This window comes from Sinohyriopsis cumingii, chromosome 14 (assembly GCF_028554795.1).
Source record: "Sinohyriopsis cumingii isolate HCF-2022 chromosome 14, ASM2855479v2, whole genome shotgun sequence".
NCBI classification, from domain to species: Eukaryota; Metazoa; Mollusca; class Bivalvia; order Unionida; family Unionidae; genus Sinohyriopsis; species Sinohyriopsis cumingii.
Genome location: NC_142974.1, coordinates 44,283,492 through 44,427,670, shown reverse-complemented (window position 1 = coordinate 44,427,670; position 144,179 = coordinate 44,283,492). Strand labels below are relative to the sequence as shown.

Genomic DNA, 144,179 nt, shown 5'->3' with positions numbered 1-144,179 from the left:
ACTGCACACAAGCGCTAGCGAATCTATATTGACTACGTGACGTCACAGACTGCTCTCTTCGGATTGGATGTGGGCTGACTGAATTCTGTAACGCGTGTTCGGATTGGTGAATGAACTCAATCCGTTTCAATCCTTTCTGTCCCTATAAATAAGCGCAGTTCACTGCATTGATTCACCTATTCTCGGAGCCTCAACATGTGGACCGACGTTGAATCTTCAACCCTTGTGTCAACAATGATGTTCAGGACGGACATGCTCATGTATGTCCGATCCAAGTGGACCGTTGTCCACAGGACCAACAGCAGCCTGTGGATAAGAAGAGTCTATATAGAGAGACAAGGTTGCCTCAAGAGGACTCTGATGTATGGCCCTGCTGTAAGACGAAGTTTGAGGAAAAGAAGATGTCGCAAATGCCCTTTATGCTAAGGGCATATTAACATAAACCAAAGGCCCTTTTCAGGGCCAGCCATATTTCTCGAAAAGAGATAGCCTTTCCATTGCCTACCCCTTTTTTTAAAACATTTTTTTTTAAAAAAAATCCCATGTTCCATTCCCTTTGTCCCTAAACAACCCCAAACTTTATTCCCCATGTTAAATTCCCCTTGTCCGTAGAGTGGCCCACGATTTTTCGCCATGTTAAATTCCCCTTGTCCGTAGAGTGGCCCACGATTTTTCGCCATGTTAAATTTCCATTGTCCGTAGAGTGGCCCAGGGGTGTTTTTAATGCTAATTCCCATTGTCCGTAGGGTGGCCCCATTCACTACTCGTGTTGAATCTTGTCCATGACTTTGGAAGCAGTCAATTCTGCAGGGGTGCTAAACTCGATCCAAACAGGGCATTTCAAACCGTCATGTTGTATGGAAAGTCTCAAGCGATCGTCTTCTTTGGGTTGACATTGTCGCTTGAGTGTGGTAAGTAAAGAATCCCACACCTCGGTGATGAACCCTTCTGCTTTCTCCAATGGTACGTCGGACTTGAAATTTTTAAACTTCACCGTGTATTTGTAAGCCGTGGTTCTAAATTTTCTAGAGGAGCTCTTTTCTGTCTCTAGAATGGAATATTATTTTTCAGGTTGACTAAGGGTGGTGAACTTTGTTTAGAGGGTTTGGATTCTCGTTCACTCATGTCCTCTTCAAAATCACTGGCATGAATTTGTGCCAAGACTTCAGCTCTGGTACGAGGCGATAGATCACGTTTCTGCCTCTTACTTTCTTCTTCTTTCTTCTCGAATGAATTGGATCGTTTCATCTTGATAGCAAAACGTCAAATGACTAAAGTTTAAACACCATGGACTAATTTATAGTCATGGCAGACCAGCGTATATAAAAGGGTGTGTGTCTTGTCCTTTCACTATTCATTTCTTTCTCAAACCGAGCACAACGATGGAAGAGACCACACAACTCGAACGTTTCATCAGAGCTTTGCGAGGGGTCATTAGAAAATTCTCTTCAGACCAGCCGACGGACTACTCTCCTTCCTTGCGAGATAAAAGTCAAGATACTTGCTATATCTGTCAGAAGAAAGGTCATTTGTATTCAGAGTGTCCAGACCGTCAAAAAAGAAAAAAAGGGGTTAGAAAAGACAAAAGTCAAGATACCTGTTATTATTGTCAAGAAAAAATACATTGGTCTCCAGATTGCCCAAAAAAGAAACAAGAGGAGTCAGAAGAGAGGGATTCTTCAGAGGAAGAAGAGGAGGAAGAAAGCAGACAGGTGAAGAAAAAGAAACAGGAGAAGAAAAGAAGAAGGGAAGAAAGTGAGGAGGAAGAGGAGGAAAAGACTGTGAAGAAATTGTAAATACAGACAGACTAAACAATGAGACAGAAGAAGTCTATGAACTTTTTTAAAGTACTCTGTTGTGAATTGGATTGTAAATATTTATAAAAGAATAAATTAGGTATAAAAAGGTAAGTGTCTTTGGGTTTTGATTTTAAAATAAGAACGTACACTCACACACTCATACACACGTACTATAGGGGTAAAATGGTTCTTTTGAGTTATTGGCAGTTGAAAGTCTATCTCATTTCGAGAGACGTGGGTGGCCCTGAAAAGGGCCTTTTTTGGTGTAGGGGTGAGTTTAAGCAATCAACTTTAACTGTCTTAAGCCTTTGCCACGGCCAAGGCCTACTTCTGGACTGCGTACTGTTGATGATGATGATGATGATGATTTGGTTGAAATCACTAAGGGTGGTACGGTAGGCTTAGTCACAGGGTTAGAGTGTTTAGCTCGGGAAGGTCGTATTCTCTTCGGTCGTAATAAGAAGTCTGATACATTTGTTTCAGACTTCTTAACTCCGCTAAAATGTCTAACAGTACCGTGACCGTTTGATTTTCACACCCTTGTTTCTTTGCTGCTGCTTCTTCTTGCTGTTGTTTTTTTCTTACCTCTTCTTTTTGCTGTTGTTGCTGTAGAAGAAAAGTTTGTTCCGCTTCCTTTTGCTGTTGCATAAATTTCTCCAATTCTTCTTTCTGTCTCTGTCTAAAATTCTCCACTTGCGGTAATGAAGAAGGTAACGAAGGTTCCGGAACAAATTCTTGCGAGGAGAGAAAATCCACAAAATCCCAATTCACCTCTTCTGAAAGTAAGTCCGGGTTCCCTTGGGCGGTCTCCCCTGCTGGTGCACCCCACTGGATCGTTTTCTGAGTTTCCGTCATGTTGAATCACTGTCGCATAGATTGACTGCACACAAGCGCTAGCGAATCTATATTGACTACGTGACGTCACAGACTGCTCTCTTCGGATTGGATGTGGGCTGACTGAATTCTGTAACGCGTGTTCGGATTGGTGAATGAACTCAATCCGTTTCAATCCTTTCTGTCCCTATAAATAAGCGCAGTTCACTGCATTGATTCACCTATTCTCGGAGCCTCAACATGTGGACCGACGTTGAATCTTCAACCCTTGTGTCAACAATGATGTTCAGGACGGACATGCTCATGTATGTCCGATCCAAGTGGACCGTTGTCCACAGGACCAACAGCAGCCTGTGGATAAGAAGAGTCTATATAGAGAGACAAGGTTGCCTCAAGAGGACTCTGATGTATGGCCCTGCTGTAAGACGAAGTTTGAGGAAAAGAAGATGTCGCAAATGCCCTTTATGCTAAGGGCATATTAACATAAACCAAAGGCCCTTTTCAGGGCCAGCCATATTTCTCGAAAAGAGATAGCCTTTCCATTGCCTACCCCTTTTTTTAAAACATTTTTTTTTAAAAAAATCCCATGTTCCATTCCCTTTGTCCCTAAACAACCCCAAACTTTATTCCCCATGTTAAATTCCCCTTGTCCGTAGAGTGTCCCACGATTTTTCGCCATGTTAAATTTCCATTGTCCGTAGAGTGGCCCAGGGGTGTTTTTAATGCTAATTCCCATTGTCCGTAGGGTGGCCCCATTCACTACTCGTGTTGAATCTTGTCCATGACTTTGGAAGCAGTCAATTCTGCAGGGGTGCTAAACTCGATCCAAACAGGGCATTTCAAACCGTCATGTTGTATGGAAAGTCTCAAGCGATCGTCTTCTTTGGGTTGACATTGTCGCTTGAGTGTGGTAAGTAAAGAATCCCACACCTCGGTGATGAACCCTTCTGCTTTCTCCAATGGTACGTCGGACTTGAAATTTTTAAACTTCACCGTGTATTTGTAAGCCGTGGTTCTAAATTTTCTAGAGGAGCTCTTTTCTGTCTCTAGAATGGAATATTATTTTTCAGGTTGACTAAGGGTGGTGAACTTTGTTTAGAGGGTTTGGATTCTCGTTCACTCATGTCCTCTTCAAAATCACTGGCATGAATTTGTGCCAAGACTTCAGCTCTGGTACGAGGCGATAGATCACGTTTCTGCCTCTTACTTTCTTCTTCTTTCTTCTCGAATGAATTGGATCGTTTCATCTTGATAGCAAAACGTCAAATGACTAAAGTTTAAACACCATGGACTAATTTATAGTCATGGCAGACCAGCGTATATAAAAGGGTGTGTGTCTTGTCCTTTCACTATTCATTTCTTTCTCAAACCGAGCACAACGATGGAAGAGACCACACAACTCGAACGTTTCATCAGAGCTTTGCGAGGGGTCATTAGAAAATTCTCTTCAGACCAGCCGACGGACTACTCTCCTTCCTTGCGAGATAAAAGTCAAGATACTTGCTATATCTGTCAGAAGAAAGGTCATTTGTATTCAGAGTGTCCAGACCGTCAAAAAAGAAAAAAAGGGGTTAGAAAAGACAAAAGTCAAGATACCTGTTATTATTGTCAAGAAAAAATACATTGGTCTCCAGATTGCCCAAAAAAGAAACAAGAGGAGTCAGAAGAGAGGGATTCTTCAGAGGAAGAAGAGGAGGAAGAAAGCAGACAGGTGAAGAAAAAGAAACAGGAGAAGAAAAGAAGAAGGGAAGAAAGTGAGGAGGAAGAGGAGGAAAAGACTGTGAAGAAATTGTAAATACAGACAGACTAAACAATGAGACAGAAGAAGTCTATGAACTTTTTTAAAGTACTCTGTTGTGAATTGGATTGTAAATATTTATAAAAGAATAAATTTGGTATAAAAAGGTAAGTGTCTTTGGGTTTTGATTTTAAAATAAGAACGTACACTCACACACTCATACACACGTACTATAGGGGTAAAATGGTTCTTTTGAGTTATTGGCAATTGAAAGTCTATCTCATTTCGAGAGACGTGGGTGGCCCTGAAAAGGGCCTTTTTTGGTGTAGGGGTGAGTTTAAGCAATCAACTTTAACTGTCTTAAGCCTTTGCCACGGCCAAGGCCTACTTCTGGACTGCGTACTGTTGATGATGATGATGATGATGATTTGGTTGAAATCACTAAGGGTGGTACGGTAGGCTTAGTCACAGGGTTAGAGTGTTTAGCTCGGGAAGGTCGTATTCTCTTCGGTCGTAATAAGAAGTCTGATACATTTGTTTCAGACTTCTTAACTCCGCTAAAATGTCTAACAGTACCGTGACCGTTTGATTTTCACACCCTTGTTTCTTTGCTGCTGCTTCTTCTTGCTGTTGTTTTTTTCTTACCTCTTCTTTTTGCTGTTGTTGCTGTAGAAGAAAAGTTTGTTCCGCTTCCTTTTGCTGTTGCATAAATTTCTCCAATTCTTCTTTCTGTCTCTGTCTAAAATTCTCCACGTGTGGTAATGAAGGAGAAGGTGGCGAAGGTACCGGAACAAATTTTTGCGAGGTAAGAAAATCCACAAAATCCCAGTTCACCTCTTCTGAAAGTAAGTCCGGGTTCCATTGGGTGGTCTCCACTGCTGGTGCAGCCCAATTTATCGTTTTCTGAGTTTCCGTCATGTTGAATAACTATCGCAAGAATTGACTGCGCACAGGCGCTAGCGAATCTATATAGACCACGTGACGTCACAGACTGCTCTCTTCGGATTGGATGCGGGCTGACTGAATTTTGTAACGCGTGTTTGGATTGGTCAACAAACTCACTCCATTTCAATCCTTTCTCTCCCTATAAATAAGTGCAGTTCACTGCATTGATTCACCTGTTCTCGGCGCCTCAACACGTGGACCGACGTACAATCTTCCACGCTTGTGTCTTCGATGATGTTCCGGACTGGCATACCAATGTATGTCCGATTCAACTGGACAGTTGTCCATAGGACATACACCAACATATGGATACGTAGGATCTATGTAGAACGTCAAGGATGCCTCAGAAGAGTCCTGATTTACGGTCCTGCAATCAGGCGCAGCCTAAGGACAAGAAGAAGATCAGTGCGGTGCCCTTTATGTTAATATATCTTAATATTAACATAAAACCCAAATGCCCTTTTCAGGGCCACCCACATCTCTCGAAAACAGATAGACTTTCAATTGCCTACCCCATTTTTTTATTTTTTTATTTAAAAAAAAAATAATAGAGACCCTCCCTGTTTCAATTTTACATAGACCCTATACAGTCCCAGGGGTGGTTAATGTTAAATTTACATAGACTCTATACAGTCCCAGGGTGTTTGTCCATGTTAATTCCCATAGACCCTATATCGTCCCAGGGGTTTTGTCCATGTTAAATTTACATAGACCCTATATCGTCCCAGGGGTGTTTTTAATGGTAAATCCCATAGACCCTATATTGTCCCACTTTACTACTAACACTCATTCTTGAAGTGCACATTTTTGTTTCTTTCTTTTAGTTCTTCACATGTTAGACAAATTTTAAAAATTTTTATTTTAAAAACATCCAGTCATAAACGTATATTGAAACTTTCCATGATGTTAAACTGATCAAGCAGTTTTATCCTCAACCTTGATTCAACATTACCAGAGTCTGGGACTTACGCCTGGTAATATGCTATGTGATTTTTCTTAAATGGTTGCGAGTTTATACACCAGAAAAATAATGTGAAAATGGCATATTTTTAATGCATTTCCTACCAAATAATCACTGCTAACAGCGTCTGAGACGTTTGTGTTTACCCCATTCGCTAAGCACACGGATTCAATCAATGCCAAATGCGAACTATCTTATTGCGTTTAAAATATTAAAGTGTAACATTTAACGTCTTACAATGTATCAGAGTTAATAATATTGATCTTCAGCTTTTGCGTTTAATTTTCGGCATGCGGTGTCTATTATCAATACACTCCATGCAAAAAATGGTTTTGCGACAACATCAATAGCTTTCATTGACAATTGTATTGCGATCGGTGCTGCTTTTTGGAGCCATCCTTCTAAATAATCCCTGAATAACATCACCAAGTCCATCTCCGTAAATCGCGCTGTAAACGGGTAGTCGTGAGTTTACTACTCTGACCATTACATGTCTACGTTGAGTGTTGTGTATGATCATCTTATTTATTATTCATTTATCTAATCATTGTAGTAGTCATCAACACTTTCATCAATAAGAGATCGATAAACATTAATATCCATGATACCGCCTTAAAATAATTGTCGACAAATATTAGCTGATTCATTGATTATTTCCGGATAATTATTACCAGCACGTTTTTCTCCTATCAGAACTTCTAGTCATTGCATGTCAGAAAGAATATTGTTAGGACATGGAGTAAGGCCACTTCCTTGAGGAGAAAAGCCACTTCCTGTTGGTGCATCGTGATATATTTCTGGAGACTGTGGTCGAGAAAGTTGCTGTTTTAGTTCTTTTCTTCTGATTTCTACTTGCTGTTTAAATTCAAGGTATCCTGGATCTTGTAGATTAATTGGTAAATCTTTAGCAGCAAAATGTACCACAGGAATCCAATTACCATATGTTATGCTGCGATTACTTTTAAATAATTTGGACGTGTTTTGTACCCACTTGCAGCAACATCGATTAAATCATCCCGATTTTTAAATCCATCAAGAGCATTATCAGTAAATATACTTCTAGGTCGGTTACCTTCTATGCTTTGCTGTGGGTTTTTTTTTTTTGTTGTCGTTCTACCTGTTCCTGCGGTGGATGAAGTTGATAGGAAGGCTCTCGCTCAGGTGGTGAATAGGGAGGTGGTGGCTCTTGATGTTGTGATTTATATTGTTTTGCTTCTTTATCATAAATTTTTCATATTTCTTCAACAAATTCTGTAAATTTTGGATTAGTATTGCTGGCCTGTTTTTTTGTTGAAATATATACGTTATATCCACCTGATGAAAGTATCATCGGTTACGGCAGGATACTTTGGATTTAAAATTTTGTCGTTTTGAGCTATACCTTCAAATGTCATAGCAGGTAAATATTTTTCTTCAATTTCTTTTAAATGCTTAATAACACCTTCGTTAAATTTTGCAATCAGTTCAATATTTTCCTTTTATGGTTTAGGTTTAGGTGTAAGTTTCTGTTTTACACCGGCGATTTCAGTACGAATATTCTCAAGTATTTCTTCACCTACAGAAGGAGGTTGAGCTGCAACTACATCAATTGGAAGTTCTCGTAAAATCTTTTTTGTTTCTTTAGTTCTTTCTGCTATTTTTGCAGTTTGCTCAGCGGTTTGTTTTGATACTGGAAGAAGATTCTCCCTATTGGCCGTTGTGACTCCTTCAGTAATATTTGTAATAGGTCTACACAATTGTTATGCACTTTCAGCGAATTCAACTTGAGATTCTTGACGTTGTTGTAGTTTTTGTCTAACAGAATTACGAACAGGAAGACATTTCTTAATTGCATCTAGTCGTTCCAGACCTAATCTAGCTGTATGAGACTCCAACGCTGGTGACATTATTTGATATAATTTTATTAAATTATAGCAGCAAGGAGGGCGCTGTCTCGCCCCCCTCCCCCACCCCAGTCACCGCCGCGATCCTTGTTTGCGATTTTTTTTTTCGATTTTCAAGAAGGCTTATTTTTGCAATTCGAGAGTAAGTCAATTAGAGGCTGTTAGCCGTCAGGCTCAGTCAACCCCGCATGGATTTATCACAATAAACTTACATTGACCCACGATCGCGCTATCGTATAGGTCTTGATAAAAATTTGAATTAATAACAGCAGAGAGGGCGAAGTCTCATACTCGGCACCCAGTCAACGCGATCCCTTGTTTTGCGATTTTTTTTGCGATTTTCAGGAAGGCTTAATTTTGCAACTCGAGGGTGAGTCAATTCGAGTATGTTGGCCCTCTCGGCTGCTGCCTACTTGAGTGGTCATCACGAATGTATAATATTGAATTCTAAAATACGCTAATGATAAACATTCCTCACAACATTTTTGATAGCAATTTCAAATGAAGAGGTTGAGATTGTATTGCAGAGTAGTAAATTTTAAACGTATTCACTGCAATGCTACAAATTCGTTTTATATTTCTATACAAAGCGAACTATTCTGTATTTTAATTTTCAAAACGACATAGCTGTACTACATTATTATTACAGGACTGGCTCGAATCCAAGCTATTCAAGAGAAAAGAATAAATAATGACATCAAAACTCATATGGAGGACTTCCTTCAACTTTCTTTGCGGAACTTCTTCTGGAAAGTAAAAAGACACTTTAAATAACACATAACTATTATTAGTTCTTAAATATATATGTAATTATATGAAAACAGATGGATACCTCATTATGATTTGTTTTGGGTTCTGTTTACTTTCTCACTATGAGATAACCTTTAAATGTTTCTTTTTCTGTAACGTCTCAAAGAAGCTATAGTTTAATGCACATTTAAAATTGTGATGAATATTGTAGTTGGTTGCTATTGGCCGTTATGAGTACGTGGAGAAATATTGTATTAATATAGTAATTGGATTATATGGATCCTTCTGAAATAACAATGGCACTATTGGTAAAAGAGGAATTCTATATTGGAGGTGGGGTTGGGGTTGGTGATGAATAGCCAGGAGTGTGTCAGTGTAGATAAAACCAATATTGCGGATATGTGTGATAGATTCTACTCCATGTTTAAACTTAAACTACATTTTTCTGAAAAAGCATTCGTTATTTAAAGTCTTGTCATTATGGTTTCTAAAACCAACAACGCTTCCATTGCCAAGTGAATGAAAAATAGCTGCAGTGAAGTTCCAATATCAGTTCCAAGTACAACTCGTTATTTTACCATATATTCCTTAACTGAATTTGACGGTTCTTGAATCATCATATCACTGTGAAAGGAACATGGAGAGCATTAGTTTGTAGTTTAACCACCACAGTAAGATATATTTAATATGGATACAGTTGGGTGTTATTTAACAGTAAACCTATACATCTCAATGATACATATAAAACAAGGTATGCAAAACCGGCAAAACAACGAAGGTCTTGGTTTTGTATTTTATTGTACAATGCTCTGTACATTGTTTCATAGTGAAATAGCTAGAGTGATGTGCCCTGCCTAATGACATACCGAGGTAGTCCATCCATTGAGATGCTTGATATCGAAACGGTACACTTTTAGACACGAGTGCAACGCCTTAATCATTGAACCTACGTAGCATCTGTGTATATTCTGGGTGTGTGTTTGCTTGTTTTTGAGTCAATAATATTGTGCATCATGTCATTGTTAAAAAATTAAAAGTCTTTGGTAAAAAATTTAAACAAAGGACAGTCAGCGCTATTGAATAAATAAAAATCGTCTAATTATATGAAATAACTCCGCCTGATTTAGAAACGGTTTAAAAGAACTTTCGCTAAAGACTTAACCATGCGCTCTCCCACTTATAATTTCGTTATAGAAGACTTTGTTCATGTTGTTTGTGCTTTTCTGTTCTTAATTTAGTACGAAGAAAAGATAAACTGAAAACACTGGGTAACATGCGTTCGATTATTTTCCTTTCAGAGTAATATATTATATAAACACCCACATATGTATTTTTATGTTCAAATGTTCTTTTAAGCTAGCATTTCCCAATTTTGTTTTAGCTTTTGTCAGTGCAAAGATGGACAATAAACTTAGTAGTAACAATATTTATTGACCAGTCCATTATGAATTAGCATAGTGGGGGCACCGAGTGGCCGAGTGGTCTAAAGCGCTCTCCGTTACGGATCACTGATATCTCACCTCTGCGTGGGTTCGAGTCTCGGATTCTGCCAATATGGGTATGTCAGAAAGATTGCCAGTAGCTTCTCGTGGGTCGGTGGTTCTTTCCCGGGTTCTTCCTCCACCATTAATACTGGCCGCCATGTATAGACTATCGTTTGATGAAAAATGGTATTAAACCCTCAACAATAACAACGTTATACTGCATCTGCAACAATTAGCATAGTAACATTACGATTTACTGCATGAACTCTAAATATGGAGCTCCCAGATTTACTACAATGTAGTACAAAATTTGCCAATACCAAATTATGAATACCTGTATACTATGGGTAGTGTGAATGAAGAAATCTGTACAATTTATACATTTTCAGACATAAATACACAAAGTACATCTCCCAGTGTTCATTTAAAATTTAGAATCCAAGATGTTGTAGAAAAGAATGAAACGAATGCACATTTATCGGAACGAATGTGTGATAAGAGCTCTCAACGTTTTTGTTAACACTGTTCGATCCGAATTGGCGGAAGCTGAACTTAGTGATCCTTATAGCATCACTGCGCATGTCTATACGTCAGCCCACAGCATAAAATTAAAATCAATATCAATTGTAAAGAAGTTGAAAGAGCAGCAATGCGATTGTTCATGTCAATGTTTAAAATGGATTGGTTACAAACTGACAAGTGCTTGCCGTGATATTGTTATCATCTCAGTCTTAGATGAGCCTATCGTAATGAATCTAATGTATCTCTTTTGTAAAGATTTACTTTATTCATATTGGTCTTATTGAAGAACTAGAAATCTTATGTTGTCAATACCGTGTAAGATAGACTTAGAAAATGCGCACCAGGCCCACTTTAAACTACTTAATCTCTGTACCTGCTAAACCCAAACATTCTCGTCTCTGTCAAATTTCAGCAGTAATGTTTGCAGGCTGTATACTATCACGTTCGTTGAAATTATAATTCTACTGCATTTCTTAATGTTTATACGTGGTATCTATACATCGTGAGTTTTGGTGGTTTGCTGTGCTATTGTAATTTATGATGAAATTCATCGCAGATTCTTTATAAGTATGTAGGATAATAACTGTCAACTCTGGTTCCCATAGTCTGAACAATGAACTAAAAATGTTCCATTTATTTCTATGATATGGTTGCTTCCATGTTACCATATCTCACTAACACTAAAACGTACGATCAAGTCGTTGCATAGGTATGTAATAATTAAAATGATCACACCTTGATACAAGTCAAAGTCAGTGTGTGATGTGTAATAGTTTTGATATGTCAATATGTTAATATATCACTGTATGTGAATCTTATTGTCCAAATACACCTATAAAGGTATCTTTCCTCATTGGCTGGGGCCGTGGGAATTATTCTTGTCACACAATCTGGAACATTTCTCTTAGTGTCACTATCAACAATTTGTCGATTCTTTTTCCAATATATTGCCCACGAGACATTTGGAGAATATGTTTAGTCTCTAGGAACATGACCATTTTATCCCACAGGGACTTGTCACAAATGAAATTAAGTGTATCGCTCGATGGAGAGTGGGCTTTTGGGGTTGGTCCAAACCTGTTACTGTTACCTCACCCACATGCCAAAAATGGTTTAAATGTTAACTTACATGGGTAAATAACAATAATACAACATTCGCATTAGGCACATTAAGGGAAAATAAAATATGATTGCAGATATACTTTCAAGTGTAAAGATGTACTATGTTGCTTTGTTTTGTATGTATGTTTTATTTACTTTTGTATCATATGACAATTCCCATGTATTTTGTATTATTATTATTTTTATCATATGTGTGTTTGATTAATATGTAAAAGAATGTTCTACTAAATAAATCTTTCCTTTTCTTTATGAGTGGAGGCGTTTTGTATACTTTTTTGTAATATTTGGTACATTATTGTGCGTAATGTTTGGTACATTATTGTGTGTAATTTTTGTTCATGAATGTAAACTGTAGTTATTTTCCATTTATATCATATTACATAGCGCATTGTACGTCCACCAGTGCATATTCTTTTTTAAAGATAGTGAGCTATACACAGGTGTTTGCAAGTTAAATTCAACCTAAATATTGACATTTTGACACGTTTATAGTACTTTCTCATTGACTAGTTATATCACGTCGATTCCTAGAAGAATCAAATCATTTCACAACGGACTGGTTGTTCAAGTGGGGTCTTTTGCGAAGTTGGGTAGCTAACATGCCTTTTCGAAAAACTAGGTCATTCTCCTTACATTAAAACCCCTTTGTTGATTCAGTGCTCATGCTCATCTCGGCACCATCATTTCCGTTAACTATTGATAACCAAAGGGATATAAATCATTTTCCGATAAAGCCTATAGGAAAAAAAAAACTTGTGTTTAAGGACTATAAGTATATCTTAACGTCAGTCTGCAGATGTGTTTAATGTTGTACTTAGATATAATGTGAAAGTAAACATTTGTTTGGATTAGTCACTGGAATTATAAGAGCCCATTGCACTACAATATTATTCAAAGGAGTTCTGGACAATGTCATTGTGATACATCATTAAGGTTGGCAGACCAATACATTCGAGCATCGGGAATAAATTCGAAACACTCGATTCTTTTGAACGTGTGCAGAAGTTTTAGGATTGTTTATTATCTAATTCATAATACTGTAAGTTTCTCTTAAAATTTTATTTTTTAAACTTAGCGACTTAAATTATGTGTTAAGTTTATTCACAAAGTTTGGTTTTCCTTATTCCTATTACCTAGTTTATGACCATGGAGTCGTAGGAGGTACTTAGGTTAACAGGACAAGCAACTATTTTTAGACATTATTTGATTGACACATTTGGTATGCTGCATGTCACGGTTGATACCTTCGGGATCTAGTTAGATAAGAAATGGTACATATGTTGTTGTACAACTAGTTAGATAACGAAAATGTATATACATTCATATAGCATTGATGCTCTCATATATCGCCATTGCCAAATATTGTCATTTGATTAGGTATGAGGACATTATCAGCAAATAACAGATCAGCTAAAAACGTACAGATATGAGGCACGTTCACTCACCCACTCAGGTCCACATAAATCAGATTACAGTCAACTGCAATAAGCATTCTTATTGATAGACATACGACTATCGTCTGTATCGACATTATTAATACATTTCAAGCAATACGTTTAGTAAGATATAAATAGTTGTTGTTGTTGTTGTGGGGTTTAACGCCATTTTTCAGCACACGATAGGCTAAACATGGCGGCCAGTATTAATGGTGGAGGAAGAACCCGGAAAACCCCGGAAAGAACCACCGACCCACGAGAAGCTACTGGCAAGCTTTCTCACATGCCACATTGGCTGAATCTTAGACTCGAACCGTAGCAGACAGAGGTGAGATGGCAGTGATCCGTAACGAAGAGCACCTTCAGACCACTCGGGGTCCTGATATAAATAGTAACAATCAACCAGCGACAGTGAGTGAAAAAATCCTACAAAAAGTAATGACACTTCCTCAAGTTTTAATTTTATATGTGAAAAAGCCCAGCTAGACATGTGTATTCATTGGTCTAAGTAGTTAAATAATATAAACAGTTTTTTTGGAGGGGGAGGTAACGTTATGTTTTAGGTCATGATGTATTGTTTCACAAGATAAATATTTCTATACATGAGTAGTGAAGGGGGTTAGATTAGCGTCAATGGGAATTAGCATTAAAAACACCCCTGGGTCAGATTAGCGTCAAGGGAAATTTAACATGGAGAAAAATCGTGGGTCAGATTAGCGTCAAGGGAAATTAACATGGAGAAAAATCGTGGGTCAGATTAGCGTCAAGGGAAATTAAAATGGAGAAAAATCGTGGGACGGTTTAGCGTCAAGGGAAATTAAACAGGGTGGGACTTTATAGCATCAAGGGAAATTGAACATGGGATTTTTTTTTTAAATTTTTTTAAAAAAAGGGGTAGGCAATTGAAAAGTCATTCTCTTTTCGAGAAATATGGCTGGCCCTGAAAAGGGCCTTTGGGTTTATGTTAATGTATTCATTAACATAAAGGGCACCGCATTGGTCTTCTTCTTGTCCTTAGGCTGCGTCTTACTATTGGTCCGTAAATCAGCACTCTTTTCAGGCATCCTTGTCTTTCAACGTAGATCCTACGTATCCACAGGCTGGTGTTTGTCCTGTGGACAACGGTCCACTTGGATCGGACATACATGAGCATGTCCGTCCTAAACATCATGGAAGACAGAAGGGTGGATGACTCAACTGTGGTCCACATCTTGAAGCGACGAGAACAGGTGAATCAGTGCAGTGAACTGCGCTTATTTATAGGTACAGGAAGGATTGAAACGGATTGAGTTCATTCACCAATCCGAACACGCGTTACAAAATTCAGTCAGCTCGCATCCAATCCGAAGAGAGCAGTCTGTGACGTCACGTGGTCTATATAGATTCGCTAGCGCTTGTGTGCAGTCAATCTATGCGACAGTGATTCAACATGACGGAAACTCAGAAAACGATCCATTGGGGTGCACCAACAGGGGAGACCGCCCAAGGGAACCCGGACTTACTTTCAGAAGAGGTGAATTGGGATTTTGTGGATTTTCTCTCCTCGCAAGAATTTGTTCCGGAACCTTCGTTACCTTCTTCATTACCGCAAGTGGAGAATTTTAGACAGAGACAGAAAGAAGAATTGGAGAAATTTATACAACGACAAAAGGAAGCGGAACAAGCTTTTCTCCTACAGCAACAGCAGCAAGAAGAAGAGGTAAGAAAAAAACAACAGCAAGAAGAAGCAGCAGCAAAGAAACAAGAGGGTGAAAATCAAACGTTCACGGTACTGTTGGACATTTTAGCGGAGTTAAGAAGTCTGAAACAAATGTATCAGACTTCTTTATCACGACCGAAGAGAATACGACCTTCCCGAGCTAAACACGCCAACCCTGTGACTAAGCCTACCGTACCACCCTTAGTGATTTCAACCCAATCATCATCATTACGCAGTCCAGAAGTAGGCCTTGGCCGTGGCAAAGGCTTAAGGCAGTTAAAGTTGATTGCTTAAACTCACCCCTACACCATAAAGAAAAAGGCCCTTTTCAGGGCCACCCACATTTCTCGAAAAGAAATACAATTTCAATTTGCCAATAACTCAAAAAAAACCCCACCCATTTTACCCTTATAGTACGTTTCTGTGTATGAGTACGTGAGTGTACGTTCTTATTTTAAAATCAAAACTCAAAGACACTTACCTTATATCATGAATTTATTCTTTTATCCATTTTTTACAATCCAATTCACAATTCACAACACAACACTTTAATAAAAAGTTCATTGACTTCTTCTTTCTCCTTGTTTAGTCTCTCTGTTTTTTTAATTTCTTCACCGTCTTTTCCTCTTCTTTCTCCTCATTTTCTTCCCTTCTTCTTTTCTTCTCCTGTTTCTTTGCCTCTTGTAAATAGAATTGTCTTCTTTCTTCCTCTTCTTCCTCTGAAGAATCCCTCTCTTCCTCTGAAGAATCCCTCTCTTCTTCTGAAGAATTCCTCTTTTTTTCTGATTCCTCTTGTTTCTTTTTTGGGCAATCTGGAGACCAATGTCCTTTTTCTTTACAATAATAACAGGTATCTTGACTTTTGTCTTTTTTAGCCCCTGTTTTTTTTTTTTTCTTTTTTGACGGTCTGGACACTCTGAAGACCAATGCCCTTTCTTCTGACAGATATAGCAAGTATCTTGACTTTTATCTCGAAAGGAAGAAGAGTAGTCCGTAGGCTGGTCTGAAGAGAATTTTCTAATGACCCCTCGCAAAGCTCTGACGAAACGTTCGATTTGGTTAGTCTCTTCCATCGTTGTGCTCGGCTTGACAGTGAAATGAATAGTGAAAGAACAAGACACACACCCTTTTATATACGCTAGTCTGCCATGACTATAAATTAGTCTATGGTGTTTGAACTTGAGCCATTTGACGTTTTTCACTCAAGATGAAACGATCCTATTCATTCGAGAAGAAAGAAGAAGAAAGTAAGAGGCAGAAACGTGATCTATCGCCTCGTACCAGGGCTGAAATCTTGGCACAAATTCATGCCAGTGATTTTGAAGAGGACATGAGTGAACCAGAATTTGAAACCTCTAAACCAAGTTCACCACCCTTAGTCAACCCTGAAAAATACTATTCCATTCGAGAGACGGAAAAGCGCTCCTCTAGAAAATTTAGAACCACGGCTTACAAATACACGGTGAAGTTTAAAGATTTCAAGGCTGAAGTGCCGTTAGAGAAAGCAGAAGTGTTCATCACTGGGGTGTGGGATTCTTTGCTCACTGCACTCAAGCGACAATGTCAACCCAAAGAGGACGATCGCTTGAGACTTTCCATACAACACGACGGTTTGAAATCCCCTGTTTGGATCGAGTTTAGCACCCCTGCAGAATTGACCGCTTCCAAAGTCATGGACAAGATTCCACACGTACAACAATCTAATGATCAGTTTGACATCACCGATGGTAAAGCCACACTGGACATGACCCAAGTCTCTCCTCCTCAAGGGACTGGATGCAAAAAGATGTTATTGGTGAACGACCTTCGCAGCACCAAAAAGAGTCTCGTCCAAATTAACAACCCTCAAGACCAGATGTGCTTAGCCCGAGCCATCGTGGTGGGACGAACCTATGCCAACAAGAACGACACGGCAGAATGGAAAAGAGCCTGGAAAACTATTCAACAATCGGACCGAGCCAAACAACGAAACGAAGCAGAACTCCTGTTGCAACAAGCTGGTCTGTCCAAAGACACACCCTGTGGCATTCCTGAAATGCAAACATTGCAAGATGTCCTAGCTCCACGATACACCTTGAAAGTACACCCTCAAGAAATGCGCGGGCCTCTGTTGTTTCGAGACCAAGATTTTAAGGACGGAAAGTACATTCACCTTTATCATCACGATGACCATTTCGATACCATTACCAGTATCACCGGATTCCTGGGATATGTTTATTATTGTGAGAAATGTGACCATGGTTATAATAATCGAGAGCAACACAAGCATTGTGGATGGAAATGCTCAGGATGTCTGGCCTCTTCACCCTGTCTGAGCGAAGAACCAGTGCCTTGTTCAACTTGTCTGCGCACGTTTGTCAGCCCTACCTGTTACCAACAACATCTGAAAACGCAAGGTTCACAGAAGAAATGTGCTTGTCAACTCCTGAGATTGTGCCCTACGTGTGAAGAAGTCATACGTACCAATAATACCAAGGCACACGTATGTTCAGGAAAGAAAAAATGTCACATTTGTCACCACATCGTGGACTTGGAACACCAATGCTACGTGCAAAAATACCAACCCCCACCAGAGAAAGAGGATGGTCACAAGAAGAAAGGCAATTTCATCTTTTTCGATTTCGAATGCATGCAAGAAACCGGCATTCAAATTCCTAATTTCTGCGCGGCTCATCGAGCGTGCGAGAAGTGCATTCAAGAACCTATCTTCAGTCATTGCCCTCTCTGCAGCCAGATTCCTGGAGGGCATGAAGAAATCTTTCGGGGGCCGAACACGTTAGCCGATTTTGCCCAATGGGTCTTAGACCCCGTCGACAAGACGTGGAGCCAAGAGGACATCGAACGTTACGGAGATTGTCATCGTCATGCCACGGTGATGGCTCACAATTTCTCCGGATACGATGGACAGTTTCTTTTGAGGTACGATACGGAACAAGGCACCGAACGTTCTAAAGTGACTTTGAACGGAGCCAAAATCATTTTCATGCAAGTGGGACAAGTGCAGTTTAAAGATTCGATGAGCTATTTGGCCATGCCTTTGAGTCGAATGCCTAAAACGTTTGGAATGACAGAAATGGCTAAAGGGTACTTTCCACACTTTTTCAATACGGAAGCCAATCAACACGCCGTTCTACCCCATTTACCTGAGGCTCACTATTACGACCCCGACAACATGCGTACCGAACAACGAGAAGCTTTCTACGCTTGGTACCAGGCTCACGCCTCGGACCCTTTCGACTTTCAGGAAGAAATTCTAAAGTATTGTCGTTCCGACGTGGACATTTTACGGCGTTGCTGTGGAAAATTTTGAGAACTGTTCATGGAACACGGAGGGGTCGAACCTTTGAAAGAAGCTTGCACCATTGCCAAAGCGTGTTCCTTAGTGTATCGACATCGATTCATGCCTGAAAACACCGTGGCTGTCATCAGTCCTCAAACGACCCACTTTGTCAAACGTCAATACTCGGTCAAAGCCCTACTTTGGTTACATTACTTGTGCGACAAGGAAGACAAGTGGATTCAGCATGCCCGCAACGGAGGGGGTGAAAAGACCATCGGAACGTATTCGGTCGATGGCTGGGACTTAGAAAACCCCAAGATCGTGTACGAGTTTAATGGTTGCTTATTTCACGGATGTCCCGTGTGTTACCCTGACCGTGGCACTTAAAATCAGTTTTTGCAACTAACCATGGAAGACTTGTACCAGGACACTTGTCAGCGGCGAATAAAGTTGGAACAGGAAGGATACCAAGTGGTGGAAATGTGGGAACACGAGTACGATCACCGTATGAAAACCGATCCCGAGTTTAAACGCCTCGTGGAAAGTTACCAGTTCATGGACCCGCTGAACCCGAGGGATAGTTTGTACGGAGGAAGGACCAATGCCACCTGTTTGCTGTACCAAGCCGACGAAGAGAAAGGAGAAGAAATCAAATACTTGGACGTGTGTTCGCTGTATCCCTACGTGTGCAAATATTGTCGCTTTCCTGTAGGGCACCCGCAATTGCTGACGGAACACATCGACCTGAAAAGCATTCGACAATACGAAGGCTTGATCAAGTGTAAAGGTTTGCCTCCAACGAACCTATACCATCCCGTCTTACCTCACCATTGTCAAGGCAAACTGATGTTTCCCTTGTGTCGTACTTGTGCCGAAACGTGCAACCAAGACCAACCTTGTCAGCACAGCCAGGAAGAACGGGCCTTGACGGGAACCTGGGTCAGCGTAGAATTGTTCAAAGCTCTGGACATGGGATACCAACTGTTAGAAGTGTACGAAATTTGCCACTTTCCCAAGACACAACAATACCACAAGGGTGACCCCAGTCAGAAAGGCATTTTCGCCGACTACGTGGATGCCTTTTTGAAACTGAAACAAGAAGCTAGCGGCTATCCTTCCTGGTGTCACACTCCCGAAGACCAAATACAATTCAAAGAGAAATACTACGAACAAGAAGGCATCACTTTAGACCACATCGAGAAAAACGAAGGCAAGAGATCGTTTGCCAAAGTGATGTTAAATTGCTTGTGGGGTAAAATGGCACAACGACCGTGTTTACCCAAGACGGAATATTTGACAGAACCTTCCCGCTACTTTCAGATGATTCACGACAGAACCAAATACATGAAACATGTGGACGTCGTTCGAGAAAATTTGATCTTGGTCAATTACGAAGAAGATCTGGACTTTGTAGAAGACGACCCTTTTGGAAACGTCATCATTGCGGCTTACGTGACAGCTCATGCTCGCTTAAAATTGTACGAAGCTTTAGAACTGTTAGAAGAACGCGTCCTGTACTTTGACACGGACAGTTGCATTTACATCCATCACCCGATTCAACATCACCCTAACATCGAAGGAGACCGTTTAGGAGCCTGGACAGACGAGCATCCCGACGACAAGATTCTGAGTTTCGTCAGTGGCGGTCCCAAAAATTACGGCTACGAATACCGTGACAAACAAGGAGAAGTACACACGACGTGCAAAGTGAAAGGACTGTCTCTGAATTATCGTACCAGTCGAGTGGTCAATTTTGGGGTATTCAAAGAAGCCTTGCAATCCGGAGAGGATGGACACTTTAAAGTGACCACCTATCAACCCAACAAGATTGTACGTTTACCCACTCACCACATCGTCAGTCGGCCCCTAGAAAAAGTCTATCAAATCGTGTAACAGAAGCGAGTGCGACTTCCCAATCATTTCACCTTACCGTATGGACACGTCGGTATTGGTCTGTATATAAAAAGGAACCCTAGGCAAGCTCGATAGTTCATTGTGACTACCAAGACCGAGCGAACAAGATGAATACTTTCAGAGAAACACAGAACAAGTTGTTTAGAAAGGCACAATTCAAGTGTGAGGCTTCGGAAGTGGAATGCGATTGTGAGCCTTGCGATGGGTACGATGCTGTACCTTGTGACCTGAGCGATGCCGTAAAGCATCATGGGAACTTTAGTGTCCCTACCCCTATCATGGAAAGTAATGCTGTGCGTGTCAAACCTGAGGGATGCGAAAGTGATGCCGCTCGTCCTCTTGGACATTTTACTGGGTTTCGTTTTAAAGGAGAATGTTCACCTTCACTTCTACCCCCCTACGGATGTCATCCAACCCTGAGCAAACTCCTACCCATGTCACTCAACCCTCATCGAAACGAACCTGTGAAAGACGAATATTCGTTCCCTGTGCGTTTGTCGGAATACTGCGACTTTGAAAATCGTCTTCAATCGTTCAAAGGAAAATGGCCTAAGTATCTGGGAGGACCGACCCCCGAAGAATTAGCCAGAGCCGGATTTTTCTACTTGGGCGAAGGAGATAAAGTCAAGTGCATCAGTTGCGGTGTGTCACTTCACCACTGGGAACCGCAAGATTCGGCCTACGTAGAACATGCTCGTTGGTCACCGAATTGTCATTACTTACCCTTAGTGGGACCGAGACATTGAAGTAACTTCTTACCATCATCTGTTCATGGATACTTTACAAGAGAACATTTGTGCTTTGCCTGTGGAGTTGAGAGAACGCATTTACCGAGAGCTGGTCAAAATACAAGTGAAACGTAAAGAACAATTGCATCCGTTACGTCACCGGTGTTTGAACCACTGGTACCTGAAGACTATACAAGGATTGATTCAATTGAAAGTGTTCCATCGGACAGACATTGATCAACGATCCTCTAGTTTTAAAAAGGATTGGTTTGGTATGGGCGATTCTACCTACATCATTGTAAACGTACTGCATCGAATTCCAGAGGAAGAGTTAACGAATTACCAACATCTTGAACACAATGTCAACTTGGTGAAAGAGGAAACTTCGGAACGAATTGTAATGTGCAAATTAGTGACTGAACGATTTAAATTCGACACTGAAGTAAAACCATGTTTGTGCAAACAGTACATTTCTTGTGTCAGACCAAAGAGGATTTAGTATGACCTATTCATGGATACTTTGCTAGAGAACATTCGTGCTTTGCCTGTGGCGTTGAGAGAACGCATTTACCGAGAACTGATCAAAATACAAGTGAAACGCAAACTCAAAGTGATTCGTCCGTTTTTAAATTATGCTCTGTTTCAAAGTACAAGAAGACTGATTATGAGTGGATATTACATTAGGCACAAAGTTAAACGAGGCTATTGGCCACCACCCAACGATTCCAAAAACAGTGTATATACTTATGGATACTTTACAAGAGAACATTTTGGGCTTGCCTGAGGAGTTGAGAGAAAGGATTTACCGAGAGCTGGTGAAAATACAAGTGAAACGTAAAGAACAATTGCATCCGTTACGTCACCAGATCTTTAACCACTGGTACCTGAATGGTATAAGAGGACTGATTCGTCAGAAATTTTTTCAGTGGTCAGACCTTGTTGAACACTTTCAGTTTGTGAATGATGATGATGGACCAGACGTTCGTAATGTTGGTTACTTCGAGATTCACTTACTGCAACGTATTGAGGAAGACGAGTTAAAGGATTTCCAACATTTGTTACATGGAATCTGCTTAGAAAAAGACGAAACATCTAGACAAACTCTGACGTTTCAGTTACAGTATGTAACATTTAAATTCCCTACTGGAGAACGAACATGTTTGGTTAGAAATTACCTTTATTGCTTCCGAAACAAAGACACTATAAAATCAAGTTTCCATGCCACGGATTATGTCACATATCATTCAACAGATTCCGTGGAAGGTACTCAATGACCATATTCAAACCGTGGATCATTACCATCAATTATTACAAGAACTGTATCCATTCAATTTGGGACGACAAGTGGTGTGTGTCTTAGTGACTTGTTTTCTGGGATTTCGTTTACCAGCCGATTCTTTGTGGACTCTTTACGATCACTACTTACCACCTCAATGGCCTTAAATGGTCACGAAAAACTCCTTTTGCACAAAGCCTTGCGTTTTCATCTGGATACTTCTCGACCTCAACAGGAAATAAAGATTCGTCAACTTTTAGCTACCCAAGGCGTGTATGACGATGTGTGTGTAGCTTGTGACTTACACCCCCATTGGACAGATGTTCGTGATTGGAAAAAGGGGGGTTTTGAGGCTTGGACCCAAGAAGTGGCCCAGTATGCACAAGAGTTGTTCAAGGAAGAAAGTTACCTTTCAACCTGTGTTAGTGACGGTGCCAGAAGAACCCGTCACCGAGAACAACCACTCGCTTCAGGACAGGACTGTCATGGACATGCCTGAAAGGTCATTCCGGGAGGACACTTGTGTGACAATACCTCATGTAGAGACTGTAAGAACATTACAAACTGTCCCTAGGACATCTTGGTTACCCAAAACATGTTGTACAGACACTTGTTTATATTCCACTTTGATTGTTTTGATGTGTTTTTTATTCCTGTACATCACTATTTGGGTTTTATGTATTTTTGTCTCTCGTGTTCATATTTGAAACTTTCAATAAACGTGTTCTGAAAAAGTATATAAACTCTTGTCTTGTTTGTTTTCGTGTCACAAGTGACATTTCTCACACTATGGCTACCTCTATTGTCTCTGCACCCTCTTCCTCTACAGTCAAAGTCATCGACGAACACTTAGATCGTGCCAGTTGGGAGGCTTTGTATCTTCGTCATCCCTTTAACATGCTCATTGCTGGACCTAGCGGTTCTGGCAAAACAGAATTCGTCAAACGTTTGATCGAACATAAACATCATTTGATCGATCGACCACCTCAACGGATCGTGTGGTGTTACAAAGAGTGACAATCGGCGTACAGCCTCTTGCGAGAAAGTCAAGGCGATTCCATCGTGTTTGTGGAAGGCATTCCTAAAGAAGACGACGGCATCGTCTCTGACTCCCGTCAAACCCATTTGGTCATTTTTGACGACATGTTAGGAGAAGACGAAGAAGAAATTAAATTGTGGTTCACGCGCAAAAGGGCATCATCGTAATGACAGTGTCATTTACATCACCCAAAATTTGTTTCAACAAAGTAAAGCCCATCGCAACATCAGTCTCAATGAGCATTACGTGGTCTTGTTTAAAAGCCCTCGAGATAAATCGCAAGTGCAAGTCTTAGCCAAACAGTTAGGAACGCCTTGGCTGACTCAGGCGTACGACGATGCCACTCAAACGCCACACGCCTATTTACTCGTCGATTTGAAACCTACGACCCCCGAGGATTTGCGATTTCGTACCCACTTGTTTCACCACTGGTGCCAAGACGGAGGGCCTGTCCTGTACACGTCTCCGTCCTCGACTTCATTTCACTCCCCATAAAAAAAATCTATAAAAACCTCAGACCCTTTTTCGTCTGTCTCACACAGTGTGAACATGACGTTCCTTCAGTCGCATCTTCCCGTCAAATTGATTCGTGCCTTGTATGGCATCAGTCGAGAAAAAAATCCACAAACACGAGCTCGTGTCTTAGAAGCTAGTCTCAAAGAAGTCTTACGATGGTTCACGGTGACGGCACGTCAATTACTCCAAGGAATCATTCAGATTCCTCATCAAACCAAACGCTTTTTCGATCGAAACAAAGTCGCTTTGATCCAACTGGCCGATCCCCGCATCGACACTCAAACCAAAAAACAAATCATTTTGATACCTGGAGGGAGCGGTACTCTAGGAGGGGTCATCATTCGCTCTCTGTTAAGATGGGATCCTAATGCCCCAAAGTTATCCCCAAGAAAAAAGTCCAACGAAGCCCCAAGAAGAAAAAGAAAAAGACCAAGTCCCCAAAAAGAACTTTTCCAGTGGCGGGACCCTCCTCTGACCAGACACCACCACCCCGGAAAAAGAAAAGAAGCGCCCAGAAAAAGAAACAGAAAAAAAAGTCCCCAGAAAAAGAAAAGTCCACAGAAGAAAACTAGTCGCAAGAGAGGCACTTCGGCCAGGACGCAACCTTACACTCGCAAACCACGACTTGCCACAGCGGTGACTGCGTCTCCGGCAGCCTCACGTTTATCCACTTCTCCGTTAATGACACCCAGAACTGAAGAGTACTTGGAGACGTTGATTACACCAAGAACTTCTCCGTTGATGACCCCCAAAAGAACTTCCCCAGTGGCAGGACCCTCCAATTTAGCGGCAGTGGCTGCTGCTCACAAAGTACCTTCTCCCAAAATCAAAGTCCATGAAAGATCGGGCATGTTACAAAGTTTACTGAATTTGTCCAAGCAAGAACTGGCTCGATTTAGTCCGTTGCGTACCCCTGCACGACGTGTCATGCCTGTCCTCAAACTAATACGACGTAAAGACAATCAGTGGCGACGCGTTCCAGTATAAAAAAGGCCTGTGACCAAGTAGGGGTATCAGTGAACTTGTAAAAGATGTCACCTCCAAGAAGCCAAAAAAGAAAGAGAAAAAGGCAGACGCGTCATCCGACAAAGCGCTTAGCCAAGCATCGACATTACCCTAAGAAAAGACACAGTCGTTCCAAGAAAAAGAGGCGTCAACAAAGGGGAGGATTCCTTGGCGATTTTGGGAAAAACATTGTCACCTTTATGACAAAGCGATAGTCCCAAAACAGATAAAAGGGTGTGTGTTAAGTCATCGACGTTAGTGTCTGTTTGGTGAATGTCCCGGAACCCACAAGCAAAGATGTCACCCTCCAGAAAACCCCAAGGAAAGAAAAGGAAAGGATTGCCTCCACGTTTAGTCAAAAATGGGGACATGTTATCTGTCCTGTCCAAAGCTTCTCCACCCCTACGAAAAAACTCATTCAAACGGCCTCCAAAGAGGTCATCGATACCGTGTGCGAATGTTGTTTGAACGTTTTGAAAGGCACGATCCCTTTGTCCAAACACCAGAAACAATGCTTAGGCAAACATCGTCACGTTCTTCGCCAAATGGTTCAAAAGAAAATTCCCATTCGTCAAAAAAAGATGTTGGTCCAACGTGGAGGCATTTTGCCTCTCTTGTTAGGCCCCATACTGAAAGGAGTCTTGGGAACCATGTTGGGAGGACTGGTGGGAGCAAGATAAAAAGGCCCTTGGAAGTCCCAAGATCTCAGAATCGACCGCTGACAACCCCATGGAAGGACGAAAACTAGCTTTAGTACCTTACAAACGATGGATGGAATACCATCGGTGGCAAGAACAACGCACCCCGCATTTACCTCCCAATCCCAATTTGAGCGAGATGTCCCAGTTACAACACGAATTGCAGTCCTTGATGGATCGCCAAGATTTGTCCGAAACAGAAAAATCGCAAAAGTACGGTCAACTCTTGCAACGATTGTAACTCTTTCACCAGAAAGCTTTAGACGAAACAGCTCTACCCACTCTGAAAGATTTTAAGACCTTGATGAAAAGTCCAGCACCATCACCAGTACCAGTACCAGTACCAGAGACCAAGACAGAAAAAGGAAAAGAAGAAGAAGAAGAAGAAGGGTTTCAAACTCCACCAGAAAAAGTACGCAAGTTAACAACACCACCTACCTCCAGAATTGGATGGATTAAAAAGATGATGGCCACCCCTTCTTCATCACAAGAGAAAAAGAAAGTGAAGACAGAAGTGAAGACAGAAGTGAAACAAGAACCGATATCCCCCGCTCAGACATCCTCCTCCTCTTCAACACCTATTGCCGGTCGCACACGCAAATCATTGCAATCCAAGAAAATACCCCAAGAGAAAAAGAGTAGCCTCTTCCAAGAGTGGGTGCCTTATTAACAAACAAACACAAAAAATGGAAAAAGTCTTAGCCAGCATTTACTACGATCCCTCGCATCCTGCAGGTTACGCAGGAGTTCAAAAATTGTATCGTGCTGCCAAAACGCGACTGGAAAGTCTCCGTTTACCTCAAGTGCAACGATGGTTACAAGAACAAGCTACCTACACTTTGCACATACCCATTCGACGCAAGTTTGCTAGAAGTCGCACCCGAGTGGAAGGCATCGATCATCAATGGCAAGCCGATTTAGCCGATGTCTCTCATTTGGCCAGCTACAATCGTGGCTACAAATATTTGTTTTGTGTCATCGACGTCTTTTCCAAATTTGCCTGGGTCGTGCCCTTGACTTCCAAATCCAGCAGCGAGTTAGTGCGAGCCCTGCAACGAGTGTTGAAACAAAGCGGTCGTCACCCTCTTCGATGGCAAACGGACAAAGGCACCGAATTTCTGAACCAAGCTTTCCAAAAAGAATTAAAGAAACGTGACATTCATTTTTTACCACCGAGAATCCCGAAACCAAAGCCAGCATCGTGGAACGTTTTCAACGCACTTTGAAAGAACGCATGTGGAAATATTTTACGCATCACCACACTCTGAAGTACATCGACATCTTACCGCACCTGGTGCAAGCGTACAACCAATCTTACCATCGAAGCATCGGACGTGCCCCGCAAGACGTGACTCCCGACAACGAAGTGCTGGTGTTTGAGCGTCTGTTTGGTACGTCCCCGACGAGGGCTGTCCCCAAGAAAAGTGGAGAGTTAACCGTAGGAGATTGGGTGCGCATTGGCAAAACCAAACGCACTTTCGACAAAGGTTACTTACCTAACTGGACGACCGAACTGTTTCGTGTCACTGGACGAGTGCATCGCCGTCATCCTGCCGGCTATAAATTGGAAGACATGAACGGAGAAGTGCTCAAAGGAACGTTTTATTTGCCAGAGTTACAACGTGTCACCAAAAAAGAAGACGACGTGTACGACATCGAAAGCATTCTCGAACGCAGAACCCGTAAAGTGGGCAAACGACGTGTCAAAGAAGTCAAAGTACGTTGGAAAGGATATCCACCCAGTTTTGATTCTTGGATCGACGCTTCGCAAGTCATCGACTATAAAAAGAAGTGACCATCATGCCTTTTCACACAGCAGACGCAGCTACGTCGACCACTGCTTCACCTAGTTCTTCTGTGCAAGATTTACAAAAACAACCCTTGTGGGTGTGGTGTGGAGAACGTGTGCCTAAAACGCAAATCGTCTTTTTCTGCCAAATCTTCGTGGTGTATTGTGTCATCGGGGCAGCCATCGCCAATTTGAGTTTGCAACAAGGGAACAAACAATTGTGGACCATTTTATTGAGCAGTTGCATCGGTTACCTACTTCCCAATCCCTCCCTGAAATTCTCCTCGAACGGGAAAAACGGGAACTTTGTGTCCAGTGCCAGTGCCAGTCACCAGTCCAACCACAACCAGAACCCCATTTTGGGCGGAGACACGCCGCTGACGTCCAGTAATAACCCCTCGGACAGCCACAGAACTCTGGAATTATGAGTCACGAAAACCAATTTTACTTAACCTTACCCAGTGACAGTTCCATGGAGGTGTTTCCCCACAACACGTTGTGCTGTTACACGGCCAAATTACCTCAAGCCATCCCCTTAGATCACGAAGCCCATTGGGAAGTGGCTTTGGTAGAAATGATTCATCCAACACAAATCAAAAACATCACTGAAACTCAAAACACTTTTGACGTCGAAATTTTGGACCCAGCACTGCAGCAACACATGACGGGCAGTCCTCAACATAACTCACATCTTGCAAAGGACCTATTACCCCGCAGCAGTGACTCTTCTCCTCCTCTTTTCGTTTATCGCTTTAAAATTAATTCAGGCCATTATTTTAGTGGTCAACATCTGGTGGAAGCCATCGCTGACAAATTCTATGCAACCTTTGACAAAGTTCTGACCAAAGTAAATAAACGTGTCACCATCGAGTACCACAAACAGTCTCATCGTCTACTCATCAAATTTGATAGTGAGGATATAATTATACGAATTAAATTTTGCCCTGGATTGTATGACATTTTGGGTGGAGACCTCAATTTGGTCACGGATAAGCAGACCAAAAAGATTAAAATGGCAGAGATTGACAACGACATGCATTTTGCAAGGTATTTTCGTTTCCCGGTAGAACTGAACCAAGGACTGAATTTGATCTTCGTGTACTCCGATGTGGTGGAGTACAACGTGGTGGGACACACCTCCGTACCATTACTGCGTGTCATTCCTTTCAAAGTAAATTCTGCCACGGCCACTGACGAGGAAGGTGGAAACACTTACCACGTCCACCGCGAATTTGTCCATCCTCACTATTTGCCTGTCAGCAAGTCGTATTTGGACACGGTCAACATTGCTATAAAAGGAGATCTGGGACAAAATATTCCATTCACCAAAGGAAAAGTCACGGTGAAACTCCATTTTCGAAAACGGTTCTCTCACGACTCGTAAGTAAGTCATGTATCCAGTGTACCGAGGGGTTGCACGACAGCGAGGACACGGTTTAGGAGATATGTTAAAATCAGCCTTTCGTTCGGTGGCCCCGGTGTTGAAACCGATGGTGACACGCGGATTGCACGCCTTGAAAGATGCGGCACTGACGCAAGGCAAACAATTTCTCCAAAACGTCATCAACGAGAAAACAAAACCCTAAAGAAGCCTTCATGAGGGCAGGCAAAAATGTCTTGCTGCAAACAGGCAAAGACCTTTTGGGCCGCCGAGACACACCTATAGATGCCCTGCACGCTACCGAATCAGGCATTCAGCAAGGACAAGGCAGAAAGAGACGACGAAGAAAACACCCTTTCACCAGACTTCAAGCTAGAAAGGCCAAGAAAAGAAGAAGAACAGTCCGAGACTTAGACGTTTTCGATTATTGAGAAAGAACAGAACAAAAAAATGATGCACCGAGAGTCTTGCGCTTGTTCCAAGACGGAACTGGATCTGTTTGTCATGCCCCCCACGATGATGACCATGCAAGAATCCCAATGGGTGGAATTTCACCCCGTCTCCTCACTGGCCGATTCTGCTCCCATCGAGTTTGAAATCAAGGGACAGCCCGAAGATTACATCGATCTGAATAGCAGTTACTTGTACCTGAAAGTCAAAGTTTTAGATAAGGATGATGGTCCAGTAGAAAACACTGAGAATATAGCTCCCGTCAACAATTTCATGCATTCCTTGTTCAGCTCAGTGGACTTGTACTTGAACAACAAACTGGTCAGCAGCAGCATGGATACATACCCTTACCGTGCCTACCTGGAAAATCTCTTGACGTACGGAATAGATGCCAAGAATACTCATCTCAATGCCTGTGTGCTATGGGAACCTGACGAAGCGGGCAAGTTTAAGATAGATGACGCAGATGCCAATGACGGCTTTGGGGAAAGACGAAGCAAAATTTTAAATAAGAAGAGTTTAGAACTGATGGATCGTTTGCATTTGGACATGTGGTTGCAAGAGAAATATTTGCTGAACCGCGTCAATGTCCGCCTGAGACTGAATCGCAGCAGTACCGCTTTCCATTTGTTGGCTGATGAAACTGCTACTAAGACTGGCAATCCTAAAAGCAAAATCGAGGAGGCCAAACTCTACGTACAACACGTGGAAGTGTTACCCAAAGTGGGAAACGACATCAGTCAGACGTTGAGCAGAACGACCGCCAAGTATCCCATACGACGTGTGGAAGTGAAAACCTTCACTATTCCTGCTGGACAGCATTCCATGATCGAAGATCATCTGTTCCAAGGACAGTTACCCAAGCGTTTGATCCTTGGTATCGTCAAGAATTCAGCCTTCAACGGAGCCTTCGCTGAAAATCCTTTCAACTTTGATCACTTCAACGTAAAGAAAATCGAAGTCAGTCGCGATGGCAAGACCTTGTGTACCCGACCTTTCGAGCCTGACTTTGGTGCCGCGGAGAATTACTTGAGATCGTACTTGTCCCTGTACGAAGCCACGGGCCAGTTAGGAACCAACACCAGTCACGGCATTACGTACGAAGGTTATGACGGAGGCTATGCTTTGTGGGCTTTCGATTTCACTCCAGACCAAGGCAGCGACGAGGGATATTTCCACCCTATAAAATCCGGCCAGATTCGTGTGGAACTTCAGTTTGCAAGTCATCTGACAGAGACAGTGAACGTCATCCTGTATGCTGAATTTCATAATACCATAGAAATCAACAGTTTGAGAGAAGTCATTCTAGATTATTAGAAACCATGGAAGACTGTTATCCCTCTTTGCCTAGCGGAGAAACTTTGGAGATGGAATGTGAGGAGACCGTGGAAGGAGAAGAATCTCAAGACAAAGACGAAGAAGATATCATAATGAAGTCAAGATGGCCAGAACAAGAAGCCCATTTAGTCTGCTGTTTTGCCAAACACTTGGTGGAAAAAATGACGGAATTGATCAAGAAAAATTGCTATGGATGTCAAAACGATCATCCCAGTCAAATTCAACACGATAAATGCCTGATGTTGAGTCAAGAAGAAAAATTGGACGAGTATCTGGACGAAGCTTGGAGTCTCATCTCGAACAAAGACGTGTTGCATCAGTGGTATAAAGACTTGCGTGAACATTCTTGTCCACCATTAACCACTCAAGAGATCCATCGTATCGAAGCTCTCCTGAATCAGAGTCAGGAGACGAAAAGAAGAAACGGTTACTTGTCAGACATTTTCAAGCAAAAAGTCAGGATCGAATTGACGACTTATTATTATCTGTGAAGAAGAAAAAAAGCACACACAAATCAATGGATACCTGGGAACTTTATTACCTTTTGAACCACAGTTCGTATACGGCTTCTTGGAATCCTGTCGTCTGTGCTAAAGATGAACTCCCTCATCGCAAACCTAAAGACCATCTAGCTTACGTGATCAACACGGACGACAGTCATCTCCCAGGAACCCACTGGGTAGCCGTTTACTTTCCTCAAGAAGGATGTGTGGAATATTTCGATTCGTACGGATTGCCCCCTTTGGAAGACGATATCATCGACTTTATGAGAAGAAATGCTCAGACCACCCGATTCAATAATGTGAAATTACAAGGCACAGATTCCTTGGTGTGTGGACAGTACTGTGTGTATTTTCTGCATCATCGCAGCCTAGGCTATTCCTTAGAACATTTAGTGACTCATTTTGATCCTCGTTCTTCTTCGAAAAACGATGTGAAAGTAGATCGATGGTTCTGTGACCATTATGCTTATCTTTTGTCTCAAGCTAGGAAACGTAGTGTCCATCAATGGCCTAATGATTTCCAACAGTGGAAATCACAATTTCATTCACAACGTTGTCAGCCCTGTTTAAAGCAGACTGTCAATTGAGAAAAAATGTTTGTCATTTTTTGAAGAAAAAAATGTTTGATGTTATCATGTTGGATTATTGTTAAAAAATATGTTAGAGTTGTTGTTGGTTAGTGTTAAGTGATTTTTGAATAAAAAATGTTGTGTTTTGAAAAAAATGCCTTTGTCTTTTGTTTAGCTATAAGAATGTTGGATTCATGCTCTTTCATTTCTTACTATCCCTCTCATGACACTCACTGAACGTTGCGACTCGAAAACCGTGTGGGGGATGTTTTCCTTCACGTCCGTGCTTTGACTTTAAGAACCGGGGGTTGTTTCCAGTCTAACCATCCATTGTCGACTCATCCTCCTACGAAGATGTGCTCCAAACTAGCTAAGCTCAACGAAGCCTACGTGAATTTGCATAGGGTCAGACACAGTCTGATACCGAAGCCAGAAGAAATAGAGAATGTGAGAATGTTAAAAGTCACTGAAGACCTGCTAGAAGAACTCTTCAGAGAAGAAATGAACAGGGAAAAAGAAGAATAGACAGAGAAGTACAGACTTCAGAGACAGCAGCAACAGCAGCAACAGCAGCAGCAGCAGCATCAGCAACCTGAAGCTGACAGAGGCTTTGTCGATTGTCGTATCGACACCAAAGAGTTCTTCTTCTCTTTCCGAAGAAGCAGACCTATCGCCAGAAAGTCTATCCTCAGAGGACATCGCATTCTTAGAAACTAAAAAAAGATTGCCATAGCAAACAAAAAAACAGCCCTTTTCAGGGCTACCCAATAGTCTAGAAAAGAAATAACCATCCATTTGCCAATGTGTGTAGGTAGAGTAGTGTGAATATAAACACTAACTCTTTATTGATTGTGAGAGTGTATGTGTTTGTGTTTGTAAGTGCTCACGTACGTTGGTGTGGATAGTAGATTAAAATCATGTTTTTTTGGTGTTTGAGTTGTATATTTGGAGTTAGATTGGATTGCTTTGCGTATGTGGATAGTCTATTGAAGTGGTTAATAAAAAAATTTAAAATAGTGATGGGTAGCATAAAAAAGTGAGTGAGTGTTTCTTTTAGGTCCGCGCGTTGTTGTTTTTGGTCATGATCTAGGTAAGATCAATTTTATGTTTTTAGGGGATGTTTTCCATCAGGTCCGCGCTTTCAATATAAATTGAAACTCGCTCGGCAGTCTAGCTACCCTTGTTGATTGATCAACACCAAAAATGAACACGAGACTGGAGAAACTGTTGGAACTTCATGTGCATCTGGAATATGCCAGGCGCATATTAAATGAACTGGCCACGGAAACCATTGTGGAGGAGGGAAGGATAAGAGAGGAGGAGGAAAGAAGAAACAAAGAAGAGGAGGAGAGAAGATATAAAGAAGAAGAGGGAAGAAGATACAAAGAAGAGGAGGAGGAGGAGGAAAAGGAGAGAAGAAGAAATTTCAGAATCCCAGAAACCGAAAATTGGGATTCTGAAGCCACATGTCCTGCCTCTGCTCTCTCCCCCAAAAAGGTAAAAAATAACTGGGGGACAAGATGTGTATGTGGCGCCAGGCCTGGAAGGTGTCACCATTAACCAGGTGTCCATGAAGTTCCAAAACACAGCTCTTTTCAGGGCTACCCCAATACTCTAGAAAAGAAATAACGATTAATTTGCCAATGTGTATAGGTAGAGTAGTGTGAATATAAACACTAACTCTTTTTTAAAAAATGTGAGGGTATGTGTTTGTGTGTTTGTGTTTGTAACCGTTCACGTAAGTTTGTGTGAATAGTAGATTATGGGTTTCTTAGCGTAGGTGGAGAGTATAGTCTGGGTTTTATTATATGAAATGAGAAAAGTAGGGGGATGTTTTCCTTCACGTCCGCGCGTTGTTGTTTCTTTGGTCATGATCTAGGTAAGATCAATTTTATGTTTTAGGGGGATGTTTTCCTTCACGTCCGCGCTTTCACTATAAGAACCCACAGTATTCGTCGTTCAAACCATTCTACAAAGAAGATGGCTTCTAACCAAATGGACAAAATGCAAACATTGCAAGACGTTTTAGACAACTTAGGAATGATGGAGCAGATGTTAATAAGACTCGTTGAAGACCATTATTCCTATAGTCCCCATCGTGTAAAGACGGAAATTAATAACTTAAAAAAGGTAAAGGACAAGATTAGTGGTGTCATGAAAGAGATAAAGGAGGAGAAGGAGGATGAAGAGGAAAGAATAAGAATACGCAAATGGAACGAAAAAATTGAAAAAGAAGAAGAAAATGAGAAGAGGAAGAAAGAAGAAGAGGTAGAGAAGAAGAAAGAAGAGCAGGAGAAACAAAAGAAAGAAAAGAAGAGAAAGAGTGTAGGAGATAAAATAAGAACTTGGTGGAGAAAAAGAAGAAATTAGAAGCAGAAGAAGAAGAAGAAGAAAACACAAAGGCCCTTTTCAGGGCCAGCCATATTTCTCGAAAAGAGAATGACTTTTCAATTGCCTACCCCTTTTTTTAAAAAATTTTTAAAAAAAACAAAAAACCCATGTTCAATTTCCCTTGATGCTATAAAGTCCCACCCTGTTTAATTTCCCTTGACGCTAAACCGTCCCACGATTTTTCTCCATGTTAATTTCCCTTGACGCTAATCTGACCCACGATTTTTCTCCATGTTAATTTCCCTTGACGCTAATCTGACCCACGATTTTTCTCCATGTTAAATTTCCCTTGACGCTAATCTGACCCAGGGGTGTTTTTAATGCTAATTCCCATTAACGCTAATCTAACCCCCTTCACTACTTACATGTCCCTTGATATATTTTGATGAAGGAGGAACCTGAAAAGACCGCAAGAAGAATCATCAATCCACAGGTAGCTGGTGGCAAGACTTTCATGCCCATCATAGTAAATCCAAGACTCAACCTCATGTTCGTTGAATTAAACATAATTTGTCAGGATTTTAAATGTTCCCCTACATCGCCACCTGACCAGGTGTATGGGGCATTACCTGGAGATTAGTTTCCTTCCTGAGCTTTACTCATGTTCCTTTACTTAAACACAACACACACTTACACACACACACACACACACACACACACACACACACACATTCACACATATACACATACACTCTCAAAAGAACCACTTATTTACAAACTCCAAGGTGTTTTACAATACATGTTTATTTTTTTTTATTAGAAAGTAAAGAACAACTAAGAGGAACCGAAAGTTGACAAATCGGTCCATATTTTCTTAAACTCATCAGTTCTGGTTTTCACTTTGGTAACATATTGTTCCAGCCTTTTGTACAATAAAACACAATATTTATAATAGGTCAGGTTTCGGATGTTAGATGCACAACGTGATTTGTGTCTAACATATTTTGCAAGCAAGATTAGAAAGTTGACATAAGTTTGGGTCCATTCCACAAATAATTTTTAAAAATGTCCAGTAACTGAACATTAGTTACTGATCATTAGTACTTAAATTAATCATTTTCAAAACATGGTTGGTAGCAGTAGGTCTATGCAGAAATCTAAAATTAAATCTAATCAGTTTTGTGTCTTTTGTACAACGTTTAGCCACAAAAAAACGATTTGGACCATTCATTTACACTCTAGCTGCCTGGACCAAGTTTCATATTTACATATTTACGATATTGCCTTCGAATCTTAATTTGTATTAAATCTTTATAAATAAACTTATTCTTTGGTCTTAACCTAAATTAACCTATTATTTGGTCTTAACCTAAGTTTTGTCTAGTATCACATATAATATATTTCCACTGTAAACCAAAACTTTTAATTTTCTTTTCCTGTCTCACTGATATGCTTGAGATAAGAGCAAAGTACTGTACAAAAGTATTAGTTCGTGTTGATTGTTTTATTTCATCAAAATGAGAACCCAAAAGGTGTTTAATAAGTACAAGACCGTTTGTTCTCCACCTTGTGTATGATTTAAAATTGTCTGTAGTTACTAAATTAAGAATATCTTGAGACAAGTATTCCTGAACAGTCGATGGTATAATGTTCCAAATAAATAAAGCAAAACTAAAATCAAGCCAAAACATGATTTTAATTGTTTTATAGATTTATTTCAATTTAGTTTTTTTTCTTCTAATTTTAATAAGCGTATACCTCTAAATTTTCCAATTGCTTGTTCGGAAGCATATGTTTGCCTTAAACCATCCGCTTTCACTATAAGGCGCCTAATCCAGGGTAGTTTTATATAACACATAAATGAGTGCAAGTAAATCATATTTAATCCCCCTTCCTTAAAGGGAACTATACAAGTATATATATTTTTACCCTATCGCTTTCGCCACCTAAAATAAACTTGAAAAATAATGTATTCAGTACATTTTTTATATCGGGTGGAGGACGGGGATGGGCAGCAAAAGATTAATATTTTTTGGCGAAATCAAGAATTTTATGAAAGTAATTTTTCCACTGAGGGACAACTCTTCTCTGCTCCACCAGCCAAGCAGTTTGAGTACCTTTTTCTTTCAACTTCGTCAAATTAAGTTCAACCATATGCTCCTAATTCACAAAGAAATCTACTCCCAGTTATAATTAATTGGAAACTACAAAGTTAATATCAATTTCAGGACAGTTGTTTTCATTTGAATTTTTTTAAATTTCCAATCCAAATAGTTTTTGATTTCAAAACATTGCAGCGTAGACCTGATTCCGAGGTAAAGTCGTTTAAAATCTGCATGGTTGTTTTCAAGGACAAAGGAGAACCATCCATTAATAAAAAAGGGTCATTAGCGTACTGCCCTAGTTTGAGCTCCGTTTCATTTTGAAAATGCCTGTAATATTTGTGTTCTTTTCTAAGGCGACAACCTCTCTCCAATTTGAAACATGGTAATAAATGTTCATTATTAATGACACAACTTTTAGCCTTATTGACGAATACTGTAAACCACTGACAAATATAGCCCACAAACGTTAAAAGATTTCAATGCAGAAAGAACCATTCGACCGAGTCAGTTTTTTTTTTCTTCAAAATCTATCAGTATGATTAGACCAGATTCATTTTTTCCTATAGATACTGCATATGATAGTACGAAATTCTTGTGTTATTACCAATGAATCGCCTTTTGAAAAATCTTTTTGACTGCCACTAATAATAAAAGTGAAGACTTTCTTAACCATAGACGTAATTGATGCTGAAATAATCTTGTAATCTACATTGACAATTTTTAGTTACTTTTTGTCGTTATCTTCTTTTGTAATGCAAGCAATGATTCTCTGTTAAATGTTTAACATCATATCCAGCATTTAGAGACCTAACGAAAAAACCGCCTAGATCTTTTCAAAAGAATTTGTAAAAGTCAACAGTAAATTCATCTGAACCAGGTCATGTTTAATTTTTCATATTTTGCAGTGCTTAGCTACATTCATCAAAATTTAGATTACCTTCACATGAGCATCTTTCAAATCTGAAAGTTTTCATTCATGATTTAAAAAGTAATTAAGAGTTTATAAATTATGGTTGTTTTGGCTTTTGCATAGTTTTACGTAAAGAAATCTGTCATGTGATTTAATGTATTTTTTTTACATGCTACTCTTATTCCATCTTCCGTAATTAAGTCTCTTATTATTTGTTTGTGTAATTTCTCTTTTCATCGATAAGGAAATGTTTACAATTTCTCCACCAGACTCATATAACCTGGCTTTAGATCTTAAAATTACACCTTCCACTTCTTTTTTCCGTATTTCTTCTAAATCTGTTTGTTTTTGTCCAGTTTTTTTATAATAATTGGGTTATTAGGTTAATGCGCTAAAGTATGCAAGGTCCGTATTTCAGCTTCGAGTTTCTTTAAATTTTGTTCCTCAAGTGTTGCCTTATTTTCAGAATAACTAACTGATTCTGAATTTATGATCATTTTAAGGATTTAAAAACAAATATCATTGCAGGTTAATTTCACCTGACGTGGGTTCTTCTTATCGAATTTTCCTATAGGATTCACAATATTATCCTTCTACGTTGTTACTTAATAATATTTTACCAACTTCTTGCTTTAAAAGCTTTGAACTGAATTTTCAGCACCCCGGAGCTCTGGGTACTGCGAATATCGAAGATTGTACTGTTATTGCTGAATAGTTTGTTTTATAGTCAGGGATAATAGATGGATCAAGAAAATATGAACACTAATCCTTAGAGATTAAAAAATAATCAAGTCTACTTTGCTTCACAGGATTTGTCTGTCGCCAGGAAAATATTATACTCTCAGGATTGAGAGCTCTCCATGGGTCCACTAAGTCAAGTTGATTCTTGATGTCGTGAACTGCTGCTCGGGCCAAGGAATGTTTATCATGCAGGGTATTATAAGAGTCAAGTTAAATGCCAAAATAATATTCCAGTCACCACAAATAATAACAGAAAAATTGTCAAAATGTATGATATCCTCCTTGAAATTTCTAAAACACTCAGCGTTATAATCCTTATTACCTTATTGTTTTACTAGCGTAAATCTCAGTCCACTAACTGATATATCGAGCCTAATGTATCTGCCCTGACCATCACATCTGTTTAAATTAAAACATGATTCACGATTATTTCTAACCAGGATGGCAACACCTGCACTATTGGCAGATTTAAGGCTATAAAAACACACATATAACCCCATTCGGTCTCCCGATATTTTTTAATCTCAGCAGTGCCATGTTTCTCCTGTAGCTACATAATGGATGTATTCTTTAATCTTCACCCAGCAGCAAATATTTCTTCTTTATTAAATTGGAACTATGTAGACTCCTAACATTCATTGATGAAATGGTAATATGGGTATCCATTACTAGTTCTGTTTTTGAGCTGAACTTTCACCGAGATTGTATAACTGGGCATCAAACAACCAATAGCATAAAATTAACTCGCATACACATTGGGATACACTCAAACGCATAACCACAACATGTTTAAAAAGTGATTAGTGTAGTACAATGTCTTGAAGCACTGGTTACATATGATATTGCCCAAAATAAAGACACATGAGGTATGTTCTACACTATGGTGTTGGTATACTTATAAACTTTTGACATCAATAAATAATATAAACACCGTTTTACTTTTGCAATGACATTTTAAAATGAGTCGGTAGGTAGTGAACACATGAAAGCGCTATAACAGTTGTCATGTATACAATAAAATCAATTGTAAGTCGTTTAGGTAGTTAGGTTTCTTGAATACTGAGGTTCGAATTTATATTGCTGCGCTGCCTTTTATAGGAGACTAGAGTGGACTTTTAAAATTATTTTCGATAGTAGGATGCTTAGAAAAAGGCGATATAATACCAAGTCGAATTTGTTTGGGCTATTTATTTGTGAGTGCAAGAACACTACATGATTACATCAGATTAAGCCAGACTTCTAGAAAACTTCCTAATCAAGCCAAATCCGACCAGACTTCCAGAACACGGGTTTTGTCTAGCTCACAACGGCGGGGATGTTGCTTCATCAGTGGCAGAGCCAAATACATTCAGCGGAGGAGCAAGGCGACTACTGAATATGTCCTCGACAGAGCAAGAGCGCTAATATTTTATATCAAACAAAACACATTCGAGTTCCTATACAAAATTAGAGTTATCATCTTTATTATGCACCAATTAAAAGACCAGGAAAAAATTAATTGTTGGCACAAAATACATAACAGCACATAGTTATATTGCGATCGATTCAAATATATTGATTGATTTATTTAGTTCACGTGTTTAACATAAAACTTTCACTGAATCAAAATATAACATGTATCTCTTTACTGGTTTGGATGTTATAAATGTGATGTAATATCTAAATGGGTACAAACTCAAATGCGGGAAAATAAGACTGCCGATTTGTCAATTAATAACATCAAGAAGTATATCCAGCAATACTTCAGAAACGACAAAGTAATACAGATTACATTAAATTGAGAAAAACATCCTCAATTCTTCTAGAAAGATATTAAAACAGCATCGTGTGAAGAGGAAATAAATTCAGTACCTGTTGTGAATAAATACATTAATTTCTGCCATTTGCATGGACAATACTGTTTTTCATGAACTATCCAAAATCAACCATACAAGCCTTATATCACAAAGTACTGGGATACATTTAATCAAAATTAGTTAATATGCACACCATCTTAATGAAGGATTTCCCATTTATATTGTGCCGATGTACAGATTGTGAAAATTTAGTTTTCATAGACCTTTAATTTTGAAAATTTCGTTTACGGTAACCTTTCACTTTGTAGTAGTTGAACTTAAACTACTGAAATAAATTGTGCAGTCGTATTCAGAGGAGATGTATCCTAAAGAAGCAAAGTTGTTATAAAATTATACAAATGCAACAGAGAAGAAATTTTATAAAACAATAAGATAAAAAATACTGGAGATGTAAAAAACTGAGTGAAATAAACAAGATTAATCTGTTATTACAATAGAGTAGATGAACAGATGAACAGGGGGGGGTGCGTGGCCTGGGACTGACGTCCCGCCTGCCAAAGGAAAGTGAAGCGTCTCTCATAGCCTCTCCTTCCCAGGTGTAGTGATCGCCGCAGGACCACTGTCTCGCTCTGCGGGGCAGGAGGTTACTTGCATATGGCCTCTCCTACACTATTGTGTCCACAGCAGCACCTTCACGCGGTGCCCCCTGTTTTTACAGAGCCTGCTGTGTGGCGCGACCGAGTACCCGGCGGTATAACTGGGTGGGCAGACTGGGCTCATTAGCCTTGGCAGGCAACCAGTCTAAGAGAAGGGAAACTCTGACCCCAAACCCGGGCAGATGAAGCTCGTTAGCCTTGTCAGGCTGTTCATCTAGGAGAAGGAAACTCTGATTCAAAACCAACCAAGTCCCATCCATTGGATTATGGCTCCACTGCCTTGTGGATATCTTCGGGAGAAGGAAAGGCTATGGGAGTAAACCCAGACAGAAAATCAGGAGTGGAGCCCCTAAGGCGGCTGGGGGTCGACTACGACCTCCTTCCGGCAGCTCCTGCATCCAAACTGGTGCCAAATGTCATGCTCAGCATTCCTTTGGACCCCACCAGCAAGGACGAGAGGGGGATCCTGATGTCTGGGCAGCCCAGGATCTCCATACTCCACGCCCAGGCTTGCGCCCTGGAGAGGACACTCCAGTCTCGCTACTGAGTGAGGAAACAACACGGAAGCTGACAGTTTACGGGTTATAAGTCCAACCCGATTGGCGTAGGGAAGGGGCGCCACGGGTCAGCTTTGACGGTGGGAGGGATCATCGTGTCCCACTGGCCAACTATCGCCCGCCTCAAGCCGGGCAGCCCCCGGTCAATAAGGTGTTGACCCGCCATCGTCTGCCTGCTCCAGTGGGTGTCTGGAGCTCAGTGTGTTGTTCAGCATGACAAGCAGACGGTAATTCCACACCAGACAAAAGAAACAAGAAACCAATAAAGAAGACTCCAGCTCTTCGATTTGCAAGCTGGAATGTGCGCACCATGTGTACAGGCATCTCCGACGACCTCAGAGAAGTGGACGACACCAGAAAGACGGCCATCATCGATAGAGAACTCACCAGACTAAATATCAGCATAGCTGCCCTCCAGGAAACCAGGCTCGCCTCTAGTGGCTCCCTCAGAGAGGAAAACTACACCTTCTTCTGGAAGGGTCGAGAACCTGAGGAGCCCCGTCAGCACGGAGTGGGCTTTGCCATCAAAAACAATCTCCTGGCCTCGGTTGAACCTCCCACAGGGGGCACTGAGCGTCTCTTGTCCATCCGCCTCACCACTGCTTCAGGTCCTGTCAACATCATCAGTGTCTACGCCCCAACCCTCACGTCATCAGAAGACGTGAAGGATCAGTTCTATGGGCAGCTGGACGAACAGATCAAAGGATGCCCCAAAAATGAACCACTATTCCTCCTCTGCGACTTTAATGCCAGAGTAGGTGCGGACCAGGAGTCCTGGCCTACCTGCCTTGGATATCATGGCACTGGAAAGACCAACGAAAACGGCCAGAGACTGCTGGAACTATGCACCTACCATGGCCTGTGCATCACAAACACCTTCTTCAAGTGTAAGCCACAACACAAAGTGTCATGGAAACACCCCAGATCTCATCACTGGCACCAACTCGACTTGGTCATCACCAGGCGCTCTGCCCTTAACAGCGTCCTCTCCACCAGAACCTACCACAGTGCAGACTGTGACTCCGACCATGCCCTTGTGAGCAGCAGAGTGCGACTACGGCCACACGCTCTACACCGCTCAAAACCAAAAGGACGTCTTCGCATAAACACTGCACAGATGTCAGTCCCTGCCAAGGTGGAGGAGTATGTGTCTGCCCTGAACAAGGCTCTCCAGGACCTGCCTGAGTATGACGCTACAGCCAAGTGGAACGCCATGAAGGGTGCCATCTACAGTACAGCTATGTCAACGTTTGGCAAGAAGGAACGACCCAGCCAGGACTGGTTCAATGCACACCTATCAAGGATGGAACCACAAATCGAGGAGAAACGAAAAGCCTTCATAGCTTACAAAAAATGCCCTAATGAACGGACGCTTGCTGCTCTCAGAAGTGCCCGAAGTAACACCCAACGCATTGCTAGACAGTGTGCGAACGAGTACTGGCAACAACTGTGTGAAGGAATCCAGCGCAGTGCCGAGTCCGGACACATCCAAGGCATGTACAGTGGCATCAAGAAGGCTCTAGGCCCTACAGTGAAAGGGGTCGCTCCCCTGAAATCCCTGACGGGAGAGAAGATCACAGACCGTGGGCAACAGATGGCCAGATGGGTGGAGCACCACTCAGAACTATACTCCCGAGAAACGTCAGTCACTGATGCAGCCCTCAGCAGCATAAAGAATCTGCCCACCATGGAAGAGCTCGACAAAGTGCCAACCTTAAAGGAGCTCAGCAAAGCAATCGACTGCCTTCCAAACGACAAAGCACCAGGTAGTGACAGCATCCCGCCCGAAGCTATCAAACGTGGAAAACCAGCATTGATTAAACCACTGCACGACCTACTTTGCCGCTGCTGGGAGGAAGGAGTAGTCCCCCAAGACATGCGTGATGCCACAATTGTGACCCTTTACAAAAACAAGGGCGACCGCAGTGACTGTAATACTTACAGAGGGATCTCGCTCTTGAGTATTGTTGGTAAAGTGTATGCCCGCATCATACTCAACAGGCTGCAGTTGCTGGCAGACCGTGTGTACCCGGAATCACAGTGCGGCTTCAGAGCAGGCAGGTCGACGACAGACATGATCTTCTCCCTACGACAACTCCAAGAGAAGAGCAGAGAGCAAGGTCAACCACTCTACATGATGTTCGTCGACCTCACCAAGGCCTTTGACTTGGTCAGCAGGAAGGGCCTTTTTGAACTTCTGAGTAAGATCGGTTGCCCCCCAAAACTCCTCAGCATGATAATCTCTTTCCATGCAGATATGAAGGGAACAGTCCTGTATGATGGATCCTCCTCAACTTCCTTCCCAATTAACAGTGGTGTGAAGCAGGGCTGTGTGCTGGCACCAACACTTTTTGGGATCTTCTTCTCCTTGCTCCTGTCCTACGCCTTCGACACGTCCACGGATGGCATATATCTACACACCAGGTCTGATGGGAGGCTGTTCAACCTGGCACGACTGCGCTCAAAGACCAAAGTGAGAGCTGTGCTCATCAGGGAGATGCTTTTTGCAGATGACGCAGCTCTTGTGGCCCACATCGAGGAAGCCCTCCAGAGACTGGGAGACCGTTTTGCTGTTGCCTGCACGCAGTTTGGTCTCACAATCAGCTTGGAAAAAACAAATGTCAGCGTGCAAGATACCACCATTGCCCCTTCAATCAAAATCAGCGGTGTCACCCTGGAAGCAGTCAACAACTTTACCTACCTAGGGTCAACCATCAGCAACACTCTCTCGATTGATATGGAGCTGGACAGAAGGCTTGGAAAGGCAAACACCATCATGGCTCGATTAACAAAGAGGGTTTGGGAAAACAACGCGCTGACAGAGCACACCAAGGTCCGAGTCTACCAGGCCTGCGTTCTCAGCACCCTTCTATATGGAAGTGAGACGTGGAGTACCTACATGAGGCAAGAACGCCGGCTCAACTCCTTCCATATACGGTGCCTAAAACGCATCCTGAAAATCAGCTGGCAAGACCGTGTTCCACAAAGCGAGATCCTGCAGTGTGCAAGTACCCCCAGCATGTACTCCCTGCTAATTAAACGCCGCCTTCGATGGCTGGGTCACGTCCGACGCATGGAGGATGGAAGGCTGCCAAAGGACATCTTATATGGACAGCTGGCCACTGGCATGAGAAGAGTCGGACGCCCCTCACTCCGTTTCAAAGATGTGTGCAAGAGGGACATGAAGGCATGCAACATTTCACCCGATGGCTGGGAAGAGCTGGCTGAGGACCGAGGCACCTGGAGACTGATGGTAAACAATGGCATATCAGTCGCTGATGCGAGGAGAGGCCAGTTGGCGGCAGAGAAACGTAAGAGAAAGAAGAACGCAACAACAACCACAGTAACGCAGACTTCCCAGTATGTCTGCACCAACTGCAGTAGGGACTGTCACTCACGTATAGGCCTGCACAGCCACAGCAGGCGTTGCCAACAGAGACAGACAACACCCCAAGGGCGCTATTCACATGGTCTTTCCAGACCGAGTCGCCAACGATGATGATGAGATGAACAGATTAAAGAGTTGAAATAAACGAGAATTACGTGTAAATCTGAACAAAAATGGTAGTGACATATATTAGTAAATAGAAATGGTGGCCGATAGATTCAATGCAAACCGGTTGTTTTGATGTTGATGCATATGTGCGTTCAAAACAACACAAAACCACACATTTTACAATGTTTTTTTATTATATGAGTATCTCTATAATGTGCCATGAAGTCTATCATGGAAAATAGATTAAATAATACGTATCACTGTAGTATCAGAGATAATGTTTGACACAGCAACAATTGTACCAGTGATAATTTGTGGTCGAACAGTTATCTCACTGACGAATATATCCAGCTGAATAATTCAACTTGTTTATTGTGACCTTTACTATCATCACCAGAAGAAATTGTATAATTAGTCTTTTTAACCTTTGTTTCTTTATACGCCTTAGGTCTGTTCTATATCTATAAGCATATTAAAGAGCCTTGCCAAATATTTGCTTAATTAATTATTGACGTTATCATAATTAATTTATTTATTCGAGGCATTTCAATACAGATATTACTATAAATTATTTAGATATGCAAAGAAAACTTTTATTTATATTTCAGCGCTTCTGCTGTGTTTAGGATTGAAATGCTCAAAGTATATTTCACAACTAATTGTTACAGATGTAAGAAATAAATCATCTTTAAAGTTTTCTAACTCGATTATTCACCAAGAACTGTCAACGGCCTACCGCTTCTGGTATATCCATGTATAACGCCCACTCATCTATCGTAAACTTGGGGGAAAAAACACAAATTATAAGGTGGTAGAAAATCGGCCCAACGCGTCCAATTTTTTTCCTTTCTTCGATTTTGCGTACTTCCAATACGATTTTCGCAAATAGATACTATTTACATCAATGTGATTTAACAACGTTAATCGTTATTTGTGTAGCAGTAACGGCCGATGCTCTATTTTTCGGTTCATGTTGGTAATGATGACTAAGGGTTAATAACTGCAATATCTCAATATACATTACCGTCAATCGAGCTAATTCGGGAGACTCGTCATCGTCCCGCTTAAAAAATGAGTGTTCATTACCTTTAACCTTGTTAGTCTTTATCTGATCAACGATTCAAAGTGAGATTTGTTTAAAGGTGTACAGTACCTGTTATAATCGAGACTGTTAACTGTAATCGAGACTGTAAACTGTTGAATGGTCCCTCTACGTAATTACAAATAAAAACTCTCTCGTCTGAAAACTTCCACGAAAACATATCTGAGCGAGGACCTATTTTACAACCTATAAATACAGGAAAATGAGCATGTCAATGATGTTAGTATTGTTATCATCATCATCATCATCATCATCACCATCATCATCATTGCCATCATCATGAACAGCAACATCATAAAGACAACAATAACGATAACATCTACAACATCAGTAAAGGTATTTGCAATAGTGGCAGTCTAATTACAATCTATTCCCCTTTTATCGTTAGGGCACTAACCTTTGTTGATTTAGTCGTTGCATCAAGACAAAATTTAAAACTCAACGAACAATTATTTTTCTTCTGCGAAAAGAAAAGGATTGATTTCATAATGCATAGAAATAAGTACTGCCGAAAGTGGCGTTTTTTATTCATTAGTGCTAACAGTATATGAATTTTTTCATACGACAGGGGACAAAACATTTATAGTAGCAGCGGTGTGTAGCAGTAGTAGTAGTACAAATGGCATGAGTTGGAATAGCAATAGTAGTAGGGGTGGTATTTATAGTAGTTTTGGTAGTCGGTGTAGTAGCAATAGATACAATTATATCATATGACATGTAATAAACACTTCAGGTAGTAATAGCACTAGCAATGGTAGAAGTAGTAGTTGTAGTAGTGGATGAATAGTTTATCATTCTACGGGTAATGAACACATTTTCTTCCTAATTCGTCTTCTGCTAATCCTGCACGATAACAGCTTTAAGCTTTTAGAGACAAGAAAGCACTCTCTGCTCTTACTGACGTGCAGATATTGATTGTACATTAACCATGGCCTCTGATAAGCGCCCAAAGGACACTTACCTGGGAGCTGATATCTACCTTGACAAAAATATTTCCCGTTAGTGGGAAATCAACACGACAAAATCATTTTATAACCTTATAAGGACTTAATGAGATGTATACATGACGTTCTGTCGTTACTGAACACGTGATTCTTTCTTCCTATCTCGCTCTTTGCTGGTAAGTGTAACTGTTTTTACCATTGTATGTCAAGAGAGAACGAGAGAGAACGAGACAGAGACAAAGAGACAGAGAGGGGAGGTGATAAAAAGAGAGATCTGGATCCATTGGGGTAAAACTGACATGATGACTGCCCAACAAGCACAGAGAGATATAGAGAGAAAGAGAGGTCCTAGTCATTTAAATAAGCAAATATTTAAAAATGACTTAGCCTACTTTTAGTGGCAAAAAATAGCACAACACTGAGGGAAAAAAAGATTACAGCCGGTGCGTGTTACATTAGCAAGGAATTCACAGTACGGGTCTCAAAGTCACCAGACTTTTACAAGTTTATGTAACTGGTATGTTGTAACACGGAAGGAAAATCCCGTATAAATGTACACAATCCATTCAGGTTCTTGTATGGCACTTGACACAAGTCAAGTTTAAAATTTTACTCCAGCTTTAATTTTCTCTTTAACTGTACCGATTTTGAGGTATTTGAGATCCTTTATGTGTGTTTGTATGTACTTGTAAAAAGATGTAAAATAGGGACATCACTTAGAATATACACAACGTACCTGGGACACAATTCTATACGAGGAAGTTCCCGTTTTGTAAGTTGCAAAAATGGATTGATACGACCTCACATTGTTATGTAACCTTCAGCTATGTGTAGCATCAGCATGTACCGGTTGGTCGGTATTTTTTCAGATCATACTATTTGCAAAAATAGACTCTTTTTCGTAGACTTCATATTTCGTGTGTATACGTCGGAGTCCGAGTCCATGTTTGTGCGGAAAAACTCGTTGTCAACCCTTCTGCTTTCTCATTAACTTGGGCAGGTTAGTAAAGCTGGAATCAAGTAGATTTGACAGGATTCAAAATCATTTATGCAAGCCCATAAATTATGTGGTATATATCTTCATTTACAGAGAGGATGTTCTATTATATGTTCATTAATGAATAGCCTACCGTATATGACACATTTTTGCCAACTTCTAAAGAAAGGCAACAAATTCAAACTGAAGAGACGATTTTGCAAATGTAGTAAACTCCACCTTTTAAAAAAATGATAAGATTTATGCCGGTAATCTTAAGAAAATTATGATGGGCAATAGACTATATCAGTTCAGTTCAGCTCTGCTTGCACAGTTTATCTTTTAGTCACTCGTGATCCGCATCCATTTCGAAAAGAAATGCATCGCAGAATATCAGCGCATGAAATATAGTTTGCTATATCAAAGATTGTTATTTTCTGTTTGAAAGCATGCGTGCTATGGTTGAAGTTTCATTAAAAATTGTAACAACGGTAATACTACTACAAATCATCATCATTATCATAACGATCACCACCATCATCGTCGTCATCGTTGTAAAGGAGTAAACAAAAGAACTGTCTTCATTGTAATAAAGTACCTACTAATGCTAACCGTTTATTTCTTCAACTTTACAGGGTTGGTGTTTTATCTGACAAGTCGATCTTTAGCCTACTGGAACAAAATAGCTTCTTGTAACAGCTGTCTATGACGCCGGTCACGACATGAAATACTTTTCATTATTATATTAAGTGTTTCTCATTATATCTGAAATAGGCAGGCATACAACAGCAAATATAATGTAAACGCTAACAATATTTATATGATAATAGGTTACTCAAACTAAATTTCCTTTTTTCGTTATGTTTTTTTTATTCTGGTAATTGGTATTGCAATGACATTAGTTTTGTTTTGCTATTGTTTCACTAACGGAAAAACTACTCAGCAATATATATATATATGCCCAATGAACACCTATGCATCAATCTAGCCATTAAGTAATTCCTTACCAAGGTCCTGTCTGTAACAAGTTTGATGCTAGAAATAAAATATTCAAATAAAATAAAAATCAAGCTCTAACTTGGCTCCTTCGTAGCTGGCCGCTTCAATAGATAATTACGTGGCGCATACATGAAACCGATATTTGAGTCTTAGGTAAATCTGCTTATGCACTTTGTATTATTAACAACCAGGTGTTCAAGGCATTTGTAAAGAACGAATAAGTTAAATCTCAATGAAAGGCCTGTACGAACTGCTTTTGATGTGTAGTACAATCCTTAGTATATTTTAATTAAGGAAAATCTAAAATAATACTGACGGTAATTGGATAACAGACATGAACTGGAGATTCCTGATATTGAATATCCTCACAGGACAATAGATTTTACGTGAACCAGTGACTCGTATATCACTCGAAGTTTCTTCAGATTTCACAACTTAAAATACGAAGTATTAACCCTGATGTCCAAAAAATCCGAAAAATCGAAGAAAAGAAAACACGATGTGAAGAAAAATCAGAAGCATATTTATTTTGAGGATTGTAGAAAGGAATAACCTTTTATGAATGGATTGGAAAATGTTAGTAAGCAAAACAGTTTTGCGAATGAAATTCATATGTATTAACAAAATTACTTTTGATTTAAAAGATTGCCCAGATAGCACAGTGATAGCTCACTTGTTTCCTTCCTCTACGGTCCCGGGATCTTTAAGAGGGTACAGTGCTCTCCCCTCCACGGTAGGTGATTCTCCTGTTCCTTCAATAAAAGAGACGACAATATGTCAACATCTGGAGATCGTTTCACTAACATTGGCGTAACATACGCACAAAGTAAGAAGTTAGAACGAAAAGCGAAAGAATAGACTAAAATAAGTAAAAGGAAGCGTTTTTGAACGTGTACGTAAATTCGATATATCGTCTTTAACTTGCATAACCTCTGTAGGATTTAAACCTACGACTCAATATCGAAAGGAGACAAAAAAGATATTCTGAGTGATGTAAACTTCCGGCACGAACAACAGCTATCGAAAACTACGAAAACATCTTCACTGACAACCATAATGGCAGAAGTAGATTCACGGTCTAGTAAACGGTCAGAAGGGGAAATTCAGTGACTAACAGAAAAAATTACGACAAAATATCAGAAGCGTTTTGATAGCCACAGTACTGCAATTACAGGAAAAACTTCAAGTAAAAAGATGCTCTTAACAACTGACAATGGACATAGAAATATGATAGGTTACTAAGAACAGTGGAAAATTGTATGCAGTAAACGATGTATCAATAACAGCATAAAGAAAGACAATATATATATATATATATATATATATATATATATATATATATATATATATATATATATATATATATATATATATATATATATATTCTGGAAAATATATTTTTGCGTCTTTTATATCAACATCCATGTTGTAAGCATTGTAATTAGGATCATTTATATCAATGTCAAAAATAAACATAATATTTGTGCTTTGACTTATTTCGATTAATAAAAGTTTGAATTATTATCTTGCTATTAGTTTTCTTTTGAAATTGTTTCTCTTGTATATTTATTGTACCGATCAATATCAAATTGTTTCGCTCCATGTGTAGATACCCAAACAACTTGTCATACCATAACAGAATAATGGAGACTGAAGAGGAGAAATTGCCCTTACACAGAGGAAATTATTTAAAAAATACACCAATTGAAAAGACAGTGTTTTCTATTTGTAAATAAGGTGTATTATAAAGTGTAATTGTGTGTAGAATTTACAAATTTTATTTTCCAACGATCATTATTAACTTATTGATATGCACATCTTTTGAATACCTTGAAACACATGACAACCAACAAAATATTATTAAAAAGTATCACTATTATACTAAACGTTGCCTTAAAAGTAGTTTACAAATAACAAACTTTGTTTCAAAATCGACCAAATAGCATCCGTCTTGTAATATTTCCACTTATATTGACAAGGCCACGAAGATTAATCGGATATCATTTCATTATCATTCTCTTCATTGTCATCACTATCATAGTATATAAGCAACTTTTCGTCAATGACCTTGTTCTGCAGTTTGAAGACAAATTCGATAATCTTCATTGGCAATGCAAAAGGCATAGATGCGCTTTTGTGATCCAAACGTCACTTCATCACAACCATAGCACAAGTTACCTGCACTGTTCTCACACGTACGAGGCATCATTGCTCACTTTGGCTAAACATAAATGTATCCCTTTGACAATTCAAACATTTACAAGTAAGAAACCACGACACTGTGTGATTTCTAGAGCTGATATTGGGCAATTTGTTCTGCAGGGTGATTTAAGCATAGCAATGATTGCATCATTCATGATTTCTAGGAATAACATGATGCAATTCATATCGTGTGCGAACACAGTACCAGCTTCAGATTGCATAATTCATTATTTGCCTAAAAAGCAAATGCCGTCAAAACCCATTCATAGATTTATTCATAGATCTAGTCAAATATGTATTCGAGTCATCTCTGGTTTAAATTGATTTCCATTCCCATTATAACTCACTTATCCTCCGCCATTCCAAAGTCAAGGGCTGTATATACTGACCCAGTATCATATGCTTAAAAGTAGAGCAAACAATGTTAAGCATCATTTTCGTTCTAAGTGACCAAGAATTAGTAAAGTTTGACTAAATGTATTTCAGAAGCATTTTGGCAGTAGACCAATGATATCAGAGAGCATTGGTCAAAATTCATGAATACAAAAATATTTGATAGATTTACATATTAATAAAATAGCGTGGGATTTATGGGGATTAGATAGCATGAATTTGAACACTGCCAAAATGATATTTGGAATTCAACCACTAGGACTAAATAGTCACGACTGGATTGCAAGGCGTTTACATTCATATTCGGTGCCTTAATACATTTTCATTCTTTGAGGGCAATGCCAATTTAATCCTGGTCGTAACGAAGTCGCGCTTCATAAATTGAAATGCGTAAAGCTTAAAACAAAACACACAAATGACATAAAATGTTTGCACATCCTTTTGTTTTGCTACATAATTTCAAACAATGAGAATTAAATATAAATAAATGAAAAAAATACACATCATATAGTAATTGACATACATATATGAATAAACGAATAACTACAATAATAATAGTAGGCAACGAACTTCATTTCATACTAAATGCACAAAAATAAAATATGGAATTTACATGATATAATGTAGTTTACTTTGTATTAAAAACAGAACTTTTAAGAGCCGTCTTGTGCAACAGTACGTTTTCAAAATATTTACATACCAAGAGTTCTGGTATCGCTAACTGTATTCGAAAATAGACAGTATAACTGGAAACAAAAATTAAAAGACTTCAAACAACGTTTCATATCATATTAAAGATATATATAGTTTTAAAAGTAGCACTTTTAGTCATCATCTATTTTACACTAAGATTTTCGTCAACCCAACATAAGATTTCTTTTGTTAAATTAGCTTCAAAGCTATACAGAGATTTCTCATGAAACGTTTTGCAATTATTAAAAATGTTATAGTTAACTTCAGTCAAGACTTTTTGTGTTGTTTACTGAAGCATTTACTGCACAAAATAATTTGATTATCCAAAATGTTGATATCGATGACAAAACATTCTTTAAAAAGCGATTATCGGGCTCATTTTTATACTATTCTGTGTTTTAAACAATGTTTCTAGGTTGGTGTATGTTTCTGTGCATATTTCTTCAGGTCTAATTATATGTTTTGGCAATCCGATTATTCGAAATAAACACTCTTTTGAAAAAAAATATCTCTTGGGGTGTTTGCAAATCTAGGTAAAAGTCATTTTTTGTCTGTCTGTTAAATAAAGCTGCCATGTTCAAGGGAGAAATTGCAACTTATTACTTGCTAGTGTGCTAATAAAAATCTATCTATCTGTCTGTCTGTCATCTATCTATCTATCTATCTATCTGTCTATCAATCTATCTATCTGTTTGTCTGTTTATCTATGATGCAAGTGAATTATCGATATGTTTTCATGTGGTTGTATACTTCAATTACACGTGACGGACTTTAACAATATCCATTCATAACCACATCCCCGACATATTATCAATTCACAAAACAGCAATGGTTATTACTAGATGTAAAGTTAAAATTGTACTCTAGTTTTGCTTGAGTTTTATATTTCATGTCTTTTTTTTCCTTTATCTGTCTCTCGCTTTGCTTTAATCCGAGTTATTAACACCAATTGGTCATTTTGCTTTAATTACATGCTGATTTGATAAATAGAAGTGGCTGAGATGACACAAAAAACAAATGATATTTAATGACCAGCTGTTAAATAAGACAGTAATGCAAGGATGCTAGTATTCTACATATGTACTAAATTATATTAGTAAGCCAGTTAAATTTATCATTGTCATCACATTCAATCGAATTTTTGTCTAGTTTTTGTTCATAGCGTTACTGGTGTAGTAATGTATACATTGTAATTGATGTCATTTTCAAGTAGATGGACTTAATCTGAAAATGGAGAACCTATTTTTATGTTTATGACCATGAACAAATATTGCTATGTCAATGTGTTAAATAAAACAAGACATTTTCCAGAGTCACGTATGCTGGAAGTCGTAATATTTATTTAATTTCCGAACTTTTATAAAGACAGTATGTGAAGATATATGTGCTAGTGTTACCTATGTCTTAACTGTTTGCTTAACTCTTGTCCACGAATATAGCTTGTATTTTGAGATAACGGTCATCTGTAAGCAATATGCTTACACTGCTGACATTTGTCAATGGTTTTAAGCTGTAAATAACATGCTCACATAGCTTTTTGAGTTTAGAATATTGTAGAAACAAATTTGTTTACAATTTGATTGGAATGCTTCATTAGCATGACTCACATCTTGGTCAAGTTAATACGTGAAGAACTAGGGATTTGATAAACAAACAATTCATTCCTATTTTAAGATCATTCTGTGAAAATCCTTTACAGCTGTGTTGTGATTGAGAGAAAGTGCTTATTTAAAGTATTCAATGGAATTACAATTTGCTCATTGAAAGACGTTCTGGATTTTAACGCTGTGGTAAATGAGGTCGTTCAAGAGTATGAGCATTCATCCGAATTTTCTATACTTTTCAACTTCGGTAATCTATTCACGATTGTTTTTTATTTAAGTCTCAATACAATATGTTTATTTTCAATTTCCACTTTGCGTTGTGAAGAAACTAATGATATATTGATTTTAAATAAAGATTCGCTTCTTTCTGTTACATATATTAACACCCAGAGTAGTAATACTACTTAAGTTTATAATTAATGGGCGTCTGGCATACTGATTATTGTCCTCATATATATATATATATATATATATATATATATATATATATATATATATATATATATATATATATATATATATATATATATTCTGTTCTGTTTTTAAAGAGAAGGGGTATCTAATGACAATCAGTGTTTCCTATATATATATATTCTGTTCTGTTTTTAAAGAGAAGGGGTATCTAATGACAATCAGTGTTTCCTATACGTGGCGCTGATATTATTAGAACATGGTTTTCCAAAATTAGAAAACGGCAATTATGTTCACAGTGGTTTGACATATATGTAGCTCTATTTCCATTAGTCGGACAAATCGAAAGTACTTTCCAAAATGACGGCAAGAAAACTTGAATGCAGCATTTGTATGGATAGTTTTAAGGATCCCAGGCTAATAACATGTCACCATAGCTTCTGCTACGAGTGTCTGGAGGGTCACGTACGGGCTAACATTAGAGACGGTAAATTTAATTGTCCTCTTTGTAGAGACATTGTGAAGCTACCATGGGAAGGCGTATCTGGATTCAAAAAAAACTTTTACATCGACACCAACTCTGGCGCGAAATCAGACTCTGTAAGTATGAATTCACGTTAGCGACAGTCATACATGTGTATATATAAGTCTTTAAGTATTAATTTTGGTTAAATAAGTAGGCGTTTGCAGTTCTGAAAGTTTACGAATAGTTTTTCTTGAATTGCGCCGATGAACTCAGAACTATTCCATTCATAGTTTGTGTTCATCTCACCAAAGAGACAATGAAAATATATGTACACAAAACAAAGTTGTATTGTGTATATATTGTACATTCCATTTGCTGTATATGTAGCCAGTTACGAAAACACTTGTTCCATCTTTTTTCGTTTAAGGAAGTGTTGTAAAAGCACACGGTTGATAATAAAGTAAGCAAAAGGTACGTCTTGTGCACTATCTTGACGAAAGGAATATACAGATTCTAGTTGTTGTTGGTTTGGTCTAAAAGCAAGTTTCAGCGCATGAAATTATAACTGGACCGAGACTCTAACCCACACGGACAGAGGTAACCTGGCAGTGATTGGTAAAGGCGAGCACTTTAAACAAGTCGGCCACCTGTACAACATTTTGTACACAAAGTGCAGTATCAGAAAAGTGAAGGATAGTTGCAAGACTAATTTAGCATTGTGAATGAGGGTGGAAAATTTAGCCTGGGCATACGCAACACGCACGCACCTCTCTCTCTCTCTCTCATAGATAGATAGATAGATAGATAGATAGATAGATAGATAGAAACCACGTGTAACTATTTTATTTATTTTCTTATTTACTCAAAATTATCAAAAATATTAATTTTGCACTCGTAGATAAGATTTTATTGCACAAGATGGTTACCAAAAGAAGTTATTTTAAATAGTATGTGATTGTTTTCAGCTTATAACATGCATATACTTGTCCGTTAAGATAAAGTTATGAACTGTAACAAAGTTTTGGTGTACCTGAATTGCATATTGTAGAAAAATTAGATTAAATAACAATTGTATAGATGCCCTGACTTTCGCCAGAGGCAAGGAGAGTATGTTTACTTCAGACACGGCATTGCCTGCGCATATATAAAGTAATCTTGAACAATTAGAATGCTCATAACCAATAAAAATCATGTGCTTTAACGTCTAAACTGCATTTAATTAAATATTTAATTTTCTAATAGTACGTTCATGAACGATCGATGCACTTAATTAGGTTTCGTCTTTGATTGTTGGATAACGTTTCACACATTATGGGTAGAATATTTAAGCCTCAGATGATGAATCATGCAGCAGTACAATAATGACACGGCTTTGATGAACACATTTCACTTTCACACATCCGAGGTTAACAGTTGACTCAAAGTATACAATAATGTCAATATCACACTTGCACAGCTCTCTTTACCACAATATGCCAGAATGAGACTACCAGCAGCGGAGGGTGTGGGGTAACCCTGGGTTATTATTTGTATTGTTTGTATTGTCCTTGTTCGTAGCCGGTGGCAGCCAAAATGTGGGGTGGGTTGTTAAAACATTTTTATACTGGGTACGCGGCGACTCCCGCCCCTGATTTTTTGGCACGAGTACATCGGCACGTATACAAGAATACTGATCGTTGTACCATCAAGGACAAAACACCGTGCTTATCAAATTCGCTCACTTGCAGTGTTATTGATTTTCCCCACACATTCAACATTCCAGAAGTAGTATTGATTATGACGCGTTAGCCTGAAATAAACTGGCTCGGGATTACATCACTCAGTCTGGGCGAGTGCAGTTGAAATTTTCATATACAGTTTCATGTGTGTGTAATCTCAGGGAGGAATTTCGATCGTAAAAAATCATATCCTCACTGTCGTATGTGAAGATCTGACAGAGACCGCTTACAGGTGATTTTCTAGTGACCTTTGAATGCAGCGTTCAGAAATTTGAAACTGAATCAAATAGTTCAGCACACATTCATCCTCTTCATCCATACTGCTGTGCCTGCCAAACACGACGATATAAAAACAAACTTCATCTGATTGGCTGATACGATTCCCCATTATGGTAATAACATAGGTCACCAAAAACCTAACCTCTATGCGGTCGCTGTCAGATGCTCTCGTAGGATGGTGAAGTATTGATTTTTATCAAATTGGGAGAAATTTGTGCCAAGAGATTAGACTGACCTCGGCCAGACTTAGGCGAGCCTGCTTGCTGCCCCAAAATCAAATGAAAGTTCATTTTAACGAGGGTGATTGCGCCTAGGAATAAAATGTCCAGTGGAGAGTTAATATAAGTATAAACTACATTTATAATCGGAAAGGTCTGGTTAAATACTGCTTTTGAATTTGATTCGGATCACCAAATTCTACCTCAAACATACTATGTTTATGTTATTGGACTTTTGCACATAACCGCATATTGCGCGCAGAGTATCACATCACTCAAAATAGAAGTCAATAATTCAAATGTCAGCATCACAATAAAATGGACTCTTAAGACATAATAAAATCAGCGACATTGAAACGCAGTTACGAACGGAGATTGTAAACATCAACGAATACTTCAATGATATAAACATTTAAGTGGAATCTTTGACGTCGCATGTGGTATAGAATCTGCGGCCACAGTGCTGTTTAGTGTAACTGGAATAGCACCACATTGACTGTCAGTGGGCTCCCTGTTGGAATAGCCGCTGAAACTGTATCTATCATTGCTGGAGCAGTTAATGCTGGATGAAAAAATATTATCAACGAGACTTTATACAAAACTATGTCGTCTTCGCGCAGTCATGAGAGCGGCTGAAAGTAGATTATCTAAAATAACAAAACTGTATTCGAAAGCCATTGATGAATCCAAGTATACTGCATATGAATGCTCCGATGTGTTGACCGAGCTATAGAACTTCAACGCATACAAACAGAAAATAAGGACATCAGAAGGCAATAAACACCCATTAGGTTATAATCAAGGAAACAAACATTTGTTGTTATCATCTAGTATTTTATTTTATGAAAAGATTTCTTACCCCAATTGGAATAATTGCAGTGGTAAAAATCTTGGCCCTATCTAAGATTACTCAACTATTACCAAACCCACTGAAGGCCAAGCTTCGAGAGCTATGTTACTTTTCCATAAGTTTGTATGTAGTTTTGGAAAAATTAAATAAAAAGAAAAGTCTTATTAAAGAGCATTTTCAAAATGTTAGATATAAATACATGTTTGTTCATTCGTTGATACTCACTTGGGTCAGAAGATTTGTCATATCTAAATCTAAATGTAAGAGATTTTAACACCTTCCATTCCAAATATGTTTATACTTTTGGTATAGATTTTAGGACAAAAGTAAGAAATACTTTGAATGCATTCTGGACTGAAACATTTGCAGCATATATTGAATTGCATAATAAATTTACTGTAGAGATTTTCCTAAAACACTGATATGGAAGAATCCTAATATTAAAAGCGGGTGAAAAAAGGAATTTTGCATGTAAACGATTTCGTTAATGGAAATGGTCCATGGGTTATTATAGATGATTATTGTAATAAGTTTGAAATGTATGTCAACACACAAGGGTTTTAAGGCACGCTCATCGCCATTCAATTTTCTTTCCTATAAACTCCATATAAATATTACTTCAAAGATATATGGCCCATGTTTGCATAAATCTGTAATTTTGCTCATTAAGAAAAAAGGAGCTGTAAAAGTATACATCGAAAACTAAACGTTAATACTTCTATGCCAACATCAGTTTTGAAATAAATCAAGAATATGAATTTATAGATTGGAGTGACAGGAAGGAATACTATTTCTTGCCTTTTAAAATAGCTAAGTGTCATAAACTGAGATGGTTTCAAACTAAAATAATCTATAGCATTTTACCTACAAATATAGATTTGAACGAAATACGAAAAGTCCCTACAGGCATGTGCTCTTTATGTAATGACTCCTTAGAGACTATATCATCTTTTTAGGGAACAGTTACAAAACTGAATCTATATTTACAGTTTCATTGGGTGCATAAAGAGTTAGTGTAACCATCTGTATAATTTTCAAAATTCAAAAAGAGAACTTATTCGTGGTACAATGAACCAAAACAAAAGAGATACTGTGATCAATCTCATTTTGTTGTAACTGAAACCATATATCTATAAATGTAGATTTAACACTGAAAAACAAAACAAAGAAAATAAATTATATTACATTTCACAAAATTATTACTGCATTTATCAATTATACATGGAAAACGTCAGATACCAAATTGTAACTACATAAACATCTCGTTCAATGATTCTAACTATATTTTCAAATCACAATCATTATTCTAATTAATCTAAAATATTTCCAAATAGTAAATTAAGCATGTGTGATGTGATGGCGGTATGACCTCCTTTATCTTGTTGTTTAGGATATTAGTATATATCTTATCTTGTTATTTAGTATATTAGAAAGGAAAAATATAGTAGTTATATAATATACACATCTACAAAGCAGAGTAATTGCTTGGCTGTTAATGGAGTAAATTGTTCCAGTAATTTGTGAACTGGTTTTATTGGGAAATTTGTTAATAAGAGAAAATAATCATTGCAAATGATAATATAATTTGAATATTGTAGATGAGCAAAGAAAATGAATGTTGAATCTAGCAGTAACATGTATTTGTGCATGTGCAATTGTATGTATTTATGTATGGATGGATGGATGCATGCATGCATGTATGTATGTATGTATGTATGTATGTATGTATGTATGTATATGTTTGGCTACCAATGTGTGGATATGTGTGTACATGTAAAAATTAGTTACAATTAACACTCTCTAGAAAATTCTGCATTGGGTTTAGAATTAACATATAATAATATGTACTAGTGTTAACTATTTGTCCCTATAATGTGATGTGCACTTATACTGTATGGTGAGATAGTCAATGGATCGTTCTCCGACCAAATGCTACCTTTATACAGGTAATTATAAACATGCAAAAAAGTATTTTTATTCTATAAAACGGTCTCGCTATAGTCACAAATGGTTCTCAATCACAAGGGTGTTCAATGATTTAAAGACGTCGTCGATTTATAACTCGTTTCTAGTATTGTTGTTCCACTTCAACTCGAATTTTAGCAACAATACAAGCAACTGTAACTAAATTATGTTTCATTTTATGTAGGTCTCAGACATAGATGATTCAATTGCTTTGATAACACTACTTTGATAACATTACTGGACTCAACATTGATGTATACGATTCCGGGGAAAGTTTGTTTTAGATTATTAATGATCCCAATGGCCGGTTGTATGCCGCCGCTTGCGTCATTCAACGTTTAAAGGGGCGATTCGAGCATTATTCACATTTATTCAGCGTGATTAGTTTCGTGGTAAACTGGGTTGTGACTGATTGATTTATCAACGACATAAAACTGGGTTGTGTGTGTTTTGATACCAGTCTTGGCAATTTATCATTCAGATTCTAACGTTTCAACGTAATCCCCTGATTTATTTAGCGTGATTAGTTTCGTGGTAATATCGGCTTGTTTAACTGCGATAACAAAGGGATATCCACAAAACAATTCATAGATGATTTTAAAGTCGACCTGGACATTTGTACGTAAACAGTTAAAAATATTTATATGTTCATGATCGTATTCCTGTATAGCAGTTTGGACGGCTACGTATATTTTGTCGCCACGTCCTTGTTTCGTTGTGGGCACGTGCAGCAACAATGTCGTTGTTGTTCCTTTTGAGTTACCCTCGCATTGTGTATCCGGCGAGAGAAAGACTACTTGGTATTTCATTGGCAATAAACGTACGGGACATTCCAGAATCTCTAACATTACCTTCCTCGTTGACTTCAGGTAAATTGTCGGCGCCGACCCTGACATTTAAATCATAATATCAGTTTCTTTAACTATGCTAGTTTTTGTCTTGCCAAATTGATTTCGAAGCTTGACAAGATCTTCCTTTTTATCCAAAAGTAGTCTAGTGAAGTGGTTAAATCGTCAAATTTGACAAATTTTGATGTGTCCACTTTTTTTTTTTTCGTTTGTTTCTTTGTTTGTTTGTTTTTGAGCGTCCAGGATCTATCGCGTTTAGCATTTTATACCCAGACCGGAACTCGCGGTGATTTATCGTTTCCGCTCGCGGTGATGTATTTGTTAAATTCTCGCCGTGGCACCATACATATTAATGAAAATATATGATGTTGCATGGGCTGACGTGATACGTACCGGGACTAGTATGCGAATGTAGGGAACAGAACATTCAAACGCGACTGAAAATATGTGCCAGATTAAAATTAGCAAAGAAGAAATGGTCTGTATTTTCTACAGGTAAATGTGGCTATATCATCTCTGTATTCGATAATTACCAAATGTATAAAGTACTGGATACAGTGGACCAGAATAAATCAGAATAGACCCGCATGGGCGATTATAGAAACTCTGCAAAAAGGTTACAAAAATAGCGTTGCTCGTAGGGACCCAAACTTTAGTAGTTCTGAAGATTTATGTGCGTTATGTAGATCGTATACAGGCTGTCATAGACCGACTTTACCTATTTGAGGACACTTGATTGATAGATTCATATTAATTATGGCCCAATATTTGTCTTAATGAAACAAAAACCATCCAAATAGTCAAAATTTGGGCATCAGATTTGTAATCTATACCAATGTTTACTTAGTGAAATCCCCCAATATGGAGAAAATTATAAAATAAATTGTACATTATACATAAAACGCAATACACTGCATACCAGCAAGTGAATGAATTTAGGGGTATATTCCAGTTGTCACCAATATCCTCGAGGAAAATGAATTTGTTCCGTACCCACCATATAAATCAGTCTGCAGTTTAAAATGCCAAATTGCCAGGACGTATACAAGTGTAACTAATTATGTAGGGTCAGCATAGTAACAATGATAACTATTGCGATGTCAAGACAATTTATTATGATGTTATGGTGTGCTTTTTGTGATATATATTGAATTATGAGAAGACCAAAATGTTCACATCAGTGTGAAATGTGTACCATGTGTACCATCTGGTTTCTACTCGCTTTTAATTTCAACTATTGTTTCATTTGTTTATGCTTTACATAGGCTAGTTTTCATCAATTTTGATCATACACTCAGCCATATTGTGTTTTAGATAGGCATATAATTAATCTGAATTCACAAGCTCAAAGATAATAAAAGAAGACTACGACAGTTTCATATTATATTGGTTTAGTGGGATTTCATTCCCATCACGCTTGAGACACAGTGTATGTTCTATATTATCAGATATAGTTTATATCACTAATAATAGTAACAAACGTTATAATCATACTAAAATTAGTAATACGGTATACGTTCACTTTCATCTTATGCTGGTTTTATATTTCTTGGAAGGCTAACCGGATTTAGGTACATGATAATCTCTGAGACAATTTATTGGCTTCATATTTTGCAATACACGGTTATACATAAAACAATAGTGGAAATGTTTCAAAAAAGAAATCGCAATAATCAATGAAATAGTTGTGACTATAAAAAAAATCTCAAATAACAATATACCTGTAGTCACGTTCCTGAGACTGATCCTATCTAAATTAGCATCATTTTAATCCTCCAAACTGGCCGTATACTCAAAACGTTCATCAGTCAATCTTTATACTGCTACATATGTATATACCTATAGCAATGACCTTTCTTGAAAACGTTTTATTTGTCACAAGAAAGTAAGTTACAAGTTTTTATTTCTTTTTGATCAGTTACATAATTATCAAAAAAGAAATGGATTAGGCATTTTGAAAATAACCTATCGCTTTATATTGCAAGTGTGAGGAGGTTAAGGCACTACAAAGGCAAATCCAGCAGCTGAAGAAAGACCTCAAAACGTCGAATGAGAAGAATTGTACATTGACTACCATGCTGGAGGAGGCGCACAAGGCGACAGACGAGAGCGAAAGGTAAATAATGGTGTGTAGGTACCTTACAATAATACCCATTCAACCTGTTATAAATTATTAATTTTTTGCTCACAAGGCTTGAGAATATAGGGAAAGGGCTGATTTACTGGCGCAGAATGTGGCGATAGATCAGGATCTATACTGGTTTGAGAATACGGGTCTAGGGCCTAATCTGCTGCTACATTATGTGCTAACAGATTCGGGTGTTTAGTGTTTCTGGAAAATATTTCCAGAGCCAGATCTGCTGATGCGTGATATGCTGATAGGACAAGGTCTATGGAGGTCTGTTTTATCCACGACTGCAGTTTACACCTTTGGGCTGTCTGAACTTTATGGAACAGCAGATCTAGATACTGTATATCATATCTAGGTATGGTGTGTCTGCAGTGGAGCGCTCATTTGATATGGGGACATACCGTAAATGCCTGCATAACGCGCACTTTGATAAAAATGCTTAACCGGATCAATGTTTACGATATTTCTATTAAATCTCAAGAAGTAGAGTGATAAAGGTATTTTTGCTTTTGATCCTGATATAAGCCACTGCCTCTATCCACCATGACTTTTCCTCTTTTTATAAGATAAACCCACATACTATACGCATCCAGTGGATTTGATAATCCAAGAGAATATAGTGGCCAAACTATCGCTAGAGTCACACAATAGAGAAGCAGCGACCTCAGTAATCGGCAAAATCACGTAGGACACTACTGCTTGCTAAGACAATAGCGATCACCTTTTGCATCAACTTTCCCGTGGTATTATTGGAAATCTTACAATATACACTGACAGGTTATGTAAACTACATTTCGTTTCTTACTTAATGCAAAAGATCTTTCGACATTAGTTTGCCTTCTCTATATCTTGGTGTCATATTATGTTCTGTCGTTTTTATTAGAACTAATGTGGATATCCTGAAATATTTGCAAGTGTTATGAGTAGAAAAAGAACGTTTTTGATCGATTTTATTCGTTTCGTTTTTATGTCACATGATATTGATATAATTGCATCTATATCAAAACTCATAGTCGCTAGAGTTTCTTGTTAGAAAGTATTAATACTATTAATTATAAGCTGAGGATCGTTTTAGTTGTTATCAAATGCTTTTTACCTCAGGGCAACATTTGAGAGCATTCCACATCTGATAGAAAATGGTTGAGCTGATTCCTATCATAGATTTATCGGACTTCTTTTGCAAGAACAGAGACATGCAGGCGTAGTATTTCCACAATAGCTTGCTGTGGAAGGTCTTCTTGTTTTCTTTGCAATTATACACATTTTTATTTTGAAATCAAATTACTCGATCTTTAATGTATGTAAATCCGCTACCACGCAGTTCCTGACCCGTTCTCGGGCTTGTCGCTGATTTTCAATTTCCCCCTACACAGTCTCGAATTACTGTCTCCATGGTTGCTGTTCTATCCCGATAGTTACCAAATATGGTTTACTAATCATGTTGAGACTACTTTATTCCGTTACAAGTAGTTTTGAATTGACACATAGTCGTGAATGTATCCATATCGAAATTATTTTACCAGCACCACCCGCAATACCGGTCATTATCAATAGTTCTTTTGTTAATAACGTAATTGTGTAGTACAATTAAATCGACAGGCCAATCTTGATCAGGTACAACAAGTACACACACTTCCAAAATATGTCCATTTTAACTGACACAATAGTCATATGCATAGAAAATATCTTATTGGGAAATATTTAAATTTCCGGCGAATGTGTGTTCTGGTAGCCTTGTACCATTTCATTCATAAATATACTGATTACTCCACTGAATGCTATTTGAAACGATCTTTCTCGTTATGATCCAAAATCTGTTACCTGTAAATGTACGCCCTTATTAAATAAAATTCGAGACCCTTCTTTTCTCATTTGAGCCAATGTTGGTGGAACATATTCGTTGGTGAACGTAACGCGGATATGTTTTGTTTCATTCTGCTTCGTTGTTGTAAAGCAGTATCTGAGAATTGTTGCACCTGTTACTGCATTCAACCATTGGTCATTTTCACGTGCTAATTCCAATACACAAAGCTGACCTCGAATTTGTATTGAGATATCAGGGTGATCCCAATGGTCAATTCATATTTGACCTTAACAAGATTATATATGAGACTATATGCTAGTCTGGTAACACCACTCTGAAACAAATATTAGTCATGCAGTGGAACAAAATTACTATGCTATAATCCGCTGTCAATCGGTCTAACACCCAGTTGGCGAATTCATTAGCTTCATCACATCAGGCAGAATCCATCACGTATATACATTGATAAATCTAATCTTAAACACAAACACCAAAAATGGTTAAGTATCATTTTCATCAAATGTTGAGGTCTTCAGACGGAATTTCATCCCCGGCGAGCAACGACAACAAACTTGTATTTTAATGATTCTTGAATAGTATCATATTTAGCACTACTTGTCACTGAGTGCTAACTCCTATGGCCATTATTTATCATTATTATCAGTTCATTCCACTTGCCACTACAACCAACAACAATGAATAAACACGTTCCAGACTGCAGCACCTGTAAGATGTGAGACTTAGGTGAATCAAAGCTTCGACAAGAGCGAAAATAAGTTGCCCATTTACTATACCAATCTTTACTTCCTTTCCATCTCTTGTTAATATCCTTTTGAATATGTCTACTGATGTTATTGCACGTGGTGGTGCAGGAACGTTATCGATTAGTTCATCTACGTTTTGTTGTGTTGTAGCATCAGCGTCGTCAACATACGCTTTGATATACGCAAAAGAAACATCAAAGCTTTTTAATTACTCCGGATTTACTATTAGCACCAGAATGCTTTGCAACAGCGCCTCACAACTTTAAACCAATATTCTGAATAACAATGTTTAACTCTTGCAGTTTACCTGTTCGATCTTCTAAACTCACAATATACAAAGGTCAACATTAATAAAGACCCGACTAGTAAACTCGGTCAAATCTGCTTTGGTGTCTTACCTTCTTAGATCCACATTAGCACCGCGTTGTCGGGCGGTTGAGCGTCCGTAAATATCAATAGGCATTTTGTACAATATTAACAGTACTTCAATGTAAATTCGATTAGCGCTTGCAGGGTTGGAGATGATCAAGATGTGTTTCCCACGAGTGCTTGAAAACCACATATTGAGCCATCCAATCGATCTTGCATTGATATAGTCGAATAAACCAGCGGTCTTTGAGAGGCGCTACCGCCCTTGATAAAATAATCAGCAACTTTTCGTGGTGGTACAATTTACATATGAGTCAAAAAATAAAAATATAATAAATAAGTGAGTGTAACCATGTATGCAACCAAATTCTTTCCAGGTCCTGTTTATAAATCCAGGTTAACGATACCAGTTTCCCTTGTATATGAAAGCATCGATACAAGTTCATTCCGTATAGGGACACCTCGGAAATGTTTGACAGACTTTACCAATGTTAATTAATCAATGTTGGCCTCAACGGTGAGGCCAAAACCGAAGACCATTTCCTCTAGTAACCTTTGGCCTCCACGCCTGGATAATGGAAGACCTTTTCCTTTCGTATGCATATGCGACTACTGACTGCCATTTTCAACAGCATTCAGAATGGAGTTACAACAGACCCTAGCGCTTCCGCTTTTGCAACCACTGGTGGCGCTGGAATGTCTGCGAGGAATGAAAATATTGCACCATCATGTCTCATAATTTCAGCCGCTAAGAAATTAATAATTATTCCGAGGTGTGGAAATTTGGAAGTTTCAATATGTTGCTCTTGCTTCTGTGCCATTATGGTGGTCCCGGATAACTTGCCTCGCGATAGTTTTAAATGAACCCACCGTTGTTTTGTCATCAAGGCTGGTATCATTTCGAGATGCCCTCGGCTCAATGTAACAAATTTATGTAGATGTGACGTATGACTTTAAACGTTAAAAGTTGAATTACCCACTATAACAATTTAAAATAAATCAAACAAACTTTCTACACATCATCATTCGGCCACATAAGCCTTGAAACAACAGAGCCATGTCAAAGAGAATCACAGCGATGCTATATTCGGGTCCACTGTCGGCTCATCCTACACCTGCTTTGAAGGATATGCCCACCACAAACTTCTTAACCAGGTCTAAATGATCAGTCAAAAAGTTTTAAATTGGGTACGCGGTAGTTAAGTCTTATTGGGAAATCTGCAAGCCTGTATCAGCGTTTAGAACTCGATCCTGGTACACACTTGCGACTTGGTTGTGCCTAAAGTCAAGCAGAATATATTGGGTGGGTTCTTGACGACCGGTTAGCCTCAACGAAACCTCTCTCACTGACAGTGGTGAAATACCATCGACTTAGCGTTTGGTTCTCTATATTTTCTATGCGTTTAGTTGTAAATACTATAAACACGTGCCGTGGTGTTCTAACACCTTGTTCGGTATTTATTTGCCATGAGAAAAACGCTTTGCGTTCGGTCTTTGGTCGTCGCGAGGAATAGTACTGTACTTGTTACGCTAAACGTTCTCATATGGTCACTGTGGTACTCGTTGAGGGCATAACAAAATAAGTTTTGATAAATCAACTTCGCTATCGGCAAAGCATTACGCCAAACTGCATCATTGGCGTGGATTTTTACGAATTAGCACGACTGTGTGTTTGGCTACGAAGGAAACCTTTTCGAACGTCTCTATAAAATCCTACCACAATCGAATATAGTTTAGGTCTACGCCCCATATCTTCGATTCGCGTACCCGAACATTCATCTTTGTATCTCCTAAAAACCTTATTTTTATTGACATTACTAAACAATGGGTGGTCTTTCGGATATCATTGTTGCTTGTTTGGTTCGTTAGAGTGCCTGCAATATCAGAATAAACGTCATCGGCAGTTATATCCGAAATCGTGTTTTATTCTAAGACTTGAGCAAGCAAGGTGCATTCAGTACATTTGCGCCATGATTCATTCAAGATTGCGAACTGATAAGTTAACAACCTCCTACTAGGCACCGATAAAGCTTCTGGAAATCGCGAACATTCGTTATGGGTGGTGCCTTTTTCAGGGTATTCTAGATCAATTTCAAAGAAGTATCTGTGGCAGCCGCTCCTGTTGTAATCGCGTACAAGTTTTACACGTCAACGTTCGTGGGATCAATCCACTGAAATCCCCGACAGGTAACAGTTGCATCATTGTCCATTATAAAGGTTACTGGCGTCGGGATAGATGATATAAGTCTTTGGCAGAGGGTTCATACTCAGCTATAGTTCGGTTATTTACGCGCGTATCTGTGGCTTGCCATAGTAATCTCGCCACGAAGTGAGCCCTGGATACAAAGATGTTGGTCAATATCGGTGAGCAGTTCCAACTCGATTTGATGAGAAATAATGTGATGATCGAGCTTATACAATCGCATGACAGCGTCAAGAAATGTATCAAATGCATCAGCTAGTAATAACACTCCGGTGAGTAATTACAGAACGTTCACGCGACGGGGACGAATAAATTGCTTTAATTGGTGACCACTGAATTTCAGCGAATATGTCTCAGTCGTTCATGTACTCGTATCGGTACACACATTTCTCATTAGTAAGTCGTTGTTAGTGGCACAATATCGTCGAGTATTTTTTGAAGATTTCCACCGCTAGATTACTGGAGGAAAGCAAACACTGTTTCAAAGCTAGGAACTGTAACTGTCCAAACCTAAACGTCCTGTTTTTTTATGTTGTTAGTACTAACACCTCTTAGGGCCTTTGGCACCGATGATACCATTGTTACAAAACTCTAAAGCATTAATGCATAAAGAAACAAAAGAGAGAGGTCACTGTTGTAAATGAGTTCAGCAACCCGTTAATGTTAAAGCCTTATATTTTGTGAACAGAAAAAATAGAGGGTATATCGTTGGTAAATTACGTCACAGATTATATAGTAGGGTTAAATATATCAGGAACAGGAAGGGAATATTATGTAATATTGTGTCATCCGTTTCCTTGTTGTTTATGCAGATAAGATATATTATATAAAATGAGATACATATCTAGAAAAAGGGATAAAATTAGGTCAACATATTAGTCCAACAGTAGGGCCAAAATATTATATTACATACGAATTAACGATTGTTCTTTACTATATTTATTTCAGTACCTTCGTTTTCTTCATATTTTCCTGTTTAATTCTTTTCTGATAAAACTCTCTCTGTTACATTCTCTGATTGAAAACTATGGGGAGGAAACAGTGTACAATGATGATAACTCCGAGTAAAACTTTGATGCAGAAAATTTATTTAGAGCGAATTGGATGGAATCTGGCAATTTCACGGAAATTGTTGTCTATATTTAGCACTGATGTACCTTTCCTTCGACTAACTCAAATTACACTAGTCTATAGCCAAATGCTTCCGAAATAAATGTTGTCAAACGTTACTATTTCTGAGTCAATGAGAACGAAAATGATGCTTAAAATTTTTGATTGGCTCTAGTTTTAAAGATATCATACTGGGCCAGTATATACGACCCTTGACTTGGGAATGACAGAGAATAAGTGAATATAAAGGGAAGGGATCTCCGTTTAGACTAAAAATTACTAAAATACATATTTGACTGGATCTATGAATACATCTATGACTGGATTTGGACAGTACTTGCATTTTAGGCAAAGAAATGAATGTTATTCCTAGAAGTCATTAATGATCTACTTATAACTAAGCTTACATCACCCTGCTGAACAAATTGTTCTATACCAGCTCTAGAAATCATACCGTATTGTGTTCTCTTATTTGCGAGTGTTTGATTTTGCAAAGGGACACATTTCTGTTTAGCCAAAGTGAGCAGCGATGCCTGATACTTGTGTGAACCATGCACATAACCTCTGCTATGTTTGTGGTGACGTGACGTTTGCATCACAAAAGCGTAGTATAACTACTATGGTTAAGAATGCTTATTACCTTTATTATGCCTGCAAAATTGGAGACCAGGACAAGAATTGCAAGAAAGCTTAGCCAGAGGTTGAACATGAAAATGAAATTTAAGCCTCTTGCAGTGCCAATGATTTGGAAAGAGCCAGCAGATCATATTAGCCATTCTTACTTTTGCATGGTGCCTCCAGGTAGGAAAGGTGTGTCAAAGAAGGAAAAGTGGAATGTGCATTATCTAAACATTCCATCATGTATATGCCCAGTACCCCAAGGAGAACGACTACCGGTTCCTGATGCACCAGAATCATATTCACTTGAGTCAGATGAGGTAGAGGATGAAACTTCTAGTCCTGAACCAATAATGTCACATGACCCATATTTTTTCACCATCCTCCTCCTTCGAACCACAAATCATAACACAAGGTGAAGTGAATGACCTTGTCTGGTATTTTGAACTATCCAAGAGTAAGGCACAGCAGCAATGGAATCTCTTGGCAGATGATGTTTGGGTTTCCATGTCCCGTGACCGTCAAATGGACCTTGTCCCATTCTTCTTCATGGAAGGTGATCTTGTAGACTGCAGCAACATCGATGGTGTGATGACAGCCCTCAACATCGTTCATGATCCAGATGAGTGGAGGCTGTTCATTGATTCATCGAGGACGATTATTAAATCTGTTTTGCTGCATAATGGAAATGTTTTCCTATCAATGTCAGTTGGTCATGTGGTCCATATGATGGAAACCTATGAAACCTATGAAATCACGAAACAACTTTTAAGGTGCATACCCTATAACGAACATCAGTGGCAGCTTTATGGCGATTTGAAGGTTCTTGCTCTCGTGCTTTGTCTGCAGACTGGATACACAAAGTGCTACTGTTTTCTCTCCGAATGGAATAGTCGTGCGAGAGATTCCCACAACATCAAGAGAGAATGACCACTCTGACATGCATTGGATCCTGGGAAGAAAAGTGTTAAGCGTCCACCACTTGTTGAATCAAAGTAGATTTTGTTACCACCCTTGCACATCGAGATGGGTCTGATGAAGACGTTTATCAGGGCCATGGACAAAACTCAAGCAGCTTTCTACCTCCGTAGAAAATGTCCAAGATTAATTGAAGCTAAGATAAAGGAAGTTGTCTTTGTTGGTCCTCAGGTTCGTCAACTTCATCGAGATGATGCATTTGACCGTGCACTGCGTGGCAATGACAAGACGACATGGAAAGCATTCCAGTTAGTGGCAACAAATTCTCTTTGAAACAACAAGGCAGACAATTACAGGGAGTTGCTGAAAAACTTACTCAAGGTATACAAAAGCCTTGGTTGCAACACGCTACTAAAGATACATTTTTGCCTTCTCATCTAGATTTTGTTCTCACCGAACTGCAGAGACGTGAGCGACGAATACGTTGAAAGCCTTCAACAGTACACTGCAACAATAGAGAATAAATGCTATCAGGGCAATTGGGGCCCATCAATGATTGCAGGCTATTGCTGGACAGTGACAAGAGGTGCTTCTTTAATGAATACAAGAGACAAGCTAAGAAGCGCTGAATAGGCACCAAATAAGGACTACACTATAAACCTATATATACATTATAGTTAGTTGCCTTTTCTTTCATAAAATTTTTTATTATATAGCTCTTTTGCTGTTTCTTAAAGTGTTACATACACAGGACAGGTAAATATTATCATGTAAAGCAAACATTAATACATGAAAAAAAACTAGGTTTATATTTTGTGATTAAAGCTATACTTTCTACATAATATACATAGACGTAAAATCTACAAGCTTAAATATCTTAGAAACAGTAGCCAATCAGTTGTTTTAATTGTCATATTTGAATTCATCACATCACAATCCATAATAAATAGCAAATTTTATGTCTGAAGCAGACGACGTCTTCAAAATTGTACACCAACCTTTCTTCTCTTGAGAGAACACTGTTTGAAGTTAATTATTCAAATGGTGGCCTGTTATTGCTCAAACACAATAGTAAAATGTGCTTTTCTTGAAGTCTTTACAACCTTGATTTAAGGGATGGCCTATTTTAGGGCCCAGGGTGGTGTGACTAGGACGTTAATCATTGTAATCTCATACTTTCGTTTCCCTACGGTATATACCTGCATATATTTTTACAATTTGTTGATCAAAGACAAAAATATACATTTACTTCAACAAGTCCCCATTTATAAAATCAGTAAAGTGATGGAGGAAAAATATACAACTTTGACTTATAATGCAATATTGAATTTGGTAGTGGGATTAAATAGTGGCAAGTCGAATTACTATGTACTGCCGGTTTTAGTGTATGTATTCAGATATAACTGATCAACCATTTAAATTGTCATGGACGGTCTTCGGACTGTTTGAATCAAACATTTTCTGACCACAGATAGCATGAAAATAGTATTGTTCTGATGGTACGAGAAAGTAAACTACTATATCCGTTAAATCTGTTGAAGAAAACAAGGTTAAATAGCAAATAGTATTGGTCTTGAAAGAAATCTTAGACATTCATCTCCATTCCTAATTGGAAGATTTATTACTGGCCCTAAGAAGCATTATCCCAAAAACTGTATTCTTCATTTTCCTGCTCTTGATAAGAATTTTCAATTTAAAACTTTCAGTATAATACGTATGTTCTGATTTAAAACAAAATAAGTTGGTATCGATAATAGCTAATGTAGGCACTTGTTCTAGGAAAAGGCTTAGCGCCATGGGTGAAACTGAGTTACACAAGGGAAATAAACATTGAGCCCCTGATCTGCATATGTTTTAATTATCATCCTCTTTAAAGACGTTGTACACTTTCCAATGACCTTTATTCATTCACTTTGAAATATCCATTAGTGGTTCTTTTCTTACGTATTTGTCTTCTTGAGCAATTAATCATATGCACAACAAATATTTCAATATTTAGACATGTTGTTCATGAAGCCTCAAGTAAGTCATCATGCTAGTATCCTTACTTAGACTCGTCACAAAAAGGTTGCAAGTTTCCTGCGATAGACTCATGTTAACGAAATAACCTTTTAATATCATTTAAGACTGAAGAAATAATCGATTATTATCTCAGACTAAATAATAAATAGATTATTCATTTTTTATGAAATTATTTGCATTGCAGATTTAAGAGGGATATAATTTTGAATCAATTAAATATGTTTTAAATTAAAAGCACACTTTTTATACATACTGTGCTATTCGCATCACTGATATTATTTGAATTTACAATTTTGGGAATATTTTTGATAGGGGTTATTAAAAATAATGACACTTAAATGGAACAGAAATGAAATTAGCATGGTTTGTTCAATGTTGCGATATACTGTTGTTTTTGTCTCGTATAAACTTTCAGAAAATACAAAAGTTTGGAAGCTGACTTAAATAAAATTACTTACCAGCTCAGGCTATCAGAAATAAATCAAAAACAGGTATGTAGCAATATTAGTATGTTATTTAGTGTTATATATATATATATATATATATATATATATATATATATATATATATATATATATATATATATATATATATATATTCACTGTTTCAGTCATAACATATTTTATTTCTTTGCCATATTTTAAACACTTCAAATGTATACTTAGTGTATTATTCCATTATTACGGTGGTTCACGAAAGGTTCCCTCGTCAAAATTGGGTTGTTCTATATTGTCGCCATCCCTTTAATATATTGATCACTGGACCAACTAGTTCAAGCAAAACAGAGTTTGGTAAACGTGTGATTGAGCAAAATCGATGGTGTAGTAAAGCAAGGATATTTGGTTGCGTTTATTGACTTCCAATTAACCAGTGCTCCAGAATTCGCAAACATTACATTCTGTCTGGAATCAAAATGTTTAGAAAGAACTTTCCATGGGCTAGTCTTTCTTTTTATTTGTTTCGCCACCTCAATAGTTTGACTACCAGCGATGCTGAATATTGTTCTAATTTATACGATTTCAAAATGGACAGAAAATAGTATAGTAAGAAAAAAAATGATAGCTATCTTGAACTTTACCATCAAATTTCTCTTTATTTCAATTAATGAAAACCTATCGATCATAATAGCTAAACCTCCAAAACATGGCGTTATTCTTTTTAGATAGTTGTATATTGATGCAATAATACTGTGAACAAAAAAGAGCTATGGAAATTTATATATTTCCGCTAAATTTGTTTGTGTGTACATCAGATTGCTATTTTTAATGTAAGGTAAACAATAATGTACTCGTTTTATCGCTCCATGAATATATTGGATGCTATAATAACAAATGCCCCTTAGCAAAAAAAGGCTGACAATCTGCGTGATTTAACATCAAATAATTAACTGCTTATTTAGAGTTTATACAGTTGGTGGCCTCAAAAAAGGTGACTTCCGCTTCCCCGCACACCTTCGACGTGCCTTTGTGTCTCTCAAGATACGGACATATGATCAGATATTGAGTGATACCATTTTGCAAAATATGTATGTCAGAAATGAAATCCAGGGTCAGTCTCATAAAGTTGCGATTTCACTTCACACTTTTAAAGACACGGAAGGAAGTCAGTTTGTAAAAATGAATTTGAGATAAATGAAGACTTTTGCCTGTTTATGGTAAAAATGGAACCTATAGGAAACAAATTTCTCTACTTCTGCAAACAGTACGTAGATGATAGTTGCACCATTAGCAGACTTATGACTTCCGTCCTTGTGTTCAGCGTTAGGGGCAGTCAATGGTAACCTGGGCTGTGAACGATCCGGCATGAGAACGCTATTCATTCTCATTTTGTAATCCATGACGTATCATACATAGTTGCATTCTGATCCCATCCCTCTCCAGGCTATATACCACAGCTGATATGCATGTTGCTGTGTAGAATACATGGTCTCCAACATGTAGCCTTTGAGTTCATCTTAGAACCCTTTCGCTCTGGCCGTTGACTTCAACTTTGAAGACTTCCGCCCTGTGATCTTATGTTACCACCTCCTTATTTCTCCCATTGGTAGGAAGATTCGTGAAGGTATGAGTGTTTTAAATTTTCCATTGCAATTGTTATCTTGCCAATTGCCTGTCTAGTCAAAGCAAGTTCTTAATGGTGAGAATCAAGTGAGGTAGCTCTTGGTGCCATTTTGTATATTGGGATGGCTCTGCCGGGATTCGAAGCCGGACCCTCTTGCAAAAGAGTCCTAAACTGTAACCACTAGACCACTGGACCGGGCAAGATATTACATCACATATGAAAGGTAGAATGTCAGGACATTATGACCAGCAAGGAAACTTGAGGAACCAACCCTTGAGATGGGAAGATACCAAGGGCACATCCATGAACTCAGCGAGATATACTGGAAGAATTTGAGAGAGATAAACATGAAGGGCAAATTAATTCAGTGGACATGATGGCAAGCATGAGCATGGAGTCGGATTTATGGCACAAAATAACATTGTTAGTGCAGACATGTGTTCTCGACCGGTGTTTAAGAGGATGATTACCTTCTGCATGGAGGCATTTCCATTAAACTTCATCATAACAGAAGTTTAGGTCCAAATATCTGACCATTACAACGAGTAAGCAGATGAGTTATAGGACCAGCTTTAAACTCTCATTGACCGGATACCCACGATAATTATTCTAGTTATTCAAGGATATTGGACTATCAAGGTAGGAGAAGACGCATAGGCAGACTGGCGAGATGTCTGTGGTTTTTATTTATGTGCACAGACCAATGACAGAGGACTAATGCTCCTGGACCTCGCCACCTATAATAACCTAGTGCTGACGAACACTTTTGGACCACACAAACTGGCTACAAAATGAACCTGGCACAGTCCAAAAAAAACACTTAACAACCAGATGGACTACATCTTGGTGAGGAAGCGCTTCCGGTATTGCGCTAACATTGCCAGAACACGTAGCTTTTCATTAAATGACATAACAAGCGACCATATCATGCTGATGATGACTACCAAGCTCCTTCTCAAGAAAACCAAGAAGCTAAGATAGGTTAGGATTGGGTTTGAACTTGTAAAAGATCCAATCGTTGCTCAAACATGTGAAACATCAATAGACGACAAATTTGCAACACTCATAATTATGGGTGCTGAAGAAAAACAACTAGACCCCCTTATCACTACCTTCAACTCGGCAGTAACAGGCACAGCCACCGAGATTTTTGGCATAGGATAAAGAAGCCCTGGATCACGTCAGTTATCCACGACATCTGTGATATGAGCAAATTATGAGGAACCGGGGAGACCTTATAGCAGCACAAAGTACAGAGAGATTAACAACAACATTAAGAAGATAATGAAAGCAAATGAAAGCTGGCTAGAGAACCAGAGAAAGGTAGTTGAGACAAGTTTGGACCAGAACAACGGTAGAAAATCATACCGGTTGTTGAAAGGCCTGACAACAGTAAAACAGGATAGATCTACCACGATTCGGGACAAGACTGGTAAACGTCTCAGAGAAGATCAAGAGATTCTTTACAGATGGACGGAATGCTCTTCAGAGCTTCATAAGCAGGATATTGCTGGAGACCAAGATGTACTACACTTCCCACTGACCACAACAGGGAAGAAGTTGAGGCTGCAGTGAAGGCACTAAAGAAATCGAAGTCAGCTGATGTAGACAATATATCAGCAGAATGTGTTCAGGCAGGAAGAACCTCACACCAATCTGCAACAAAATACGGCAAACAGGAGAATGGTCCCCCTATAGACTGATAGACCCAGTCTCTAATCATCACACTTGCTAAGAAAGGGAATCTGCGGATGTCCCAGTACTGCCGATTAATCCGCCTCATCATTCACCCAAGCAAGGTTATGCTTCAGATAATCCTCAACAGACTGAAACCCCAAGCAGAGCACATCATTGCCGGGGAACAGGCAAGTTCCAGAACGGACGTATCCCTATAGAAAGGTCTTAAATTTTACAAACGTCCGTGAAACATATCTGCAACATCAAAAGGACATCTATCATGTCTTCTTTGACTTCTATATTTTCTACAGGGTATATTAATCAGCTTTTTTGGCCACCGTAAAGATATACAACATAAGCGCAAAACTAATCAGCACCATAGAAAACCTTTATGACATGGATACGGCGCAGTTCTCGTTAATGGCAACAATGAATATTGGTTCAGAACCACAGATGGAGTCAGACACGTGTGCGTCATTCTCGATGCCTTGTTTGACCGTCAGGGCCGTCCCAGTATTGGAGGCCAAACAAACACCAACCTGCACTTCGCTGTTGATATGGATGTCTTAGCAGCAGTTAATCAAAAGCTGGAAACCGTCTTAATCAATCGTCAATAAGGTACGGGATGAAGATCAGCGCTTTAATGATCAAGCCAGTGACAAACAACCTGAGTAGCATCCAAAAGGAAATAAGAGTAAATGGACAGACGCTGGGCACAGTGACAAGCTTCAAATACCTGGGTGATATTGCCTCTGATAACGGTACAAAACTGAGGTTCTTTCCACGATTGCGCTGACAACAACTGCATTTGCTAGGCTGAAACTTATTTGGAAGGATAGTAACATTATGCTTGGGTCAAAGATTAAGCGTATGTGCTCCCTCGTGATGTCAATATTCTTGGATGTATGTGAGACATTGACCCTGACAGCAGAACTAGAGAGAAGAATTCATGCTTTAGAGATGAGATTTTATCGAAGGATCCTAAAAACTGTCATACTTATACCACATCTATAATGAGCAGGCGCATTATATTTCAAGGTACATATGAAGATCTATTCACCACCGTAAGGAAACGCAAACTAAGATGGTATAGTCACGTCACATGCTCAAAGAGCTCACTGAGAGGAAAGAGAAAACAAGGCAGACAGAAAAAGAGATGGTGTGAAAACATCAAAGAGTAAGCAGTGGAGAACAGGGCGAGATGGTGAGATTGTCGCAAAGTCATCAGTAGCCACCCTACGACTATTCAGATTGCTGGGTTACGGAAGAAATGAAAAGTAATGAAACAAATAGTTACAGTTGCATCGATCGGCCTGGAGATTATCCCTCACGCAACAAAATGGCAGTTTAGGCGCTTGGTCTAACGATGATCCTGAAGAGCCGATTTTGAGTTTTGTCAGTGATCATAAAAGTTTACATCTACCAGTACGCGACAAACAAGAAGAACGTATCATATGTAAAGTGAATGTACAACGAACTGTCTAACTTTATAAGTCAAAGTTGACATAGTAATTATACATTTTCTGGAAGTGACGTTTTGAGGAAGTTGGGATGTGAAAATAATCTTCATTAGCTACTTGATTGATATCGACTCTGAATCCAGCCGATGTATATACTCAAGATTAGGATCACTCGTGCTTTCTTTAAAGGTCCTTGCAGGAACGTCTGATAGTACTCATCATACTTTGCAAGAAGCATGTTTGGCTGGCTGGCTACACGAACAAATGTATGACTGGGGACAGCTGGATTCGATACCTACAAACAAGAGCTAATTTGGTATGTCAACGTTCTTGTTTGTAACGGATGATATAAAAATCAATAGATTTGGTTTGGTTGGTGAATGTAAAAATTTTGCACGTTAAAGAAAGAACCGGGAAATCGGTTTCACTCCCAACCATGAGGGACATTTTAAATCAGGCCAACTTTGTGTGATTATTCAGTTTACAGTAGCCTCGCGAACACATTTGATGTTATTTTGTAGCCAACCGCAACACGACAAATGTTTGATGATGAGTTAGGAAAAAGAGATTAAATAGTCTCTGAAAGTCACATGGTGTGTCATCACAGAAATATGACCCTGAAAGAATTGTACAAAGACACAAGGGACCATAACCTACTTCCAATGACTTCTTTGCATACGAAACACATCCAAGTGCTTTTGCAGTGGAATACTGAAACTGTGTATTAACCGACTTACTTTCCCGATATTTTCAGGAACAGGTTGAGTGCGAACTGATACATTATCGTTATCTTTGAAACGAAAAGAATGCTGACTCAAGTTAAATGACAGAACTAAATCCTTGTAACTCCGGTCTTGCTTTATAAATTTGTCACTATTGTAAATATGTTCAGGTTTAATATCTTGTATTTTATATGAAAATGAAGGAACACACTCAAATATTTGCTATTGTTTTATCGATGTTTAAGTGCTCATACTTTATTAAATAACAGTTGATTCTGAAACCTTAAGCTTTCTCTCTTTCTCTGTCTCTCGCTCAATGGATCGATCAATCGATCGATTGACAGATCAATCACGAGACTCTGATTCAGTCATTCTAGAGTACCGACCTTTGCTACTACATTTTCTTCAGTTTTCCCCTCATATTCTGTTGATTATCTACAAACAAATATGCATTAGGTTTATTACTGGGTTATACATTTTCCATTTTTGCTAACAATAGGTTTTAACTGATATTTGGGTTGTGCAGCTGCCGGTTATTTTGCTGTTGCACGATGTTACACAGGTCGATTTAGATGGCAATTATATATATTTATTAATTAGATATTGAATTTATATTTATTTCCAGGATTGTAGAACATGCATCTGTAAGGAAGATATCTGTAAATCTGTTCCTCAATACTTTGCATCTGAAAGTCGTGAAGTCAGAGTATGCCATGAGACAGGAATTCTCTGGTAATGTCCTCTCTCTTTCCAGCACAATTTCTTATTTTGGGGCTTGCAGAATGATGTTCGCCTTGTGTCCGAATGCAGTCCAAAACCCAATTTCATGAATGCAAACCTTACATGACCAACCATATACTCTGCGGGGGATGCCTGGGGATTTCTTTCGAAATAGAATGCTTTCTTATTCTCTCACAATATTCATTCTTTTCCAGCAAAAGTAATTGCACTAGTAACTCTTTTTCTCTACACGAAAAGCATGAATATTGTTTTAAGCTATTTGGGAACCAGAAATTTTGTTTCAAAGATAAACGAGAATAAAAGACAGGGCCTTCAAAAAATATTAAATTGCAGGTCCATATGTTAACTGATACCTTTTGAATGTGATTAGACTAAGTTTCAGCCAGTAGGATTATTAGATTCCGTGCATATATATAAATCTGAAAAACAAAAGTTATTGACATTCAAGTATGATGCATGTCGAAACGGTAATCTGTTCACTTTTTTGTAATATAACCTGTGTTTTCACGAAGATTTTGAAAAATGTACAGAATATTATACGTGTCTCAAACATGCACTGAATTACCTTTGGAAATAAATAGTTGACAAAAGTCTTACTAAATCGAAGATTCCAGGGGAAGTGTTTTTCTTCAATTTTAATGTGATTCAGGATACAAATTGGTTCCACTATCGACTCCGCGACCGAATACAAGCCATTGTCCATCAAATGGTGGAAAGAAAATTAAGTGAATATAGACCAATATACATACATATAGATACACATATAGATGCATATACACGTATTGGTATAAAGACATGCATACACACATAAATACACACACACATATATATCCACACATGAACATATACACAGACACACATACATAGACACACATGCATATACACACATACACAGACACAATAACACATAAACACAGATTCACAGACATTTACACAGACATGAACATACAAAAATACAGACACGGGTACCGACACACATGTACATATCCAGAGAAACAGATATGCATACCCAAGCAACATATATACAGACACACAAAAACAAACATACATAGACAGACACTCATACACATACACACATCCACTAACCCGCAGACAGGCGCACAAACACAAATGCACATACACAGACATACATCCACATAATCACATATACAGAGACACAGACACCTACGCACATAAACAACAGATACACATGCAGACATACACATAAACTTATCACATACACATACACACATACTTACACACATGCACACATGTATATATACATATACACAGAAATAAACACATATAAACATATACACATTCACATATACCCATACACATATTCACATTCACGTATACACATATACATATATACATTCATGCATATATACATATATAAATCCACAAATATGTATGCACACATACACATTATGCACATACACATACATACATTCACACATACACGTGTACATGTACACGTGGACATATGCACATACACATGCACACAAACACGTATGCACATACGCATATATATATATATATATATATATATATATATATATATATATATATATATATACATCCACATACACTGATACAAATATAAACATTTATACACATACACATATGCACATATGTAGATGTGTATGTGTGTGTATGTTGCTGTTACTCAAATAATTATTTCATGACCACCGCCGGTAGAACCACTTAGAAATATCTTTATTCGGTATTTATGTGCAACAGGACAGTTAGAAGTCTAGAAATTTAGAGCAATTACACCTGTATTGTCCTTTGGTTTATTTACAATTTCAAACAGGCAACTAACGCATTAGTATTTGAATGAACAATCAGCAAAGCAGTGTATTCTTCGCCGACGAATGTTATACCTCCTAGTAGAACAATTGTGCGTGATGAATTGCAAATCGTTCCAACAAATACAGAATTACCACCAAGAGTTATTTATTAAGTCCCTTTGCGATTCACAGTCGCTTGATGACTAAAATCATATGTAGTAATATCGTTAAAAAATGTCCATCGCCTGGTATTGAATGCTGACAAAGTCACTTTGGTACATCGGTAAATGCCCATGCGATTTTTATTTGCTCCATGTATAAATTCATATCGCTCTCGAAAGCATTCAACATGCATATCATGCCTGAGATCTTTAATGCACAATACCCTCTTCGACTTTTAAATGTTCATGCAACTAGTTCCAACCACAATCAAATACATGTTAAGTCGAGATCCCGCATAATTTTTGATTGGTTTATCTAAGTGTCCGTCGTATAATTTTCCAGCAATTTTGTTTAGTGCTGTTATTAAATAATGGGTGTTCTTTTGCATAATTGATGCTGTCAAATGCGCACTCGAGTGTGCTTCATGAGATATCTGAATGAACATCAGTGGTGTTTAGCTGTATGAACAGCGAGTCGGTGTCGGTATAAAGCATTTTGACACAATCCTGATAAATGATTTTATTTGAGCTTAATAAAATTCATACATGAGCAGTTACAAAAAGTCAAGTATTGATGGACCAACATAGGTTGATTTTGTTTACCCTTGAGGCTGTGTTTTTGTTGGGGTTTATTTTTTATGTTTGCATTTTTGTTTTACTATAAACAGCAAGAAGATTACTATCACATATCTTTCGGGATTCAAATACCAGATCAGCAATAAGCCTTCGAAGCTTATTCTATTCACTATCAATGCCTGTTTCAATTCGATTTTGCTAATTTTTTATTGGATTGTTCAATAAGGAATTGTTTAAGGAAATATTTTTCCAAATATGTTATGGTTTGTGTGCACAAATCAGTAGTCGCTTGAATATAAGGGGCCTATCCGAGCTTGTGGCGAAATCCAATTACACGTATTCCTAATTGTAAATTTTATAATTACTTGTGGTCCTGAGATTTGGAACATGCTTTTTACATTCAGTAAATTTACATTCTGATTCAATGACAATTGTGAACTAATAAAGTTACAATCTTTCACCAGGTACTGACAACGCTTATGGTGCTAATGGATAATAATTATGGGGGTGGTGAATTCCTTCGTTATATTATAAATCAACTTCAAAAAAGTGTTTTTAGTTGCTTTTCCTGCTGTAATAGAGTATGCAGAGTAACGACTGCATCATTGCCCAGTCATAATGATTATTGATATAAAGATGCATAATGCATTATGTAACTGTTTGGGACAGATGGGCGATACCAGTCGTTGCATGGGTTGTTTGCGTTGGTAAATCGGTGACTTACCATTGACATTCAGCCACGAATATCAGTCAACCATTCCAATTCATCTTTAGTTTTTGATAAAAGTACATCGCAAAATATTCTCGATGCTGGAAATTAGTATGCGGGATTTCATCATTAATGATACAAATATAGTTACGGTTTAGGATTATACGCGCACCGATGTGACTTCCTTTTGTAGCAATTTTAAACCCATGTTTTTGCCAAGTCTTTTGATTAAGTGACATAATTAAATACGCTGTATGATTAATATCCAATTTAACTCATATGGTGCCAGAGCGTTGCAACACCGATATGAAATTAGGATTTATAATTGTTAAAAGTTATCTAATGTCTATACCTGGCTTGTAAGTTTGCGAATAACTGCCACATCATTTTAAAAATCGTGAGCTCCTTTATGGACTTAAATTCATATTTTTATCATTGCTGCGATTTTTTAAGGCCCCCACTCCTATGGCAGGTGCGATGTGACGTTCTTGTTCACAAACATGCCCTGAGCTCAGTATCAAATGCAAGTGCAATACGGCGACGGTTTTATTGATCATCAACTGTAATACCTATTAACTCGCGTATGTCGGATTTACTAGCGCCTTTTTCAGGTCATATCTTACTCTCACATTTAAATTGTATTGTTTGTTGTGCCGTTACATTTGCAGGCGGTTGTAGCTGATCAATGGGTATTCACATTCCTTGCTGTTACGCAATTTGGTTCAACTTATCCAAGGTTGGCAGTGTTCTATGTTTAAGAAACTTGTTCTCTAACTGTATCATTATGGATCCTACTAACGCAAGCATGTCGGCTTTATTTGATACGGATTGGTGTTTGTATCCCATACTGTCGCATAACTTGTTTTAATCGAATTACGTTCAGCACGTTTCTATAAAACAGCAGAAAACGTCTCAAATTGAACAGTTTTGTTTCTTTTAACACAATCGAGATTATAAACACTGCAATTGCTTTCATCATTACATTGTCGACGTTGTTAGATTTTATCAAGGTGTTTATATCGTCAGGCGTTTCTTCAATAAACGGTTCGATATTTGTTGCGTCAGCAATATTTCAACGGCAAGTACGATACTACTAATGAACATATCCACATTGTAGGAAAACTGTTTTAAGTTATTTCACTCCGATGCCTTATTTCAGATTTTGTCTTGCACATATATCATCTCGTAACAACAGTAGATGTGATTTACAGTATTCCTAACGATATGTTCTGCCACCTAGTTCATATTTCTCTTCAACACTGTGCAGCGGGCGATTAATAATCTTATTTCCGCAGCAGTACAGACGTGTTTGTATTACAGAAAGAATCAATTATTTCGGCCTGACTGAAAACATCATCAAAATTATAAGTTGTGTCACAAGATAGGTTTTGTCAGTTACTGACTTTAACGCACTATTGAACATTGGCAAGCCGCTGATTCTTAAAAGTAATAACTAACTTAAGCACACTAGTGATCAACTGGCTATCCGCTGATTTTCCCTTCCTTCAAATCTTTAAAGTAAACTGCTATAATTCGACCTTGTTTGATTTTGTTCTCCTTTTCTGCCAATTATCTTTTTATTGTTTATTACCACATATTGTATACACAGGTGTGTGACGGTGATATTTTTATAGTGCAAACATTTAGGTTTCCCTTCAACGGCATAGATTATTATATTGTTACAAAAGAAAAATAACCATGTGAAATACGGACAGTTAAATTGCTATAACAAACACTGATATTTATAAGGAATAAAAAAAGCTTTTGCACAAAGTACGAGCCACATGCGTAATCTTTAAGTGGCATTGAAGGTAAACAATGTCAACAATATAATTAAATAATGAGGTTGAATGAACACAACTTTGAAATTGCTAGATTACAACTTAATAGGATTTACTGCATCTGTACTCAAAGGGACCTACAATAGAACTTTTGTGGTGGTGATAGTGTGTGTGTATATTAAACGATGCAAACTGACTTACTGCATCGTACTTAACAATCCCAGTTACATACCAGCAATTAACAAGGGACGCTTTTTAATTGCCCGCAATATTTCTAAACTAACGTTATTGTAAAAATAAAATTGTCATGATATAAAGAGTCCCTTCTCCGACTCTGTGGTAGCTAATTTGATTAGATTTGCTGCAAAAGTAGAAATAAATTGGACCACAACTTATATTTTGCTCTATTGTATATTCTTGCTTCGGTATAAATTATATGACAAACACGACTACTAGTTCCCAGTATCCACAATTAAAGATTCTCTGTTTTTCGTTAGCATTAAGTGAACACACTTAGTTAATTGCGTTTGCTTATTTATAGAAATGATGTTTAGCTATACAGACTGCTGTCCTGTGGATCAGCGTCGTCGATATCAGAAGTTAGAATTTGTTCATGTTTCTTTTGCAAAAAAAAATGTGTAACGTGCTCTGGAACACCACGTAGTTCGTGAACCACACAAATGAAATTGACACGGAGGGGAGATAGGCCGCCAAACTGTCACTCCGACCCTTTCTTCGCTAATTCTTTCTTCTCTAATTCTCAAACACGTCCTCTCTCTCTCTCTCTCTCTCTCTCTCTCTCTCTCTCATATATACACACACCAGAGCACGTTTAATGATAATAGTTAATTGTAAATGAAAATGGTTCTCAATTGACATCCAGTTTCTTGAAACTAGTGTCATCACAACTTAATATTAATGGATGGTCATGTTTGTAATCTTAATGATGTTGCTGCAATATTGTATCCTATGTGGCTGTCGCAGTAGCTCATTTAAAAGAAATGTATTGCTCACAAATATCAGAAAACGTTTCAGCGCTTAGCATATAAATGGAAGAAATGTTCTTATCTTGAATTTCCGAAACTTCTTTGCGCCAGTGGAGAATGGCCCTTCGAACGACTTTTGTTTTTCCATAAACATTGTTAAAGTTGTGTTTTAGTATTCCCTGTGTATTATACTATGTTTGGAAAGAAATGAATGATGCATGGTATAAATTAATGTAGAATGGTATTTTATGCTACAACCTTATGTTATATTTTTCAGCTACGATACACAGTCAGTAGCTATACCAGTGGGCCAGTTTATTGCTCCAAAGCCCTTGACCCAGGAGATTAGAAAGTGTTCTATTAGTAAGTAATCCCTTTTATATGTCTTTCCAGACAAATAATCCTGAAGTAAATAATAGAAAACACGTTGTCTGGATTTGCAGACTTTCTTTCTGTTAGAAAATACAATCCAGGAATAAGATTGTTATTATGGCAATAGCAAAAATGATCACAAGCATAATGAACAAAATAGGATTATAATACTGCTGCAACTTTGGTATGTGGCATTATACAAGTCTCAGGACTATACCCTTCAATTACTATATGAACTGTTTCATTTATTAAAGACGTTATTTTCCATCAGACGATACAACCCAGGAATAAGGAATCGTTACATGATTTTAACGAGTTTCAGGCGATCATGACGACTATAATATTGTGAATGGAAAACTTAAATAAATACTGCAGTCATTACTGCGTCTGACCAAACAAAAGCCTGTTTAAATGATCGTCGGTCACCTTGGATAGTTTAACTGTATCACTTAATATTATCCGGATTGACAAGTTGTTTCTGAAGAAAAAAAAAGCAGCATTGTGAACTGGTGGTCAGTCACCTTGCCAAGTTTTACCGTTTCACCGAATATCATATGGGAAGCTCAGATTGCTTGACAATATGTTATTTGATCATGAGTCACCTCGGCAAATTTTACTATGTCACCTAATAGCAAATGCGGTACGTAACTTGTCTGAACGTACAACAGTTAGTTTAGATGATTAACAGTCATCTTGGCTTGTTTTACTATATAACATAATAACAACTGGAATGATAAGTTTCATCAACAAGTTGCCTTGTGAGGTGATTTTCAGTTACAATGGCTAGTTTTTCTGTATCACCTAATAACATCTGGAATGCTATACTTGTCTGATCATATAATAGCATGGGTATCCGGTTATGTCCCCGTAGCGAGTTTTACTATCTTGAATGTACAAACTTTAATTATTATAGTTTCCCAATCTTTCACCAAATTTTTACTATCACCCAGACATAACAAGGTAATACAAGTGATACATTGTTCAGGAGAAAATCTTTGATTTTCATATAAATTATGTGCTACATTTGGTGAACGTGGTTAATTTACTTTTGGGTGACTAGTCTATGATTGACAATTTGCAGTATACAAAAACGACATTTCACCCACACAAAAAGAGCATCAAATGCAGATCAAAAATGTTTCTACCTCATGAATCCGAGCGCCTTCATTTCGGTGAGTATTACTGCCGTTAACGTACCTGCTTAAATTTACTATAAGATTGACAGACAAATATTTAATTATTTCAGTACTTGAACTGAATTTATTGGGAAAAGACGTCCTAGTGGTGGCAAAATTTCAATTTTGCAAATAGTTTACTGTCAGTAGACAACCAAGAAATTTCTACTACTATCACTACTACTACTACTATTACTACTACCTCTCTCCCCCCCCCCTCGAACAACCCGTAAAAACAGACTTCGACCATCAGATGTTATCTGAGAAGCATGGATGATGTATTAGTGACCGAGAAGGGTTCCTCCTACCGGCTAAGGAATCAAATTAAAACATACCCCCGCAAGAGCTGGCACACTCCGAACTCTGATAGAATTAGGTAAGATTCGCGAAGATATTAGATGACGCAATACAAATGATTTTCCACGAGGTAGGCCTTCGACTTTATCATCTCTTTTCGAGGAACAGTGATGTCATTTGTCTGGCATTATATCTATTCTATCCAGCTTTTAATTGTGTGCCATGGCCTTGCAAAAGAAGAATGAAGAATCTTATCGGCCTCTGTTGGATAATCAGGCGATTACCACACCCAGGGCATGACCTTGCAACTTTTGCTAGAACTGTCCCGGAAATTGTTGAATTTAAGGCATTAGCCAGATGCTAGATCCATATGAAGCTCTACCTCGCATGTGTAGAACCACATATTCCTTGACTGTACTAAGTTCACATTAGGCAAACTTTATTATTTCAATATTGTAGTCATCATGCTTCTACAGGATGACGTGGATTGAGGATGGATGCTGATACATTAATTGTTAGTATTCCCTTTTTCCTAACGTTAATGTGCTTTTGTAATGTGTTTGATGGAGAAATGAAATGTTTTAGTACATTGTCTTTCTCTGAAACAATTGCACGATGGCTTTAATATGAATTCCATCCACACCTTTCCTCAAATGCAAGCATGATGTTACAGGTCTCGCTCAAGCTTAAGCTGGAAAAATCTGGATACGTGTGGCCACCGGGTACGAACAAGATGAGTACATCTGTACCCATATATATGTCTTTCCTGAAAGGCTTGACCTGTAATAGAGAGTAATTCCCTAATGATGATATCAACGGGTAAGTATTGTCAATTAGACCTAATTTAACTTTTTTTAAATTCTATTTTACTCCGACGTACATAATTTTATTTATTGTTCATGTGTTGCTGTTGTGTTTTTTGTTTTTTTTTTCATTTTCTTTCTCTTTTCCCTTTTCCGAAGCTATTTTGGCACCAGGATCCAGGAAAACAATATCCATTGGACTAGTTCCCCAAAATTATGGGCCAGATCGACAGCCAGGATGGGATCCTTGCAGTATCGGCTATCATGCAGATGATGGAGGGTAATATATAGTTACTTGGATTTGAGTTCGATGCCTAACTTTATTTACAAGCTTAGAATGTTCTGCAAGCGAATTTATTTGCAATTTGATGGAATGTTCCCTGAGGTAAACAATTATTCGTTCCTGTTTTAAGTTCAGTTTGTGGAATAATGTACTGTTGTTCAGATATAACATGTTGGAATTTCAATATGCTCATGGAGTTTTAGGCTAAAACACTACTTTCAGAATTATTGTAAATTCATTCAAAGACGTTCTGGATTATATCATTGTGATATGTAAAGACCATTAGTACATTAGTTCATACAACACTATGAGTACATCAGCACAATCAATGTTTGAATTCATTCGGAACATTCTAAGCAGTTGGAGTTGTGATAGAGGCATGTATGATTATTTGGGATTTAATCCACAATACTGTAATTTCCTCTACATGTTTTACTCTGCAAACAAATTATTTGTTTATTTTGCTAAAGTTGTTGATTTCGCTTTTTCTCTTATTTAGTATTACAATATTTAAGCCGATAGAGTAGTTACTTAGCATTCCATTGTTTAAGCCCAAAGAGTTGTATCAATATATATATATATATATATATATATATATATATATATATATATATATATATATATATATATGTGTGTGTGTGTGTGTGTGTGTGTGTGTGCCAGAGGCAAGCTGCCTGGAAAATTGGACTTGCCTTTGGACAACTTGAGCTTGCCCCAAACGATATACCATCATGAGTTAGACACTAACACGAAATATGGTACATTTTAATTAAATCACCTTATCCTTATTGACACGAATGTTTCCTTTGTTTCTCTGTCGGCACCTTACAACCATGTGCCGATAATTAATGTTATCTAAAATATATTTGACAATAATACAAGTCCATAGATATATAGATTAAAATGAGTTAAAATGCGGACATAATGAGAAGAGTACAAGAAGACATGTACATGTATATAGACAGATAAAACGATAGGCTGAAAAAGTTTTGGAAATAGCTAAACTTTTTAAGAGAGAAAGGCAGACTTAAAGGACGACTGCTTGTAAAAAATTATTTATTCTGACAACTCAAGCATTTATGAACACTGATTGTATCCATTTACTTAACAATTATCATGTAGTCACCTTCTATTCAGCGACATGTATCAAAATAGTTTATACACTTTCTTTTATGAATGATTTTCGATCACTTATGTTGTCCATTTAATTATTAGCCAAGCAGTATATATCGCGTCTCCTGTAATTATTAAGTAAATAATATATCGTCAACGCCGCCTATGGGTACTTCCTTTCCCCGACATAATCGTTCTTGCAACGATATCTTTTTGGTAGTCGATCGTTAGAGATGATTGCTTTTAATATGCAAACGCACACCTTTGAAATAAATCCCACGATTGTACGTAAAGCAATCAATACCTACTTGTCGTAACAATTTCGACATAAAACAATCTTTGAAAATATCTGAGAATTGTGATGTAGTAAAATTCAAATCAGCGACATACGTCAAAATAGTTGATAATTATGCTTTTGACAATGATTTGAGAACACCTTTTTGTCCGTTTAATTTGTTTACCAAGCTGTATATATAAAGGGTCCTGTAGTTATTAAGTAAACAACATATCATATGTGCTACGTTTTCCTAGCATTATCGCGCTTTCAACAAAATCCTTATGGTAGTTAACTGTTACAGAACTCCTTTTCTATCTAAACACATACCTGTCAAAGAAATCTTACGAGCTGTAAGTTCAGCAATTAACACCTATTCGCCATATATTCAACAAAACAATCTTTGATAGATATAGGTGCCGATATATGTAGTGTGCCCAGATCGCAGGGTATAATATTTGCAGAACATAAAGCTATGGAACTGAATACGACTCCTGTCGGTAAAGTAGCTCTCGCAGAGTTACAGTATTTTACCTAGGCTCTGAAGTTCAATAAAATGTGTTGTGCCTTGTATCCCTCTCTTATTTTTGTGGACTTGCCCGCGTGATATTTCCTTGCAAGGTAGAGCTTGGTCGAAAGGAGTTTGAGCTTGTTCGGGGAATCAGACAAGCGGATATATATATATATATATATATATATATATATATATATATATATATATATATATATATATATATATATATATATGTATGTATGTATGTCTCTGTGTGTGTGTGTGTGTGTGTGTGTGTGTGGATTTACAAATATACTTGTCCGATCGACTTGTCCGCTTATCTCTTTCTCTACAATAGAAAGTGAAATTCAAAAACACTTACAGTATTGTAAATTACATTCCAAATAATCCCTAATGTCCGATAAGAATTACAAAGTTTTATAATACTCCAAATGGATTCCAATAATTTTGAATGTCCTGATTAACACGATGATGCACTCCAGATTGTTTTTGAAAGAGTTCACAACAATCCAAAATTGAATCAGCACTTTAATAATTGCAGTATACAGTGGTTCCTTGACTTACGAGTTTAATTCGTTCCTTGACGGAGCTCGTAATTCAAATTACTCGTATGTCAAATCAATTTTCCCCATTGAAATGAATTGAAATGCTATTAATCCGTTCCGGATACCCAAAAAACACTGCAATTTTTTTGTTACATGTTTTTAAATAAGAAAAATGTACTTATAAATAACGAATATTGTATAGAAACACAATACAATAGAATGTACTGCAATAAACTGGTTTTATTAAGTATAACGTACAGCATTTACCTTGGAGATCAGACGACTTGAAGATGCTGACGGAGGTGGAGGAGAAAGGCTGAAGTGAATACAGTAACTGAATTTTATTCGCTGATTTTTGCCCTTCTCGCCACGCTTTCCTCACTTTCATCTGCAGGGGTTTTCGATAAAAACCTGTCCAATAAGGTCTGTTTCATCCTCCCTTTCAGAATGTTTCTGAAATGAGTTAGGCAAGTGTCATTAAATAGCTCCGTCGCACGCCTAGTTGCAACTTTTTCTGGGTGTTTCTTTTGAATAAAGTCTGAAAGTTTCTCCCACATTCCCAACATTTCCTTTATCTCACTTGTAGAGATAACCTTCTCCATGTCACCTATTTCCTGCAAAACCTCCATGTGCTGCTGCGTCTGTAGCTCCTTTAGCTCCTCCGTTGTCAGTTCCTTAGAGTGCTCCTCGAAGAGCTCGTTGATGTCACCTTCATCCATGTCCAGGCCCATGGACTTACCGAGGGATACAATCTCTTCCACCACTGCCGCTTTGGGTTCGAGTCTTTCAAAATCCGTTTCAGACACAACCTCAGGCCACAGTTTCTTCCACGCAGAGGTCAAGTACCTCTTTGCAACACCCTGCCAGGTCATATCGATAATTCTGAGGCAAATCACGATGTTATAGTGGTCCTTCCAGAACTCTTGAGGTTTGTGCTCTCTGTCACCTCAAACCAGCGGCAAAACAGGTGCTTAGTGAAGAGCTTCTTGAAATTAGAAATCACCTGCTGGTCCATGGGCTGCAGGATAGGGGTAGTGTTGGGTGAAAGGTAGAGAATCTTTATAAACTTGAACTCTTCAAGGATGTCATCTTCGAGGTTAGGTGGGTGAGCAGGTGCATTGTCCAGGATGAGAAGGGCTTGTAGGGGTAGGTTCTTTTCCTGGAAATATTTCTTAACGTCAGGACCAAAGACCAAAGTCACCCACTCCACAAAGATCTGCCTGGTGACCCACGCCCTCGGGTTTGCCCTCCACATAACCTGCAGTTTTTCTTTCAGAATCTTATGTGACTTAAAGGCTCTGGGGTTTTCCGAATGATAAACCAGCAGCGGCTTAATCTTGCAGTCGCTCGCATTGGCGCAGAGTGCAAGGGTTAGCCTATCCTTCATGGGTTTGTGGCCTGGCATCCTCTTCTCCTCTGCCATTATGTAAGTCCTCCTTGGCATCTTCTTCCAGAAGAGTCCTGTCTCGTCACAGTTGAAGACTTGCTGGGTCATGTATCCCTTTACTGCTAGAATTCCAGCAAAAGTTTTGAGGTAATCCTCAGCTGCCTTCATATCCGCGCTCACTGCCTCACCATGCCTGACAACGGAGTGAATGTCGGTCCTCTTTTTAAAACTCTCGAACCAGCCCCGACTGGCTGTAAACGGCTCGCCCGATGCCTCGTCAGTCGAAGTGCCTGGGGTCTGCTGCAGCAAATCAGCGTAAATAGATTGTGCCTCCGTCACGCTATAACCTGCGAGCTGCTTCTCCATCAACCACACCATCAGCAGCTTCTCCATATTTTCATGGATAGATGTCCGCTGTTTAGAAATTATTTTAACGCCCTTGGCTGGCGTTATAGCCTTTATCGACTCCTTTTGCTTCAGTATGGTGCAGATCGTAGAAGTGCTACACTCGTACTGCTTCGCCAAGTCGACTACACGCATAACTTGGTCATGTTTTTCGATAATGTCTTTCTTTAATTCAATGCACATCATCCGCTTCTTCTTCTCAGCACTGTCCTTCGCACTCACTTTCTTTGGATCCATGGTTGGAAAAACGATGTTTTGCAAAATAACTGCAAGCACAAATGCGAGCACAATACTGATGCTTCCACTGCGAGCTAACCGCTTAAAGTGAACGAGTGAGACACGGAATGCTGTCCGGATGTTGCGACGTTCACTGTGGCATTCGCTGCGCCAACTAGCGGTGGGGTATCTAAAGCTGGCTCGTAACCCGAATTTTAGCTCTCAACTCAAAGCAAAAAATCGGCCGAGAGACGGCTCGTATCTTGAAAAGCTCGTTAGGTGGGACACTCGTAAGTCAAGGAACCACTGTATATTTTCATAAATAATTCCTCTTGAATTTTGTCTGATGTCAACACCATAACTTCAGAGCCTGATCATGGATTTCTACTGTCTAATATAAAAGAGGAAACATTTATTTGTTTATTAAATTCATATTTATGTACGTTTTCTCTTGAACCATAGCGTAAGAATATGTGACGTTATGCACCGAAAAACTTCGTCTTCTTGTAAGGTCTTCTTGTAAACAAGAATAATTATGAACTCTTGCTAAAACAACAGGTGAAAATAGGGTCTGTAAAAATGATGCCAATCCTGAGGTCAATATCGCTGCTAAAACGGCTACTTTTGCTTTCTTGTTATTGCTTAAGGGTAACAAAAATGATTTCAACATACAGAAATTAAGAAAGAAATATGAAAAGCATAAATTCCTTGAAAACATTTGGAATTCGTAGAGCATATATAACAAGTGTTCTTAAAGCTTTTTAAGTACCTGTGGATAGACATCAGCATCTTTCAGATTGCCTGAAGACATGCTTCACAATATTATCTAAGCATATGAATGCGGAATACATCTGTGTTTTATCTTGAGTTTGAAGCGAGTTTTGTGGTGTTGTTATAAGGCATCATGATCACTACTTTAACAAAAGCATTGTTGCAATTTACAGACTTGAAGAAACCCGGTTGAATAAGAATGGAATACGTTTGCTATTGATAGAGGCTGTACGTTTATGAATTTATACCATAAATAATGTAACACACTTTTTGCCTTGAGGTTTAAAGTTAATATATATTTTTAATTTGTTAATATATGTACTAGTTCACTCAAATAATGTTAAGATGTCAGTCCATTAATTTTGAAGACCTATTTAAAGTACCGTATTTATCGGATTATATGTCCATGCTTGATATTAAACCCACCTCAATTATGTTTAGACCCCCTTGAAAGAATAACGACATTGCAATCGTTTTGGTATATTTGTTAATGTCTGTTTGCCCATCCATATCTGTGTTTGTTAATATTGAAGTGTTCAGATTTATCTTAATGTTGATTCATTTTTCTTTAAAACTAACTAATAAACATACCCGAGCACCTTGACAGCATTGTTAGTATGGCCTCCCTGGTTTCTTCATGGACAAAATACTTTAGGAGGTCATAGCTCTTACATATTCAAAAATAATGTGTGATATGTTTAGTCTGGTAAAAGGTAGTTGAAGATTTTCCTTTTTATGTTTTGCAGATATTTGTGGTCGAAAGCAGTCTTTACTAAAATGTATCTGTACTTGAAAGTTAAATTTTCAAACTTCTTAATTTTAGGATATTTATAGAGACAGGTTTTCCTACACAAACGACAGAGACATGTGATGTAGGTGATGTCATGGAGGTGGAGGTCGATATACGGAGAAATAAGGGATGGTTTAGAAAGAATGGAAGAAAGGTTAATGGTTTGTTGTTCAACGAAGTGAATAGCATGATAATAGTATGACATCATTTTCTTCGTTTCATTACGTCCTGCTAAATCAGATAATTTCATCGGGGACTTAATTTTGCTTATTTGGTACACATTTTAATTGCATGAAAATTAAACCTATACAGAACTTAATGTTACTCTGAAAACATGTGCTCAAGTTCACATCCACTTATCTTTACGACCTCATAAATAGCATTAATTTAATGTCGACAACAATTTATCTACTGAAGTGGCTAACTCTAGATGGAGGATATCCGACAAAATATTCTCCCATGAACATCCTTTAGTCTAGTCTGAACTTCAAAAATGTTGTATGACTCATTGTGAGCGCAATGGTTATCACTGCAGGATCGGGCCATTAAATTAGATGCTATGTTTAGTTAACAAAAAGTACGTTAAACAGTGGTTGTACCTGTCAATTTCTGCTCTCAGTTAAATCTTGAGGAGCAAATCTGGAATATTGATGCAGGTCATGAAATAGGTTGTATAACATGGATCTTACCAAGCAAAATATTAAAACTATTCAGGGAGTTTCTTCATTAATTATTAAAAAGCTTAAATATACGGTTTGTCCATGACGTGCAGAAAATCAGTAATTCTATCCAAAAACAAATTAACTTTGGGCAATGATTACTTTTGCTCTGTAGTGTATAACATTATGACCAAAATTCATGATATCTGACTTGATATGCGGATTATACCAATACTATTGGTATATCACATTGTCATCCACCCATGGCGTAATAATACGTATATATAAACATTATCGCGAGCGTCTGCAGTTGATTCTAGATCAATGATCTATTTACACAAATTAATTATTAGTGACGTATGAAAATAACAACAAAAGGTATTAATAATCCCCGTTTTCTAAATAAATTTAATATGGTACATTTTCATCACAATCCTTTCTGCTTTCTGTTCCCACTTCCCTCTCGTGCATAAAGGACAAACTGCTCTAAAATGTGGAGTGAGAAAGAAATGGAATTTGGGCTGGATTACAACCTTGAAATAGAAATTACACAAAGTAACATATAAGAATATGGTTCGTCGTAACGATATGTGTGCACCACTTTCCTTGGGATCTACCTACAGTGTTTATCAATGATACAAAGTTGCTAACCATGTCGATATTATACGGTACATTTCACGGTTACGTGGTACACACACTGTGATGTATTAAATGTTTTGTTGTTGTTGTTGCTCCTTAAACATACTATAATGTAGTAAACATCGATTATTATTAAATAAATATGAAATTGTCCAAAGGTCTCTCTCTCTCTCTCTCTCTCTCTCTCTCTCTTTCTCTCTCTGGACCATCGTAGTAAGATGCGGGCTAAAGTCTATGAAATGACGAGCGTAGAGAAATTTCGCTTGTGACGTCCCGCGGTGTCTCTAGACTCATAAATGATGGTAAAAGTTTAGTCAAACCGACCAAAGGATGAGAGAGACGGAGAGAGAGACAGAGAGACAGAGAGAGAGAGAGACAGAGAGAGAGATTATGGTTGGTGGTACTGTTACTAAAGCAGAATAATGACTTAGACCAACTGATTCGTCATTTCGCTTAGTTACTATTCCACATTAGTTTCCATGCGCAAGTACGTAAATGGCTAAGCTTTCATGTGAATGGCTTTGCTAGCCATGTGTTTGTTGTGCTCTACCTTTATCATAAAACCATCTTTCCTGTTTAAATCATAAGTGTGTATTATATTCATTTAATCAATGTGCAGAAAAATAGAAACTATAAACAGAAAACAATCAAATTATCAATATTCAAAGGTGATTGTGAATAGCTACAAAAGTCATAGAACTAAATGTTGTAACGGACACAATCGGGAATGTGAGGAGTTCAGTCGGTCAATACACAGCTGCCTGTAGTAAATCTTAACTCGGTTTAAAGGGCAAATATATGCATTTGTAAATGATATAAATACAATATATGTATAGTATGTGCGCTTTAATGAAAACTTTATACATAAATCATTGATACAGCCTACTTTCTGTATATATATATATATATATATATATATATATATATATATATATATATATATATATATATATATGTGTGTGTGTGTGTGTGTGTGTGTGTGTGATATTATTAATAATATTAATCCAACTATTAAAGCAACGTCTTATCAGTGATAATATAAGATTAAGCGTCGTCTACGATACGGAATGACTAAATGGATACTTATCGTTCCTGTAATTTATTTGTGAATCAACAAAAAGTACAACTTTTGATTCAGAAAAGTGTTAAAATCATCCGAAGTTAAGTCCATAACAAAATAAAATAAGGATGTTTGATTTGGCTATGTCGTGATGCTCTGTATAACAGAGTGTCACATAGAATCACATTCTTAATTGCTTATTATTAGCCTCCTTTAAATACATTGAAAGTTGAATTTAAGCATTGCACGGTGTTTACTTACATATACCATGTGCCCAACTGAAAACATGATAGCGTCTGATCGGACTTTCCATGATGTGATAACAGATTGTGATCCAAGCTACTGATCCTGGTTATTTCGAGCAGATTAATGCAGAATCATGTCTTGTGCATAAGGTGATTTCAGATGAATGTCTGTGCATTTTTAAGTCTGCTCTGCATTACATATATACATCCGACTACATATGGGTTGCGTTCCCGGTCGTTGTAAATAATGAACTTGATATTATGTAGGGATATGTTGACTCTGTCAACCGTCAGGCCAAAAATATGTTGACAAGCCTTATCCTACGAGTTCCTTGCCACGTCTTAAAATATAACACTAATAACCTTTCTAAAATCATTAGCTGTTGTGAGCGTGAATGAAATTTGAAACGAATTGGGAGTTACAAAAGTTCGACTTCCGGTGTCGAAGAATATGAATAGGAAAATTTCAGCAAATTCACCAAAATAGATTCAATTTTGATATATGATCCAGACAACATGTGTGTTAAACACTATATCGACCATGTAAGGTTAAATGAGTATGAGAAAAAGGAAATATGGTATGAACGTTGATAGTAATTTTGTAAATATGACTTCAGTTTGCAAGCTACACCTAAGTGTATCATAACTTTATTTTATTTTATTTTATTTTATTTCATTCGACGTTATTGTATTTTATTTTATTTACTTTTTTATTTTTTTTTTTATTTTATTTTATTTATTCATTGCCTTTTTATCCAGATGGTCGCGTTAGACATCAATATGAGCCATTTTGGTTTGTATCCATGTGTTGGTTTTCACTCCAAAGGAGAAGTAGTCAAGCTCAACGAAAAGAAGGTCTGGACAGCCAACAGACAAAAATGGTGTAAGTCATACTTTTATAGATATTCTCTCTAAATAACAGTTAAATTCGTATGATTATAATTAACTCTCCCCTGGACATTAACACATTTATTTCCGAACCTTGATACACCTAAATACGATGGTGGTTTGAGAGATTTGTATCTATCAGACAGATTTTTTGTAAGCCCCTTAGTTGTAGTTATAGAAACAGTGTTTAAAGAGGTGTCAGCCACGTCATTCTAGCCGTTAAAAGAAGGGCAAATCATTATAATGGGACGCTGAATTCCAACAATGTCACTATGGTCCAATTGTCGCCGCAGTCAGTCATGAATGATCTAGTGAGGCGACAGACATCGACGTTGACGCCTTTGAGGGTAGTTCGGGTAGAATTAGGCATTCGCCACCGTATGTAAACGTTATGATATTTTAATTCCAAACACTTACGTTTGTCCCCGCATAGAAGTAAGGAAGTGGCTTCGAAAGGGCAGCCATTTCCAATGGCTGCTACAGCATCTTTGCGTAAAACGTCAACGTAATTCAGCATCACATTTTTGGCTGTATCATCGATGTTGAATGGAAGCGGAGGCGAAATTACATCTTTTTCATTCACGGCTTGAAATCAGCTTTGAAACTGCCGTCTTAAGATGGGACAAGTTGTATTTTTCAGCAGCCGCAAAATAAACATCAGAACAAGATTAATCTATTCTAGGAAGTAAAAGTACTTCGTGTGCCACTCAAATAATTTATCTGGCAAAACAGATAATATTAATAAAATTGACAAACGACTAGAAATTCATAGTAAAATATATAATATCCTGTTATGTATATCTATTTTATCTATATGATATTAAAATAATGATTTTAGTAAGGTTTATTTAGTTACTGACCATTTCAGTTCTAACATCGTAGTCTGTACCTTAAAGATGTGTCACGTCATGTATAATGGGTAGTACTATTTCATTCATAAATTCCACTGTTGATGCCCTAGAACAGGTCAATAAACATTACATGATCCAACGAGGACATTTGTACTGTTCAAATGGTCAGACTGCCCTATTTCCTGATTAAGCCAGTGTAAATCAGCTGATTTGTTTACTGCAATTTGAGATTTCGAAACACATAATGATATCTTGCAAAATCTCGTGTTACAACGCATTGCTAATACGACTTATCTTCCTGTATAAAAGAATTTATATGCAGAATTTCTCAATCCTGAAAATCTGCTGCACTTTCAAGAGATATATTGAGTGATATATTTATTAATTTAATTTAATATCATTCTTTGAAACTACAGTGATGTTACATTTATTAAAGGACATTCAGATTTATTAAAGCTATGTGGATTTACCGTGAATCATTCATGGACATTTCGATTTGTGTCTCTTTTGGAGTTATCTTGTATTCAATTAAAGTGCGTTTGGTTTAAAAACAAAGTGATTCTTCTGAAGTGTTGGTATATAATTACATCACAGTTTTCATTCGGAATATCTTTGGAACGTATTTGTATTATTTGGATATTGTAATTGATAGAACGTTTAGGATTGAATAAGTTCATTAATTTCTGTAAGCTATTTTTAATTATTTCACTTTGTATTTTAGGAAATAAATTGATTTTATTGTAAATTATACAAAACGATTCAATTGTTGCTCTTTCTTGCTACGTAGCTTAAGCACCTAGGTCGTAACATTACTTATATACCAAAGAGAGATAAAGAAAAATACATACATATAAATATAGAGCCGAGAAGATCCGAAATCATAAAGTCAAAATGAAATACGTCGTCAGTCTATCTGTAGGAGAAAGATAGTGAATAACAAATATATTTGAAGAAACGTGAATCTGCGAAAATACATTGCAATTGCATTAAAATATTCCTTTATATAAAAATTAATATCTCAGCAGGTGTTAAGCTACCTGGATAATGATATTCTTTGTTATCACCTTTAAATAGATAATATATTTAAAATATCTTAAGAACAAACAAAAACATATCGAGTCTTTGTTACGGATATCTCAGAGATATCGGTTAGATACTTTGCGGCTGGACAAACAATACGCATATAAATTTAAGTTAAAAGCCATTGACAGGTTCTTATAGTTGTGTTATTAAAATTTTAGATTTCTTACGAGCTTAAGTCGGTGAATATCCATAAGGTGGTCGAAATCAATTTCTGTCACCACTCACTGATGTACTGGAAACACATGTACTGAAGCTCACTTGATGACCACTGTTCATTAACACTCATTTTCTAATAATTTGCATGAAACCACTTGAGACACAAACTGCACAGAATGCATTCGGAAATAAAATTCAGTTTAAATTCTCGCAAGGAAATCGTACATAGCACATAACAATATATATATATATATATATATATATATATATATATATATATATATATATATATATATATATATATATATATATATATATAGTGTGTGTGTGTGTGTGTGTGTGTGTGTGTGTAAAGTTTGTCATTTCTCACTCTGAATTAAATTCTAATCATTAACGCTGTGATATTTTCGGCTACCTGCAATGAATCAATGAAAAGCCTTTCAATTACATTTCTGGTGAGGATAGCATCTGCCTTAATATATATATATATATATATATATATATATATATATATATATATATATATATATATATATATATATATATATATATATATATATATTGCCTTATTGTTTTACACATCATGGGGAATTATATATATATATATATATATATATATATATATATATATATATATATATATATATATATATGTATATATATATATATATAATTCCCCATGATGTGTAAAACAATAAGGCAAAATATGGTACATATCAAAGAAATCACTTTATTTTTGTTGAAACTTTTTTCTATTGTATCTCTATTTTCTCCTTTCAACCACATGCCGATAGTTAATGTCATGTAAAAATACAACTGTAAATAATACACGTAAATAAATATGTAGATTAGAAAGAGTTCAAATGCTAACATAGTTGCAAGAGCAATTCAGAAATGTAAATGTAGATAATGAGTTTGGAAATGTCTACATTTATAAGAGACAGAGGTAAAGCATGACTGTAGTGATTTTTTTTATACTCAAATCTCAAGGATTCGTAACAATAAATGTATCCATTTACAAAACAATTATTATATAGTCACCATCAAATCGGCGACGAGCGTCTGAATATTTGAGAATCCGATTGAGAATGATTTGAGAATTTTGCCCTTTTAAATGTTTACCAAGCAATTTGCATCAAATAACTCATGTAATTATTACGCAAACAACAATATCGTAAATGCCGCCTATGGGTGCTGCAATTTATTTTCTAACATAGTCACACACTGAACGAAACTCTCCTGATAGTGATTTTTTTTTAGAGATGAGTGTATTTTATTTCCAACCACACACCTGTCAAAGAGATCTCACGAGTTGTAATTTTAGCAATGAACACCCACTCCCCATAAAAACGGCGACATTTATCAAAACAATCTTTGAAAATCTCTGACAAAACTGCCTGAGCCTAACTTAGAACATTAAAGTCCACGGTAAACTAACATCAATCCTAAATGCACTATACAATAATATTTTTAAAAGTAAAACCCACATGTAAAAATCAATGAGAGAAGGTGTAATAACAATTATTTATAAAGGTAAAGGTGATAGAGCAGATATTATAAATTGGAGACCAATCTGTCTTCTCAACACCGATATAAACATTTAAGTAGGATTTTAACCAATCGGGTAATGGGTGGGTTAGGTAAAATAATAAATGTTTACCAGACTTGCGGGGGAAAAGGGAGGGATACACAAAGTAATATTTTAAATATAAAACAATAATAGACTACACATATGAAAATGGAGCGAAAGGTGCTATGGGACTTTTCGACCAAGGAAAAGCTTTTGACAGATTAGAACGCAACTACATGCAAAAAGTATTGAAGAGATTCGGTTTCGGGACAAACTTCCGAAAGTGGACTGAAATCCCATGCACTGGAATAACCTCATGTGTACAGGTAAATGGAACATGCACGAAAGACTTTTATATACTAAGATCAGTGGGGCAAGGTTGCCCACTATCAACGCTATTATACGTAATAGCAATTGAAATTCTAAGTCACACAATAAGAAACAACCCAGAAATACAAGGTCTCCAAATCCCAAAGACGAATTTAAAATGCTCCAACATGTAGATGATTGGACAAACTTTATAAGGGATACAAAATCCTATCAACATTTAGAAAAAGAAATTGACAACTTCGGTAAAGCATCGGGGTCTAAAATAAACCACGATAAGTCCGAAAGTCTAAAACTGGGCAACTTGCGTGGCAACCACCCGGGACTTCCACTGCATCTTTTGTGTGATAAAGTGAATTTTTTTTTTTTGGGGGGGGGGAAGAAACGATGAACTAGAAAACTATAAGCACCTAATAAAACTGATTAGGGACAACGCAAATATCTGGGCTTTAATGTCACTATGCATAATGTAGCGGGCCCAAGTGGCCAAAACATCTTTACTCTAATATAAATTACACTCTTAAATCTATTGATGTGGATAATAAAAATTTAAATAAACCTGATAAGGACATTATAATTTTATATGGCACTATAAAACCCATTACATTGTTAAAGAAACTTTATATAGAGCAAAGAGTAGAAGGGGACTAGGAATACATATCCCCCTACTGCTAAAAGTGATAAATATTAACCGAATGAAAAAATAAAGCGACTAAATACACTGGGATTTCAAATGGCTCCAGCTGACATCAGGTTAGCGCATGAGTTTATGAAAGCAACAATATTTATAGCCTGGATGTCAATTAAGGACAGAAAACCCAAGTCGCAGCAGTGGCACACAGGACGTCACATCCTCATGAAAAGGATCAACGTTGCTTACGCTCAACATCCCGTGAATACACTGATAGAAGCAGCCGAAGTTTTAAGCGGGTTCCTTGGATTCGAAGGTTTTCCAGCCAGAAAGCGAAGGGAAACACGGACAGCGGAAGCAATATGCGAGGAAAAAGTTAGCCGAGGCACCTTCCCGCCTGGGGAGAAATAACAGCCCTTCTTAGGGCTACAAATTGCCATTTATCTAAGGGGACCAGTTTGGCTTGGTTTCCCAATTCGATAAAACCACACAAAACTGACTTGATCGTTTCGGTTGCCTGCATCAAAAATTTAAACCCAATTACCTAACAGTGACTAAACTTTTGATTGATTGTCGCTTAGACAATTAGAAAATCAAAAGTGTTAGGGCATCTCACTATGTACACTATGTACTAGTACAATTTCAATTGTTAGGAGTTAGGAACATTATCAGACTCATTTGAATTTGACTCAGTTGCACAGGTGGCTCACACAATATTGGTTGTTAGGGTCCATTTACAAACAACTGGACATAATTTGGCTAAGTACGGGCGGGTTGTCTGATGCCGGAACTCCCCTCCACTTCCCACGTCCGGGCATTCGTACAAAGGGCGGAGATATGGAACGATTTCCACTCGCCTAAAATTGGTGTCCCAGTGTGACGTCATTGTCACTAACCAATGGCGACTGACGTTACAACTGCATTGGTCGACACCACAGTGAATGGTAAACAGAAAATTTATTTTAGTATCATGAGTGCGTGGATCCATTCCCACTCATGAAACAGCCCTCCAATCAGACCGCAGTGGGAACCAAGAGGACCCGCGGCTGAAGGCTATAACTACCAGTGTACCTTGTACACACAAACACCTGGGGGATGAGGCTCTTTTTCCTCCCCCAGGATCAATTGTCAGGTCGCAGTGCGACCATTAACAGTGGTACATGCACAACGTGCGCACACCACTATAATCCAACTAATCAATCAATCAACCAGAACCCAACACAGCGTGGGAAGCTATATACATATACTTGTTATATACATATACTGGTTCGGTTTTACTCTGAGAAACGACCTGAAATATGCAGGAAACCTTATTAAAATTTAGGGACAAAAAAAGATTTATGGCAATTGGATATCAAAAATACTTACGAATGGATACGAGAAGAAATAACATAACAATAAGATGTAGGGTCGAACTAGGGGGTGGGGGTAAACTGGGAAACAACTTGGTCAAATCGGGAAAAGATAAAATCAGTAAAAATACAAAGCATAATTTTCAAATATTTACAAAAATGCCTGGCATGGCTCACAGGCGAAGAAGCAATTAGACGTCATATGATTAGAATAATGCCAAAGTGTCCTTTATGCAAAGTAGCAAATTTTACTGCACTACATCCGATAGCTCAATGTGATAAAACTAAAAATAGAGGGTTAATTTTCATTATGGAGATATGCAATAAATATAAGTACCATAGAAATAATATATTGTATAAAGATTTGAAATTTGATAATAACGTAATTTAATTTTTTTTTAAAAAACGACTACATTAAATAAACAATGCTATCTTGTGGTCAAGCTCTTAGAATAGAAACAGAAAATTAATATTGGAAAATATTATCAAGGGATCTAGTTTATAACCCAATAAGGGGGTGTACCAGCCAGTGCGCGGGCTAGACACCCTGTTTTCTTTAATTCAAAATAAGTAATAAATCTGCTTCAGGAAATTATACCAGTGAAGCGGGAGATGGGGGGGGTGGGGGTGGTGGCTTCGGTTTACAACCCATGTAGAGGTTTGTACCAGTCAGTGCGCGAGCTGGAGCCCTAACTCCATCTAAGGTACTTTATTGTATTTGTAAATTATATGTATTTTGAATAATTTGAACGAAATCTGAATTAAATCTGGTTTGATTTAGTTTTAAATTGATAAATTAAATAAACAATAAGCTAAAAATACGCCCTTTTTACCTTTTTTCCCTATCCCTTCTGAAATCAGAGGTTTACAGGGACCTGCATGTTAATGAAATATGAGACATAGACATAGCAGGGCTATATCACAAGGCGACATCCGAAGTGACCAGGCCTGCGAATGAGCCAGAAAAAATTATCATGCAGGAAATGGACAAACAAACTATACCAGTCGGGACAGAAAATAGGATCAACATAATATTACAGGGTATCCATATAGCCTAAGGGAATATATAATAAATTATCAATCCATTTTTAAGCCCTTTCGGACCAGTCTTTTGGGGGAAGGAAATACCTACATTAGATATTGCTTGATAAAAAAAAAAAAATTCTAAAGAAAAGTCAATGATTCCCAGCGGGACTGAGATGCACGCCACCTGGAGAATGGTATGAATACCTGAATTCAGAATGTGTGCAAAAGACAACGCTGGGATGAAAACGGAAAATATCCGCTAAATTTCGATTTACACGGCGTATGATCTGCTTATACCGTCTAGGAGTCATGTTGCGTGGCTGAGTGCGCAGAAGGAAATCCCAACCAGCACGAGGCGCACGCCTAAACTGAGCAATACGTCACAATCACGGTGTATGGAAGAAACAACCTCAGAGGGTGAGTGTGGACTGAGATCGTTCTCTCCTATTTGGAGGAAGACGATGTCGGGCACACTCCCGCAATAATAACTATCACGCAAAATGCGGTGAACATCTGCTCCAGACAAGCCACGGAAATGTACATCCAGATATTGAGGCCATTCTAAGGTAGATAGTTAAATATACCGGCAGACAAGGAAATGCCCACTCATTGAGAGAAGCCTGTTGACTAACAATTAAGGAAATGCCGCTCCATATATAGGGTATGGCCTTGTCACTCCCAAATTAATCCGAGGGCGAATAAGAATCGACACACTATTAGTACTCACACAAAACACTAGGGACACGTTTTGTTTTCTATAGAAGCACCGATTCTCATTGTACTCGGATTCTTATACTCCTTCTTGAGAAGTACAGTGTGTGTTGTTTTATCGTCTGAAAATGGCAAGGACAAAGCAAACTGTATGTAGTAGAGAGAGGTAAAAGGGTTTTCATACTAACAACTTGAGATTTACTTTTGTTTATATAGTTTTTCATAACACTTTAACTTATTCTGTATTGCTGCCCAATATTAATCCCGGCTGGGATTAGGTGCAGCAGAACGGAGTGAGTGATATTCAGCATATATATAAATAGTGGCAAGATTTGTTTTTGCTCTTGTATATGTTGCATAGTTGTTAAATAGGATATTCAATAGATTTAGTATAATTTGTTTGAGCATTGACCGGCTCGAAAGCTTTGAAATCCCATTTAGAATAACTGAAATAGGAATAATAGTAGTGTGCGACCCATTCTCGGCTGTACACAAACAAAACAAAATGGAAACAGATCGAGAGGGACAGGATGGCCCAGGCGGATTTAAAATCAAGCAATATTTCCAGACCGTCATAGAGGACAACAAAATGATAGTCAACCACCCGGCCGGGTGCCAGACTATAGACTTTGATGGGGCGGAGAGTACACCAAGGCAAAGCGAGGTACTTACGGCACTACACACCGCTGGGATCGACATAGGCAAGATAGAGGCAATGCAGAACGGGGGACTGAATAAGTACGTGATATACCCCAAAAGGAATGAACCGCTGCTAGAAGGGGATGAGATAATCATAAAGGGAATGGTGGCGAGAGTATACAGAACAGTGCCCTTCATTAGGAACATAGAACCGAGAGCGACCGAGGTCCACGTTATGGGACTGCCGCTGGAAGTGAGCACCAATGAGCTGGTTGAAAAATTACAGAAGAAAATGGGAGTAAAGACCATCACTCATAAAATGGCAACCATATGGGGGTTTGCCCCAATCAAGTCGGGCAATAGACTGATATATGTGAGTAAAGCAGATGCCCAAAAAATACCCATTTTTTTCTATGTATTAGGGTTTCGAGTAAAAACCTGGTACCGGGGGTCTGAACACGACAGAGCGTGCCCCTTATGTCACTATACCGGGCATGGCCCTAGAGACTGTCCTGGGGCACAAGAATCAAGAAGACCGCAAGGTGAAGCAGCGAGTCAAGAAACCCAGCAAGAAAAACAACCACAACAACAACCACCAAAACAACAACAACAACACTAGGAGGAGATAATGAACCTGATAAAAACTGTTACAGAGAGAGAGGAAAATATCCATACCCTCCCAGAACTGGACATTACAAAAATTGAGGCCCATAAGACCCTAGATTGGGAGGGATACAAGCCCCAACAAAACCGGCAAATCAGAAATACAAGTCGAGGAAGGCATACCCATAAGGGATAGATTTGAAACCCTGGAGGTAGAGCCTACTCATCAAGAGGATACCACACAACAACTAACCTCAACACCTATGCCGAAGAGAGGGAGGCGAAAAAGAAAAACGGATACAATCTCACCCCAGGAAAGATCGAGCTCGAAAAGGAAACAAAACAAAGAAGAGGGAAAGCAGATAGAAACGGAGTCCTGTGAGGAAAAAACAGACCTAGACAGTGAGGATGAAGAAAAGGGGACAATGGAATCGGAAGGAAATGAAACAGAGGACAGTGGAGAAAAGAGAAAAGATATGGAAACGGACACGGACACAGATACAGGGAACAAAGAATCAACTCAAATGACTAACACGGACAGCTCAATACAACATACAAGCAATAATACGGCCGAGAGTGGAAGCACTATGGTCTCAATACAGGGGGGTGGGGAAACCAGTGCCCCCTCCAGTGAATTTTCACAATAACATAAATTATAATTGATAAATAACCAGTAAGAAATGAAAAGCAACACCCTGGTGTGTGACAGGAATGGAGGGAAAAAACTTACAGCTCCTGTCAATAAATGTAAATGGTATAAGCAAAGAAAAATTATTAAAATTTCCAGAAGATTTAAAATATGATGTGCTATTAATACAGGAAACCCATAATGGATTTAAAGGTAAAATGAAATCACTAATAGAGGGCAGACTAAACGGAATATTGATAACTAATGATTATGTACACACAGATGTAAAAGGGGGGGGGGGGGTGGCAATACTCTTTAAAAACAAAAAGGGCTTAGTATGGGATAGAATGGAAGTAGGAAATTTTTTCAAGGGGAGGATGATACACGTTGTAATTGATGAAATACATATAATTAACATTTACATGCCAGCAAATAGGGAACAAAAGAAAATATTTTTAGAACATTTAAATACATATATGGCGAAATTTGCTACAGAAAATATTATTATAGGGGGTGATTTTAATTGGGTAGGTGATAATATAGATAGGGAAGGGAACTTAGCACCTAACGATATTAGAATAAAACCGGATATGGATTACTTTATTAAAAAATATAAATTGATAGATGTGTATAGAATACAGAATTTATTAAGAAAACAATATACGTATGAATATAAAACAAACAAAGGGAGCCGCATAGATAAATTTTATTGTAATAAATAATGAATAAGGGGAAATCACCAGGAGGAGATGGACTCTCTGCAGAGTTCTATATGACATTCTGCGGAGAGTTGTTGCCCATTCTCGAATGGTTATATAACAACATTTATTTACGGAATAAGGGAATGACAGAAACAATGAAGGAGGGGATCATTATTTTAATATACAAGGGAAAGGGGGATAGGGAAGAATTGAAAAACTGGAGGCCCATCTCCCTCCTCAACAATGACTACAAGATACTGAGTAGAATATTAAGTAATAGAATAAAAAAGGGGATAGGGGACATAATAAATATAAATCAAACATGTGGGCCAAAAAATAGGGACATACAACATAATATTCTAAACATAAGCACAATAATCGAATATCTACAAAATAAGGGACAAAAAGCTGCTATGGTACTTTTTGACCAGGAAAAAGCCTTTGATAGAATAGAGCATAATTATATACAAAAAGTCCTGGAAAAATTTGGATTCGGAGAGCCCTTCCGAAATTGGACTAAGATACTATATAATAACAAAATTCTAGAGTACAAAATAACGGAGCAATGACAGAAAAATTCGACATAAAACGATCAGTGCGGCAAGGGTGCCCACTATCCATGCTATTATATGTAATAGCGATTGAAATGCTGAGCATTAGTATAAAACTAAACGAAGAAATTAAAGGTATAAAAGTTCCAAATATTACAGATGAAGTGAAAATGCTACAACATGCAGATGATTGCACCAACTTTATAGATGATCCAAAATCCTTTGAACACCTAATAAAGGAATATGAGAAATTTGGACAAGCATCCGGATCAAAAATAAATCAAGACAAAACGGAAATATTAGAGATAGGCAACTGGCGGGGTAGGCACTCAAGCATACCTGCCCATGTATTCAAAGATACCGTTAAAGCACTCGGGGTGTGCTTTGGCAAAAACGAAGAGAAAGACAACTGTAAAAAAATGGAAAGTGAGATTAAACGGAATATTGATATCTGGGCACTTACGCCGTTATGCTTAATGGAACGAGCACAAGTGGTCAAAACCTATATGTACAGTAACCTTAACTATATAATGAAATCAACCAACATAAATAATGTAATATTGAATAATATAGACAAACCTATAATTAATTATATATGGGATTTTAAATTACACTACGTAATAAAAGAAATTTTGTATAAAACGAGAGATTTGGGGGGATTAGGAATACCAAGCCCATTAATTTTAAAAACTACTAATATACTAAATAGATTTAAACGACTGAGCGATGATCCAAAATTACCATGGGAAGGGATATATATATATATTGGTTTGGGTTCGTTTTACGGAATAGGGAGGGGATATACAAAAATAATAATGTCATGAAATTACTAGAAGCACCGAGAAAATATAAAAGTATAAAGGACTTATTAATGAAATATAGAGATAAAAAAGAATTTTGGGACTTAGACGAAAAACTCTCATATAATTGGATTAGAAATGACATGACCAAAAATATAATAACTAAAGTAGAAAGAGAAAACTTATATGTGAACTGGAAGAAAGCATGGGGGCACTGGTCTAGATTAGGGTCCCTGAAAATACAAAGCCTCACCTTCAAATACATGCATGATGCGTGGTTGACAGGAGAGGTGGCAGCGAGACGGCGTATGGTCAGAGTACCGCCAAAATGTCCGCTGTGTAAAATAGGGTCTTATAGTAAAAGACATATAATTTTATACTGTAGAGAAACACAAAATGAAAGAACAATAATAATAAATGAAATAAATAAAAATAGCTCTTTTAAGCCGCAAAGTCTACTATACTTTGACGGGGATTTTAATAAAGAAACGCTATACAAAATTTCTAGTTTTATAGTAAACACAATTAAAATATGTGGGCCTATTAAATTTTAATATAGAATAGATTTGAAGAGGGAAAGTACAGATGATGAGGCCATGGGGCTATGTCACATGGCGCTACGCGAAGTGAACAGGCCCATGGCAGAATCTGGAAACTCCTAAATTCACGTTACAAAAACGATGAAATAATACATTGCAACATATCTGGGGGAATAAAAAAACACATAAATAATTTATGTAATTAGGAAAGGGGGGGGGGGCATCTGTCTGGTGCCCCCCCCCCCCCAAAAAAAGGAATTAGATAACACAAACTTAAACAACAAAAAATAAATCAATAATTAAAAAAGTAAAGAGAGACCGAATATTATAAGAACACCTGAGGGGAAATTTGATACGCTTGCTGTCCTAACATACTAATCTATATAGCACACAAACAACATAGCAAATATACATATAGCTTACAAATGACGTAGGGGACCTTTGGCAAATGTCACTTCTAAACAAAAAGGGAAGGGATTTCGACTATGAATAAACCTAGGTCGAATAACAACCCTTTAGATAACACTACGGGTCAAATTCCCATTACAAAATTGTTATTAAATACATTTTTGGACAAAATTCTTTTATATAAAAGTATAACAGTACACGCACCTTCAGGAGAAACAAACACACATAAAACACTTTTTATTTTTTTTAAATGGGGGGGGCATATGTCTAATCCCCTCACGCAAAACAAAAGAAAATTGACGAACACTAGAATATCTAAGACATCAGTTTTGAGGGATTTCGAAAAGTATATATTTTTACCATAGCTGATCATGTAATCAGCTCACACATCTTTATCCATACCATATTTTGAATACGCTGAAATATCTTCATCCCTATGATGTCCCCATACTGGCTTGTGTGCTCAGGAACGTATAATAGGCTCAATATACCCACATCATAAGTGCTATCTAAATGAGGCAGGACCTGCGGTGAATCATTGGTTAGTTAACGGACTAACAACTGAACAGGTACAGGTTCGAATCCAACTACAGGATTATCCCAAGTTGGTTTGTTCTTTTTTTGGAGGCATTTTACTCCAACTGCCTTAGCACTAAATAGCCTGTGTTGTACTGCAAAGCACCAAATCAACGTAAACTATACTAGGACCATCTCCTCTGATATCCAGTTTGATTAGGCATCACAGATGCCTTGCTTTATTTAGCTTGTCAACAGTTCAACAGACTTGCAGGGTTGACTTTGCTCATCCTAAATATGCGTGAATATATTATTTATTAGCACTCTTAATTATTTCATTAATATTACCCAAATAGCCTAATTGTCGAATATAATTATAGTGGTGTTTGATCTCATTCATCCTTCAGATGCTTCAATTTAGCACTTAAGGACATTGTTAAGCGCTTGAGTTATAAATGAACATAGCTCCAGCTCCATAAGTGTTCCTAAACGAGACAGGTATGGTGTTAAGAGAATGAGTCACTCACAGGCCACATCTTTTGCGCGACTTTATCAGTGTTTCGTGCCGATTATATATATATATATATATATATATATATATATATATATATATATATATATATATATATATATATATATCCCGAGAGAGCTTATTTCCACGGAGTTGGCAAGAAAAGCCTTGGCTTTAAAAATGGTATATGTTATACAGTTTTAACGTTTTATAATCTCCACATCTATTCATGTAACTGCAAAATTCCAAGAGGTTTTATGTAACCAATATAAAATGCAAGGATGTTTCAAAAGTGTTGCGAGCTATGTTTGTTTTTATGATACTAATTTGTAAAGTGGAATACAAACGATTAACAAGTTCATTTTTTATTTTTTGGGACGTAGTATAGGGGATTGGGGAACATAGGGTATTAGTATGTACAGCAACCTCTCACTACAGTGGCATTCATTATGTTATGTTTACTTTCTTGGTTTAAGTACAGTCACACATCCCATTTTACTAGATTGTCTAATAAGGAAGCCGTAGATGGCTAATAAGGAGATCTTGAAAGGGAGCGCGCTGTATATTGGATAGTCGGGAGAAATAGTATATTTTTGGTTATGTATATATGGGTTAAGGCATCTCAGCACAATAACGACCACATGATACCGATATAATAAGTTCTAAAAGAAGAAAACAGATTGTAAAAAATAAATAATTTAAACAAAGCTCTCCAAGACACGTAAACAAGATATAATATAAAACGAAAGGTTAAAATATTGTTAAAGGTATATAAAATAAAAGATACAAGTAAAGCATTTAAAATCCTTGTAATAAAGGGGCGTACATCAAGAGGCGTAGCTATGCTATTTTGCGCCCGGGGACGAACTATAAAATTGGCGCCCCAGCCCCCTCCCCGTTTAATCACATTTTTGAATATTACCCTTGTTTACTTATTATAATGTAACGTTGTAAGCCTCATTTTGGCGCCCCTGTACCTTGGCGCCCGGGGACATATGTACCCCCTGCCCCCCCCCCCCTCCCAGCTACGCCTCTGCGTACATCACAATACATTTTTTCAATTGTGTTCACAACAAATAAAATCAAAACAAATTCTGTCCTACATGTTGGAATACGATATGCTTGTCAAGATTGTATTTCAGTACTAGTGGACACTGACACCGTATGTACTCTGCTTGTGCATACATTGGGAAGTAATGACCCTGACACTAGCCTTCACGAAAATATGGCACATACCGTAAGAAACCTTATTGTGTGGTGTCCACTACATATCGTACACACGAACATTGCAAAACACTGCATTAAATTTGAAGTAGGTGCTAACTAATTTAATGTATGGGGGTGTTCCCCAAACAGACGAACAGGAAACAGCAAAATATAACTGCTTGTTTCAACATATTTGGGTGAGTAAATTAACGGACTACTGGTGCTTACGGGTTACCCCACTGTTCCGTAAGACAACATTAAGTGCTCGTCGACTTGTAATGCAACAGAATTCGCGTTACCGATTCCCTTTTCAGAAGCTATCAGGAAAACTGCTTTGTCACTGATCATCTGGTTGGAATTAGATTATATAATCCTAAATCATAAATGTCTTGATATAATGCTCAATATCACAATAGACTTAAATGCATTAATGGAACAGATATCTTGGTTGGGATGGATTGGATTAGGTTGGTAAGACAATATATACCTATTTATGCAATGTTTGGAGCTTTACAGTTTTGCCACTTCTATCCTTATTGTTCAGAAAAATTATCCTTTACTAGTTACGATGTGCTGACTTCGACAGGAAATCCCAATTGGTCAAGTATTGATATTAGCATTACATGAAATACATGCTCAGAGAATAAATAGATATCTAAAATCGATGATACTATTTGACAAAAATTATTAAACTTCTGTGGCTATTAAATAAACAATGTCAACATGCAAAATAATGTGATCCGCTGTAACGCATAGAGAATATTTACCTAGCTGTTATTAGATCATCAGAGATAATATTAACAAGAACTTAATAGTATTTTCCTTTTGTAATTTAGATAGGAATTTATGATAAATCGACTTCAGGAGAAAGATTATTTGATGTATAGCAATGTTATCAATTGTATGCATTAAGAGGTTAATGGTAGGACTGGTCGGCCTGGTGTCAGGATAATGTGACTGGGTGGGACATCGTGTTACAGTGCTAGACATCATTATAAACTGCCACAATGCAGACATCGTAGCGATATGACTGAATTTTTTTAAAGCTACGTTAAAATCCAAATCACACACACACACACACACACACACACACACACTGAATAAATGGAGAAATTCATCATAATCAGGTTAACTTGCAATTTCTGAAGAAGTGCCCATGTTTTTATCTTCTTTTTACCTTTGACATCTCTTATATTATGTGTTTAAGCTCTAATAAACAGTAACAAAAGAAAGAGTGAAAACAACAAGCTTTGAAAATATTTAACAAATGATGTATTTCCCTGGAAAAAACAATGTAAAAATGAAAAAATAAGAACTTACGGTTTTAAGAATCAAATCCAGAAACAATCCAAGAATAATCCACGAATTAAATTTTAGAAGTCCTAGTAATGAAAAGTTCTAATGAATTCAAGTTCGAGTCCCGACAAAAAATCCTAAATAGAAGACGATGACGTATACTGTAGCTTTTATATTACGAGGTGTCTACAGTTCTTTGTTATTCTACAGACAATAATATTCCGGTGTTTGAATTTCCGAATAAAATTTTAAAAAATGGCTTTGTCCAAGAATGCTGTATGAGCACTCAAACATTTCCAGGAAAAAAGAATTAATCTTTTAGAATCCAAATAATTTTAATAAAATTTAAAATATAACTCCAAACTGGTCACAATACAACGAACACCTTACGTCCCAGTGTTTACAAGCCAGACCGAGGTTATTTCTCTATAGACAAAGGTTATACAGACAAACAATGCGCAAAAAGACACCCGTATGTGGATCACGTGATCACATTCCAGAACACTTTAGAAGGTATTCACCTGTCTAAGATCACGTATTCCAGTACAGCCTCGGTTTCACTGTTATCATTCACACATTAAAAATAAATTTAAAAAAGAAGTTGTTTGCTTGATTCTCAATCAAGGCGAAGAATTAGGTCAGCAAAAGATACAAAGTTCGGTGTTTACGACTAAACAGCAAGGTCAAACGAATTTCTGGAAAATATCAAATTCCTAGTTAACAAAATTGTATTACTTTGACATGTAATGAAATTAAAAATAAAATGATATTCAAACTTACAAACAATTATATTAAATTAAATATAAATCAAATATACATAACACTTATAATGCCTATTTAGCCAAATATGAAGGAATTTTATAGCTATTTATGACTTATTATAACCGCTCCTTAAAGTGTGACAATGCATTCGTATAATACGATACGTTTCGCGCAGCTCACAGAATTTTCACTTACTTGCAACTAGTAAATGACTCTCAGTTCTATGGTATGGAGGGGTTATACCGCCATAATTCTATGCACGTATTTTCTGTTCTTCCTTGATGCATTATTGTAAGTGGCTGCTTGTAAGTGCTACTTTAATAATTCTGTCCATGTATAATTTAGTATTCATTGATACGAATTGTATGTTGCAGTTTGTAAGTGCTACTTTCCGTCTGCATTATTGTCAATGGTTGCTTGCAAGTGCTACATTCATAATTCTAGTCATGCTTGCAAGTGCCTAGCTCTACTTTCCTTCTGCGTCATTGTATCTTACCGTTTGCCAGCTACTGAATAGATTGCGTAGTTTTTTGTATGGCAAATGCTATTTCAGTTATCACAACCTTTTATATTCTATTTATAAACTTGCCACACTAACATCATTCCAACTGATGTTTTCATACAGATTTGGCCTTGCAACAGTGTAAATACTAAGTTTTATCAGTATCGTCCTTGTTGTCCTACCTCTGTCGCCATCTGTTGTCATAATGGGCTACTAGAGTATTAGCATGGCATTATGACAACAGACGGCGCTCTAAATTTCTGAAGTTTTTCCTTTACCAGAATTAGTGAATGCTCCTCACGGAGATTTAGATTGCCTTACGGTATTCAGTTTGTGCAGCAAGCAGCATATAAAGAACTTGTTAGACCTACGTGTCGAATAAATATTGTAACTCTTTCAGTTCCCTTTTTAATGTGTACGTTAGCTACGAAGTTTTATTCGTTCTCTAATACCATGTGATTTCTCGAAGATCTAAGTGATTTATAGCACCTTGCGAAAATAAAAACACATACTCCACAGGAGGGTGGCCCATCTTCTTCAACCCCAGTTTTGACGCACTTTAAGTACTTACTTTCACCTTTTAAGAAATCTACTTCTTAGTGATACAGCTCATTACTTTGTAAACATTAGTTATTTTTGCAAAGTATGGATCAGAAATGATAATGATATATTTCCCCGTACTCTTCTTAACAAGATTTCATCAGACGACTCATGGTTGTACAGATCGTACAGTATGTCACCCATTTTGACGCACCTCAAGACGTCTATCTTTTCCTGAGATACTATTGTACATAAGCGCAGACGAAAATAATATATTTCAGAACAACATCAATAGCACATGAAAATGTTTATATGTAAAATGACATCAAAAACTTAAGCATTGCGAAAGGTTTTCTTATCATTATCATCTTTATTGTGAAACTTATTTGTCGCAAAAATCGAAATAATCAAAGTGTAGAAAATCATGTTCGTATCAGGATAACAATGTTTATTTATGATTAAAAGTATTAGATTTAGTGTACAATTGTTTTCCAATACTTAATTTGCATTGTTAATTTACCAAACCCCAATCAATGAATGCAATTTGTTTAACAGTAAAACTGGTTTGCATCCTTTAAAAATTGTGTCTCTAAAAATGTAAATAATCAGACCAAAGACATAATGTTACAGGAGATTTTACTTTTATTTATTTGCAGTTCTTACATTTAACAAACTAGTTGAAAATAATAAATTAATTCAAAAATTTTAAAAATATAAATATAGCACCCTTAGGTTCTAATCATTCGGCAGCTCTTTGTCACATTAAAGATTTTTTAAAAAAAAAAACTTTAAAAGAATTTTTGAAATATTAATGTAGTTACGCATGATTCCGATTACTAAGTGTCATGAAAAGTAGTTTCGTTAGAATTATTTATGATGAGAGAGAGAGAGAAAGAATGCACCAAAACTTGCATATTTCATTACGTTATTGTAATTGCATACATGAATCTTGGGAAGATTAGCGTGTTTTGGGAGAGTTATACGGTCTTTGTTTCATCAAGCATCAACAATGGGAAAAAAATCTACTGATCCTACTCGATAATTATACAATGTAGAATTTTGCTGATCACTCTCTTTTTTAGGTTTGATTCAATATAACCGTATAACTGTATCCTGGGTAGGTGAGAGTGTTTATGGGCAGTCTTCCGGTAGCCCAATGACTTTCCGGGTGATAGGTAGAAAAACTGTTGGATGTCTAATTCTTGCGCAAGTTGTTGGAAATATTCAAACATAAAATTTGACCCTTGATCAGACTGGAGAGATTTGGGGAGGCAAACAGGTGTTACAAAACACTGTCAAAACGTTTAGAAGAGTTTTCGCTTTAAAGTTCTTCAAAGGAATAGCCTATGGACGTTTTGTGGACGCACACATTATGGTCAACCAGTATTGGTTGCTGGACTTTGTATTAGGTAAGTAACCAACAGCCTACCATTTTTCGGCTAAAATGTTTGTCAAATGGTCAAATGCAGGAATAGGTTCCAGATGACTGATGAGCCTTAGGTATCTCTGATTGGGATTTCCTACCATTTGACAAGTGTGACAAGATCTACAGTACTTATGAACATCACGTTTAATTTTTTGAGCCATTAAAAAAAGATTAAGGATTTTATGCTCAGTCAGATTGACACCTAACTGGCCAGCTTAAGGAGTTTTATTAACTAGACTATGAATTTCCTCTCTATACGATTTAGAAACAGCAACTTTATTGCTGACCGACCACTCGCCACCAACAGGTACACAAGGTGGTCTCCATTTTCTCATAATGACTCCATGTTTCACAAAGTATGAAACTGATACTTGTGTGGCTTCAGTGTCTGAAACCCAGTTTTGTATCTTCTCCGAGGAATAGTACTTGGAGGCCTATAACTCACATTAAAATGTATTGCATGCTTGTAAAGTAGCTGTTCCTTTCTGCTCAGATATCTTACAACTGCAGTCAGAAATTGGCTAGTGGTTTCGATTATTCTGTGAAGAAACTTACTTATAAATATCTCTCTCTCTCTCTCTCTCTCTCTCTGCTGAGTGGTTAAGTCATTTAAATTATTGAATTTACCTTATCCATTGTTCCAAGGCACATATATTAGAGATAACAGGCCAAATTTAAAATATCAGCTCAGGTTCATAAATATGGTAGATTTTTGAAGGTCAAAGCATCAGTAATTACAAATTAGCAAATAAACCACAATCTTTTTTATGGGTTTTGCTTATAGTGAGTGCAAACGACTCATTTTATTGCCAGCAAAAAAAATCTTCGGAAAATTTGCATTTTTGTACAGTGTATATATGTGAATAGAGATCCAGTAATGGGATGTTTTTTTAGGCTTAATTCTTGAAACAGTCACTAGGGAATTTGACCAGACTGTTTTGGGGGCATCATTTACAAATGTATGTATATAAAACAAAATGTGCTTCGGCCAATCCAGAACATAGTTTTAATTCCTCAGAATTTGCAATTATGAGTGTATGTCCAATGAAAATCCAGATTGTATGGAAAGCTTATCTCTATTCATGTTTTATTCGTGTGAAAGTGAAAAACAAAAGGGATTGGTAAATAAATCTATAAGAACAATGTAACAAGATAATCCAGGTATTTGTTCCTAATAAATGCCTACCTGTATGATACTCTTCTTAGACTAATTCATCTAACAATATTGTTTTTATGAATGCCGGTTTACATAGAATATTTATTTGTCTCTAATGTTTCCTATGAAAAGTTAAATATGGGACTATATATGCGTTTTATTTATTTATTTTGCTTTGTTGCAGAGTTTTATTGCGCTGATATTTTTGTTTCATGGCAGTATTAACTTATATTTTAAACAGGATAAAATAATGGTAAAATCACAGACAAATGAAAATGTGTATGCAGGGAGATGGATGCTACAACAGCCTGAGCTTTGCGTGGCCTTAAAACTTTAAAAGTTTCGTAAACAAATTATGCTGTGGGAGAGGCTTATTCTTCTAACAGAAAACAATCACATCTGTAGAAGATACATGTAAAAAAAAATATTAATCTTTTAACTACTACATTAAATTCATACCCATATGAATCAAGCATGTTTGATACTGTATTGTAGCAGTAATAATAAAAACAGATGGAGCTGGTTACTGGTAGCGGTAGCAACGTTATTTATATTCAATATATTATAATTTATAGTTGATGCCAAAGGAGTCTGATGTTTTATCAGAGAAGTACCTCACAATCAATCATCTTATCTGTACTATAATTATCGCTACATATATGGATGCATACGATTTTCAAAATATGTATGTATGTATGTATGTATGTATGTATGTATGTATGTCATGACCGTTGGTTGTTCAATTCTTCCACAACTGAATTAAACCTATTAAACTGCCACTGTAAACTGCAGATTAACAGTAAAAAATTAATTTTATAGGGATGAGAGAATAAACAGAATACTCGTCTCCGTAATGTTCTCTCTCTCTCTCTCTCTCTCTCTCTCTCTCTCGTGAATGGACAAGATATAGAACGTACGGCCTTGAGTAACTGAGGTGCAATTATCTGCAAGTTGCTCAAACCTTATGAGGTCTTTACTGATATAATATGCAGGATTGCACTGCATTGCTATAAAAAAAAACAACATGCTATGAACTGATAACGTTGTGAATGAGAATATATAAACAAAGTATGACCTTAAACCTTGATTGTAAGCGGCTACACTATTCTGCCACCGTGCGGAAGCAGTACTTTACAACCACAAAATGTCCCCAAATAAATGTTGTGGGAAGGTCAGCAGAAATGTAAGTTTGTGTATACTTCTAACTGTATACAATTTGATACATTTAATTTGTTTTATGCTTCTTGCAACCAACCTCCCTTCCGAATGTTAATACTCTGGGAAACCAGCTGACTGTACTGCAGCAATATAATTCGGATTATATTTTAAAATAAGACGCCCAAACATGCCGTAAAGTGGTATAACCACTTGTTGATAGGGTCAGAGGAGTGGTCGTATTGTAAGAAATTGACGTGTCACAGCGCCATCTGTTGTCATAATGAGGCATTATTTTATGCTAACTTCCCTGATGCTAATTTGCAACTTGATTGATGCTACATTATAATCATGATTTTAGAAGGTGCATCTGTCATAAAGAATGGACTATGAGAACATTTTGAAGTTATGGTGTTGCAAAGGCAAACTATGTGCAATCCAGAATAAAATCAACAGTTGGAACGATGTAAGCTGTGTTATAGCAAGTTTATAACTATAATAGTAAAACTTGTAATACCTGACATAGCATTTCCCATACGAAAAACTACAGAATCAATTCAGCTGCTGGCAAACTGCAAGATACAGTGACGCAGAAGGAAAGTAGATCTTAAAACTTGCACGCAGTGATTGACAGTCTGCAACAATGAAGATTAGAAAATTCATGGCTAGAATTATGAATGTATCACTTGCAAGCAGCCATTCACAATAATACAAAAGGAAAGTAGCACTTGCAAACTGCCACGTACCATTTGCATGAATGAAGAATACAATATACACGAATATAATTACGAAAGTAGCACTTGCAAGCAGCTATTTACAATAATGCATTAAGGAAGAATAGAAAAACATGTATATAATTTTGGCGGTAATCCCCCTCCATTCTATGGCTTGGATATTGCAAAATATGTTTCTTGTCTCAGAATAACTATTTCTAAATATATGTAAAGATGTATACCAATACATTATTCCTGCCAAAATTAGTATTTTTATCATCAACAATGATAAAGAGACAGACCGACAGACAGAGTAGAACATATATTGAAGTTTGCACCTCGACAGGGAAATCGCAGTCACGTGGTTACATGATTTGTCTTCACACAATTTGCGTCTCAAGCCACTTGATATTGTTCTGTAAATCATGAATTAATAAGAATATGTTAATAAGGGCAATTGAGTGACCTGTCGACGCTAAGTACACAAGTTCTAGGAATGAGAAAATAGAAACATAAAACATTAGATATCATTAATGTATTACCACATTTAATCGATGAATCTCATATGAAAATCACAATAAGTAATTAATATCTTTAATACGGTTAACTTTTAAATTTCATCAGTTCTAATTTGTAAAAACTTCATTGGTAGGCAGTATCATATTAAATGTAACAAAAAGTACCTAATTCATTTCACATGAAATATTTGAAGCGAATTGTGTTCTTATAACTGAATCTAATTACGCTGACCGAACAATTTCTGAGTTACAGACAGGATAAAATTCGTAATGCGGTGTTGAACTAATTATATTTTCTTGCATCATACTAAATAGCTTAACTTCGTGTGAGTGTTTCTGTTTCTCTCAAAATATTTTGTATTGAGTGTTATCAAAGTTGGAGACACTTTAAGTTGCTTTATGTGTGAATTTCGTTTTGTTATATATCTGTTGTTATTATTGTTTGACTTCCTAACAACTCCATCAAACTCAGCAGAAAACAGAAGGGTTTCTTTTTAAAAGTATTTACTAGTGCGTGGACACCATAACTGAGACGACCTGATTAAGACAACAAGACTGAGACAAGAAAAGTTAGCAAAACATCTGTCGCATGGATGAGAAAATAGCCACAATGCTGATTTTGAATACACCAGTACCTCAATGCTTAATTGAGTAGTTATTTAAGGTTGTGATCCATCTTTGCTAGCGAAAGTTTTGATATCTTAACCCTGTCTAAATCTTGGCGGATCGAACATAAAATTTAATGTTTTGTCCTAGCGACATTTTTGGATTCCATGAGTTGACTCCCTTATTTTGTTATGCCAGCTAACCAATAGCATGTAACCGACGTGCATTGTAGTCCTACATCTGACATAAATACAGGAAGGCAACTGACTTCTAAAGGATACTTTGTAAATCTAACATCAAAAGAAAGACTAGGTACCAGTGAGAAGCCATTACAGATGTATTTGAGGGAAAAGATGTATTTGTACAAACAAGGACCTGCATTGGAAAATCGCTTATTTTTGAGTCTATTCCAGTTACATGCTCCCATTGTCTCGATCATGTAGGAACAGTGTTCAAAATTTGAACAACTTTATTTTGATTTCATGTGGTGGCTTGCCGCCCCATTAAATGAAATTCACAGACCCGAAACTCTGAAATATCTGTTCGATCCGAGAAGGTGTAGATAGGGTCAACATATCTGAACACTGGCTAGCAAAGATGGTTGTAATCTATCCATTTGGACTTCTTTTTTATGCCGCGGTATTAATAACAAAAAATGTATCTGCAGGTTTGATTTTTCTTTTCCAGGGTCCTGAATGTAAGCAGTGATCAATATTCTTTAGACGCTGAAACATTGACAGAAAGTGAAAGCATGAAATTGCAGTGGTCGTACAATTAGCCGTATGATCGAAGAATAAATCTTAAAGAGAGAGTTTGCAAATATAAGAATATAACAAAATCATATACGTAGATGCAGTAATTATTTGTATGGTAAAATTGATTGTTTTTCACATGTGTGTTATGAATAATATTGAGATACGTGTGAATATCTAAAGGAAAGCAAGAACGCATGTAATTATATACTCATTTTTGTCTCCGTTATATTTACATTGTCGGAATCGTGCAGTATTTTACGATACTGAACACATAGATACTGTACGACACGTGCGTCTAAAGATAGCGTAGTGTATTAGGAACTATGTTTTAAACAAAAGATGTACACTCATGTAGTAGACGTTTTAGGTTTTAGTTTGTTAAATTTGTTTGTCTATGAACAAAAGAAGCTGTTTATCTAATTTAAAGATGAGTCACAAATGGAACTTTTAAAGAAGCAAACGATATTCGCTACGTCCATAACAAACCCGAGAGACGCAGTATTCAAAACACAATTCTAAAGAGAAATGTGTTTAACTTTTCATAAATGGAATGGTTCTTACTATGCCCAGTGCTCTCTGCATCGAAAAGCATATTGAGACCATGGGCTATCGCAGATTTATCAGACACATACCATTTTATAAGTCAAAGTACTAAATTCTAGAAAAAATTGCAACTGAAGGCTTTGGTAGAAAAGTAAGGTCCTCAGAGCAAATAAATCCGATGGTTGAATGGACTGTCACGCACCAGCTGCTTTCTATTTTCCACGTTAACTTTTGATACAATGTTTTGGATTTAGTCTAGCGATAGAACGCCATACAGGTCATAATATTGCTGGGGTCTCTACAAGGCATAGAAATGTCTTTTTTAGCTGGCAATAAGAATTGCCCCAAAAAATTTACTTACATTTTTGCATCTTGAATTTCCTCTGCAAATCCGAATTACATGAGCTATATCATGATCTATTTCATTCATTCTAAAGCTTGATTACACACCTCGAAATTGTACTGTAATTTTAACTACATTTCCATCTGCAATAATATTCTCCTTACTGAACTCTAAATGAAATGAACGTGATATTCCATGGAGTGGTTTTAATAAGATCAGATGCAAAATTTCATGTTTGCCACATTATGACTACAAACATTCAATGAGAGAACAGAAATACACATACATTTGAGTCAAGACGCGTCCCTCCCTGCTCAAATCATATTTACTTCGTGTGGAATTGGCACAGCTAATAAATTCAAGAATATAACTGAGAAATGTGTAGAATCGACAAAACACCAATACATTCCATCCATTCCAGACCAATTGATAAAGTCACTGCGATGCTCATATATTCACAATTTGACACTAAATTTGAATTTTAAATAGACCTAATTGACAATTCTTTTTGAAAGAAATGTAAAGCGCGCGACGAAGTTCAAAGTTCGTTGACGGCGCTATGTACGCATCAATATTATTATTGTGTATTGAAGAATCTACTTTTGTGTATTTATTTTGCAATACAGCATAAATTCAATTACTTTGTTTCCTGTAGTGTATTTTTTTATAATTAAGCTTTAGGTAGATAACAAAATGAGTATGTAATAAAAAGGTTACTGCATTTGTATGGGAAAATGTGAGCTTGTTTTCTCGGAATGATACTTAACTCCCAGAGGTGGTACAGTATTATTCAGAAGGACAAAACCCTCGTTCATTTCCATACTAATGATTAACCTATAACTTCTTTATTTTTAATATTACTAACATTGTTGTTCTTTTAAAGCAAACAGCAAATTCACAATTTAGCTAGACATAGCACATGGTCACTTAATTAAAATTTGCATCAGTGAATTCAGCAAGCATCCTATTGCAAACACATGGCCTAAGTAGATAATAATATGAAGTTGTTTGTATGCTGTTTTTCTGAGGCAATAATGAAAAATATTGCATTCACAAAAAGGTACATTAAAATTCAGATACTGGGGGTTTCGTTGATAGAATATAGACACCATGGGCGCCCGCAGACTTTTTTTGCTGGGGATGGGGGGGGGGTGCAACCAGTCACGGCCGGGAGAGTTGGTATAGTAAGCAGTCTGAAACTAAAGCTAATATTTACAAAGCGCTTTGAACAGAATCTTGTGACACATTTTCAGCTTCTTTTGCATGATCAAACTTGTCGGAATTTATATAAATATATATTTTCAGCATGATTTCCAGGGAGGTCACGTGACCCGCTTGACCTATGTTGCGGGCGCCAGTGATAGACACACTGACCTGTCAGGGAGATGGGGCACCATATTGATAAGAAATTTGTCATTTTAAAAGTAGTTTCAAGACACTAGAAACTGATGTGGTTTGTATAACAACGGCTTCTTAAATAGGCAGCCTACAAATATGTAACCTCACGGCTGACAAAGTAAATGGCACTCACCATCCAAGAATCAATCGCAGATGATTTGTATGATTATTGTGCCAGGCAATAACCTCATTTACTTATGCATAAAGATGGCCTTTGCATTCAAAACCACCGTGCAAATTAGTGTAATCAATAAAACCATTCGTGTGCAACATCTGGTTTTCACACAAATAGCGAAACGACTAAACGGGCCGAGACAATCATTTAAACCATTAATGAACTACAATGAATATGCTTGTCATATAAATGTAACATTGTTCTTTGCTAATGTGGGCTTTTTGTAGTTGCTGAAAGTTAACAGCGTAATACACATATCGCTCCTCGCGCACAAGGGGCACAAAAACACAGACCGCATTAAACGTGAGGGTGCTAATTACCACGGGACCTCTGAAATTTTAAGAAAGGGATGCCCTCCGGGATGGATATCGACAATGAGTCGACAAATGTGGCCAGGAAGTGCTGATAAACACATTAATATTCGTTTTATACTCGTGCTGGGAATAATTGCTAATTAAACTGCCCTGTCTAATGAAGTTTGTTGCTTTGCCGTAAACATTACGTGTATTTTCAAGATAATCAACTTTTGAAAGATCATTATAATATGACTCCAACTCTAAGAGGTTTTGATTACGATCACAGGTTTTCCTGCCAAAACTGTGTGTATTAAATCACTGCTTCTTAATTCATAATAAAACAAAATTTCCTTCTTTAAAAACTAGAGACGTTTAATTCGTCAAACAGCAACGGTCAATATATTCGTATGCATAGTTTTACTTAAGTAATTTCTTTTTTCCTCAAATTTGCATAAATATTTTGATATATTTCCTCCTTCAAACCATTTTGCCTTTAATTTTATTCTCGCATCTTCGATTCCTTCATACGAATTTCCACCAACTGTTTTGTTTTGTTCCCTAACATTTGAAATGTGTTAGTTTCATTTGTTTATTCCAAATAACTAATTTCACTGATAAGCTCTCTCTGCAGTTGATTTTGTTGTCTTTTCTTACAAATGAGTAAAACCGAATTTCCCCAAAATGTTTTACAGTATAACTGAAAAAAGTGTTGATCAATTATAGCACAAACTGCCTCTTAAGCTAAAATTTGCTCAAAATTAGATGTTTGATTACAGCAAAGATATTGAATTTTACAATACGAAATTGTATCATTAACAAGAAATAAAATCCCGATCTTTTAATAATAAGTTATTGAATGTAAAAAGATTGTGTTTTCATCAGTTTTTCTAGAATCAAAAGTCACTTTTTAAAAAGGTTTGCTTTCCTCAGTTTTTCTAACGGATTTCCCAAAGAAGAAAACATAATAGTCTAACTAACTTTTTCTCCAATTGTACCACTTTGCACCAATAGTTTCTTTCTCGCCACATATCCACCAAATTATGTTCTATGCATATGTCAAGAACCACCTCTCTTGCCCTTTGATTTTTCAATATATTATAATTATAGATGTAAAATCCTGTCAGTGTATGTGTTTGTGATTTGGATATTTAACATAGCTTTAAACAAATTTCAGTTATATCTCTACGCTGTCTGCAGTATGACAGTTTATAGTAATGTCTAGCATTGGGGCATCATGCCGCAGACTTGAAGCATGATGTCCCATCCAGTCACATTATTTTGACACCAGGCCGACCAGTCCTAGCACTAACCTTGTAATGCTGAGCATCAAGGGAGGCAACTGCTAGTACCATTTTTATCAGTCTTTGGTATGACTAGGCCGGGGTTGGAACCCCCGACATTCCGCATCTGAGGCGGATGCTCTAACCACTAGGCCATCGGAGCGGTCCTCAAATCCTAGATCCAATATTATGTTAAAATCACATCCAATATTACATACTCAATACTTAAGCAAGTTATATCGTTCTTGATTTTTTGAATAGATATTTGGATTATCGCGGTTAGGATTGTGTATATTAATCAATAGTTTTGAGTTGACACTTCTAGAAATATATCATCACAATTATTGCATTTTTTGTTGGTTCTATTTATAATGAGTTGAAATATATCATTAGGAAGAATGACCACGGTCTCGAGTCCCATGAAAAGGCATTGAAAGCACATTCATAAACCCAATTTCGTCGAATGTAATTTTTCCCATTTTTGAATAAAGTGGGTATCTTGAAAAATATAAATTGAGTATTTTCTTCGCAGAGACAATTCACAGCTATTATCTTTCATTTGCCATCCATGTAACAACAGAGGTACATTTTGCTGTGTAAAATATAGGGGTAACCCAACAAATAGTACCCAGATGACACATGTGAGTTTGGTTTGCTCATGTTTTGTACATCTAAGTTACGCATCTATATATATATATATATATATATATATATATATATATATATATATATATATATATATATGCCTGTCTATCTAATATTATCAAAGGTCATATTTGGAGGGAGGCAAGAAATAATATAATGTGTTAGAAAAACTCAAACTCAACACAAAGCATCCAATGCCCATTGTGCGAAAACGAAAACACGATATGTGCAATATTTCCTTCGAACATAGGTGACAAAATTGCCCAAACCACTTTAGTCTAATAACCCTTTCTTGCCTGGTTGATATACTTCTTCCTATTAAACTGGCCAGGATTAACTGTACCTAGAAGGGCTACAAAACGGACCGGAAGAATCGGGTCAGACTGAGTTTGAACTTCAGTTGTGCTTTGCTATATTACAAACGGTCACCTAATCGTTGAAACGTCGTCCCACGTACTAACTCTGATCACCCTGTAAAAGTCAAATCCTCTTTAAGTCATATCGTCATTTATTACGAGTCTTGAACCTTTTATATGTTTCTTTCTCACAATTGCCTCCAGCCATTTCCTCCTCAAAATGGAATACCAGGTCACAGGTATGTTGGCGTATTCTGTATAGGAGAGATCGACCGACACTGTTAATTGCTTAAAATAGCACGTCTAATCTTAGCTCGCAGACTCAGCTGCAGAATGTAGGACAAATAACCAGATTTTGTACTACAATATAAATGGCTGAACAAACTGAAGAGGTTGCATCTATCCCTGAAAAGCAAACAAATCGTGGTGCTTCAAGACATTGTTGCTTTGGACTTTGTAACAGCGATAGTAGATATTCAGATCGTGAACATATGACGTGTGTGTTTTGGATTCCATTTCCAAAACCGAAATCGACCTCGAGAAGTGCAGGCGTTAGGTGAGTGCATGTGGAAGGAAAACTTTTACTACTAACAAAATCACAAAATCACAAGATGGTCATATATCTGCAGTAAATATTTCGTAGGTGGGTATAGACCGACGACGGATCATTCCGAACCTATCCCAGCAACACTTACATCAAAATCAGGTTCGTCATTTACATCTATTTAGACACTAGAATATGTTCGATTAACATCAAGGCTGGGGATGCTTTTAATCAATAGATGTGTTAGTAATGCAAAGCCTTTCAGTTCCGTGATACAGAGGCGGATCTAAAATTGAAACAGAGGGGGTATAGATAAATAAAAAAATAAAAAAGTACAAAGAGCTCAAACTTTAAGGAGGATATATATATATATATATATATATATATATATATATATATATATATATATATATACAACAAAAATAAGAAAACACACTTAAAATATACTGAACTGAGTATCTTTGTTGCATAGTATATATATGGAATCCTGCCTCCTTACTCGATTGTATACTTCAGAATTATATAGATGCCTGCTAAGTGCAGGGGGGTACTTAGGGTCCCGCCATTAACACAGATTTCAGAAGAAAAAATAGTTTAATAAATTTTCAAATGTTATCCTTGCAGGTGTATAAATAATGGTAGATTACAACAGGTTTGATATACAAAACTGTACAAAGATGTTTATATGCAAAATAATAAACTAGTCGTGGGACCCGTGGGGCATAATTTATTTATTACCAAAATTTGCAGTTTATATATTACATAGTAAGACAATGTTACTGTTCAAATGACAGCTTATTTAATATGTATGAGCCTTTATTCGGATATTTCTTTTAAAGTGTAAAAATAAAAGCTGGAGTAAACAAACTTATAAATCTCACACATTCAGAATTCAACTGTAATATGTAACAGGTTTACTTATGTCTTCTGATTCTTTTTGTAAATACCTGAAGAGGCCATTATGTATAGAGCAACCCTTGTTTGTGGTGCTGGGACACAAACTACCTAATATGGCAGTGACGTGGTTACCAATAAAAATATAAAAGAAACAATGCTTCCAAAACGGTGGAAACTTCCTTAAATAACGACAAACGTTGCATCACCAATAGATTTTATTTCGATATTCTATCTAAATGTAAAATTATGTATGAATATTTCAGGATGGCATGTTATTTACTAAATTATAAACATTGCTACATTGTCATCAGTGTTAAAACTTCTTGTGTGCACAAGTGTATTATCACTAAAAAAATATACAACTTTATTATTTTGAAATGATATGTGTAGATCAACTCTTCAAAATGTTCTAAAAACATGAACTAAAACTGTCTTCAATACAAACTAAATCAAAACAGAGAATAATGTCAATTACTTCATTATATTTATATCTTTTTTCTGTCATATCTATATATAAATATAGATAAAAGCAGCAATAAAAATGCAGTTCCATACCATTATTTTGCATTTCCTTACACATGCTATATTGTTAACTGCTGTCATTGTTTGTCCTACATTTTCACTTTTGTGTATTACGTGATACGCATAACACATTTACATGACGCGTCGCCGATCTCTGCTATAGGAGCCCACATTATGAGATATGCTAACATCCCCAATTTATTGCTGGGCTTACCTAACACCCTTTTGGCACAAATTGCCACTGACTCATCCTTATCTCTCCTCTGAGTTATAAATGATCATAATAATCCAACTCTTCTACTGTCCATATTCATCGACCTGATTTCTCAGAGCATCATTCAGCGTGTGCACACCTTCAATTATTGTGAAGTATGCCTCCTACTTCGATTCAGAATATTCTGTTCTAACAATTTGTTTTTAGTGTGGCATTCAAACACTTCTTCTCTAAGTATTGTTACGACTCTATCGTCTTAAAAAACGAGCGATTTTGTAACTTTTAAAACATAATTGATATCCCCAAATTACAAAGTTAAAGGTAAAAATAACCTTAAGTATGGTGAATGGAATCCTTAACAGTCATAAATGTTATATCAATTCCTAAAGTACTAAGTAATCTGAATGAGTTCCAAAGGCATCCCAAAAAATGTTAAGTAATGTACTGATATATCAACAGCACTGAAGAATCACAATAATTACGGTAATTCCGTACCAGCTATAAATTTAAAGCTATTACCATTCCAAGTAGTCTCTAAATGTGTTGACACTAATTCCATGACAGGTATTATTCCAATTAACATGGATTCCGTGACAGCTAGTATTTCAATTAATCTGGGTAGTTCAATGAATGTAATTCCAACGAATGATTAAATTAATAAAACGTCTCCTTTCAAAATAACTGAATAACTTCCAAGACTGGTGCTTACTGCTAATAATGCCATATTCTCCTATATAAATTACTAAAACAAAATAAATAGTTGTTGTTGTTGTTGGGTTTAACGCCATTTTTCAGCACACGATAGGCTATGCATGGCGGCCAGTATTAATGGTGGATGAAGAACCCGGGAAAACCCCGGGAAGAACCACCGACCCACCAGAAGCTACTGGCAAGCTTTCTCACATACCCACATTGGCCGAATCCTAGACCCGAACCCACGCAGACAGAGGTGAGATGGCAGTGATCCGTAACGGAGAGCGCTTTAGACCACTCGGCCACTCGGGGCCCCCACAATAAATAGCGCCACATATATACAATATCAACTGCAAACAGAGATCAGTTCAACACTGACTAATAAAAACTTCAGTCAGCATGTCCTTTCAGAACTCGTGTCCTGAGATCAGGTCAAGTGATGCGTACTTGATGTATAGGACATGTCAACCTTCGAACTTTATGGATAAATGTATGCACTATACACGAATTACTCATCTATAAATAAAATTTGTATTTCAAAATTTTATTAACTAAATACCAATTTTAAACTATAATCATGAATGAGAATATATATATATATATATATATATATATATATATATATATATATATATATATATATATATATATATATATATATATATAACACTATTTTAATGATTTGCTGACTTCATGCAATTTTTTAAAGTTATCTTCTGTGCTTTGTACTAAATCTTATCCAGTTTGGAGTTAGACACTTTTCCCGTATTCAGCGATTTGAGTATGTTATCTACTTTGGTTTCAATAGATTGTATATTATTTGTATCTGGTTCTAAGTCTATACATTATTCTAACAAGGAAATAGTTGAATACCCGCACAACCTACTATTGTTTCATACTGACGATCCGATGACCTGAATTATTGTGTAAATACATGTTTACATTCAATGTGCACAAATGTCTCTCAAATAGTACCAGGCTCATATTTTCTGCCAATTTTATTAATATGTTCAAAATGTTTTTTATTTTGAAATTTAGAATTATCTAAATTATATTTATGGCTAATTTTCGCTTGTCAATTTCAAACGAATAGGACAAAAAGATATCCTATATTCAAAATAAGTTCTTACTGCGTTAAAGACATTCGTTAAATAATGAAAATCTGACACGTTTAATTTTGTGGTCTTCAAAACTACATGGTCCAATACTTGCCCCTTGCTAAAAACAAATGTTACACAATTTCTTAATTTGCATTGAAAATTTATCAGATTTCGTGAATAGAGCTGAAATATTTGTGGCAGCCAAGTCTAAGAATTCGGATATAATTTGCATAACAATTTTAATCTGAGCATAATTAGCTGCCATGCAGATTGACATAAATCAGGAAACTATTCGGAAACAAATAGTACCAAATTTGAAATATGTGCTTTGCAAATGACTTGCTGAATCGAGAAATAGAAAAGACCAAAGTGCACTCGACTAAATAAAAAATGTTTGCAAAAACGTACTTGAAGATAAATATCACTTCATATTAGAATCCGAAGTTTATTTGCAGCTAAGAAAGCAGAATATAAACTCATTTTTGTAATGGCTCTATTATGTTGCAATTATTTAAATTACTAAATTCCACTAAATCTGGGAGTTTTGTTTTATAGACAACTAATTAAACGCAATGATAGGACGAATGTTCATTACAATTTCATAATTTAATTTAACTAAATGATATTATTTGTGTCACAAGTTCACTGCATCTCAGTTTCATTGATGAGTATCTCTCACATTTCGTGCATAATATTCCTATGATACAATTAAGAAAAGCGTTTTGAAAAATATATAATAATTACACCTTTTGCCTCTTGTCCCGTATTTAAGAGCATGCACATTACTAAACAAACATATCTGAGGTATTTTTCCGCTCACGCATAAACGTGTTGCATATTTATTTCGTATGATAACACTTTGCAACACAATATTTATTCCTGGGTAGTAAGTCTTATTTTGTAATTGCGTATGCCTTAAATGTATAGAAAATGGCTATTATTCCCATCAACTTTGCTTTTGTGACCAGGACAGTGATATTATGAAATTTACTTATTTCCAACGAGACAACGGGCGAATTTTTGTCTTTTCGTTCACATAAAGTCCGAAAAAGCAACATATGGATCAAAATTAGCATGTATTTATACTTAAGTAATATAAAAATGACCACATAAGATTTAGAAGTGAGTAGTTTTTCGAGATTTATAATTATACAGTAAATCACTATCACGAATCAGCCCCTAAATGTAGTCTCCCATCATGTTCTCGTTATAATGTCTTTGGTAGCGGCGTTCAAAGTCCAGTATATCCTGGTGGAAGCGCTCGCCTTGCTTCTCCGAGTATGCTCACATGTCCTCCTTGAATTTATCAAGATGAGCATCAAGGTTATGGACTTTGAGGGACATCCTGCAGCCCATTGTGCCGTAGTTCTTCACCAGAGTCTCAACCAGCTCCACATAGTGTTCGGCCTTGTGATTGCCCAGGAAACCCAGAACCATTGCGACAAAGCTGTTCTAAGCCGCGTTCTCCTTAGTAGTGAGCTTCCTCCCCACAGTGAACTCGGTCTCTGCCAGTTCTGCCTGTGATAGTGCCCCTGATGAGCCAAAGGCAAATATAGCATGGAAATATGATAAAACCGCCTTGGATACCCATCAGAAATGCTACAATTATAATGTCTCAGATGACCTCCCAATCGTACTCATTATACTTCAAGGGGTCCAGCAACATCTTGATGTTGTAATTCTCTCTGAGGTACATCGAGTGAACCAGAGGAAGACACGAGTACTTGTTCCCATTATGGAGCAGCATGGTTTTGAGGCTCCTGGATGAGCTGTCAATGAAGAGGTGCCACTCGTTCTAGTAACAGGCGATTACGATTGCCTCGAACAGACTGGTTGCATTGTGACAGAAGCAGAGACCATTTTGACTGGTGAAGAAGCTGGGAAAAGCTTAATGACGCTTCCTCTGATCGGCGACTTGCACACTTTCATCCAGCAAGTACCACTGCTTGAACCTAGACGTCAAAATATCGCCATTGGACTTCGTGAGACCAAGATCTCTGATCAAGTCGTTGAGATCTTAATGGTTTGGGTAGTATAGGTTTCCCTCCTCAGCTCCACCTTTGAAATTGTTATGTGGATTACATCGTCTTCCTAGTTCTCTGACTTCCTGCTCTGTTCTAACGACGGCTGATTTTGCTCCGGAGGAATGGGTACGGGGAGCTCAGGGCAGTGTGGCACCGGGGGTGATGAATGAAGGAAGGTCCGGATACGTAATAGCAGGTACATTCTTGCCAGTCCGACGTTTGGAAGGGTCCACCATGCAGAAGTAGCAGCTGCATGAGTGATCAGTGGGTTCCCAACAAATTCTTGGGGTAGCAAACTTCATCACTCACATTTACCCTCTGTACCATCCTACAGAAATACATTTATTTCAACCATGACTAATGTGTAAGAGATTCTCGCAACATTTTTTATGAATGATATATTTTTTCAATAACATTGAAAATTGTAAATCATTTTCAGATATAAAAAAACGTTTACAATTTTTAAACATTTTACAAATTTTATAACATAAAATTCAGAGCAACAATTGTCCATCTTACCTTCCAGAGTTTTTTTTCCAGTGCTCGAAGGTGAAATGAGGTGCCCAGGGTTTGTCTTGATCCACGACAGGCATGCCGAAATATGCCTTGTAGGCCTCGCACTTCTCATCAGATGTTTCCACGGAGTACTCTTTCGCTCTTGTCTTCATAAATTGGCCGCAGACATAGCAAAATGCGTATGCCGGATGCTTGCAGCCTCTTGATGCCATCTCAGCAAAATGCAGATATGTATCCACTTAGGCAGCTGCAACTAAACTGAACGGTGGGCTTAGGGCCCTGTGTTTATATTACTATTTACATTACTGGAAAGTTCTAGAAAGTTCTGGAAGTTACTCCAAGTTTACTAAGCGCTGCATCTATCTAAAATGTTCTGGCAAATAGGTAAATTTCAAAATATTACTGCCCTTGTCACAAAAGGAATGTTTGTGGGGAACAAAAGCCATTTTCGATACTTCTGAGGCATAAACTATTAGTAAATAACACTTTCTACCCAGGAACAAAAACTAAAATTTGCTACAGGGTGTATTTCGTGTGTACATGAATGCAGGTATCGATGTTTGTGTGTGTGTGTGTGTACATGCGTGTGTGTGTGTGTCTGTGTATGTGTGGCGTGCGTTTGTGTGTATCCATGTTTATCCATACACACACACATACATACATACATACATACATACATACATAGACAGACAGACAGATAGATAGATAGATAGATAACGGGAAACGACAATAAATTGATCAAAGGATGAAAACTCAAATAATCAAATGTAATCAAATGCAAAAGTATAAGATCATTGAAACAGCTTTTCACCAATTAGCATCCACTTTTGCACTCTCACTTTTGAGTTTAATTAACATTAAAGTCTTTATTAGAATATTATATGTTATTGTACCTTTGATGTTAACTCTATTTCTAACAGACATCCGTTCACACCCGCATCCCCGCTAGCGATATAGTTTGTCTACAAGGCAGAGTAAACAGCCTCTAGACATATCCGACATCAGGTGTTCTTGCCATTCATAACACATCTAACAGGCGAATCGATCACACATGAAGTAGAATAAGCAATAAGAATGCATAAGTAAATATGTAAATGTGTGTAAAAGCAACACAATGAGAGGACCAGTAAAAAAGCGGTAAAAAAAAAAAATAAGGAACTACTTTGTACGAGGCGTTTTATTATTCATCAGTACTTTCTATATTTTGTTCCACAACTCTTGGGGCCTCCTTAATGGCTTACTTTTTGCTTCAGCTTGTATTTTAATTTTTCCAGCCCTAAGCTGGCTTGGCATTTTAGCGAGACACTATCATTTTTAAGGTTACTGTCCGGGCTGTCCGTAAGCAAGAATTCTCGTTTCGCTTGTTTATTTGCACATACTAGGGACGGTGATGAATGTGAGTAACAACCTTTTGGAACCAACAAATGGAATTATCTAAATAAAACCAAAATCAGTCACCATCTCTTGGTTTTGGCTAGCAAACTGACGAAAAGAGTATCAAAGGTTATTGTTTGTTGTATGATAACTCTAAACATATACTGTAGTATGTACCAAGCAAATAATTCCTTCAAATGATATTAACATAGCGATCCTAGATTATTTGTTATATATATATCGTGAAAAAAATTCGTACAATAATAAACAAATAATTTTCTCTCTCTCTCTCTCTCTCTCTCATTAACAAAGACTTTGTTCCTTTACTACTTCCTTACCGCTCTTGCATGTTTCTCGCTTAGAAGTGTTTGGTTTATAGTGCTTATTATTCTCACGTTACGAATAGAACGATTCAGGAAAAAGTAGCTGTTAGTGGACCAAAGCTCTTGTCCTAATAAGGATCAGGGTGAATTATGGTTTTTTTAAACATAATTATTATCAGTGCTAAAGTAAATAGCTATTGTATACCGCCTCTTGGATAACCTATCACAAAGTGCAGGTCATACAAATGATACTTATATTAACCTAAACCCACATGTAAATACTTTATATAATAAATGTTAGAAATGCGATAGGTTTCCACAGACCTGTAGCATAAATCAAACACAGACACACACACATACACAGCTAGGAGTTTAATCTGCTGGCGAAGCATATCAATTGGAATTCAGTGTGCAATAGTCTTTCCTAATAATTGAAAGCATGGTTTGAAAAGAGCAAGAAAGCAATTAAACTTTTTAACTAGATTACAAGTAACATAATAATTTGGAAACACGCTAAAATGACAGAATTGTTTACTTTACATACATATTACATGAATTATTATAAATATTATATTCCTAGTCATTCGATTGTCGTTCATTATCCCAAATAATCCTAAAAGTTTGATCACAAGTGCAACAGAATAGAGTATTCCGAATGAATTTCAGGTCTTGAACGTGCTGACGTATACTAGCATTGCATGCGTTGATGTGACGATAATCTTGCTGTTTCAGAATTTTGCAGTCCAGATTGTCCTTCAAAGAAATAACGATAATCTGAATATAGTAATTCAGTCCTAACAATCAATGAACACTTTGTACTTCCAAGGAATAATTTATATAAATGATTCACGATAAATTAAATCAAATTGCAGCGGTACATACTTCTTCAGACAGAAATTAAACAAAGAATAGCTATATGAATAGGAAGGAATACGATTAACATCCAAAATTACCCCTAACTGGTTCATGGTCGATATCCTTCAAAGATCCTAATCAGGGCTGAATCTAGAACTCAAATCCAAGTGAACAACTTCTTTATAGCCTACTAACTAGACACATAGCAGGTACACACTAAACTATTCTCAAACACTGAAAATGGTCACGCACGCAAAATAAATTAAATATATATATATATATAACAAAATAAACATCTTTAAGAAAGAACTTAAGTCAGGTAGGCACAGGTCTCTGCCTTGGTACTGTTCAGGTAGGCAAAAGCTCTACCTTCAGTCACGGTCAAAGATTAAACACATGATATAAATTAAATATACAATTGTGCAAAATGTACCATTAGCTCATAGCCTACACATGCTCTAGTCTAGTATTGCGCAATGTACATTACATTATGAAACATTATAATACTAAATTATTTTAAATACTATGAATTGTATTATTCAGGTCAAAAGATTATATTCCACTGAACACGTGACACCAGACTAAGATGGTCAAATAATTAATATATGATTCTGAGGTTTATTTGGAGTTTTACTAAGACAAATCACGCATAATCAGAATCAGGAGGATCCCTTATCATTTCATGAAGTTTAGAAATGTGAGTTCATGAAGACTTTTCCATCTTGTTTGACTTGGCTGGCAGAGAATGTTTTCGAAAGGTTGTATTTGCAAGAGCCTACCTTTCAACCCTTAAATATTGGTGTGCCGGATTACTCAAGGTATTAATGGTTACCTTCATAAGGGCATGTGATGTTACTAAAGGTAGTAATGGTTGCCTTCAATGTGGGCATGCCATATTATGCCATATTACAAAATGTACAAATGCCATAGTGGGCATGCCATATTACACGAATATAGTAATTTTTATCTATGGTAGTTGGTTTGCTTTTGGCAATACAAAGCTGCATGCTTAGTAACTAATATCTCAACTGCATTAAGACACTGACCGTGAAAGGATAAGTGGCAGATATGTGATGGGCGATTGTACCATTACTGAAGCTCACTCAGTCTAAGATCATTACTAACTATAGAACTCAAAACTTATCCAAACAATCTAAACGTCAGACGTAGAGATGATATTCTTTTCATTTGACCCGAATATGTGCTGAAACATAAGAAACGTTTTACCTGGAAGTACTGGTTTGGCTGGTTACGTTGTAGAGTATAAATATTGAAAAGATAAGTTCGTTATTATGGCAGGTTTGAAAAAATCGACGAGCTCTGAAGTAATTACATCTGTCTTTCCGTCCATTTGTCTGTCGATCTACAGATCGGCTGTATCTCGACAAGTTTACTAAGTATAAAATGAATTTAAATAACAATTTAATATTCAGCTTTATAATTATAACAAGAGTTACATTTCCCGCCTACAATATGACTATTTAGTAAGGTATAGGCAACTGATGGCGCCACAACACTATGAATGATTGTTGCATTTCAATCAGATTTGGCATGAAGATCAGTATTTATACGTACATCTGCCACAGTTATATCCCCTGATTGTACACATTTCTTACATATGTCTCCAAAAGTACACATTTACCAGCGCTTGATGGATTTTAATAGAAGTAATAGTTTTTATAGTTATACTGACAAGAATTTGAGTGAGATCAATTTCCAGCTGCTATGCCCCCTTGCGCCGTCCTACTCGCTTTAGTTTTCACAGCAAAACTATACACAAGAATTTCGAATTTTAATGGAAAAAGTTCGTGTGATGATCAGTCTAGATGAAACTTTGAACTAGATCCATTTTCAATACACAGCAGCATTTATAAGAGTTATGTCCATATATTTCATGTGCTCTTGGTTTTCTTTTCTGCAGTATATCCTTCCTAAGAAATGGTTTATTTCCACCAAACTAATTGCTCATAATTAATTCGGTTTTAATTATTACACATCATTATTTACAGGAGTTAAGTTCTCCTGATTCTCTTTGCCTGTACATGAGTTTACGCAGCATTACTTTGCCAGTGGTTGTTGAGTTTCATCAAGGTGTCATCCTGACCACGATTTCATGTCCTCCTAGCTATGTTTTATGCAGCCGTCGATTACCAAAGATTACAGGGTTTAGACCACATTTCGTACGCTGTGTTACAATTATAATGATGTCACCTTGGATGGTTTGAATTTATAGCATTGCACGTAGTCATTGAGAGAAAGTATGGTCCCTGTATACACATCATCTTACTTTCTTTCTCATCCTAAGTTTCTTTGTTAGAGACCCGATTGAGCACATTGCAGTGAACGGGGCCTTTTGCAATGTACCTATTGATGTGAGCTCTAATATCCAGACAGCGATAGGAAAATGTTTACGTACAACTACTAATTTCTTGACTATAATGGCACTTAGGATTTTATTTACTTAGCACTACAAAACATGTAAATACAATGCTACACTGGTATATGATGCTACAGGTGTAATTTATATATATATATATATATATATATATATATATATATATATATATATATATATATATATATATATACAGGTGTATCTACCTCGCATATTACGAGAAACCAATAAATTAATGATACATCAATATGTTGCACCATGTTGTATAGTCCATTTAGTAGAATATCTGGTGAATCTTCCGCTAGAGGCCTTAAAATCCTTGTTATTAACTCACCCTGAAGTATTCAGTCACAATCTGACAACCAAAAACATAATATACTACGAGCCTTAACACATCACTAACACATGGTTATTACACTATATACTTGACCTATAATACTTATTTCATGAAAATAATGTTAAAATCTATTTGCTACAAATCCCAAGCACCCAGAAACTAGTCATTCAAAAAAGGAAACTTCATTTGAACAGGATGAATTGAACACTGTAGAAGAATAACCTAGACATGAGCAGTTTGGACATGTACATTCAGCTGTTTTACCGAGATTCCCAATGTAACGAAGTAAATATTAGATTAGACTCAATGTGACTAAATGATTTTGGCAGAAAGCTGGTTTGCAAAACGGTAATTATACCGTTTCACAATACATTACCTAATAATTCTTTTTTTAAACAAGATCATTCTAAATCCATCTTTGCTGCATATAGGTAATTCTGTCTTTAATTCTGAGGCAACAACCTTCCTGTACATGCAAAGCGTTATAAGTCTTGATCTTGCTGTGTTTCCTTGCAGAAGAGAGTGGTCATCGGGCAGACATATGGAAAAGACTGCAAAAGAAGAGCTCTCCTTACGTCGCCCTGCATACAACAATATAGGTACCATACCTGCCACTGTATGTAACTACAGTGTGGGGATTTGGAGAGGTGGTCGTATGCACATGAATGGTAAATACATATCTTTTTTGAAAGCTTTTTAAACGTATCGCAAGCAGAGATGAAACCAAGCTCTCATTTTGACACGGCTCACAAGGAAGTGCGTATTAAGTTATTGCCCATTAATTTATCCATCCATCCGCTTCTTTCTAATTTTGTTTCAGCACAATAATTTGAGTTGTCACCCATCTGCAGTTACTATAATTTGTGGACAGATTGCTATTGGAGAAAGTCAAAGATAAATTCCATCCGAGTAAAAGAAAACAAAAATCGGTTTTTGTACCATAACATTAGTTCTACGTTAATAATACTTTGTAGACGGCATGCAGCTGTGGAATAGAAACCGATTTGGGGGTCAAATGACAAGGACAGCGATTTGTACTTTAGTTATATTGATCAAAGACCATTGGAACTAATTCTGCGATGGCCTTTCGTTCATTAGTTCAGGTATAATTTGTGATTGCTACTTCTGCTAAACTGCTGAGAATACTGCCATGGAACTTCAGGCACATATTCACCCAACATTTGGTACAGTCCTAATGAAAACATTTTGCAGCTGGTGCTAAATGAAGCCTTCCAGGAAGTTGATTTGCTTCTTTATTAGATTTTATGGTCAATTGATGAAGAGTATATTCAATACTGCAATAAATAACACATGCCTGAATATGTTGGTAATACTTTGTGTGACTTGGTTGATATTTAGTGATGATGTCACACCTCATGTCACAAGTCAAGACAGTTTGTATTGCTGATTTTCTTTTTTCGTCTGTCGTTTGCTACATAGCATGCTTATATTCTGCATTTCATTGTATGGTGTACCTTTCACTGCGGGACATATTGTTTTAACAAATACACCTGTGAATTTGGTAATAAAGGCAGACTCAGGAACCCTAGTCACAAATTATTGATCTCGATCACCAGAATTCGAGGTGACCCATCTTGCTCAGTATATCCGCCCATTTCATGTCACGTGAATATAACATTATTAAATCTAGTAATGTTTTGGAGTTACAATACTGTTGAATGAAAATTGTTGTGATTGTCATGAATCGAACTCATGATGTAGGATTTATTTCTATTCAGCTGATCGTTGGGAAAATTCCCAGAATACAATACCAGCTAGATACGACAAGGTGAGTTCTAATTAATACTTCAGTAACAGCAGTTCTGCAATACAGAATCAATATGTAATTGAACAAGACATCTCACTATGTGCTGAAAATCTCAAGATAAGGTATGATATTTCGACCTTACCACGAATTTAAATTGCATAAAATATAGTGTAAATTGTAGAAGACCAGTGAAGTGTCTGATGTACAATATCGGATAGACGTGTTTCTTATTAACTGTCTGCATGGCCAAAAGTGCAGGATATATTGAACATTACATTATGTATAAAATGCACTATGGTTCTATTATTGTATGATACGACTTGCTTGATATTCTCTGTTGAAGTTACACCATTTGTCATGACTCATATACATTGCTGATTTCTGTCGACGCTTAATTACCCAGCATACCTTTTTGTGCTATACCTCTGTTTGCTAAATTTCCTTTTGAAATACTGAAGTTTGAGATGCAAAGGTTCGTCAAGGGAGAGGGCGAACAACAGATCCCTATATTCCATTCACTGCGTTCAGATGAAGCCTTTAAATTAGTGTAGAAATCGTGCTCATAGCTTTGCCTTTGCCCCCTTTTAGGATTTGCATTAAGCACTGATAACAGCGATAAATCATGTAATGCAAACATACTAATATTATTTATACTAACTGAGTTACATTACTTCCTATGAAATGTTGATATGATGATCCCAAGTTCAAAATTCCATAGATTAATTTTGCATTCAGTTGATCTCTGTAAACATCAGGCAGTGCTCTGTCCGATAATTCAGACCATTTTGTGAAGTGGAACTTCTCCCACAGACAATAAAAACAAGACGGACTAAGGACTAATTGAATATATGATGAACTTTTGAAGACAATTAGATGATATATTTTGGCATTACAATGCATCGAAAGTATTTATCTTAAATGTTGCATATTGCATGTGTCCATTTGTACTCCTATCTGTCTGCTGGATCAGGATCAGAACTTTGAGTAGAGAAGTTGTTAATACAAGCATGTAAGCCTATCTGGATAATGAGATTTGTTAGTGCACAATGGATGCCTGATGTATGCATACTTCGGCCGTGAGTTTTGCAATTTAAGGTTGAGATACTTTCAGTCCCATCCTACCCATGTCCTTGGTTTGATATTGACCCAATCATCAGGTATGATATGTTGATCGATTTCAGAACGAGCTCATCGAAGAAACTGATTCTCTTATGGCCAAAAGAACTTCCAGGAAAACACGACAAGTCGGATTTTTACGTCATTTATTACTTTTAACTGCTGAGGATTGACACCATCTTTGACATTCTTTTGAGCTCCAACGTACTAAGTTTGATAATAAAAATGATTTTATTATATACTTGAGCTAGCATGCTATGCATATTGGATGTTATACAAAATTGATTGTCCTTGGACATTGAACCCAATATCAGAAGCTAACCAAATCCCTCAATGACAATGTCATGACTGAACCACATGCTACGTTATATGATATGTATAAATTACTCTTGATCTGGTTTGTTGTATTGAGCTGGTATCAGGTCACCTTCTTATCTGTGATGCAAATAAATACGAAGTAATGTACAAATTCATATGTGTATGTACACTCATTGTGATAATAAGTTCTGTGTAGTGCAAAGTTTCAAGGTAGGACACTGAATTGATCCTAATGTTAAATAGGTATGTGTCCAAATCGTAATGTGGTACTCATCCAAGCACGAGACGCATTTCAAAACAAGTCTACCTGTAGCAGTGAAGACAATCTGTTTCACGTCACCTTCATATCATGGAAAGAAGATTATTCAATGTGTCACATCCAGTGTCAACATATTTCTACAAGCTATGCTTTGTTAAAGTAATAATGAATGGTTTCAAAATATTGTTGATCTGGCATTATTCAATGAATTCTTGAGAACAAATCAAATGTTTATTATAAACTAATGAAGCCTTATGGATCACGACTGTTCAAAACAGTCCTTGACATCGTTTAAGTAAATGAATCACGCACACCTTTAAAATAAAAACTCAATAGGTGGTTACATAGCCTATCACAAATACTTTGATGTGTTATTTTGCATGGATATGGATACTGTTGAAGAATACAATAAATAATATACCTCTCATTGCTACATTCCTGTTTCTGGTATTGAAAATTGATGATGGGGAGTTAATCACAGAGGGCAGGGAAACATTTTCATAAATCCCATTATCTAGCTTCTGGTGGATAACTGCAACTTTAAAGATGCCCAACCATCTTCCAGGTTTTCCATGTGGGTCTAGCTCCTGAGTCGCGAATCATGTGATGTAAACATAATACTCCAAGTTGCCAACCTTGTGTAATTAAAATTTATTGTTTTTATGTTTCAACTTTTTACATAAATTATAATATATATTTATTGTGATTTTCATGAGGTCACAGATCTATCTTCGTTTTTAATTATTTTAATCCTCTGTAAAGAAAACGGAGAATGATCGGCAAACTAATTGCCATAAAGTGAGATCTCATAGTATCTTGAATAAAAGCAGTTCTCCGACATCAAAATGTGATCTAATAAGGACGTTCCAGTACATAGTGAAAGCTTTAATTACATCAAATGAGAAATTGTAAAGTTTTTGTGATTTGCAATTGTTTATGTTATATAGTAAAATCTGCGAATGTATCCACCGGGTTCCTGTCTGACCACTGGATGATGACATATGGAATAAAAGAGGTATAACGAAAATGTGTAAGCTAGATGGTTCCTTAGATTGATATGTTGACCATTGTAATGTATAATGCTGAGAATGGTCTGTAAACCTTCGGAATATCTCATGACTAGATTGGTCAGTGGACCATTGGAGCATCTTGTGATTCCATTGGCCTGTGGATGTTTGCAATGGTTGATGATTAGATTAATCTACCGACGTGTAGAATGTTTGAAGCACAGTAACTGATTGATTACTGTACATGACCAAGAGATTATTGCAATTAATCGTTCAAGAATCTTAATGACTAAGTGCTTTGTTTGATAATAATTTAGTCATCCAAACAAGAAACATGTATCTACTCATAAACGAGTCCATCATGGTAATTGACTTCCTACTGGTTGAATAGAATTTCTGAGAATCCATGATTAGTCTTGTTTGTGTTCTCTATAATTTTATTAGAAAATAATTGCCGAATATTTAAACGGGCTAGCAAATTTTGTAACAAACGCATTTTCTTGCACCGTTCCTGTAGGTAAAATGATTAGAGCGTCTGCCTTGGATTCGGGGGGACGCCAATTCAATCCATTGTTGAGTCGTACCAAAGATTTATAAAAATGGCACTATCAGGTGCCTCGCTTGGAGCTCGGCATTAATAGGTTCGTGTTAACACTGGTCCGCCTGATGTCAGGATAATGTGACTGCAGCCTGATGCCCCAGTGCTAGACATAACTATAAATTGCCACACAGCAGACAATGAAGCGATTTGACTGAAACAATGTTAAAGCTACGTTAAAAATCTAAATCACACAGACATGTCCCTGCATATTTATGTTACAATGTTCACAAGATGTGAGCAAATACCAGTTGTCGTTACGTTTGACTTTAAATCTGGTATCATGGATAGAAGACCATTGAATGTTGCAATATCAATTAAAGACCATTTCTGAGAATATTAATCAAGACATTTTACTTTACAGTAGATGCCATAGTGCTGACTAACAACTTGTTTATTGTAATACTGCTATATACAAGGTTGGATCAAAATTGATTTGAATAATGGGGTTCATGTGTTCATAAGTTAAGTACAGCAAAATAAAGTACTCACAAAGACACAGACTTGACCCTAAGGTTGCCTATGACTGTACTGTAAACTGCTTAACAAAAGTGTTGGGGTATTTGAGGTATTCAATACAAGGAATGTTTTGAATAAACTACCTTGTCTATGACATCATTTATGAAAGAACTGTATAAGAAAACATAGTTTCTAAATGGCCAGTATGGAGTTAAGTAAAAGGTCAGGGAACACCAGAACCACTTGAAAATTTTGTATCGTTTTATTGACAATTCGTGGTACTGTAATTCTAGTATCACATTTTTCTCTTATTTATTTTAAGATCATGGACTAGTAATACACTAAACTTAGCCCATCCAGAAGTAGTGTTTTATGTAGTTTACCCATACCAACACGTTAAATGCAATTTCTTGCAACTTGATGCCTGAGAACACTGAAGTAATGTAATCAGATGTACCACAAAATTTTCTTGGTTACGGAGCCATGTGACATCAAACCGATACCTCATATCTGATTTCGCTTTAATCAGATTATGTGCTTTAATCATCAGTTGCTAATAGGGGTCGTCCGTCCTTTAATACATTTGCCACATATGTCATCAAATGTTATTAAAAGTTTAAATATATGTTTATTTTACCAAGTCATC

General features: G+C 37.2%; 1 protein-coding gene across 1 annotated transcript; it reads left to right on the top strand.

Annotated features, from left to right (window-relative positions):
• Window positions 1-53,922: 53,922 nt before the first annotated feature.
• LOC149783672 (uncharacterized) lies at window positions 53,923-125,658 on the top strand. Its single transcript, XM_089931916.1, has 9 exons — window positions 53,923-54,175; window positions 61,905-62,035; window positions 72,274-72,349; window positions 78,404-78,510; window positions 84,782-84,867; window positions 87,311-87,431; window positions 93,483-93,603; window positions 96,812-96,935; window positions 121,111-125,658. The coding sequence occupies exons 1-9, from the start codon at window positions 53,936-53,938 to the stop codon at window positions 121,116-121,118; spliced, it is 1,014 nt and encodes a 337-aa protein (XP_089788042.1). The 5' UTR covers window positions 53,923-53,935; the 3' UTR covers window positions 121,119-125,658.
• Window positions 125,659-144,179: the final 18,521 nt, after the last annotated feature.

Coding starts and splice junctions, on each gene's coding strand:
- LOC149783672 (XM_089931916.1), top strand. CDS start 53,936: ATGACGGCAAGAAAACTTGAATGCAGCATTTGTATGGATAGTTTTAAG. Junction 62,036..72,273: donor GCGACAGACGAGAGCGAAAG/GTAAATAATGGT, acceptor ATAAACTTTCAG/AAAATACAAAAGTTTGGAAG. Junction 78,511..84,781: donor CATGAGACAGGAATTCTCTG/GTAATGTCCTCT, acceptor TATATTTTTCAG/CTACGATACACAGTCAGTAG.